General features: G+C 37.4%; 6 protein-coding genes and 3 pseudogenes across 10 annotated transcripts; 6 read left to right on the plus strand and 3 right to left on the minus strand.

Annotated features, from left to right (window-relative positions):
* Positions 1-8,519: 8,519 nt before the first annotated feature.
* On the plus strand, positions 8,520-10,167 carry LOC147565904 (putative acetyltransferase At3g50280). Its single transcript, XM_086652370.1, has 2 exons — positions 8,520-9,103; positions 9,446-10,167. Exons 1-2 carry the CDS (start codon positions 8,633-8,635, stop codon positions 9,995-9,997), a joined length of 1,023 nt encoding a protein of 340 aa, XP_086508496.1. The 5' UTR covers positions 8,520-8,632; the 3' UTR covers positions 9,998-10,167.
* A 6,819-nt stretch (positions 10,168-16,986) lies between these two features.
* Positions 16,987-18,520, plus strand: LOC147565905 (uncharacterized; annotated as a pseudogene). Its single transcript, XR_015230478.1, has one exon. The product of XR_015230478.1 is annotated as an uncharacterized LOC147565905 (transcript).
* Positions 18,521-34,500: 15,980 nt separating this feature from the next.
* On the plus strand, positions 34,501-36,155 carry LOC147565906 (putative acetyltransferase At3g50280). The gene has a single exon (XM_086652371.1). It carries the CDS (start codon positions 34,516-34,518, stop codon positions 35,905-35,907), a length of 1,392 nt encoding a protein of 463 aa, XP_086508497.1. The 5' UTR covers positions 34,501-34,515; the 3' UTR covers positions 35,908-36,155.
* An 875-nt stretch (positions 36,156-37,030) lies between these two features.
* LOC147565907 (F-box protein At5g67140-like) lies at positions 37,031-39,966 on the minus strand. The gene is made up of 5 exons (XM_086652372.1): positions 39,687-39,966; positions 39,422-39,568; positions 38,084-38,219; positions 37,807-37,905; positions 37,031-37,442 (listed from the first exon to the last, which is right to left on the minus strand). Exons 1-5 carry the CDS (start codon positions 39,782-39,784, stop codon positions 37,221-37,223), a joined length of 702 nt encoding a protein of 233 aa, XP_086508498.1. The 5' UTR covers positions 39,785-39,966; the 3' UTR covers positions 37,031-37,220.
* Positions 39,967-40,974: 1,008 nt separating this feature from the next.
* LOC147565908 (putative membrane protein At1g75140) lies at positions 40,975-49,000 on the minus strand (annotated as a pseudogene).
* Positions 49,001-51,268: 2,268 nt separating this feature from the next.
* On the plus strand, positions 51,269-57,307 carry LOC147565909 (E3 ubiquitin-protein ligase MBR2-like). Of its 2 annotated transcripts, XM_086652374.1 has the most exons (8): positions 51,694-52,138; positions 53,281-53,884; positions 53,996-55,125; positions 55,275-55,331; positions 56,340-56,438; positions 56,528-56,671; positions 56,750-56,949; positions 57,051-57,307. In XM_086652374.1, the coding sequence occupies exons 2-7, from the start codon at positions 53,392-53,394 to the stop codon at positions 56,879-56,881; spliced, it is 2,055 nt and encodes a 684-aa protein (XP_086508500.1). In that variant the 5' UTR covers positions 51,694-52,138; positions 53,281-53,391; the 3' UTR covers positions 56,882-56,949; positions 57,051-57,307. The 2 variants fall into 2 exon arrangements, with proteins under 2 accessions (XP_086508499.1, XP_086508500.1); XM_086652373.1 differs by having other exon boundaries at positions 51,269-52,138; positions 53,281-55,125.
* A 14,545-nt stretch (positions 57,308-71,852) lies between these two features.
* LOC147565910 (uncharacterized) lies at positions 71,853-77,417 on the plus strand. Of its 2 annotated transcripts, none has more exons than XM_086652375.1 (8): positions 71,853-72,660; positions 72,751-72,849; positions 72,930-72,995; positions 73,083-73,148; positions 76,268-76,591; positions 76,661-76,727; positions 76,910-77,041; positions 77,140-77,417. In XM_086652375.1, the coding sequence occupies exons 1-7, from the start codon at positions 72,208-72,210 to the stop codon at positions 77,029-77,031; spliced, it is 1,197 nt and encodes a 398-aa protein (XP_086508501.1). In that variant the 5' UTR covers positions 71,853-72,207; the 3' UTR covers positions 77,032-77,041; positions 77,140-77,417. The 2 variants fall into 2 exon arrangements, with proteins under 2 accessions (XP_086508501.1, XP_086508502.1); XM_086652376.1 differs by having other exon boundaries at positions 72,031-72,660; positions 77,129-77,417.
* A 4,868-nt stretch (positions 77,418-82,285) lies between these two features.
* On the plus strand, positions 82,286-84,868 carry LOC147565911 (transcription factor bHLH95-like). Its single transcript, XM_086668099.1, has 3 exons — positions 82,286-82,887; positions 83,512-83,991; positions 84,431-84,868. Exons 1-3 carry the CDS (start codon positions 82,342-82,344, stop codon positions 84,524-84,526), a joined length of 1,122 nt encoding a protein of 373 aa, XP_086524225.1. The 5' UTR covers positions 82,286-82,341; the 3' UTR covers positions 84,527-84,868.
* A 13,141-nt stretch (positions 84,869-98,009) lies between these two features.
* Positions 98,010-99,791, minus strand: LOC147565912 (U-box domain-containing protein 26 pseudogene; annotated as a pseudogene). The gene has a single exon (XR_015230312.1). The product of XR_015230312.1 is annotated as a U-box domain-containing protein 26 pseudogene (transcript).
* Positions 99,792-112,216: the final 12,425 nt, after the last annotated feature.

Raw genomic sequence — 112,216 nt, forward strand, 5'->3', positions numbered from 1 at the left:
CAAACACTTTGTTATTGGTTTCTTTGTAGAAGTGGTAACCCTTTGTCTCTTTTAGGTAACCCACAAAGAGACATTTGTCTCACTTGGGTGCAAGTTTATCTTCTAGTAAACGCTTTACATAAACTTCACATTCCTAGTCCCAGACTTTGAGAAAAGACCACTTTGGAACCTTTCCATAACAAAACTCATATGTCGTCTTTTCTACAGCTTTTGACGGAGCACGGTTAAGTGTGAACGTAGCCGTTTCCAAACCATATCCCCAGAACGTATTTGGAAGATTGGCTAAACTCATCATAGATCGTACCATGCCTAACAAGGTGTGATTTCTCCTTTCGGAAACACCATTCATGGGAGGTGTTCCAGGCGGAGTGAGTTGGGATACTATTCCGCAACTCCTAAGATTGTCATCAAATTCTTGACTCAAATATTCACCACCCCAATCGGATCGGATGGCTTTTATTTTCTTGCTAAGTTGATTCTCTACTTCGTTCTGAAATTGTTTGAACATTTTAAACGATTCGGACTTATGCCTCATCAAATATATGTAACCATATCGAGTGAAGCCATTCGTGAGCGTTATGAAGTAGCTAAAGTTACCTCTTGCATGTGTACTCATTGGTGCACACACATCCGTATGTATGATTTCTGATGGTTTTTTGGCCCGTTCTCCCTTTCCTTTAAAGGAAGACCTTGTCATTTTGCCCATTAAACATGATTCGCATGTGTCATATGATTCTAAGTCATACGATCTTAGAAGTCCATTCGCATGAAGCTTCTCCATGCGTTTTAGATTAATGTGACCCAAACGACAATGCAAGAGATAACTTGGATTTGAATCATCTAATCGTAGCCTCTTGGTTTCTATGTTAAAGACTTCGTTCTCTATGCTCGTCAGATAGAGACCATTGTATAATGTAGAACTTGTATAAAACATTTCACTATAAAGAACAATGTTGGTTTTTTATCATAAGGTGATATCCCTCTTTGTCTAACACTGAGACAGGGATAATGTTTCTAGAAATAGAAGGTACATAAAAAATTATTAAGTTCTAAAACTAAACCAGTTTCTAAAGGTAGACTATAGGTTCCTATGGCTTCCGCACCAACCGTTGCTTTATTCGCTACCCGTAGGACCACCTCCCTTTTAGACAAATATTTGATACCCTTAAGCTCCTATACATCAGAGATGATATGAGCACCACATCCGGTATCAAATACCCATGAGGGGGGATCAATTGTATTTGCTAAGTTAACTTCAATAACATAGATACCTTAGTCGAAATCGTGAATTCCTACCATCTTCCCTTTATTCCTCTTAATCAATTTGAGTTCCTTCTTTATTTCATACATTCCGAATTGCCTTGGAAATCTCGTACTTCCTCAACCACGATTTGTTTCGGAACATGCCCCTCAATCGTCGGATGATTGTGTGCGCATCCATTTTCCTAAATCTCTTTTGAAGATTAGGTTCCTTAGTGGCCAACATAAGGCATGTTACTGAAACCGATTTCATCTGGATACTTTTGGCCTGCTTTGGTTCCTCAACCATTGAGGTCGCACTTACCTTTGGAATTGGGGTATCTAATACGCTTTCTTTGTTTGTCGATCTGAGAACACTTCTCAAATTCACCTCCCAATCATGGAAGTTATCCGTGTTCAGTATGTCCTCTTTGAGATTGAACACTGGTTGAAAAGACTATCTTTTGCCATTGTAAAACTGCATGAAACATAAAAGGATTTTGCTAAGTATTACATTCAATATTTCGCAAAAAGACTCTATTTTTTGCCACATTATCCAAGAAAACCGTCCATGGTTGAATAATACGATTCTGAGATCCCATTTCTCAAGGATTAAGCATACCAAGGCCGTGCCCTTAATTCCATCGATTTAGGTGAGTGAACTACTTCACTGATCATACCATATGACTATCGATTGATGGATTACATGTTATATGTTAAATCCATCCTTTTGCCTCGAGTATCCAAAACTCTTTTGCTGATCTCCTTGAGTGAAACCATTTAGACGTGTAGGCCTCTGCCATAAGCCTATCTGCATTGTCCCAAGGTAGAGATGGCACCCTGGGAAGGAAAACTCACCATCACGAACAAGGGATCAACGAGTGTCTTAATTTCGATAGGCACTTCACTCAAAATCACTTTTAGGGACTTTACGTTTTGTCAAGCATGCGTTATAGTGAACTATTTAGCCTAACCATCCATGACATAAAACGTAAATAAATAAGTAAATGCACGCGATAAAGTAGATCCAACACATATGGATACTAGTATGACCCCTAACCTAGAAGATCTAATCTCCTTTGGTTTTCTTCTTGTTTCGCCTTTTGGTTCGCCTAGATCGCCATCACTGAACCTCCATTGATCTGTCCCACTCGAATCAGGATCTCATCCTTAAGCTTCTTCAATGGACTCATAGACCCTAAACTCTAATTATAAGACTCAAACTATTCGCGGATGGTGTAAGCTTGAAAATTAAAATTATTACACATTTGCACCCAGCCGTGCTTAAATAAGAATAGAATAAACAAATTTTATGGCCATACTAGTTTCCCCATTCACATCACATGCATTCATATAATATTCAAGGCTGACAATTATATATGCATGATTATCTAGGAGATACTTTTGTAGACATCTATATGTCACATACAGATCTTAAGTCACTATTCGAAGAATTAGACTAATGGTGCGTCTCGATTTTGACTTTTATGGTTTTCAAAATCAATTTTAAGAAAAATTCCATTTGTGCCCACGAGTCGCTCGGGTCTGAAAAATTTGGTTGGAATCGGGAGAAAATCGCAAAAACTCCCACTCGAATTAATGTCCTTGAACTAGCTCGAAAAGGCCCGGGACAAGTCTTGACTAAAGCCCAAGACCTAGTCCTGGCCTAGGCCTAGCAAGGCCTGTTGCATGGGCCAGACATGGTACGGCCAGAGGCCGGCATGACCTGGCCCGTGGCCATGTAGCTGGTCTTTTGGCCCAGATGCGTCTGGCCAAGGACCGGACCAGCTCTGCACGTCTCGGGTAAGACCGAGACGTTCCAGAGCTTCCCAGACGCGTCTGGTCGCGTCGGGTGGAGTGCGGAGTCTTTAGAGTCTCGGTCTCTAAGACCTACTCGGACTCCACATCCAGAAGCTGTTGGAAGCATGTCGCATCTCTCGGTCAGAGACCGAGACGCATCCGAGATCGGCAAGGATGCTTCCAGCTGCATCCTGGCCGGGCTTTTGAAGTTTCTAAAACTTCCAAAGCTTTCAACTTCTAATTTTTTTTCTTTTGCACCCCTAAGTTCATATTCCTCATCTTTAGAACTCTTTCTAAAAAACCAAATTATTTTTTAAAACAATGAAAAACAACTCTTAATCAAAACCGAAATAGATCAAATTGATGTTTTTGAATCCTTTTCAATGATAAAATTTTAAAATCAATTTGAATAATCGTTAAATCACATTCAGAATTATTAAATTGACATGCCCAAAACACTTTTAGACATAACTATCTATCCAAACTAGCATAGACTGGTCTGAAACTTAGTCCAAATTAGCTATGTGCAAGAGGCTCTTACGTCACTATTGGGTTATGGTGTCTTCTAGTGTTCTAAGCAGAATCTCAGACATCTAATGTCTAACACTAGTATTTCCCAGGATCTCATGCATAAGCTAATAATGATAACTAAGTTATACTAGTTGCATAAATACTTTTATCGCTAGTTTTCCCTCGAACCTGTCCAATCGCTTTTGAGAAGACCAAGAGCTCCAATTGTAGCTCTTATACTTGGGACAATTCTCCTTGATCTCCTTGATCTCCTTGATCTCCCACCTTGTTGCTAGCTAGAACACCAATGGTGGTTAGACGAAGAACACCTTCTTCTTTGACTACATAGATAGTTGGGATAATTTACCTTTTCTTAATCTACTTGATGTTGTAGAATAAGAGAGCTGTTTTGAGAATTCTCCACACCTTATTCAAGTGCCAAGAGACCTTATATAGAATCCTAGGTTAGAATGAAACCTTAACCAAGTTCCGTAAAAGACCTTTTGAATAAGATTAAGGAAACCCTTGAAAATATAAACATGTTCCTATTTTCTATTTCCCTAAGAGTGGCCGCCCCATGCATGTCCTTCTTGGGAAGATCTGTTCGGTCCCTTAAGGGCAGGAAATAGAGCATGGTCGGCCCCTCTCTTGGGCCCAAAATATCCCTTTGGTGCCCCGGCCCAAAATCCCTACATTCGGGTCTTTTGTACAATCTTTGCCTAAACTTCTTTTAGGCCTTTGGACATATCTTATGGGCATCACCCATGTATATATGTCTCATCCCTTTAGTCATATCTTCCGATCAAGTTGACACTCTTTGTGTAACCCGTTGTATGATCCGGACGAAGTTAGCCGCGAATCGCTTTGCGATTCGACGATCTTAGTTGGTTTCTAGCTAAACACTACGATCCCTAAATCATTCCGACTTGATGATCTTCTTCATCAGTTGTCTTATCCGACAAATTGCTCACATTGCATCCTTGGCCGAAGGACATCTCCTTTAGTTTCGACCCGTCAACCTGAAATTTTGGACCCGTTAGCGGAGCTAATTACCGAGGCAGAGTTGGTATGCGAAGCAGAGCTCTGAGGTAGAGCTGATCTCCGAGACAAAGTTGGAAAGCGGAGCAGAGCTTATGGCGGTTATTAGTGTTAACGCATCCATGTGTATTTCGGATTTAGAAAGAGGGAGTCGGTGAGGCGTTGGAATTAGGGTTTTAGTGGCTATATAAACTAAAATCTTAGGAGATATCTGTGTCAAGTTCTCACAAATCTCTTGTGTAACTTGTTTGCTTATCATAGTAGAAATCATCGCGTCGTTGTCGGCGTGGAGTAGGTCTCACCAACCGAACCACGTAAATCTCTTGGGTTCTGTGTAATTGTTCTTTATTTCTTATTCTTTTTTCTTGGATTACTTGTTTTTGTCATAACAGCGACAAACCTCACGATATGTCCTTTTCTTTTTCCAGTTACCTTTCTAGTTATTGTCTGCAACACCCTTACGTCTGCACAAAAAACATGATAGGGCACTAGGGTCTGTCTCGGTTACCTTTCATGATGGCTAACAACACCAGCAGACCATTCGGGTATGTCCATGTCTTTTTGGGCCCACCAACAACATTCCCCTTATTTTTCTTCAAAACCAAGGGTGCCTATGGATGATCCAAAAGATATCATCAGTTGACTATGACCAATTACTCAAGAAAAGTCCAAAAATTCAATGGATCAACTCGTATCAAGTCAATAGGGAGGTCGAATCCAAAAGAGGTTTGTCACCCAAGCCTATAATTAAGGGGTCCATTAGATCATCTTAGGCGCCTAAGTCCTTCCTTGGCTCAAACACAACCATGTGTGCGTGGGAATTTACGAGAAGATTGAGGGGCCCGCGTCAGTGGGGCTGATACTTCGATCTCGAAAAATAAGCGGGTAGAAGCGTGCCTAATGTTTTACCGACTTAATCCCGAAATCCTATCAAAGATCCCAATTGGCGAGGACTTTAGGTATTCAATAAACTTGGGCTTCAAGAGACCCGTGGGAGGAAACTTTCTCCACCAATTCTGCAAGATTTGAAACACGATTTTTCCTAAATATCAACAAGGAAACTGACCTAAACCAAATATACAAGATAATCTCAAAGAGGAATCCTAATATCACACAACTACGAAGTAGTAGTTCTAATACAATATGGTGGATCACAACCGCCTCATGTCAACCACACGATTCAGACGGCTAAAAATCCTATGAAAGGTAAAGCTTCAACTTGAAAAAGGAACAACATAACAAACTCCATAAACTCGGGTACGCTCAATATTCAGTTACATTGTAAAGCACAACCGGAATCCTAAAAGTCAAAAACAAAACGCCATGAATGACATCGTATACATCTTCAAGCTTCTTCTTAATCTTCAAGCTCCATTAACGATTGGTGATGTTTTCTTAAGGTTTGGTAATGCTCATGAGAAGCTTTGGAGAATCTTGAAGCTTCATCTTTTTTGCTTTCATTTGTACCGTTTCATCTTCAAGGTTATATTTCATCATCTTCATCTTCTTTTTTTTAAGTTTCATCTTCGAACTTATGTTTCAGCGTCGGTACCATTTCACAAATTGTTTATTACAAATTATATTTTATATCACCCATTTCATATATTTGTTGTTCAAAAACATGTTGTTTCATATTATGTTTTGTATTATGATTTTTCATATTGTGATTCGCAAAACAAGATTTCGACTCATAATAAGGTGCAATCGGATGTGTTATTATCTAGTAAAAAAATATTTTTGTAATACGTAACAGAATACATTTTTTACGCAAAATGATGTGTTATTATCCAGTAAAAAAAACAAAAGCGAAAAATGAAAGTTTATTAGACGAAGCAATATGTATGTTTTATCACACATTTTCTATTTTGGTAGATACATAATATTATCTGTTGATTGGATAATGTTGATTTCAGAGAGTTAAATCAAATTTTTTTTCTGCAGATTGTTGGAACAAGTTCTAAGAACAAAAAAGATAAAGGGAAGTCCATGGGAGGTCGCATGGTTGATGTGATTGGAGAACCTAAATTTATACCAGATTGCAAATTAATTTATATCAAATTGCAAATCGAAATGGAAATTTTTCTGATATTTTTCCACTATAAATAAAGTAATTTTGTTAACAAATACAATTTGTTATAGAAATTTATCTATTTTGTTAAAAGCAAAATGTTTTTTATGTGCAAATGTTCTTCTGTAAACAACCAAAAATTGTTATGTTATATTAATTTTCAGCCAAACAACCGATAAACTTCAAGTTGAAAAATATAATTGTTGTTGTCGACAAAATGAGTATTTTCATCTACCAAACATATACTGATTACTAAAAGTTATATAAAAACATATACAATAATGAGAATAAGTTAGAACATAATTTGTTTTACTATAGCAATAATACATTTTTTTTTTCCTTTGTATTTGAATGGTGCCCAACCGTGGATTTTCATTTCAACGCTATCCCAATATGAACTCGCCAATTGCAGTGTTCTATAGGGCAAACTGCAGTGACACGCTTTAAATCATTCTTCACAAATTTGAAATCGTGACTCGTTTTTTTACTTTATTGACGAAGGAGAAACCCAAATGCCTTCGCATCCCAGAGAATAACTTACCAACATGAGTAAAAATTTTATCGCTACCCACAGATTTGAGAGTCGTCTTCTCTACCGAGTTTGATGATTCTGTGGGATAATCCATGAGGACTATTGTAGCTAACAATATATGTTGATTTTCGGAATCTGTTAGTACCTAATATATCTAAAAAAGAAGCTTATTAGAGATAAACTAATGATGGAGATGAAGACGAAATTGAAATTAATGACATTATAAAAAGGTTAAGCAAATGTGAGAAGATGATGAAAATGGTGTGGAATATGATGAAAGTAAAATCAAACTTACCGGATGGTTTTGAAAGATGATCAGAGAGAAAGTATATTAATAGAGAGAGAAGTACGAACCTTAACAACTTACCTGATGAAGATGATGAAGGAAGAAGGACATTTGATGAAGATGATTCCCAGTCTTCTTTTTTACTCGGTTGTGGTTCGTTTTAGAGATGGTTTTCCGTTTTTGAGAAAAAGTAATATAATAGAGAGTTTTTCGTTTTAGAGTTAGAAAGTAAGAAAGGGTTTCGGATATGAAAGATTGGAGAGAGAAAATCAGAGAAAGAAAAGGAAAGAGAATTTTTTGGATTGAATTTCAAAGAATGGGTTGTCTTGTATAGAAGGTTATAAAGGGTATTAAGATAAAATAGAAATTATAGAGATTTTTTATTTCTTTGAAGATGAAACATTTGGACTGGATTTCTATTATAATTTTATTTTGGCTTTAAAATCTATATTAATATTATGGTGGACTGAATGTGGGATTAGGTGTTGTTTTTTGGACCATGAACCCAAAATTAATATTTATATATCTTCACTGATAAGAACAACATCTACTATCAATTGCCCACCTTATTCCAAATAAGATAAATACTGACAACTACTGATGGAGCTCCAAATGACCACTGATTCTCAAAATTAGCAATTAAAATTCACAACTTCTTGAGAGCATGTCGGTATCTCCAACCAAAACCAAATTTTACATACCACATTCGTCCACCTCAACCATCTAACTTGATATCTCTAGTCGAACTTCAATTGCTACAAGAAGACTAGAAAGGCTATATTTAAATAATCAATATAATCAAGAAAAAGCAGGATAAGTCCTAATTGATCAGTAGATTACAACTGCGAATAATTTGGAAAAGGAATATTTGAATACAACATATCACTTGTACTCTTGTGATATACATTTCCTTGGTTTCAAAGAAAAAATATACATTCTCAACAAAAACGAAAAATTATACATTTCCTTGGAATAATTTGTGGTGGTACCAACCAAGAGATAGGAAAGGTTCTTTCAACAAAAAAAATAAACCAAGAGATAGGTCTGGTCCACAAACTTTCTTGTGGACCTTTGAGCCACCACTGAGGAAAAAAGGAACACACACTCAAATTTATTGCTTGGAGTTTGTTCTTCAAAACTACAGAGAAATAGAGTGAGAATGATCTCTGAAGCAGAAGTCCGATACATCTCGACTAGTACAGTCCGGCCGGTTACTGATCTGAGCAACACAAGCCCGAGACGGATTGACTTGACTCCATGGGATCTCTTTTTCCTCCCACACCAATATATGCAAAGGGGGGTTCTCTTCATTAATCCCCCTACCTGCAAACAATCCATAAAACAGAAGAAAATTTTGATTGATCATCTCAAGAACTCTTTATCAATCACACTAGATTACTTCTTCCCTCTTGCGGGTCGTTTTGCTATAAATAAACATCATGATGATAGTACCTTCTCTCTGTACATCAATTGCGATTCTGCAGGTGCAGAATTCATCCATGCCACTGCAGAAGTAACCATAGCTAACATCCTCAACCCAACTTATGTTCCTCACGTAGTTCGTTCATTCTTCTCCCTTAACGGAGTTGCCAACCACGAGGGTCAGTCAAAACCATTACTCTCTGTGCAAGTAACAGAACTAATTGACGGTATTTTTATAGGTTGTAGCATAAACCATGTTGTTTGTGATGGCACATCTTTATGCCACTTCTTCAATTCATGGTCTGAGATCTCTAGAGGTTCAGATCATATCTCACGCCCTCCTGTTTTAGAACGCCGTTTTCTGAGTAATACTGATTGCCCCATTCGTCTTCCGATCCCCGCGGGTGAATTTCCAACAGTACCTTATTATCCATCTCAATTTGAAGAGAGAGTCTTTCATTTCACAAGAGAAAATGTTGCAAAACTTAAATCAAAGGCAAACTTGGAACTTAAGATAGATCATAACAAGAACAATATCTCATCTTTACAGGCTCTATTGGCTCATGTTTGGGTAGCCTTTCTTCGTGCAAGATCAAGAATATCTTCAATAGATCAAAATCAAGAGACTAGTTATTGGTTAGCGATTGGAAACAGAGAAAAAATGAATCCACCACTGCCTGAAACATACTTCGGGAACTCAGTTCAACCTCGATTCACTACTACTACTGTGGGTGAATTACTTGAAAAGGGATACTCGTGGGGAGCTTTGTTACTCAATCAGATGGTTATGTCTCATAATGAAATAGTAATTAACGATTACTGGGAGTCATGGATGGATAAACCTGTTTTGAGTTCTCCACATACTGCTTTGGTGAGTGGGGGATCTCCAAGGTTCAACATGTATGGCAATGATTTCGGATGGGGGCGACCGATTGCAGTAAGAAGTGGGATTGCTTGCAAGCTTGACGGGAAGATGGTAGCAATGGCTGGACCAGTTGAAGGAAGTATAAGTATTGAAGCTTCTCTTTCTCTTGAGACCTTGAAGGCTATGGGGGATGATGCTAAATTCATGGAGTTTGTTACCAACTTCCCACTAATATAAAATAAACAACCATTAACGTAACATTCAAATCGTAAGTTAATGAGTACTTTAAATACATTAAGAGGTGATAGTTCGAAATTGAATCCAAGAAGATTATGATATGTAAATAATCGATTACCTTATCCTATGAATGCAATTATACAATAACATCATTTGAATTCTTGGAGAAATTTGGATACCCATCAACCCTGTCATTTTCCAAGTTTAATCTTTATCTTCATTACCTTATTATCCTAATGTCATGAAGATTCAGTCATGTGTTAAAATTTCGATGACCGAGTAGTCTCTAGTCGTCTAACATAAGTGCTAATTTAAAGCAAAGGCAAATGAAGAGAGTGGTCAAAAGTGCCACCAAAAGTTGATATTTTTTGGTTTTGTCCAAACCGTCACCAAAACCGTACGTAGAAGTTTAGCTAAAAGTTCATTCAAGCGCATGACGGAAAGTCCTGTCGAAAGGATGGCCAAAGTCCTGTCAAAAGCACGTTAACAAGTTTTTAAGAACGTAAAAGTGTTGATAAAAGCAAGGAGAACAGTACAATCGAAGGTGTGGTCCAAAGTAGCAAAAAATGTGTGGTCAAAAGTGTCGTAAAAGAGTTACCAGAGAGAGAGCTCTAGAGAGAGAATGAATACTTAGGAATCCAATTAAAACTAAACCAGAAAGTTTTTTCTAAGGATCGATCCGAGCTAGTGGAATTGTGGTGGCCGAGTTGAATTTCTAAGGTTTGAATCGATTTTTGCTATAAGATAGGTTTTGGTGATTTAATCTATTTGTTTGTTGTTTGGAGATGATTTTGAGGGTTTTGATTTAGTTTTTGGTGCTAAATTCTAGAGAGAGAAAATTGCAATTTCCTTCATAGTTTGCTAGGGGTTCAAAAGTTTTATATACTTTCAATGGAAGGAGAATCTGATAGTGTTTCAAGGTATAATCTAACTTCTTCATTGCTTTATTTTCATTGAATAATAGATTATGAGTTATGTATGATGAATGACAATATGTTAGTTTTGATGTTTATGTTCAAACTTATTTGTTAGATTTATATGGAAGCTGTGAAAGTATAGTTGATGCAAGGAATGTGTTTGATTAAATGCTTGAAAGAGATGTTGTTGCATGGAATGCAATGTTAGTTGGTTATACAAGACTTATGTTGGTTGAAATAACTATAAAGTTGTTAGATGAAATCCTGTGAGAAATGTTTTTTCTTGGACAATCATGATTGGTATTTATGTTCAAATTGAGAATTTCATGAAAGCTTTGGAAGTTTTTCGAAGAAATGTAAAATGATAGTGCTAGAGTTTATAAAATGACTAGGATGAATTGTAGGGGTTTTAGCTAGTTTTTTGATACAAACATTCTATTAGACAAAATATAATAATTTGTAACAAATTTCATGTTAAATCAATTCAAAAACTAATTTGCAAACCATTTGCAAGGCACTGCAAGGTGTTTGCAAGGTGTTTGCAAGGCACTGCAAGCTCATTGCAAGGCACTGCAAGCTCATTGCAAGGCACTGCAAGCTCATTGCAAAGCCCTGCAAGGTATTTGCGAGGCACTAAAAGGTGTTTACAATGCACTACAAGATATTTGAAAGACACTGCAAGGTGTTTGCAATGAACTGCAAGGTTATAGTCCATATGACTTCATTAGCGATTAATATGATGCTTCTCATTATCGTGTGTTGTATGAGAAGGTTATTGAACCTGTTGTTGATTATGACCTTCTGTATCATCATCCCGACGAGCTTATTATTTTACCATTGACTGAGAAGAAGAAACCTGGAAGAACAAGGCAAAAGAGGATACCAAACATTGGATCAAAGTGGAAGAGGTCGATAAAGTGTAGCGTGTGAAATACATTTGATCACAATAAGAAGACTTGTAAACTTGATGTTTGAATAAGTTTCCATTATGTTTTACTTTTTATAAAGAAAACTTGTCCAACTTAATTCATGAATTAGTTCTCATTATGTTTTCACTTGCTATTGTCTTCATTTTTTTTATGAATTATGTTTACGTAATTGATTGTGATAGTAGATGAACTTGATACCATTGTGGCAGCAGCTGCAATTTAATTGCAAGGCTTTGCAAGATGTTTGCAAGGCTCTGCAAGATGTTTGCAAGGCTCTGCAAGGTGTTTGCAAGGTTATGCAAGGTGTTTGCAAAAGTCATGCAAGGTGTTCGTAAGGCTCTGCAAAGTGTTCGCAAGGCTCTGCAAGGTGTTTGCAAGGTAGTGCAAGGTTATGCAAGGTGTTTGCAAATGTCATGCAAGGTGTTCGCAAGGCTCTGCAAGGTGTTTGCAAGGCTCCGCAAGGTGTTTGCAAGGCAATGCAAGGTGTTTGCAAGGCTCTGCAAGGTGTTTGCAAGGCTTTACTAGGCAGTCCAAAGTGTTTGCAAGGCAGTGCAAGGTGTTTGCAAAATATTTTCTTAGACTAGGGTTAGGTTGGTCTTTTCACTGAAATAGAAAATTACATAATTGCCACCAGGGAGGTGAAGCCTAAAAAACTTTGATGAATCTTTTTTAACCGAAGTCATAATTTCTTAGGGAGTTTTGGCCAAATTCCCGTTATTACAATATATGCTGAATATTTTAACTAAATAAATAATATTCACAATATATGATAACATATGATAATATATGCAATCTAAACTAAATAATATGAATAGGGAAACAGGATATGCACATTTTAATTTGAAATTCAAATATTGGCTCAAATCATGGGAGAGATTTCTACGTCCTTATCATCTCCCCTCAAGTTGTTGTTTTTCTGCAACGGGGTATTGCATCGCCGATGCGTCTCCATTCAGATTAATGTCGTGATCTGTTGTTTTTTACTCGATCCTGACTTCAGTAAGATGTATTTTTAAATTCTCAATTAAATAGTCTGGTACATCCAATCTTGTGTTACGTGAGGAATCGTCGATTTTGCATATGATTTGTTTCTACATTGGCAGCACGTTTCTTCAAAGATGTTTGATAAAGATCTACCAGATGTTTAGCTGCCCTACATGTTCTTTTCCAATGTCGTGCCATACCACATTTGAAACATGGATTCTTCATTTTAAAAGGTTCATTTACCACCTTCTTCTCCTTATTTTGTCGATTATACGACTTGTATCTGTTACCCGAGTTATTTTCCCGTCGGTTTCGGACGTATCCACGACCGCGCCTCCTAGAACGATTACCACCGTTTCTCTTATCTTTATTTTGATCGTCACCACTATCACCGTTTGATAATTTTATTGTGATAGTTGTCATGACCACGACCTTTGTTTTGATTTTGTTCACGTTTTTAAATAGAGACAAATATAGTATAAGTTTCAGAAAAGTAGGTATATCCGGTTAGACGGACTTCTTGATTTTATATTAAAATTTCATTATTTTTTCTGCCACGAGCATACAAGTAATTAGGTCAGAAAGACATTTAAAACCTATATTCCTAAATTGTTCCTGCAAATTCATGTTAGATATATGAAACATGGAAAAGATTTTCTCTTACATCTGTTTTTCAGAAACTGGATAACCACAATATCTCAATTTTAAACAGTACTTTTTAAAATCCTGCAGCTAGGGCTGGGAAAAAAGTCTGAAAATCTGAAATCTGTCAAGTGTCTCAAGTCGTTAGAGACTACGGGGTACCCGAAATCCGAGGGCAGCCCGACCGACCCAGTGAAATGAACGGGTCGGGCACGAGTTTTAAAGTGCTACCTGACATCCCGCCCGAGTCCGTCCGTTTATATTTACCCGACATAACCTGCTTAATAGTGTCATCCATTTATATGAAAATACCTATATACATTGTATGTATGCTTGCTTATATGTATTTATGTATGTATAACATATTTTATGTATGTATAACATATACTCCCTCTGTCCCAAAATGAATGACTTAATTTTTATTTTGGGTTGTCCCATTTTAGAGTCATACTTCTGAAAATAAAGAAAAGAACTTTTCGCTCTTTCCAATAATACCCATTACTATAAATTTAATGACAACTTTATTTGAAGGTAAGTTCAACTTTTTCATTGTAAATTAAAATAGTTAATGAGGATACAATTGGAAAAACCATATTAGTTTTGAAAGTCAAACATCAATTAATGATGTTCCCTTAATAAGTTAGGTTTTCAAAATAGGTCATTCATTTTGGGACTGAGGGCATAAAACACGTAATTATACATTACTACGTATAGGTATGATGGTGGATCGTGGGTGCGACGGTTGTATGGTGGTGGTGACTAAGGTGAGAAATAATGGTAATGACCCGGTCTATTTGCCTACCAAGAATCCTACGACTCTGGAATTCTAATGATTGCTAATTCCAAAATTTGTATTAGACTAAAACCCCACCCTACCCCTAGGATTTGTTAGGACTTTGGATTAATAAACCTAAATTTCAGACTTAAAATCAACAAAAAAAAATATCTCCTTCTATAATATCATTATTTAAAATAAGAGTTAATTCCTATATGGCCCCCTACTTTGTGACCAGCTTCCTTTATGGCCCCCTTTTCTTTCGTAAATTCAAATATGGCCCTCTTTTTTGAGGTAAATGTCCTGATTACCCTTCTTATTAATATTTTTTCAACATAAAAAAAAACAACTTGAATTCCACTTCACTTCCTACTCCCCCACACATATCTCTCCACATCATCTCTCTCTCTCCATCTCACTTCTCTCTCCAACTCATCTCTCTCTCTAACTCACCTCTCTCTCTCTCTCCAAGTCACTCCTTCTTCTCCGACGAAGGTCGCCGGCCGGAAAATTTCCGGCCGACGACCTTAAAAGAAAAAAAAATTTTACCTCTTCTCTCTCTCTAGAAACTCCGGCGAAGAGGTGACTTGGAGAGAGATGAGTGGTGGAGAAGGAAGTGAGGTGGAATTTAAGTTTTGTTTTTTATTTTATTTTAAAAATACATTAATCAGAGGGGTAGTTATGACATTTGTCTGAAAATAGGGGGCCATATTTGAATTTACAAAAAAAAGGGGGTCATAAAGGAAGTTGGTCACAAAGTAGGGGGCCATATAGGAATTAACTCTTAAAATAAAATCAAAAATCGCTTTCTTTTTCCAAAAAATCATTTGTTTCTTACAAAAATCGTTTTTTTCCTCTAAAAGCGTTTTTTCCCAAAAACGATTTTTCTGGCAACCGTTTTTCCCCCGAAAACCGATTCGTCCACAAATAACTTTTTTTCCGAAATCCAATTTTTTTTTCCCGAAAACAAATTTTTCCTTGAAAAACTTTTTTCCGCCAAACTCGTTTTTTACCGAAATCGTATTTTTTTTTCTCGAAAAATATTTTTTCTTTCTCGAAAACTGTTTTTCGGTAACTGAAATTTCCTGAAAACTTTTTTGCTTCATGAAGACCGTGTTTTCCGAATTGTGTTTTTTTTCAGGAAAAAACGATTTTCGAAAAAAATCGATTTCCGGTAAAAAAAAAAACGATATTCGTGAAAAAAAAAGTTTCATGAAATCTCGGTTACCGAAAAAATGGTTTTCGAAAAAAAAATTGTTTACGCAAAAAGTTGGAAAAACGGTTCTCGAAAAAAAAATTATGAAGAAAACAAAGGGTTCTCGAATGAAACGATATTTGAAAAAACGAGTGTCGAGAACAAGGTTTCTACAATATTTTTCTTTAAAGAAGTGTTTAAAGATACTCAGATATTAATAAATCATAGGTTTCTTATTAGTTGTCAAACAAACCAAAAATATTACTTGGATTCATGAATCCGCCGATTTATGATTCCTTCATCTAGACACACACCATAAATGTACTTTGATGTTTTTTAATTATTTTAAGTATATAATATATATACATATATTGTTGTCCGAGGTGCGCTTTGACAAGGCATTGTTAAGATTAACAGTTTTGATTGAAATTTCGGTAAGCATGGAAATAGGAATATTTTGGTCATTTCGACCAAGATATTTCGAAATTTTGGTGAAAATCCGATACCCGAAAAACCTGAAAAGTTTTGGACACTAGAATTTTTAAAATAACCCTCCTGATTAAGTCCGAGAACCCGAGTGAACAAAGAGTTTCAAAACCCGACCAGGCTAACCCGAAGAATTATATGAGCCCGAAAAGCCCGACCAGGACCGATTCTCATCCCTACCTGCAACCGCATGTTTATGCAGTCATTATGAGCTTTTCGTAAAATAACCCGATGAATGTTACCAAAACATTTCCAATTACAAGTGGGGCTTTTTTACTTAAACATTCCGACTTAAGTTCTTCATACAAAGGATTTCGGATCACAATCGAAGCCACTGAGCGATTGTAGAGAGGTTCTTTATTTTTCTCACAAAATATTTTCTTTATTTGTTTGGTCTCAAGATGGACTTACATTTCGAGGTTTCAAGTGATAAAAGAAATTTCCCAACAATTCAAGCATTGTAAAATCAACACTTGTTAAATTTACCATTTCAAAACTGAAGTTATGAGTAATCTATACACTTCTAATAGTTTGCTTGAGTTGAATGAGATCTCGTCTATGATTAAAGACTATCGTGCTAGTAACCTGTTGTGAAATATTTGTTTTCACCTTATTAATGGTATCCTTCAAGTGACAAATGAAATTAATTTTTTTTCTTTATTCCCAACTTAATTTCTCATAAATGAGAGTTACATGGGTGGGGCCGTGGGGGTATTTATAGACAAAGTTAATTATCCAAGAGGCCGAGATGCCAACACCTACGGGATAGGTGTGATTCAATTAACTTCACCTCCTTCTCTATAGGCACCTCATGCTTATGCAAATAATGTGTATCAATCAATTTGATTGATTCTTAAATGACTACTCACCTTTAGTAAGTAAACCAATAGATTTCATCAAAAAAATAAAGTAAACCAATAATGGTAAGCCACTATTCCCATACTAATTTAGTAATGTATCCCACGTTTCATTTCTTTCTCTAAGTATAAAATGTCTTCTCTATCATTGGAAAACATAAACTCTAGAGACAAGAGAGAGAAAGGAGGGATCTTGAGAGAGAAATGACAACTTCAGAAGAGGTTAGCTACATATCAACCACTCTAATCCAACCAGCAAATACAAGTCTTACAAGTGAAGGTAGGAGGATTGAGTTAACAAAATGGGATCTTCTAATGCTCCCTTATCTCTATATGCAAAGCGGTCTTCTCTTCACTACTACTACTACCAAACAACAAGAAACAGGATTATCAGTAGATGATATGGTTTCTCAGCTTAAGACATCTTGATCGAAAACACTAGATCATTTCTTCCCTCTGGCGGGTCGTTTTGCCATTACCGAGCACGATAATGGCAGCTCAGTTTCTCTCTATATTGACTGCAACTCTTCCTGTGCAGAATTCATCCATGCCACTGCCAACTTAACCATAGCTGATATCCTCAACCCAACTTATGTTCCTTCAATTGTTTGCTCTTTCTTTCCTCTTAATGGTGTAGTCAACCATGAAGGTCTATCCAAACCATTGTTGTCTATTCAGGTAACACAACTAATTGATGGTATCTTTATAGGTTGTAGCATGAATCATTCTGTATGTGATGGCACATCATTTTGTCATTTTATTAACTCATGGACTAAGATCTCTAGATCAAGCTCAAATAATCCTAATATCGAATTTCCTACTATAGAACCTTGTTTTCTTAATGATACCCATTGCCCGATTCGCCTTCCTTTCTCTTACAATGAGCTTTTAAAATTGAATTATATCCCAACTCCTTCCAAAGAGAGAGTATTTCATTTCACACCGGAAAACATTGCTAGACTTAAAGAAAAAGCCAACTTAGATATAAAAACTAAAGGTGGTGGTCGAAGGGTATCGACGTTGCAAGCATTATTTGCTCACTTTTGGATAGTTGTGGTACACGCGGAACGTTTAGAACTAACTGAAACTACTACATTCGCGCTTGCAATGGGGAATAGAGCGAGACTGAATCCACCATTACCCGAATCATACTTCGGAAATTCAGCCGACATAGGAATAGCAAGTAGTAATGTGAAGGAGTTGCTCGAGAAGGGGATAGGCTATGGGGCTTCGGTGTTGAACGAAGTTATTATGTCCCACAACGATGCTAAGATTCGAGATTCTTGGGATTCATGGGTGGAGAAACCTACTTACTTTATCTCTAGTAGTGCTACAACTCCCAAGTTCACCACTCTGTGGGCAGGAGGTTCTTTAAGGTTTGACTTGTACGGGAATGATTTTGGTTGGGGACAACCAATTGCTATGAGAAGTGGATTGTCAAGCAAGTTCAATGGAAAGATTATGGCGAGTCCTGGGTCGATAGAAGGGAGTGTAGATGTTGAGGTTTGCTTTCCTCTGGAGGTCTTCAACGCCATGGTCGATGACTCTGAGTTCATGGATTTTGTTACTGAGGTATCTCCTTTTCGGAGTGAAGATTAAATTATTGTGGATCAATAAAAGTTCCACATGGTAAGTTTTTTCTTCAAAGAGATGGATTTGAGGTTGTGTTTGATATCAGAGAAATAACTCCATGAAAATAAAGAGTTTCCATAGAAAGTCTTCCATAGAATATATTCTGTAGAAATAACAGTTCTTTCGTTTGCTTGTCATTTATTATTCTGTGGAATTAAAAATTATGTTGTTTGGTTGACAACTAACTTTTATGAATATAATATTGAATTAAGAGTTTTTATTTGCCTTTCATGTAGTCATTTCCCCTCATGAAAATGACATTTTTACCCTTATATTGTCAAAATGACATTCTTATCTTTATGTTGTTAAAATTACATTTTATAAGAGTGTTACTTCGCTAACTTAAGAGAAAAATGTCAATCTGTTAATACAACAAGATAAAATTGTAAATTTGTGAACATACAAGGATAAAATGCTATTACGACAAAGTATGGACAAAAAAGAGATTATACTAATACAAAAAAGTAAAATATATCAGCAATCACAAAATTAAAAATAATTTTTGCTCTTATGGATCTAACCTTATCATAAGATTATCAACAATATATATATGACGTATGTGAATTAAACAAGGGGTGGCTCTGATGCCAATTGTTAATATTTTTTAGATCAATTAAGCAAACCATGCTTTGCTCATCAAATACATACATCGGACTTGCTCCTTTTGATTCATGAAGTGAATACATAGAAAGGGCAAGCATAAATACCTCGACTCAAGCTTTGGTTGACTGGAATGGATGATGTTCCTCCTGGTTGGTTGGAAGAGATGATTTTCCACTTGGTTCTTGACTTCTTTCTATGGCTCGCATTGATGAGGGGATTCAACAAATGAAATTAGAGAATTGGAGGTCAAGTCCAAATGTAGATCATGACTCTGGTAAATAGTTGGACTATGTTCATGATTTCTATATTGGCCCATCATCAATATAGAAATCACCAAATGCCTCTACGCATGTGGTCCGTAACAATTAGATGCCCTAGACCAAGTCAACCTCAATAGATCACCTTATGACTTGACTTTGTTTAAGACAGCCATACGCATAATTTTACATATATATGTCAGCTCACATATGTTAGGACTTTTTTCAATAGCCAAGGATTTATGGAAGAAAAAAAAGGAAGGTTTAAAATAAAAACATTAATTTTTAGAGGACACGAGTTAATAATATTAGAGTGATGTCCTCTTAAAAACTGTTGCTTATATAAAAATATCCAGATGGGTCCCTTTTTTAGATTCCATTATAACACAGTTAACCAGTCACCATTTCTCTCTCCTCAATCTCATCACTTCTCTCTGCCACCTCATCCTCTCGCCACCTCATTGTCTTCACCGGCGACCTTCAAACATTAAAAAAAAAAAAACTTTTTTCTCTCTCTCATATTCTCTCTCTCCTCTCTCATGTTCTCTCTCTCTCTAACTAATATCTCTCCCCAACATCAATATCAAACCTCCTAGTAGGGTTTTCAATGGCAGCAACTGAATCTTGTTGACTTCTACCAACAACATCAAACCCATTAGGCAATCTCACAGCTTCATCACCATGACTCATCCAAACTATCTGTTGAAACCCAATATTCCCTTCCCCAAACAACTGACAATTTCTCTAAACTTCAAGCTCCATCTTTCCATACTCTTGTTTCTCACGAACCTTAAACTCACCACCAAGCTTTTGAACTTATGATTGTAAACCATAACAAATACCCAAAACAAAAATCCCATTTGATTCGACATATTCAATGAATCCATCAGGAAAGGTTGGAGCTTTATTAGCGTGAACAGAGTAAGGGCCACCAGAGACGATAATAACACTAGGGTTAGCAGGTTGAGATCAGTTATGGCTTTGAGAGAAGAAGTTCCAAAGATACAGAGAGTGAAAATGAAGAGTTGACAGATTCAACGAGTGATTAGATGAAGGTATTGAGAAAAATAATCGAGGATTAGAACAAGGTTTGGTCTTTTGTTGGTGGATGTGAAGGGTATTATACCCTTATACTAGTGTTTCTAGCGGATAACGACATCTAATGTCTAACACTAATATCCCCAAGATTATCATGCAAAACTAGTAATTAACTAATAGGAAGATAGTAGATTACCTTAATTGTTATTTCCCTCGAGCTAGTTGAATAGATTAAAGAAGACCAAGAGCTTCAAACGTAGCTCCTCTACTTGGGACACTGAACGGTATATTTAATCTCCCTCCCTGAAAGCTCGCTAGCACTCCAATGGTGGTTTGATAATAAGAAGACCTTCTTCTTGCTTGACTAGAAGATAGCTTGGGAATTAGCTTACTTTCTCCTCTCTACTTGATGGGGTATAGTAAGAAAGCTTAGAGAGAAATTCCACACCTTATTCTCTTCCCTAAGATTGTTTATAAAGAACCCTCATTAGAATACCCCTCCTCAAAGGTTTCCCAAAATACCCTTTAGAATAAGATTTAGGGAAATAGTCGAATATAACAATTAATGATATTTTATCAATTCCCTAAGGAGGAGGTGTCCAAACACCACGAAATTTTTCGTGCATACTACTGAGTATGTCAGAAACTCACCTTCCAAAACTCAGCCCAATCCGAGTCTCGTAAGTACCCGAACCGGCCTAGGCCCAAAACCCTTATTTCGGGTCTTTTTGCTATCTTTTGCCCAAATTCTATTTAGGCCTGTGAGATATGTTTATGGGGAATTCCCAATGTTATATCACACTCCCACTAGTCATATCATCCGATTAAATACCCATTCTTATGTGTAACCCGATGTAGGATCCGATCGAAGTTAGCCGCGAATTACTTCGTAATTCGACGATCGTAGTTGGTTTCTAGCTAAACACTACGACCCCTAAATCAATCGGACTTGATGATCTTCTTCATCAATTGTCCTAGCTGACATATTGCTTGCATTGCCATCTTGGTCAAAGGACATCTCCTTCAACTCCTTCAGACTCCCATTTGGACTTAGAACAAGTGCAATGCCTCGATTCCCGTGTCAATTTTGTATCCCATCTGATACGTTACGTCATTCAGACTTTCTTGATCTCCGAGTACAACAGTAAAAGACAAACGATTAAGTCTTAATCCGTTTGAGCGCGGCCACGCATTTTCAGTTGTCACTCATCAAGCGGCCTTGAGACACTTTTGACCTAATGTGATTAGGATGACACAATCCATTCTTGTGCTCCCACTTAACTTCATGTCTATCCTTTCCTTCTCAGTATCTGTCTTTATAACCTCCTTTTACGGCGCGGTGTTTGACGGAACCAAAGTCGGACATTCCTTACATAAGATGAGTGGAGCACTCGTGTTTTGAGGAATCTCTCCAATCTTGTTTTTTAGAAGTATTTGACGTTCATCAAGAGTGATGTACTTGTCATTAGAGGGTTATCCAGAGTATAAACCTTTTACACACCCACGTAGTCGAATCGAATACACTATTCTATAACCCATGAAACTGCGTTATCCTATCGACTCCCGTACTAGTCTTCATGAGTCATTGTTGTCCATGCAATGACCTGGACTAGAGATTTGACAATAAATATTCCAAGTTCATTTAATAGGGTTTCATTCATCAGATCACGTATCTGACAAACCTATTCAGAATGTTTTATCATCAATGGACTGTCGTTTAAACACTAAATCAAATTTAGACGACTTATGAAATAACTCTATTATATCTGATAACGAGAGTTGTAAATCTGAGTCTCTTCCGTTAAACTCTCTTTACCTACTCAGTTTTACTTGTCGAGGTTTATTCCAAATTTACCTCATGCCTTAGACTGTGTATGAATCTCATACTATGTCTTAGGTGGCAGTTTAGTTTGACTACCATGGTAATCGGTTTTAAACTTTGCTTATTATCAATTAATTTGAAGATTGCTATCTTCAACCTTGATAATATCTAGTAATCTTTACTAGAGTTAAGGCTTTTAATTTCGTATGTAGAATTTGCAACGGTTACGGCTTAAACACTTTTAAGCCTACTTTCCTTCCATGTCTGGAAGTTTGCTACGATGATTATTTGTACTACTTTCATCCTTTACCCTTCTAGGATGTTTCAGTAGTGTTTCGGGTTTCCAATCCGAGTTGGATGTCTAAATGCTAATCACATTCAACATGACTTGACTTTATATTTTCAAACATAAACGTCTCTCTCATGCGTGTTTGCTCATCGGTGTCTTTTCAAACTCTGATTTGGCAACGCTCTTTGTCATGAGTTTTGGGTCGAAGTTCTTTTAGACTTTTCCGAGTCTTAGATTTTCTGTTTCGGATCTCAAGCATCTCAGCGTACTGAGTCTCTTTAATCCTATCATCATTTTTATCTATGCTTATAGATCTTCAGATGCCCAAAATGGCATTTCATCCTTGTGTGTGGTCCTTTTATTGAGTCAGTGTGTTCACTGTTACATAACATCTTATGTCGTACTCAATCTTTTGTATGTACTCTGCATACGGACCCGAAAGGTTTGTTTCTCCCACTTACCTTCTTGAAACTCGTGATTCAAGATTTTTCTTCATTCCTCAGGAATCAAACTTCTTTGATTGCCTCTTTGAATCGAAGATTCTAACTCCTGCGTGCTTTTAATCCGTCGATGGATTTCTGAAGCATGCCTATGGACATAACTTGATTGGAAGAATCTTATTCTTCTTCTCTAGTTTCGGGAAACATGAATGTTTCCATCCTTCTCAGTTTTCTATTTTGGAAAACCAATTTAGGTCTTTCGTTGACTTAAATTATCAAGCTTCATGTCTTGATGAGATATGGAATTTTGACCTTTTAGGGTTTTTGAACAACAATTTGGAATTTTCTCAACTACTTTGGGATATTCTTTTAGAGACACTTTCACTTGCTTTGAGAGTTCTCCTGCGAATGACATTCGCTTTTGTGTGGTGTGTTTATAAGATCATATCTTTAACCTTTCCTTTTTCGAGGAGCCGCAGTTTGTTGCTCTTGGTCGAATTTAATCGTCTTGTACAAGTTTCATGATTGTTCTTCATGACTCTTCATGATTTTTCTCATGATCGAATTAAATCGACTTGTACTTTTCTCCCACTTATTCTTGTAATAATTAGTACTTTTCTCCCAGACTACTAGGTGTGCTAATTACTAGAAGAATACTATCATGAGCAACAAACACTTTGTTCTCTTGATTGGTTGTGGAAGAAGCCCAAATTTCTTTCAAAAAGAAATTGCGTCAGATATTAGCTAGTTTTGTAACGTTTTTTACAAGTTTTAGCTTTAGATAGAATTTTGTAAATTTGTGGAAACAATCGTTTCTAGAATATATCCCAAAGTATTCGGAGGACTAGCTTTAGCCCATCTTTGATCGAATCATGCATAGCAATGTTCGATTACTCCCACTGAAACCACCATCCGTCGGATGTGTTCCATGGAGCAGAGTTAGAAACTGTTTCTTAACTCCTTTGATGGTTATCAAGTGTTTGACTCAAGTTTTCACCACTCCAATCTAATCGGATGGCTTAATCTTTCTTGTCAAAGTGATTCATTGCTTCGGTGTGTACTTTGTTTGAGCCTTTCAAACGTTCTGAAGTTGTCAGAGTACATATTGAAGTAGCTCTCGTCAGCTTCTTCAAGTAAACTTATAGGTCTTCATAATACTGTATGAGTCCTAATAGGTTACCAGTCTTATGCCCTTTTGAAAGGGTGACTTCTCAATTAGTCCTTAAGCCCAAATCGACAATGCTGAAGTTGATGAGTTTGAATCTCTTGATTTTAGCCATTATCGATGTTAACCTTCAGTTAATTTATCACTGGTTTAAAACATCAGATGTTTCTAGAAGAACAAAATGTTCTAAGCTAGATCAGTGTCTAAGAGAAGACTTCGATCCCTTTCAGCATCCTTAGCATTACTGCTTCTGCTCCCTCTTAGATCTTTACTTCTTTTAATCAAGTATGTGATTTCCTTGAGCTTTACCGAGCCGCACATCCGGTTTAAAATACCTGATGAAGGAATTTTACGATACTTGTTTTTAACTTTGTTAACAAGGATACGGAACCGGAATTCATAATTCCATTCCTTTTGTCCTCCAGGTACTAAAGGTAGTTTCCTTTTAAATGGTCTAGCCATTGTTTGGAAACATCCACAGTAATGAGGAATACTCTTGATCATGTACTCGACAACTGATTTTCTTTGATCAAATGTTTGCCTCACTTGACTGATCCTTTGCCTTTTTGAATCTCAAGAGCTCTTTCTTAGATTCTTTGTACCAAATCTCAAGAACCTTTCTTAGACTCGATATTCCCATATGTTCTGCTCAGTTTGTTCGTAACAACCTGAGTGACTCATCTAAGATCTTTATCTATCTTTGTTCAATCGATATTGAATTGGGTGATAGATGTACTATGTTGTCTTCCCTTAGGATGACTTTCAGATTGCCTTAGAGGTCTCGTACCTCTCCATTTATGACTTATGTGGGAATTTCTTCCTCAGATTGTCTTAATGTTTATGCTAGCATCTGATACTCTTCCAAAGAGAATGTTATACGATTGCTTGCAAATGGCTTTTGACCTTCTCTTGTATGAGTCAACATTGGGATTGGGTATTCTAGTGACCTTCCTTTTGAACCTGAGAACTATTCTCGGATTCATTCTTCTATTCTAGGAAGTGGATCAACACCTCCCTTAGGTGTGATTTAAAGTTGAACTCGTTTCTTTGTGTCATCACAAAACTACATAAAAGAAATGGCAAAGTTTTAAAACTCGTTATCGTTTTTGAAAAACATTAGTTTTGAAAAACATTAGTTTTCCCACATTATTCAACAAAATCGTCCCCGATTGAATAAGTGATTACAAGACCCCAGTTCTTCGGAGTAAAGCGGACGAAGGCCCTACCCTTTGACTCCGTCGTTCCGAGTGAGCGAACTACTTCACTGATCATACCTTATGACTCTTGGTTGATAGATTTCATTAATGAATGACTAATCTATCCTTTTGCCTCGAGTATCCAAGACTCTCTTGCTGATCTCATTGAGTAGAACCATTTAGACGTGTAGGCCTCTTCTATAGACCTACCCGCATCCTAAGGTAGAGGAGGTACTCTGCGAAGGCCGACCCACCTTCCTCGAAAAAGGGCGCAACGAGTGTCTTAATCTAGATAGGCGATTACTCAAAATTACGTTTTGGGGACTTTTACGCTAGTCTGGCATTTATTATAGTGAACTATTTAGCCTAACTAACATCCACGACATAAAGCGTAAATAAGTAAGTAAATGCGCGCGAGAAAATAAATCAAGCAAACATGGATCCTAGTATGGCCCCTAACCTAGAAGATCTAATTTCCTTTGTTTTGCTTTTTGTTTCGCCTTTTGGTTCGTCTAGATCTTCATTTTTGAACCTCCATTGATTTTTCCCACTCGCCTTTGGATTCCTTCCTTGAGTTTCTTCAATGGACTCATAGACCCTAAACTCTAATTACAAGACTTTAAGGTTTCGCAGATCGTATAAACTTGAAATTAAAATTAATTACAAATATGCACCCATCCGTGCTTAAAACAAGAATATAGAAACAAATCTATGACCATACTAGTTTCCCGCATTCACATCACATGCATTCATATAATATATTAAGGCTAAGAATTATATATGTATGATTATCTTGGGAGACACTTTTGTCGACATCACATGTCACATTACGGACCTTAAGTCTAAATTCGAAGAATTCGACTAATGGTGCGTTTCGATTTTATCTTTTATGATTTCTAAAATCAACTTCAAGAAAAACTCCGTTTCGGGTTTTGAAAGCCCGGGTCAATTTCGGAAAAAATATTGGTTCGATTCTTAATGATTTCATAAATCAATTTAAAGAGAAATCCGTTTTGGCCTTCTGGATGGCCCGGATTAATTTTGGAATTATTTGGTTGGAATCAGAAGAAAATTTGGCAAAAACTCCCACTCGAATGATGGTCCCTTTTCGTGGTCCAAAAAGCCTCGAAAATACCCGGGACAAGTCCTAGACAAGTCCCAACCCAAGCCCACAAAAGTTGCGATGGAGGCATCTGGACGCGTCTAGGACGTGACCAGACGCGTCTGGGAGGTTCTGGGTGTCTCGGACTAGGTTCGACACACCTAGTGCTGGTCCGGTCCAGCACAAGACGCTTCTGGTACATGGACTAGCGTTCTGGCTCCGGCCAGGACGAGACCAGGCCGCGTCCAGTAGCAATCTGGTTGCAGTTGCTGGACGCGACTCTTTGACGCGTCTCAGCAGCTGCTCTGGACGTGTCCAGTGGACGCATCTCAGCAGCTGCTCTGGACGTGTCCATTGGACGCGTCCAGCAACTTCTGTCAGGCCAAGTAGCTTCTTGGCCGGACACTAGGGTTTCCAAAACCCTAGTTTCCAAAAAAAAAAAATTTGTTTTGCAAATCTCTATTTGCTATTTTCCAAATTTTAAACTCTTTCTAAATTTTGAAATCCCTTTTAGAACACTTCTAAAATTTCTCAAAACTTTTAGAAACTTTTAAAATTTCCAAATTTTGTTTTTTTGGGAGTTTCCTAAAACTCAAAAACAATTCTTTTAATCAACCAATTTTGGATCAAAATTCTAGGTTTTTGAAACTTTTTCAAGAACAATTTTGAAAACCAATTCAAATCTATGAAATTCAATGTTTTAAAACACTTTCAATCTTAATTTTTTAATTTGAAAAACTAGTTGAACCATATTCATTGTAATCAAATTATGAGTTTGAAGTACTTTTAAAATACTTTTATAAACTCAATCTATCAAACTATCAAGCATATCCAATATCAATTAGTTCGATTCTTAGCAAAAACTAGTTAATTGCAAGAGGCTCTGATGCCACTGAAGGGTATTATACCCTTATACTAGTGTTTATAGCGGATAACGACATCTAATGTCTAACACTAGTATCCCCAAGATCATCATGCAAAACTAGTAATTAACTAACAGGAAGATAGTAGATTACCTTAATCGCTATTTCCCTCAAGCTAGTTGAATAGATTAAAGAAGACCAAGAGCTTCAAACGTAGCTCCTCTACTTGGGACGTCGAACGGTGTATTTAATCTCCCTCTTGAAAGCTCGTTAGCACTCCAATGGTGGTTTGATAATTAGAAGACCTTCTTCTTGCTTGACTAGAAGATAGCTTGAGAATTAGCTCACTTTCTCCTCTCTACTTGATGTGGTAGAGTAAGAAAGCTTAGAGAGAAATTCCACTCCTTATTCTCTGCCCTAAGAGTGTTTATATAGAACCCAAATGAGAATACACCTCCTCAAAGGTTTCCCAAAACACCCTTTAGAATAAGATTTAGGGAAATAGTCGAAAATAGCAATTAATGATATTTTCTCAATTCCCTAAGAAGGAGGTGTCCAAACACCACGAAATTTTGCGTACATACTACTGGGTATGTCTGAAACTCACCCTCCAAAGTTCATCCCAATCCGAGTCCCGGAAGTACCCGAACCGGCCTAGGCCCAAAACCCTTATTTCGGGCCTTTTTGCTATCTTTTGCCAAAATTTTATTTAGGCCTGTGAGATATGTTTATGGGACATTCCCAATGTTATATCACACTCCCACTAGTCATATAATCCAATTAAATACCCATTCTTATGTGTAACCCGATGTAGGATTCGATCGAAGTTAGCCGCGAATTACTTCGTAATTCGATGATCGTAGTTGGTTTCTAGCTAAACACTACGACCCCTAAATCAATCGGACTTGATGATCTTCTTCATCAATTGTCCTAGACGACATATTGCTCGCATTGCCATCTTGGTCAAAGGACATCTCCTTTAACTCCTTCAGGATGCCATTAGAGAGTTCTCTTTGGTCCAGTTGTGGATTCGGTGGTGTGAGGAGAGAAAAGTTAGAGAGAGAGAGAAAGAGGGGTTTTTAAAGGTTAAAGAATTGACGAACTAGGATTTTAGGGTTGGTGGGAAAAACTACTTTATCTTCTTTTCTGAAGTTGCGCCTATATGTGGGAACTTTCAACCAGAGGCTGGGAAAGGAAAAGTGTATGGGTTCAAACCAGACCGAGATCTGGTTGTTGAAGCCAGATCCCGGTCTGGTTTTTTCCAGAGAGAGAGATTGAAGAGAGATGAGATTAGTTAGAGAGAGTGAGAGATTAGAGAGATAGAGATTAGTTAGAGAGAGAATAGAGAAAATAATTTTTTTTATGATTGAAGGTTGTCGGCCGGAAAATTGGCCGGCTGGCGACCTTCGTCGGAGAAGATGATGAGATGGCGTTGATGGGCCTAAAAAGTTTCCTAAATAGGTCTACACCCGCAAGTGCACGGGTGTCAAGTTGTAATAAAATCCGGTAAGACCGGTTCGTTCCTCAGAGACTTAGTCAAACTTAAATTCTAACTTGAAATCTAACTTGGTTTGATTGGTAATATTTTTCAAATTATAAAAAAAAATAGCAATTAAAATTTAAATAACTCTTAAGTTGATATTCAGAAAAGGGGAACCTAGGGTTTTCGAATCCATCCTTCTAAAAAATTCTAACGACGAGTTGTTATGATTTAATTAGCAAATTTTTTATATAACTCAGATTTTAGTCCATGAATGGTCTAAAAATCCGGAAGATTTTATCATGAAAAACAATAAAAATTATTAACAAATCATATCGATAAAATTAATTTTGGACTTCATCTAAACCCTAGAAAGACAAGATTTTAGCCAATCATGCTGGAAGAGATAAACATTTAAAGTTATATAAGTAAAAGAGTAAGAAAACTTAACTTTTTTGCTATTTCCAAACCAAACAGGGCCTTAGGGAAATGATTTCCTTCTATTTTTCCAGAATTCTGCCAAACGCACCCTCAGGGAAAACGATTTTCTCGTCTTCCCGGAAACGGATTCCCTGTGGGAAAATTGTTTTCTCACCTTCTCCAACTCTCTTTCTCTCTCTAACTTTCTGTTTCTTTTCTCTTAACCTCTTTCTCTCACTATAATCTCTGTTAATCTTTCTCTCTCACTTAAAAGAGATACAAAAATCAAAAGTATGAAAGAATGAAGATAACTCTCTGTTTTTATTTCAAAACCGAATCTTTATATCTCTCTCTCTCTAACTTTGTAACATCAATCTCTATCTGTTCTTTTATAATCTCTTTCTCTCTCACTAAGAAACAGAAATAAAAAGAATACAAGAAAAATTGAAAAGAAAACAAATGATCAAAACAAGCTAGAGATGATGATGATGAACTCTAAACCGTATTGTTTCTTCTTCTTTCTTTCTGTCTAAACCGTGATGTGATTCTCTCTCTCTAAACCGTTTTCTGTTTCTCTCTAGCTGTTGGAAGATAATCATACAACTCCCTGTTTCTTCTTGTTATAAAGCCGTGGGAAGATACCCGAGACCAAAACTGCCTCTCTCTATCACGATTCTTACCAAAAGATAGAATCAATAGAAAGAAATAGATGGCAAGAATCTCCCCTTGATCGCGGCTGCTATCTCACAACAAAACTTTCCCTTCTTCTCTCTCTATTTGATTCCTAAAGATCTCTTTTAAATTTGAAATCTTTCCTTAATATGAGAAGATGAAGAGAGAAAGAAGAAGGAACAAACAGACTGGTCCGGGTTGTTGTTGGCTGGAATAAAACGATTCCATGCTTCGCGGCCATAAGAAAAGAGGTGCAGCATGTGTTTTAGATGAAGCCATGTGATTGGGAAGAGCAGCTGCCGTTGGATCTTGTGCAGGATCAGCGTGACTTCTTGCCTCGCGCTACACGGAATCAGCGTGAGAAGCTGATCCCGCATATAACCCGTGTGCCCACCATCATACCGAAAACGTATCCCTCGCCTCCTGGTTAGTGACCACGTGTCAACTAGCTGACTTGGTCAAATGATTTTGACTTCAACTTTGACGTGGACTATCTCCCTGATCCGGACTCCGATTCCACTTCCACTTTCGCCGATAGATTCGTATTGGACTCTACTTTCACATGAGCACTAATATTGACCAGAATACCCTTGTCATTAAAAAGACTAAAATGGCCCTCAAGTATGTCTTTATCACGATGTTTTCGCATCGAACTCCGTAAATGAGACCTGAGAAAGAAAATTAAACAAATCATCAAAGTAACCACTCGAACTGGACTAACTAATCCGAGTTAAGAGATTCAGAGGGGACATTTTCATGTCTCATCAGGCGTGAAGATGAGGTGGCAGATGGAGGAGGGAGAAATGGTGACTGGTTAACGGTATTATAACCGAATCTAAAAAAGGGGATCATCTGGGTATTTTTGATAAAGTTGGGGGCTAGACAGGAAGCTGGTCACAAAGTTGGGGGCTATTTGAAAAATAATCCATTTTTTTATGGGTGCTTCTAAAGGCACCTGGCCAAAAGGCTGTTAGCATCCAGAAATTTTAATGACTCGCTCGAGTCCTCTATAAGCACATGTTTTTAATGTGGGTGACGGTCACTTCCGTTTGCCTCTTCCATCTTCTTCCATGTTTAGAAGGTTGGTTCAAAAACCCTTCTGATAAAAACTCATCTTCATCCTCTCCAAATCCACACACAACCACCACCACCATCTCTCTTCTTTCTCTCTCTAGAATTTGCAGACATAATGCAAACTCTTCAATCTTCATCTTCTCTCTGAGTTTCACCATTAGAATCTCTTCGTAAGAAATCTCCACCACCAAATCAACAACAGATCTAAGAAGAAGAATCCATTATCTCTTGTGAGGTAGTCATTCCTGTGCATTCTCATTTTCATTGAAATGTTCACGCATGTTTACTGTTTGTTTCTCTATCTGAGCTTTAGGTTTATACATGATTCGGATCTGAATCTCAGATGCTTCTTTATCTCTTTAGTTGTTTCGATTAAATTTTATTTTGGATCAAATGCAAATAGAATACAACAAATTGTAGAAAAAAAAATTCCTAACATTGTTTGTAAGATTTATAAATGGTGCCTACTTTAACCAAAGACGCTGACTCTGCTGCTTCTGGTCTTCCAGTAACGGGCATCGTTTTCTGCATCTCCATCTTCTTATCTCTTCTCTATCTCTCTATTAAAGCATTATAATGTATATGAACCAACCTTATGAAACTAATTTCAATTAGAGAAATTTCTTCTAATGTCTCTGATTCCTCCATTAATGAATCAACTCTGGATAATGATGAGACATGAAAATGTCCCATCTGAATCTCTTAACTCGGGTTAGTTAGTCCAACTCGAGCGGTTACTCTGATGAATTATTTGATTTTCTTTCTCAGGTCTCATTTACGGAGTTCGATGCGAAAACATCGTGATAAAGACATACTTGAGGGGCATTTTGGTCATTTTAATGACAAGGGTATTCTGGTCAATATTAGTTCTCACGTGAAACTAGACTCCAAGACGAACTCGTGGGCGAAGACAGAAGTCAAATCGGAGCCCGAACAAGGAAAATAGAGTAAGTCAAAGTTGAGTCAAAATAAGTTGACCAAATGCCCGACATATGGTGGTCAGTGACATGTGGCGCTCCGAAGGGAGACAAATCTGATGGCTCATATCAGTAGCGGGCTCTTTTCGGTCTTTCCTGTTTGTGTATCGGGATGAGACGGAGTATATGATCGAGTGTAGTTGAGCAACAGTTTCATCCGTACTCCCTAAGGCGCGGGGCTGAATCTAACGGCTGGCGCTCCCACCTTCCTTGTTCCGTCATCGTGGCAACCCGTTGCATCTCTTTCCGTAGTCCCGCGAAGCACATTATTGTCTCAACAGATAACTATCACCGTTCTCTCTTCTTCTCTCTTATCCTAACGTGAATGGGAAGTTCCATTTCTAACTTCCAAAGAACGTAGAGAGAGAGAGAGAGAGAAGGAAAGAAATTCTATTATGGGGAGCTGTGATCAACTGGATATATTTGAGTGAAGATTTCAGAAACTTTATTTTTGGAAATCAGGGAGAGATCTAGTTGCTGTTTATAGAGATGGACGTGATTTATCTAAATAGAGAAATATTTAGAGAGAGATGGGAGCTGCCTCCCTCAACTATATAGAGAACAGAAACAGAGAGTTCAGGATTATCTCGGCTGGGAGGATGACTTCTCTTAAGCTCAACCAAACCTGAAATATTAGAGAGAGAGAGAAGCAGAGCTGATTTAATTTGTTTTCTTCTTTACTGTTTTAGTGAGAGAAAGGTAGAGAGAGAGAGAGAGAGATAATTGTAGAGTGAGAAATCAAATAAGATATATTTTGTTCATCTTCTATTTCTTCTTCTTCTTCCTTTGTTATTCTTTTAGTGAGAGAGAAAAAACAGAGTAGAAAGAGATAGTAGACAGAGAGATTTCAAAAAGAAAGAGAGAAAAAGAGTTAAAGAAGACGGGAAAATAATTTTCCCCCAGGGAATTAATTTCCGGGAAGATGAGAAAACTTCTCTCTTAGGGCACGTTTGGTTGTCCGAGTGGAAAATCAGCAGGAAAAACAATTTCCAATGAGAAAGTTATGTTTTCCTTCCCTCTTTATCTCTTATTTTCATACTTGCTAATGTTATCTTGTTTCCCATGAGTGACTAATTCTTTTATCTAGGGTCTTAGATGAAGTTCTACATAAGAAATTTTATCGATATGATTTATTAATATTTTTATTGTTTTTCACGATAAAATCTTCCGGATTTTTGGACCATTCATGGACCAAAAGTCTAAGTTATATAAAGAATTTGTTAATTAATTAAATCATAATGAATCATTGTTAGAATTATTATAAGGACGGATTCGACAACCTTAGGTTTCTCCCCCATTTCCTGAATTCCTTGTATCATTTGTAATTATTTTCCTTTCGTAAATTTATTTTTAATATTTTATTCATTTCAAAACCAAAACCAAATCATTTTAAAATCCTATTACTTCCTAGTTTTAGAATATATTCAACTAGTCTCTGAGGAACGAACCGGTCTTACCGGAACTATTACTTGACGCCCGTATACTTGCGGGTGGTGACCTATTTAGGAAACTTTCTAGGCCCATCAGATAACCCATTGATTTTCTTCTAATTTCTTCTAATGTGTATTTCCTCGAAATTGGTGATTTTCTACATATCCAAACATTTGATATCAAACATCGTAACACTGTTTTGGATTCATTGAGGGAAGCCTACCATGATGTCGCTGTTCATTGCACTGTCTCATGCTTAAGAGATAACCAGACGACTTGAGTGCTTATCTAGGTTCCATTTTTAGGGTTTGGAGACAGAAAATTGAGAGATTTAAGAATGATGGTTTAGTTTATGATAGGTTCAGCCACACCGGGGACAATATTGAGAAGGCACTCTGGAAAGAAACTATTCGCTAAGAGTTGTTATCTACTGATACACTTGCTAGTGCCTTTAATTCAGTCTGGGTATTCCTTGCGGATGATGAGAAAATCTTGCAGATGTTTGAAAAGGTTGGAGAGAGAGAGTTTGGAATTCCAATTTTCAGATTTTGTGAGAGATGGATAGAGGGGTTAGGGTTAACTCTCCACTTTAACCGGTGCCTACATAGTTGGACGGTGCTAAAAGAGAAAGGATCAGTTAGACGTGGTGCTAGTTGGATGCTAGCAGCCTTTTGGCCCGGTGCCTTTAGAAGCACCCTTTTTTTATTTGTCTAACTAAGATATTTGATTGTCTATATATTAAGCATGACCAAAACTTAAGCAACAAAAAAGATATTGGGTACATGTATCAGATCTTCACTTAAATACATGTCAAAGATAACCCAAATTATGAACTATAGGGCTAAGTTTATTATTAAATACTAAAATACCTTCCAGTAACCTAATCAAAGGAGATTTGAAGGGGTCTGCCCTAATGAGAGATAAAAATCATCCAAGTCAATGAATGTTAAATCATTGCCTACCCATAAAATAAAACTTATTGAATTAAAAATCAATAGTACCTAACATGTGTTTGACATTTTGAGGTCAATCTCAATCGTTGCTTCAGTATTATCGATATATGTAAATACACATGCCCATAAAAAAATTAGTAATGAAGGGTGAGATGATCCCACAAATGGAAGTTAAGCGAGGTTCCATTTCTTCTTATTAAGTGTAAGATATCTTCTATGTCAATGGAAAATTAGGAAATCATAAACTCTAGAACAGGGAGAGAGAGAGAGAGAGAGAGAGAGAGAGAGAGAGAGAGAGAGAGAGAGAGAGAGAGAGGAAATGACAACCTCAGAAGAGGTTAGCTACATATCAACCAGTCTAATCCAACCAGCAAGTACTAGTCTCACAAGTCAAAAAAGTAGGAGGATTGAGTTAACAAAATGGGATCTTCAATTGCTCCCTTATCTCTATATGCAAAGGGGTCTTCTATTCACTACTTCCAAACAACAAGAAGCAGGATTATTAGTAGATGATATGATCTCTCACCTTAAGACCTCTTTGTCGAAAACACTCGATCATTTCTTCCCTCTCGCGGGTCGTTTAGCCATTACCGAACACGACAATTTTAGCTCTATTTCTGTCTATATCGATTGCAACTTTGCTGGTGCAGAATTCATCCATGCCACTGCCAACTTAACAATAGCTGATATACTCAACCCGACTTATGTTCCTTCCATTGTTTGCACTTTTTTTCCTCTTAATGGTGTAATCAACCTTGAAGGTCGATCTAAACCATTGCTTTCTATTCAGGTAACACAACTTATTGATGGTTTATTTATAGGTTCTAGTATGAATCATTCTGTATGCGATGGCACATCCTTTTGTCATTTTCTTAACTCATGGTCTAAGATCTCTAGATCAAGCACAAACGATCCTATTATCGAATTTCCTGTTATAGAACCTTGTTTTCTTAATGATACCCATTGTCCGATTCGCCTTCCTTTCTCTTACAATGAGCTGTTCAAATTGAAGTATATCCCAACTCCTTTCAAAGCGAGAGTATTTCATTTTGAACCGAAAAACATTGCTAGACTTAAGGAAAAGGCAAACTTGGAGATAAAAACTAAAGGTGGTAGTCGAAGGGTATCGTCGTTGCAAGCATTATTTGCTCACCTTTGGGTAGCTGTGGTGCACGCGCAATGTTTAGAACCAACTGAAAATACTAGATTCGCGCTCGCAATGGGGAATAGAGCGAGACTGAATCCACCATTACACGAATCATACTTCGGAAATTCGCTCGACATGGGTATAGCAACTAGTAATGTGAAGGAGTTGCTCGAGAAGGGGATAGGCTATGGGGCTTCGGTGTTGAACGAAGTTATTATGTCCCACAACGATGCTAAGATTCGATGTTCTTGGGATTCATGGGTGGAGAAACCTGCTTACCTTATCTCTAATAGATCTATAGCTCCCAAGTTCGCCACTTTGTGGGTAGGGGGTTCTGTAAAGTTTGACTTGTACGGAAATGATTTCGGTTGGGGACAACCGATAGCTGTGAGAAGTGGATTATCAAGCAAGTCCAATGGGATGATTATGGCGAGTCCTGGATCGGTAGAAGGAAGCGTAGATGTTGAGGTTTGCCTTCCCCTCGAGGTCTTCCACGCCATGGTCCATGACTCTGAGTTCATGGATTTTGTTACTGAGGTACCTCCTTTTCGGAGTGGAGATTAAATTATTATGGATCCATGAGAGTCCCACATCGTAAGTTTTTTAATCAAAGAGATCGATTTGAAATTCATTTGCAATCATCTCCATTTCTTTGGTCCTGTCAAACTTCAACCTACTTCTATAATTTTGTCAGCGTGAGTGCTTAATTTTAAGTTTAGTTGCGAAATTTACCCGAATAAAAACTGAGAATATTGAACTAGTTTATGGATTTGTATTTTAGAACTTCAATGATCATTGCTGAGTATACATAATTTTCAATTTAAGCAAAAAAAACATATAAGTGATTGAAACAAATCCTACTTCCTCTGACGAATTAAGGTTGAAGCAATTAAACCATTTATATCACTTTATAACTAACGGCTTTTAATGAGCCAACAACACTTGGCTAGAGTGGTAGGAGGTTTAGTCTTTCACCCTCTAAGTCCGTAGTTTGAGGCACGCTTACAATACAAAAAAAAAAACTCACGGCTTTCATTGAGTTAGTTGTTGTTTCCTTTTCTTTTTAAATGGAATGCTTAAGCTGTCTTTCCGTACTTGATTCCTCTTATAAGTGTCAAATATAGGAAATTGCGTAAGCTGTCTTTCTGTTTTCGATTTCTTGAGCCCCTTCCATCTCTCACATGCAAATGTTTTTAAATAATATGAATATATGATCTCTCAGCTTAAGACCTCTTGATCGTAAACACTAGATCATTTCTTCTCTCTGGCAGGTCGTTTTGCCATTACCGCGCACAACAGAGATTGCAACTCTGCCGATGCAGAGTTCATTCATGCCCATGCCAACATATCAATACCTGATCTTCTCAACCCAACTTATATTCATTCCAATTGTTTGCTCTTTCATTCCTCTTAATGGTGTACTCAGTGAAGGTTGATATAAACCATTGCTTTCTATTCAAGTAACGCAACAAAGAAATGTTGTTTGGCCTGAGTGGTCGGCCGACTCTGACCCGAGCCGTGTCGTGGCTGCCCAGCTCGGACGAAAAGCCATTTCCCTGATGATGAGTGGAGAGTTTAGAGAATATTTGATTTTATCTTTTAATCCTAAACACCTCCTTCCCTCATTTCTCAACTCCTAAACTAGAAATGAGAGTCAGGGATTCATTATTGAAGATGAATAGGATAATTTGATGCATTGTATCTTGTTCATAAACTTTCAAAACAATATAGGAATAGGAGAATTTGATGCATTGTTTCTTGAGTTTGAGTTGATAAACATTATTCCAAACATGATAAATTGGGGTAAACATTGAGAATGAGTTCATATAGGTGAACAATATATACAAGCTCTAAAGAGGACCAAGAAACTCAACACCTTATAGGACTGGCCAAAGAGCAGGCGGATGAATTGTTCCAACATTTAGATGCAAATTTCTAGGCTTTAGCTGAAGATAAGGACTAATACCAAGCAAATCAATATAGCAATTCAATGGAACTCTCATCCCCCAAACATTGATTGATTCGAGTTTGCGGCAATTATTTACAAGTGCTTGGAGCCCATTCTCTGTGACATGCCGACAGCTCCATAGAACAATAGTCTGCAGCACGAGATAAACATAAGTTAGACTAAAAAATGTTAGTCATAGTCGTAGTAGACTTGTGGGGGAGAAATCGAGTAGACAAATACGATCTTTGTGACTTTGTCTGTATTGTCTAAATTTGAATTGTTCAAGTCTGACTTGTCTGCATTTTAGTCGTCTAAGCCTGACTTGTTTTGGTCAATGGCACATGCCTAGCTCCAAATGACAAAAAATCAAACCAGACGCAGCCATTCAGACGAGTCAAAAGCACGAGTCATATAAAAAAGAAAAAAAACGTTCTGAAAATCTGTCTCTGAATCATATTCTACGTATGATTGCAGATATACAAACACGACTACGGACAAAGATTGAAATAGTTCACCTTCAAATGAGGGCAGCTATTCGAAATAGCAAACAATGATTCGTCGGTAATAAATGTGCCACCAATGTTCAAGTGCTGCAGAGAAGTAGCTCTCGAGATCTGCAAAGAGCAAAACTCATAAACAAAATGAAAGAACGGTGAGACTATTTCCAAAGCACAACATATATCATTTATTTGTTCCATATGTTGCATATGATCAGTCTCCTAGCTCATATGGTTCTCTATTAGCAGGCCAAATAACACGGTTTATATGGATGGAAGGCGAATAGTTACTTACGAGCTGAATTACACCATTATCTGTGATCCCCGTAATGCCCCACAAGGATATTGATGTCAAATTGCTAACACATTTCGCCAATGATATTTTGTATAGTCCATCGTCAGTTATTTGGCATCCCCAGCAACTCCTTGAACTGAAACCAAAATTAAAATAAGAGACCAAATATTGAAAATTTAAGAAAACAACTTCAAAAGAATGGGCTAAATTTTGAGTTGAATGGTTCATCCACCATTACACCTCAAACAAGCTTATGATTAAGAATTTTGAATAGGAAATCACCCGACGTAAAGGCGTCAAAAGATAGGCGGATAATGGCATTATCCTTTATAGTTTATATTATATTAACTGAAGCCACTTGATTTGCTCCAAGGGCTCGAACTGAGGGCCTCGTCCCCGCAGGGGAAGGGCGGAGTTGCCTAGCATCTAAGACACGCGCCAAGATATCGACTCACCCAGTTCGCATCTCATGACTAATGATGCACAAGAGAACCTTGGAAATTTCAGTGGTGACATTAGAGAAGGCTTTTGATTCACTTTAGATGAGCGTCCAAGCCCCACTTTTTATAGTTCATTATACAATGACAATGGAAACATTTTACATTTTTACTACTTGAAGACCAGAAATCATAAATATACTATCAACCTTAGTAGGAGGGTCCATTTCTTTCCTAAGTCTGAAGTGACTCGAGTGAGATTTCAGAATATTTGTGTTTGCATGTAATATTAGACACGTCTGTCAACAGTTGGTAGCCCAAGTGGTTCCAAGGTGTTGACATAAACTCCAGAAATCCCTGGAGGTCTCAGGTTCGAATCCCAGAGAAGGTGGAATCTTTGGTTATTTTATTTGGGATTATTAGGGTGTAAATAATGTAGTTGGGCTTTAGGCCATTGCCAAATGTAACGACATACGTAGATCGTAGTCGAATTCCAAAAAAAAAAAAAAATATGAGACACGTCTGACTGGCCGCCTTGGTTTGTTTTGTCGGCCATTGAGTCAGATCCAGAAAAGTGACAATGACTTGAAAAAAAAAACACATCTTATTTATTAAGCCCTCTTTCTAGGGCATAATAGTCAATCATGATTGTGTTTTCATTAATCAATTCTTGGGCATGTCCAAGGCTCCCTACCAGTCCAACGGAAAAAAAAAAGGACTTTCAGTTGACATTTAAATTACTATTTTAGGTTTGTTATCTCTCTTTCAATTTCACATTTATGCAAGGATTCAGATACCCTTCATCCCAATTTTCCCATAATCTCAGAAAATTCAGTGAAAATGGCGTTTCAAATGGTAGAATCACAAACAGAGCTTTCACAGAGAGAGAGAGAGTACATACATATCGAGTTCCTTGAGGTTATAAGCATAACGAACAAGACGAGCAGTGGATTCATCATCCATTTTACAATCAGCAAAACTCAATCGGTCTCTTCCTGCATGAGATTGTCTAACAGCTTTCCTCCATTTCCTGCAAACTCCACTCGCCCTGATATGAATTTGAAAAGTTCAAATTGATCAGAATTTCAAAATCCATTAATTATTTCACAAAATATAAGAGAAGAAAACATCAACTTTATAATTAAAAAATTGAAAATTGAACTTACTGAGCCAAATCAGTGAAGGAAGTGGTGAGAAGAAATATATAAGCAAGAAGATCCACCGGAAGCCTTTCGATCGCTGCATCTTCTTCCTTCTTACCCATCCTCACACTTTTCTTTCTCTCTCTAGAATTAGCAGAAACAGGTTAGAGAGAGAGAGAGAGAGAGAAATTTGTAAGAAGAGGGTGGATGGATCTTCTTCCCAGCTTGGGTGAAAAATTGGAAGAAATAGAAGTTGGCGGGACCAACAAGTAAGGATGTGGTCATCGTTTCCTCATCATGTGATGAATCTCTTCCCCGCACGTATCTCTATGAACTTGTAGCCTTTCATGTGGTTCGGTAATTCACGCGAATCTTTCAATATTCGTCTGGGTCCCATATGTGGGCCTTCTGATAATGAACGACAACCGTTAGATTACACTTCTGTGGTCTAGGATTTACTAGGATGATATGATTATAAGTATGCTGACATAAGAAAAGCCTTAATTCAACGGTCGAAATTTATCTAGACTTTGTAGATTTAGGTGACATTTTTGGTTTTGAGTTAATTCTACTTTGGCCCACAATAAGTGCCAAAATAAAATAATTTGTATTTGTCAAGCATTCTAATTTGGTTTGTTTAGATCATAATTTTTTTAGTCACGTCCATATTTATTTACCACTGGTTTCAAATTTATTTCTCTCATGTTTATTATTTGAGGTAATTACTAGAAAGGTCAAAATAATATTGAAAATGAGTAGAAAAGCACTAAACATTTGAAAATTATTATTCAGGTCAAAAAGTGTGCAAATACTAAAATACCCCTTTTTGTCATTTTGTGTAACTAAATTCTTTTATTTTTCTTTAAACTTTAAATCGATATAATTTTTGTTTGAGATGTCGGATTTCTATAAAAATTATATATTTAGAAATGATTTATCATTAGCTTTCTAACAAGATCCACTTTCAATACTTTTTTTTCAAAAAAAAAACCCAGAAAAATGACGTTTTTTTCTTCACGTTTTTCTGCAAACGTGTTTGCAACAATCTGTTATGCAAACGTGTTTGCAACAATCTGTTATGCAAACGTGTTTGCAAAAATCTGATCTGCAAACGTGTTTGCAACAATCTGTTATGCAAACGTGTTTGCAAAAATCTGATCTGCAAATATGTGTTTGCATAATGTAAACTGCAAACTGTGCTTGCAAAATATAGATTGCAAACATGATTTGCAAGCTTTGCAGAATATAATCTTGAGTTGCATATCTTGCAAACTCGATTTGCGAATCGAGAACATAAACTAAGAGTACGTGTCTATAAAATCTTGAGTTTGGAATTGATTTCATCATTCATCGTATAAAACTCATAAAGAAATTGTGTGGTCGACTTTTCTTGAAATACTTCACTCATCTCATGCAAATTATCACCTTTAAGTCTTTCATTCCGTAGATGTGAATTCAGAAATAAAGATCTAATCTCACCAAGACTAGCAAGGAAAAGAGGTCGAGGAACACCAACCCTAATATAATGCTGGGAAGACATGTTATACACGGAAACTTTCTCTTGGTTCACAACAAGTAAATATCCCTTAATTGCATGAATCTCTAAAGGCCTGTCCATTTCGAATTTCCTTTTTGATCGAACTCTACAATTGAAATTCATCATATCCCCTAGTAGTACTACAAGAACTAGATCACCTTATGCTGTAAATCCATAATCTTTTGATCTTTCTGTCGAGTCAATCACATAATTCTTTACAAGTGATTTGTTAATTCCTTCACATTTAGATTCCCTAATTGTCATGCCCCTTAAATCTAATGATCCTGCACCAGTTTTGGTAAAAAAACAGAAGTCTTTGCTTCATAAATGCAAGGGGTCAGCTTTTTGACGTGGCAGAACCATACACCGTTTCATTTTCACGAAGAACCCGTATTCTCCCACTAACATCAGAAGAAAGAATATACTTCATTCTTCCAACTTGATGAACTTCCAAGATTGTAATTGTTGAACTTTCTTTCCCCTCGTCGATCTTAGGAAATGGACGTAAATGTGCCATTGAAAGTGAATGCCAATCTTCTGCATTTGAAATTTCCCAAACTCGATGAACTAAAACGACTCCATCTTCATGACCAGTAACTAAAATACTCACATTCTTATGAACTGACATATAAGAAAGCATAGATGTAATGGGTGATTCCGAATACGTATGAAATTCAACTAACACATCTCCATTCAACGATAAACACTTCCAAAATTGGTGAGATTAGATCTTCAAACTATTTGACGCAAAACCATAAGAGCTTTTCTTGGATACCCACAATTAATATAACAACCCAAAATTGAAGTCCATGAAATCGCATCTCTGATAGGAAATTCATCAAACACCTTCTATGCACCTTCAATAAACTCACATTTTCCATACATATTGATGAATGCATTCCCAATGATCATCCACTGAACAGTAGCATAGAACGAATTTGGGGTTTTCATGTCAAAAAGTACATACCATTCATCTAATAGTTTGAGGTGAAAAATTCAAGATGAAGAATTGAAGAATACAAAGGTTAGGATCTGACTAATAAGTCTCATTTCAGCTATCTTGGATAAGTCAAGTGCCCCATTAATTCTGAATCTTATTATTCCAATATTTTCCTTCATCAAAGAAGACAAAGATTAATAACCCATGAAGATCATCAAATAAACACAAGGGGTGAAATAAGCTGCAGGATCTCTAGAAATAACATGAAGAAATATAGATAAGAAACCAACCTCTTTCTCTCTCTAGATCGCTCAACCATATAGTTTTCTACAGAAAACCCCCATCAACCAAATCGTTCTCTACCGAAAAGCCCACAAACACTCAGAAGATTTACAACGAAAACAGAAGAAAAAAGATAGATTAAAATGGGAGATCACTTAGAAGATATGTGAAGAGTTCCAGTAAATTCTGGAATTCGGGCACCGAGAACAATTGCACTGGGTTGGAGATATTAATTTTCTTGAGAGAAAATATATTTAAATTGGTAAGGGTATTTAGGGAATGAAAAAAGTTGAAAATGACCTTAATAATAGTTATCCATATTATTTTAAACCTTACGTATCAATATCCATATTATTTTGACAACTTTTAATTAATACAAAATGCTACGTGTCTTTTTAGTTATTATTAATAATATATTGACCTAAACAACCATTTTCTCTTATTATTTTGAGGGGTTGGGCCATTGGTCCAAAAAGGGGGCCAAAATGAAAATCCCACCCAAAGTAGCCTAAAAATGAAAGGGAGGTCCAATGTGTCAGTTTGGGGGGTCAAAATTACGTAAAGGGCCCTTAAAAAATAAAGTATTTACCGTTCATGCCACCGAAAATTACAAAATTGCCATCGAAAATTCTCGGGAAACGATTTTTTTTCTGAAAAATAATCTGACAACCCGTCCATCAGAATCTGTACTGTTCAGAAAATTACGGAACAGCCATCGAAAAATTCTCGGGAAACGAAATTTTTTTCGGGAAATTATTTTATTTACTGGAAATTTTTTTCTGTACTAGACATTTTTGCTGGGCGGGAATTTGAAATTTCGTAAAAAAATTTGAAAATTTGGGCGGGAATTTGAAATTTCGTTTGAAAATTCCAAAACTTCGAAAAAAAAAATTGTGACCGGGAAATTATTTTATTTACTGGAATTTTTTTTTTTCTGTACTAGACACTTTTGCTGAACGGGAATTTAAAATTTTCAAAAAAATTTGAAAATTTGCCCGGGAATTTGAAATTTCGTTTGAAAATTTCAAAAAAAAGATTTCATTTGAAAATTTCAAAAAAAATTTGAAAATTGGAATTTTTTGTGTACGGGAAATTATTTTATTTACCGGGAAGAGATGGTTTGCTGGGCGGGAATTTGAAATTCCGTTTCAAATTTTCAAAAAATTTTGAAACTTTGAATTTTTCGTGTACTGGTAAATTATTTTATTTACCAGACATTTTTTTTTTCCAGGAAAACGTCAGCATGTCCCGTCCAAGGGCAAGAGGGGAATAAAAAAAAACTGACATTTGGACCTGCAACTAATTTTTGGGCAAGAGTGGATTTTTTTTTGGGTTTACCCCCCAGATTTTGGACTGTTGACTCAAAAATCCTATTATTTTTCCATACTCGTCAGATAGCTCGCCAAAATGGTCGTCGCCAGTCGTTATTTGTTATCGTTCGAGACTTTCAACAAAAAAAATTTATTGTTCTTCTCACCACATTTACCATCACCAACTTTCACCTCCGCCAAAGCACCACATTCACATCATCATTTATCTCTCTCTCTTTTTCTCTTTTTCTCTTTTTATCTCTATCTAGTTCTAATTGAAGTTTTTGAAACTCCATACATAAAGCGAGTTTCAGTTCAAGCTTAGGACATAGATAGAGATAATGATGATTGTGGTGGTGGTTATAGGAGTAAGAAAGAGAAAAAAAATGTTGAAAGTCACGTCGGCAGCGAGTCAGTCATTGGCAGGGACTGTTTTGGCAAGCATGACGTGAAATTGACATAAGAGAAATGATTTTAAGATAAAAAGTAATATATATATATATATATATATATATATATTATATATATATATAAATTATTAAGTTTGACTAACGAAATTATAGTATTAGTACACTAAGAGAAATGATTTTAAGATAAAAAGTAAAAAAAATATATATATATATATTATATATATATATATATAAATTATTAAGTTTGACTAACGAAATTATAGTATTAGTACACTATATATATATATATATGCGGGTAATTGTTTTGGTCACAAGTGTGCCCAACTCCAATTAACTATTCTATCTTTTGTACATGCACGCAAAGTGCTATCTTGCACTTTATTGAGTTGACTTTTCTATTTATATAAAATTTAGAGGAAGAAAATGTCCAACAAGTATTAGTAGATGTTTTTTTTTTTGTTGAAAGGATTCTTAGTAGATTAGTAACTAGTTGTTTGGTTGGCTGATGAATAAGAATGCAATTTTTGGTAAATTGTCTTTTATATCCTTGATTAGGGGTAGATAACACATCAACTTTGTCAGTTTAATGCATTTGTTTGACTCTTAGTCCATATCAAATAAGTAGGGGTGTTCGTTGGTTCGGTATCCGGTAATTTGGTATCATCCGTTACCAAACCGCTCATGGTTTGGTTAGTGATTTTTCAAACCATTACCAAACCGTTCATGGTTTGGTTCGGTTACTAACCAAACCATAATAAGCGGTTTGGATACTACTGGATACCAAACCATCCATAAAACAATTTGTTCTCCATGAAAATTGGCGAATCGAGTTACTTTCTTCATACACTGACGTATAAAATCAAGAAAACACTCTTTAAAAATCTGGAGAAACAATCAAACTAACATCATACGTCGAAAAACGTTTGAAACATTAAAGACATGTGCAGGCTACCGACCGAAATATTATGTAGTAGCTAGTAATATTATCGATACAAGAATTGTTTTAATATAATACTAGCTAGTAACATTATATTGTAGTGGTGTTGTTGTATTTGTATGAAATTGTGGAGATATGATATATATATTTTAGAAAAAATATGTAAATATACAATTATAAATATTAATTGAACTTAACTGGTTCGGTTTGGTTTTAATGGTTCCTAAAAATTACATCCATTTACCTAACCAAACCAGTTGGTTTTTGAAAATCTACAACCATACCAAACCACTCGTTGTTTGGTTTGGTTAGAAAACCGACTGGACCGGTTTGGATCGGTTTGGTTTGATTGGTTCGGTCTATTTTTGCACACCCCTACAAATAAGAAACACACACACCGAAGGAGTGCCTATAGCCATTTGGGGTATTTAGGCATTTGCCCCATACAAGCGTTAGGGAAATGTTGTATACACTTACCATTTTCGTTATATGTACTCACATCTCCTTTACCTTGAACAAAGTACTTTTCATGTAGTTGTGTTTTAGGTCATAGTTTAGTTGGGTTATAGGCCCGGTCTTGTAAGAGTTTGATTGGACGGTTATCGAGTTTATCACATCTTTGATGTATCAATGCCAAATGTAATGACTATCGTTGATCGTAGTCAATTTCCAAAAAAAATAGTACTTTTCATGTAAGTGTATATAACAAAAATGGTGATTGCATTTAAAATTTCTCAAGCGTTAAAGCTTCTTTGTGGATGTGTTAAAGGCATCTACCTCAAGATTAATTTTAGGGGAGAGCCCAGAGTACGAAGAAAAATGACGCCTTCAACAAAAATAGAACCCCATTTCGCACTCCCATTGCAGAGGTTGATCTACCTAAAGCGACTCACCTTCAGAGCTCTCACAGCCCATTTATGCAAGGATTAAGGAAGATGAAACGTATAAACTACCGAAAACTATTTGAACCTAAGCATGTAAACATGAATTAACTTATTTATGTGATACTCCAACTACTTGGTAATTGGTACTGGTGGAGGTCGAGTATGACAGGTTGGAAACTTGTCTGCTCCAACTTGTTGTAATTGTTTACTGTAAGTTCCAGTAACACAAATATCAAGAAGCCTGCTAGCTAGAGCTAGTATGTTCAAATAAAAAAAAACAACTTCAGATTTTATTTTATTAAGGGACATTAAATGTAAACCCCAATTAAAACTGGAAACAGGCTATAAAGAGCTAGATCTAGTTGATCAAATGTTAGTAATCATAACTTTGTTGATATAACAAGTTAATTTGAAATTAGCAATCAAGCCACCATTAACCAAACTTAATCAGTATGAACCTCTATCTCCTCCTGATTCAGTTTTCAACAAGCCATCTTCACCACCAAGAATCATCCTTTCTCTGTATCGTCCTCCACAGCGTCCTTTCGTATCATACTCTGCCGATTGTTGTCCCATTGAAGCACCTGAACCTGAAGGTGCCGTAGTAATAGAGGTTGAAGATAGAGCCGGGATGGGAATAATAGAGAGTTGTATCAATTATTTGGGTGTCATTTTGAGCCGTTTATGCAGCAAAAGTAATTAGGTATAGTTGGCTGGATTCAATAAAATTGAAGTGATTGCTTGGAGTAGTAATAAGAAATGAAGCCTTCACAATCAGAGGGTGTTTGTGTTGGAAATTTTCAACATTGAAATGTTGGGAGCCTCCAACAGTGGCAACGAATGGGTGTGATACCCATCTGTATGGATGCAAAGTTCAATTAAACGGAAACATCCCTTGTGAATGGATGTATATCCATAATATGGTATCTCTTGATGCCTTATAAATTAATTGGTTCAATCCATTTGGACAGATGGGATGATCCAACGAAATTTTATGTCTCTCTCTTGCTCTCATTTCCTATTTTATGTTATTAACAGAGAAGGTTCTTGGGTTTTTACATTATCAAGTTATTTGGAATTTCGGAATCAAGTCTTTTGGCATTATCAATTTATATTCGGAGTGTTCTCGATCTTAGTCAAGGCTTACATACTTTGAACTAAGATAGTTGTTAAGACTTCATCGTATCCTGAAGGCATAATTCCTGACCCGTTGTGTACTCGTGGTTCATACCAGAAGGGGGCGAACTACTGTCTAAAAGAATCAATTTATCGAACTTTGAAGTTTTGTGTACAACACCATTTATTCCGAGTAGTTTCCATTTCAATTACAGTTTGTTCGATTTTTATTCATTCGATCTAAAGCGTGACGTAGGTTTTTGTTTTTTCGCAAAATCTGATATGAAATTTGACTTGAGATGCGAATTGACTGCAGGTTCAAAATGTTCGTTTGAATCATGATTTCTAACTCGTTTGAATGGGTTAGTCGGTTTGACTTTTGATTCATTTGAGTCAAACATAAAATAAGTATGAATGAAAAGCATATCTGGAAACCTACTCCAAAGAGGAAATTAACTCTTTTGGAGGGTTTCCTTGTTGGAATCCAAGCCGATTTTGGTTCGGTTCAAATCGTCAAACTCATAAACGAAGCATTCCATTGCGTTCGTCTCGTCGAGCTCTTACGTATAGAGCCCTGAATCGCTCAAATCCAATTCCGGATGAATGAGATATTCAAGTCTGAAGTTTGGACGAAGTTTGGTTAATTAAGGGACTAAATCACAATAAGGAAAGGTTGGTTTGGGGGCCATTTGCGCAAAGAGAAAGTGTGTAGATCTGGACGGCTGACGTTCTCTCGGCGCTAAAGGCCAGATCCAATGGATGGCGTTAGGCCCGTGTCTGGCACGGAGTGAGATATCCCCGAAAGTCCATTCAACGGTTGATCTTCTTTAGATGTCGGGCTAGTTTCGGGATAAAGTGGTTTTGATTGATTTACAAATAAAATCAAAGTAGTAACCAGTTTCACCAGTGATCCGGTTAGAGACTCGTTGAGTCAACTCGTTGAATCGGTACACCGAAACCAACATTCTTTCTTATATTTCATCAGTACTTGCATCTTGTTTTTGTTAATTGAAAACTTTCAGTAGAGTAGCTTCTTCCTTCATTATAGGTTCATATTTCTCGCTTCGACACTGTGACGCCCCAAGCCCAGCAGTTACCGATATTGTCCTCCCTTTTTACACCACCCTCGCACAGATGGTAGGAGCTTTTGTTCTTGGCGAGAGCACTCCCAGCTCTACCAGAAGGCCCCAACACTTACCAATTGTGATAGTCCCACATCGCTCACGAGAGTGTCCGGAGCCTGGGGTATAGGTGTATGCTCAAGCTTGGTAAGTGCTGAGGCCTTTTGGGGGAGCTAGGAGTGCTCTCGCCAAGAACAAAACCTCCTACCATCTGTGCGAGGGTAGTGCAAAAAGGGAGGACAGTATCGATAACTGCTGAGCTTGGGGCGTCACAAACACACAAGTGAAATTGTCATTTTTCTTTCATAGATTTTGCTCAAAGGGTTCCTACACTTACCATTGTCTCATCTTCATTCCGTTTTTCTTTTTACTCGTTCATTTCTTCCCGTCTATTGCTGTGACAAAGGGTAACTTCGAAGCAAATTCGACAAATTAAAGCACATTCTTTTGTTTTATATATATTTGTCAGGGTAAAGCATAAAAGCACAAAGACTTGCCTTCTAAGATATACATATATAGATAGAGCCACACCTTGATAGTTTGTTTGAACTATTAAAAAGAACATCTATATCTCTGTATTATGAGAATGGGGTTAAAAGAAATGGGTAAATTAAGGGCATTAAAACAAGGCCAAGGAAAAATAAAAGAAAGAGAACCTAGAAAGAGAAGGAAAAGAAGAAAGACAAAAGGAACCACTAGTTTTAGGATGCACTTTTCCTGTTGCTTGTACCAAACTTTCTCACCTGTTGACAAACAATCACTTGTACAATATAAGTTAACAATACCAAAATCAGCAGCCATTTATGAATTCAATCTTTCTTCATGATTTTCATCTAGATGTCTTGATAACTCAATATGATTATCTAAAGTATGAGCTAATTTAATTTAGATATAAGGTTGACAATTCTTTTTTGAAAAATCATTCATACTTGTTGGTTGCTTAAGGGGTGTATTGTTTGTTGTTGTACTTTTCCTAGACCCAACACAACGGTGCCTAGAGAAGGATTCGATCCCTTGACCCCTTTCCCTTGCCTATGTTGTAAGCTCCTCACCAATAAGTTACAACTTAAATAATGTCACAAATCTGGTTAGAATTATTATTTTGAAAGTGACATACAAAAAACAAATAAGCCTTTAATTACATTGGGGCCAAATCGACCTTTTTAACTATATTGGGCCCAAATCGACCGCTTTGACTGCTTTCGGCCCCTACCTAAATCTGATAGAAATGGGCTCAGTTATTGCTTGATTTTCTCTAGTGGTCTAACAATTTAAACCACATTTAGGATCACGTTTATTTGATCAGCGTATTTGAAATAATAGATTATCGAAAAAAAGGTCATCCTAATGTTTCAAGTAATGTGTGCCCACTACTACCCAGAGGTTAAAAACATGAGAATTAAGAGATGTCAATTTCACCAAACAGCTCTTTTATATATCCTCAGACAGGACCTGGAGATTTATCAGGTATTCATATGGGCTGCTCCTAAACCTGCTGAAAGTTGGGTGACATTAGGTTTGCAGTTGCTGTAATTGGAGTAATTCAAATCTCAAAAGTTGAAATGGTCTTGGGTTTGGTATTTGAAATTCTTTGATTAACTTAGAATTTCAAACAATTAGTGCCACAACTGTCTTCTTGTTTGTGCATTAATCATTCCTGTGTATTTGGTGGTTAGGTCCATGGCAATCTTGACCCCTTCTTCATTTTTAAGTTTCCTGTTTAACTTTAGATTTAATCTCAAGCACTCTTCTCTCTTTTCTCTTCTTTTTCTCTCTAAAATATATGGATACTCATTAGATACCATGAGAAGAAAAAGAAGAGGGTAAAGTAAATTTTTGAATCTATCAGAATTTGTTGGCCAACTATTTAGCCTTTATTGTTATTATCAAGACCCAGACCATATATGTAGTAAGAAAGAGAATGGAGAGTTGTGGGTTGATTTTAAAAGGGGTCTGTTATGGAGACACCCAGTTTTGTTAAAGACACACTCATTTGTAAGAGAGACATCACCAACTTTAGCAAGTAGACACCAATTTAAAAAATTTATTCAATTTTTCTAGTAAATATTATTTGAGGAACCTATATTTAATATGTTTACCCATATAACACACCTCCGAAACTCTAGACTCTCTTTCTTCACTTCTAATATGGCATGGGAATTACCCTTTTGCGGGGCTAGTGTCTGAAGAAGGGGGGAGAAGGGAGATGAGAAAGAAATGAGAGCGAAAATAAAATTGACTATTGAGATGAATGGGAGGGAGCGAGGAGGGGAGAGATAGGGGCAACTTGGGTCCAGCAGTCAAAGCGGCCAGTTTGGACCCCAACATAATCAAAAGCCTCATGTGTATGGATTTTGTACGTGACTTTCAAAATATAAATTATATTCTAAACAAATGTGCAACGTGATTTAGGTTGTAGACTAGTGGTTAATAGTTTAGACAATAGACAAGACGTCAAGTGTTCAAATTCTCTCCTCTACAATATTAGGAATTTTATTTATTTCTAATATGCGTTAGGACTCTAATATTTAACTTAGTTTGGAGCCTCCAAAACGTGTAACTCGACCATGGATAGAGGAGAGGGAGTGGAGATGAAGGGGATGAAGACAGGATAGTAAGGAGATGGAGGATACTATGGTGGTGGTTGTGACGTGGATGGTCATGTAGAAGATGAAAACGAAGACAATAAAATCGAATGAGTGACGGGGTGATGTTTTTTTAGCAATTTGAATTAGGATATCCATTCGAAAAACTAAAAGCTTGTTGGTGTCTATATAGTTAAACTAGGTGTTCCTTTAACAACCAACACTTCAAAATTGTTGATATGGAGAAGCATAGGTGACCCACCTTTGCAAAATGAGAGGGAATGGGAAGGAAGAAGGAACAAAACAAAGAACCCACAAGAGAAAGAGAGGTAGAGAGACAGAGAAATTAAGATATACATAGAGAGAGAGAGAAAAGGGACCACGAGTAAGATATGATAGAGTATGAAAGCCGTGTGAAAAGGAAGGTAAGAAGATGGATCTTATGTTGAATTGTTATTAACAAGTCTTTTTTTTTTTGCGTGTGAAACAGATAAAAATTAGTACAAAAAAGAGAGTAAAGAGAGAAAGAGAGTTTTTTTTAATGAGAAGAGAGAAAGAGAGATAGTGAAAGAAAGTGAATTTATTTGATATCTAGTGGGTAGCCAAAGATGGAATAAGATTTTATAATATAGTCATCTTTTCTTTTTATGTATGGTATTGTTGATGGTCACCACACCATATACCTCCACCATCAAATCGAAAAAGAGAAAACAATAGTGTTTGGTAGATATTTTTGTTATCACTTAGCTAACATTTCTGACTAATTAGACCTAATTTGACGTGTAGATCGATGACTTCATGTTTAATAAGATACCCAAATTTATCCGGAAAAGATATTAAAATGTTTTCGAAAGGACTTTAAAAATATTTATCCATCTATATAAAAATAACAAAATTAGATAGGGTATTATGGATGAATACCCACATTTTCCCCACAAATGCAAGTCTTGTTGGAGTAAGTGGGATGTTTCCACACACCATTTACAAATTTTAGAGAGAGAAAGAAGAGAGAGAGAGAGTAAATGAGAAATGGGGAGAAGTTCCTCTCCCAAGGGGTGATTGGTTAGTAAATGAGAAATGGGGAGAGTAAAGGAGCCAGCCCAACAAAGACAATTGACCATCTGCCCTTTGGCTTTGGTTTCTATTCTTTAGTACTTACCATTTCTCCCTTCCATAAATCAGAAAATTACTGTCCTTTCTAATCTCCCCCCAACCTCTCTTTCTCTCTCTCTATTTTCTCTCTTTCTCTCTCTATTTTCCTCTCTCATCAAGGGTTCAATCTTCTTCTCCTTCTGTAACGATCCGTCCATTGATCGAGTCCTTTGCTTTCATCGGCGTATCTATTGCTCATCCGGTACGTTTTCTGAAAGCTTTTCTCATCAGTTTCTTTTGTGTTTTGTTTGATTAATGGATTTTAAAGTTGCTTGATTTTGAATGTTAAGGAGTTTAGGTTTGATTTCCCCCAAATAAGTCTTGATGAAAGGGGAAAAACAAGGGAAAAAGGACTCAGCTTTCCGATTTCTGAACGGATTTTTCACCTGTTATTCTCCTCTTTGTTTATCCAGTTTTGGGTATTTTGTTTTTTCTCCTTTCTTCTTCTTCTTCTTCTCCATCTTGTTTGTTTTTTCGATTTTGATTTCTGTCCGTTTTGCTTTTGGGTTGTTTGAGTCTGGTTTTGGTCAAATATAAGATCGGTTTTCTATTTGAAAAATGAATGAAAGCTTAAATCTTTTGCTCATTCAGTCTACCTTGAGATGAAGTTTTTGGGAACATCTACTCTTTTCTTCTTTTTTTTTGAGTTGGATGATGAATCAAACATTTTTCTACTATTCATAAATATCTATACTTTGTATTTGGGATTTTGTTATTGTTTTTGTCAATCTTGGTGCATGGGTAGTTTTGAGTTGAACTCTGACTTTACTCTAATGGTGAATGTGTTTTCATGATTTAAGATGGTTTTGATATTCTGTCATTTAGGATTTGAGTATCTGAAACTCAAGATTTTAACTATATCTAGTTATATATTTTGATGACGAGGGTTTGGACTAATAGTTTCCTGATTCTGGTTCTATTTGGGAGTCTAAAATTTTTCTGAACTTGTTAATTTCAAGTCCATTTTGAAACGAAACCTTCAATGGTTTTGAATCCATTATCACTTAATGAGGTATAGTGGCTTCATGTGTGGTTGCTGTTGCATTCTTACCTGCCAATGTCTATTACACACTGAAGATGCTCATATGTTTCGATATCAAATTTTATTATTGTTTCGTTGTTTTGAGCAATGGGTTTTATCAAACCTACACTGCACATTTGATATGCTAATGTTAATGTTGATTCCCAATTTCATTTGAATCAGCTTCACTTTCTTAGTACCATAATGCCTTAATCGTTAGGCATGGATTGTTTAATATGTTATGTTTATTCCAAATTTCATTTGTGTATTTGTTTTGTTATGTTGATGTCACTAAAAATTGAAATGTCTCTTGTATTATACAGGTTGTGCGATTTTGGGTCTCCCTGAGCATTTGTTAGACGTGATTTACTGATTGTGGTAAACTACTCTTCACCGCTTTCTGTAATTCTTTTAGGGAGGAAATAGTAGCTGTAATGCAGGGAGAAAGGAGTATCCTTGATCTTGATTCCTTCCCTGAAACATTTGGGCTTGACCATAGCTCTGGTTCAAGTAATACTGGTGCAAACCCGCAACAGTATTGGCATGATGTACTAAATCCAGTAGAAAGTGGTTACCAAGAACTCCCACCAACTCTGGGTTTAGAAACTAATAGTACGCATCTAAATGCTGTTATTCATGATGGAAGGAGCTTGAATGGATGGAATTTAGGGGAACCTAGTTCTAGTGAAAGAACGCGTGACCAGATGATCCAAGAGGAAGCAAAAACAGGGCATGGGCGAGTAACATCTCAACCCGGATTTGGTCTCAGATTGGAAGAAAGGCGACATATAAACCTGAACAGCGATCAAGTGGGAAATGGGTCCTTGTTCGCCGAGTCAACTAGTTCTGGCGAGGTCTTTCGGAACTTCAACCTAAATGCTGAATATACAAGCAACAGTAGTAGCAATATTCAGTTCATAGAAGCAGGTATTCCTCATATGTACATGCCAATTGGATCTCAAACTGAACACATTCGTCCTGCTAGTAGTTCTGGTGATCCTTTTGTAACTGCTTCTAGGAATGCTGAATATTTGTCAGATGAACGTGATGGTAGGCCTGGTTGTTCATTGGATGGTAGACGCTCATCTTGTAAAAGAAAGATGCTTGAAGGAGTTTCTGGCAATTCATCTTTTGATGGAAGTTCAAGCTGTTTTACTCGGCCTGGAAGTAGTCCGTGGAATTTGTTTTCTGGTCAATGTGATGCTGGTAGTAGCTCTAGCATGTCTATCCCTACAGATAATACTCCCTCTACGAATCTTCCCATCCAGTTGAACCCTCAATCTGGGGTCGGTATGAGAGGAGTAACTTCTGATAGTCATCCTGCTTTGACTCTAGGAGGACAAGCTGCTGAAAGCTCCCAGAGGAACCTGCGGTTGAGAGCTAATCCTGCAAACCACCACGATTTACCGCCGTCAGATCTGACATCCGCAGCTTATCCAGGAAGGCTTTCACATGTTTGGCCACCTCGTGACTTGTCATCTAGAAATATACCATCCAATCAATCTTTGGATCTGAGGCCAGCAGTAGCAAGTTCTCAGTCTCGATCTAGTGTAATGCATAATCATGGGTTGGCCCCGAATATTTTCCCTTTTCCACACAACAGGAATCCAAATTCAATGGTAGGAAGTTCCTCAAATTTAACTGTTCATGGAGAGAGAGCTAACACATTAAGAGAGGAAGTACGGTCAAGGAGAACGCCAAGAAGTATTTCTGGGCATCCTATGTTTCTCCCAGCAAGTGAGATGAGAAATTTGACCCCAGATCCAGCTAATTGGACTTCGGCCAATGGGAGTTCAAGCACTTCTGGAAATCTTGCTTCTAATTCTCGAGTTGGATCTAGTTCTACAATTCACCCATCCCCTGCTCCTACTTGGCTGTCTCATCCGAATCCTACCTCTCAGTATACTCGAAGATTATCAGAAGTTGTTAGCCGGTCCTTTTATCCATATGCTGGCTCCGAGTCTGGGGGGCAGAGTAGTAACTTTCAACCATCTCCATCTGTCCCTTCTTCTTCACATGTTGTTGTTTCATCTTCAACTGGTCAACCTGTGAATTCTCTACCGCATCCAAGGTCTGCATTCTGGATGGACAGACAAGGTGCTGGTGTTCCAGTGTCGCTTCGGTCTTTAGCTGCTGGCAGTGAAGGAAGAAGCAGGCTTCTGTCTGAGGTTTGTTTTCGACTTGTCTGGTTCTTTGGTGGTATTATTGTTGATGGTTTCAAGATCTGTTTTGTGCTTGTTTGTGGTATACCATATTTTCATTATGAGCGATTGCATCCATGTCATGGAGCTAACTTCATTTGGTTTGCTCTTAACAGATCCGCAATGTGTTGGACATGGTTCGTAGGGGTGGCGGCGACGGCTTAAGACTTGAGGTTAGTTTTTTTCGTTTTTTTTCATGTCTGTAGGATGACCTTATTCTATTCTCAGACTTAGTATCAAAATTTACCACTTACACGCAATGCTGTGGTGCTTATAGAACCATCCGTTTCATTATTGTGTCTATTAAGTTTAGATGACGATAAAAGACATTGTTATCACTGTGGTACTTCATTATTTGGTTCAACTCAATTCAGGGTACTTCATTAAAGCGATATTTTTCTTCGAACTTTAACTCATGATTAAATCATCAATTTTGTTGGAATTGGGTGGGCCTAGTTTCCTAATATTCACAGGTGGAGTTGAGTAGATCAATCTTGTGTTTAAGTAATTTTGATCCCTCTTTATGGAACTCCTTTCTCTTTGTCCCGTTAAAACCCATGAAATGAAAGACAGGTGGGGAGTTAAAGAGTAAAAAATTAAGGGGATTATGTAAGTAGTAAATCGGTTACTTCAACAGACATTTTTGATCGTTCAACTTCCATCTTCAATCATGCTATAGACTTGCGAGGATCCTGCTTCTGGATAACATTTCTTTGTAGATTAGGATCCCTTTATTCCTGTAACTTAATAGCTGTCACTCTTTAAAGACTTCTTATCCTTCCCTTGCTCAGTTGTTTCTGACCGTCATTTATGGTTATCCATTTCTCCATCAAATCTCTTAGAAATTGAATGATCTGTGAGGCTTCTGCATCCTTGAGGCAACACTTATAATTCATTTGGTGGTATGGTCTTGGAGGTTTACCCCTCATGTTACAAAGAGTTCTGTTTGGGGATGAAAATTAAAAGAATACATTTGTAGAAAAAGATACTGTGTTTTTTCACCTCTTATTTCAACGGTATACTGGAAATTTTCATTGCATACGACCGTATTAGCAAGTATTCAGCATTTTAATACCTGTCGCCAACAAATATTTTTATTGGTGCCCTAATGAGTGTCTTTTACAGTCTCTGCTCGCATGCAGATCTAAATTATCTAACTTGAACTCGTCGTGGTATTGCAGGATGTTCTAATTCTTGACCAGTCAGTATTTTTCGGAGTAGCCGATTTGCATGATAGGCACAGAGACATGCGGCTTGATGTTGATAACATGTCATACGAGGTAAAAAGAACAGAAATTTCTCATTGTTTAATTTCTCGTGTTTTTGTGGTAGATTGTTGTTTTCTGAACTCAGCCAAACTTTATCATAGGAACTTTTGGCACTCGAAGAACGAATAGGAAATGTAAGTACGGGTTTGAGTGAGGAAATCATATTGAAGTCTTTGAAGCAGCGAAAGTATTACACCATCAGAGTAAACCCTCCCGCAGAAACGGAACCATGCTGTATTTGTCAAGTAAGAGTTTTATATTTTCTGAGTTTCTTTATCAATTAAACAAGCAAATATTAACACCCATTTTTGTTCCACAATCAGGAAGAGTATGTAGAAGGAGAACATCTTGGAACATTGGATTGCGGGCACGATTTTCACAGTGAATGCGTAAAACAGTGGCTGAAACAGAAGAATTTATGCCCTATTTGTAAAACAACAGGGTTAGTTACATGAGTGAGAAGGAAGCCATTTCTGAAACAAATGGTGTCTCTTGCCTCTCCTGATATTCAAGATTGAAAAGGGTAGGCCCTTGATCACTATTCTTGATTTGAACCCATCATCTTGCTGGAATATTTATATATATCATTGATATGAATTCTCTCGGTTTCTCTCTCGGTTGCAGTCTAAGGGGTGAAGGATCTAAGGCTTCCCATGGAGTGAGAATGAAGGTTGGAAATTTGTTAGAAATCCAACATGGGGGGAGCTTTTAAGGTTAAAATCTATTATAAGTAGTATAGATTTTGCTAGGAAACTAGTAATTTGAAAGCAAAAAATTTAGATATTGATTAACTCAAAAAGAATTTATGTTGCACTTTTTTTTTTATGTTATTGTTATGAACAGGAGAATTTAATGTTAGGAATGTTACTTTTGGATTCAAATTTTGATATACTGTCAAGTGTATGGTTTAGTTTTGGATATCAATTGTGGATTAACTATTTTACGAAGTCATAAATAGATTAAATCTAAGTTAAATTATTATATATACAACTAAGATTATTATGCCACAATCAAGTACCATCTCTATTTCCTTTAACAAAAAAAAAAAAAAAAAAGTACCATCTCTATTTCAACAAAAAAATCAAAAAACTACCATCTTGATATCAGTATTTTTTTTTTTTTGGAAGACGATTACGATGTAATAAGTCTTATATTTGGCATTTGATACATCATAGATGTGATAAGTCCTATAACCGCCTACTCAAACACTAACAAGACCGGTCTATAGCCCAACAAAACAATGGCTTGAAGTCCAACGACATTATTTATACCTCAATAATCCCAATTCAAATAACTAAAGATCCACTTTCTCTGGGAATCGAACCTGGGACCTCCAGGGCTTTCTAGAGTTTATGTCAACACCTTGGAACCATTTGAGCTACCAACCATTGACGTTTTGGTATCTGTTTTGGTTTGTAGTGGTACGGATTTTAGATCTACAGTATAAGTATTTACATAATTATACATTACTACATATAGGTATGGTAGCGGATCGTGGATGTGACGTATGGTAATGGTGAAGAAGGTGACAAAATGATGTATAAAATAAATTTTATATATATATATATATATATATATATATATATATATATATATTGTTGTCCGAGGTGCTCTTTGACAATGTATTGTTAAGATAAACTTAATTAAATTTCCATGTAAATTTCGGTAGGCATAATAGAAATATTTTGATCATTTTGACCAAGATATTGCAAAATTTTGGTGAAAACCCGATATACGACCGCCCGATACTCGAGAAATCAAATTTGACGGACTTTGACGGATTATGGACATTAGAATTTTTAAAATAACCCGCCTAATTAAACTCGACAATAAAAGTAGACATAGTTTCAAAACCCGACCAGCCCGATACGATGACTGATATGAATCCGACCGGCCTGACCAAGACTAACTCCCACCCCTACCAATGAAGTTTTCACCTCAATCGAAAAAAAGAGGCTTGCTTCAACAACCTAAAAAACCAAAAAGAAAGCGAGAAAACACCACACTAGGCCATGTTTATCACCCGGAGTGCAAAACTATTGTCAACAAGTGCATTTTATGATGATGCCCAGTGAGCAAGAATGCATTAAAAATAAGCATGCAAGAACGAAATAGGAATTGCATTTTGATTTGATATAAGATTCTCAAGCCTAAAGGCGGCGCGTTTGTGATATCCTTCTTTTAAAATTGCCATTCATGTTGTAATTTATCTTAGGTTGATGATGAAACGGAGTGTGGTGTTTCACTTAAGAGATTAAGCATTCTTGCTTGCGTTTGTGATATCCTTCTTTTAAATTGCCATTCATGTTGTAATTTATATCAGGTTGATGATGAAACGGAGTGTTGTGTTTCACTTAAGAGATTAAGCATTCTTGTTTATTGAAATTCTTTGAAACTGTGAAATCCCGTAGTCCTGAAGCAGATAGTATCACTATAAAGCCAGGCCATTGAAGAATGGTCAGCATCACCCTATAATAATTTTTAGGATAAAACCAATCATGACCGTTCTATTTCTCACACATAACCAAGCTAGAAGGTAAGTTATTATATTTATTGTAGATCACATTGTGGGAGATTCTTTTCCTTTTGTTGAACACATTAGGAGGTTGGTCATAGTGAACCATATTATTTGGGTGCACTAAACATGCCTAAATGGTCAACTGGCAAAATAGTTGGTTTTCACTAATGTCTAAGAGCAAGTCCGACCAGGGACTATCCCAGACCCTTAAAACTAATTTTCATTCAAATTTTACAGCCTCAGCTCAGTCCTTGAAATTCAGCTCCAACAATAGACTCTCTTGGGGCTTTCAAATTTGAATTTTTAATTTCTCAATTTACTTAAATAATTCGATTAAACAACATCGATTACAAACTAACATTTGATTAGAAATTTAAATCTACGTAAATACGACTAAACAACAATATAAAAATTAAACATAGCTAGAAGGGGTTTTCTGGATCTTGTGGTTGACCGTTGAACCAAACTTCTCGTGCTGCTATAAGCATCGGTGCACCATGTTCGTCGACCTAGCATCCATTCTCAATAAGTCTATCCCGTATTGTCGGTTCTTGTGTTCTTTATCAAATTGTAAAAACTCTTGTTGAAATCGTATAGATTCTTGCAATGATACTGATCTTTGTTGAGATTCTTCCTGCCTACTTTGCCAATATTCCCCCGTCGTAGCACCACTGACTTCTTTGTCTTTAGCGGTAGAATTTGTCGAATTTTCTTCGACTCTTGAATTTGCTTTGGCTTGTTTACGACCAATTGACCTTTCCTCCGGTGGATTGGTATTAGAATCTCTTTTTCCGTATGTTGACTCTCCTGACATGTCTGCCATCCACTTGTTATGTGACATCAAAATTTTGTAAACATGTTGGAATCTAAACATTTTTCCTTTGTGATTTTTTTTTTTTTTATAAATTCAAGTGCTCTTTGTATCTGAAATAATCAAAATTGATTTGAAGTTCTTATTATAAAATCAAAAGATAGAAATATAGAGATTAAAAGTAAGAAAAATTACCCGGTCATAGTCGTTCTCCCCGCTTTTTTGAACTTTATTTACTATCCTCAAAGTAAAGATAAAACTTTGACTATCGGAACTTATCACCGAAACGAGATTTACAAGTCTTGGTTGTGCGTTGAGAATTTGCAATTGAATTAAACTCATCCGTTATTTTTTGCCAAAATACTTTATATTTCTAACAATTTTCGGCAACCACATCAAACGTGACTTTCAAATAACAATTAGTAAGTATAATATCTCCATCGACCGTATACGCAACCCGTTTAGCTTTCTTGGTTGAAGACGTGCCTTCTTGCTCGCAAGAATCATCTAAAATTTCATTACCGTAGAGGGAACGCGTGAAGAATCATCAAAAGTTTCATCATTTTCTAATTGACTTAAGTGATAATCGTGAGTTTGAATGAGATACATAAAACTTTGGTTAAACAAGGCCATTATTATTATTCAAGGGATCTAATGAAGAAGATTGAAAAAGTTGGAACGAAAATTGGAGAGATAAAATTAAAAGAGATAGAGTTTGAAAGGGATAGAGAAAGAGCTGAAATGAGGGATTGTTTGGATTCAACCCCTATAAATAGGGGTTGGACCCAAATCTGGCCGTTGAATTTGCTCCAACGGCTAGATCTGGTTAGATCGAGCCGTTGGAGCAAATCCAACGGCCAGATCAGGCCCCCCATATGATCGTTGGGGACCTCCCCAATAGTCATATAGGGATGTTCAGCCGGTAAAGGTCGGTTGTGGTTGGACCGGTGGGGAGGGGCCTTTAATTTGAATTAAGGGCCTAAGCCCCCCCACGTGTTGGACTTGTTCTAAGAACACCATAACCAAACAAGGACAAGGAAACCAATATATCATTGATCTTGCCCACGATTATTGATGGAGGTGATTTTCTTGGTGGGTCATAATATAGTCCTAAAACAAAAGCTAGAAAGTCAAAAAAAGAAGGGAAAAGGGGAGCAAATTTTAAGGGATATCGTTATCAATTAAAAGGTATTGAATGCAACAAATAGGTAGAAGATGCTAATATTTTTTAAAACATTAGGGACCTACCTTCCCATACTCTTCCTTTAGCTTCTTCCATTATTCATGCATTTGTTCCAAGATCTATGAGGAATCACATCCTTCTTGTTTTTAATATTTTCCTACCAATGTAGTTTATTTGGAATTGATATTAAATTATCTTCTACATAAATATGATGGACATGACAACTATAAGATCATGAAAATACCAATCTTTGGCATATTTCATGTAAGATCCCATAAGGGGTGTAAGTAATGTGTAATAAAATTGAAGAATGAAAGTTTAGGTAAATTACACACGTGTGTTTGATATTTTTTCAATGGAATTGTTAAGTATATTAGGCTAACACTCTTGTTCTTTTTATTTGTGTTGAAATAAAAGTCTTGCTCTTAAAACAAGATGTGTTTTTTCCTAGGTTGAATGGTTAATGTAGTTTGGACTCTCCACTTAAAAGTAATTACATTGGAACCCCTGTTCCTTTCACATATCAAACCTAATTAAGTTAACCAACAAGTAATAACCACATGTGTTCAACAAAAACAAAAAAAAAAGTAATAACCACATGCATACTGTCAAAATAATTATGGCATAACAAAACTATGGGTCACTTCTTTCAACAAAAAGAAAAAGAAAAAAATTGGGGGTTACTTTGAGGCATCTTAAAAAGTACTATCTTCTTCTTCATTGGGATTAGAAGAAAGTCTCCCTAGGCCCGCAACTCCCCTCCTCGTTCAATCTTTACTATACCAAGGGTCATCAATAGGGGTGGGAATCGGGCGGGTTCGGACGGGCTCGGGCAACTATGAGTCAGGCTCGGGCGGATCGGGCTCGGATAAGTCGAGCCCGCGATAGGGAGTCGGGCGGATCGGGCCGGACATAAATCAACATACTAGAACCCGTAGCCCGTCCGAGCCTGGCTGCCCGAGCGGGTTCAACCGGACTCGGGCTGGACGGGCTCGGGTAATTTGACTTGTAAATATTAAAAAAAAAACAATTTGTTTTATGTAAAAACAAATAATTAATTAAAATAACACCAATAGTGGATCATGTATGGCTTTTAGGGTTTGTGTATAACTTTTAGGGTTTTTATATAAAAAAAACAAATAATTTGACTTAAGAAATCAATAAACCTAATAGAACAACAGTAATTGCAGGTTTATGTATAGCTTTTAGGATTTTTAAAATCCCCTCAGATTGTAAATAAGCAATAACTGAATAACCAGTAAACCCTTCTTCCAAAATAAACAGTAAACCTTATTCTTCCAATACCAAGATTACCAAACAATCAATAAGTAAATCATGTTTTTCCAGATACATCAATAACAAAGATCTATAAAGATACATCAATAACCAAGATAACCAAAGATTCAAAAAATTTGTTACAACATCATCAGATCTATAAAAATCACTACACACCATTTCCAGATCTATAACAACAATACATCACATTTAAATAACAACAAACCTATTCTTCGAGGTACAACATCACCAGATCCATTATAAAACATTAAAAATCAAAAAAAGAAACAAACTAACTACATAATAACTAATTTCTAAGATGACTTTGAAGCTTAAAGAATCCTCCATTTATAACTTAGAAAAATCATTTGTAGACTATGGAGAAGGGGAGTACTTGAACATATTAGCTTTAGGATCTACAAGATTCGGTCAAAGTGTTCATGAAGGAGAGAGAGAGGGGCAGAGAGAGAGGGGCAGAGAGAGAGGTGGAGAGAGAGAGGCACAGAGAGAGGGGCGTATGGAGGGTTAGGGTTCTGTTTAAGAACCTATTTATAGGGATCAAAGGGTGTTTAGATCCAACGGCTGAGGTCTCTCAACCGTTGGATCTAAACAATCACGCGGGTAGGGTCGTAGGGTAATAGGGTTGCCGGGTTTATTTTTTAATCGGGCTCTTTCTCGGGCTCGGGTAGTGGGCGGACACTATAGGGCGAGTAGCGGACGGGCTTTTCGGGCGGACTTCATCGGGCTCGGGTAACGGACGGGTATAACGGGCCGGGACTCGGACATAACTCGGATTTGAGGTTATGTCCGAGTCCCGGCCCAATAAGCCCGATTCATCGGGCCGGGTTAGCCCGGATCGGTTTGGCTACGGGCAGCGGGCTCTAACGGTCCGGGCCGAACCCCGGGGTCTCGGACCGTTTTCCCAGCCCTAGTCATCAAAGAAGAGCATCTCCAATGCAAGACTCAAAAAAAATAATTAAATCTTATGTGTTAAGTGTGAAAAATAGATAATTAAATGGTCTCTTTCCTATTTGGTTATTTATGTCAATATGAAATTGTATTTAGTTGTATTTCTCTTTATTCATAATGTCTACTATTGTAATTTGTACATTGAGAGCTCTCTATAAATATAATTGTCTCTGCCCTCATTAGGGCATCTTGCCTCTCACAATTTACATGGTATCAGAGCTTTACTACAATCCCAAAGTTTATCTCCTTTTTCTTCTCCCTAGTTTTCAGTGTTCTTCTTCCTCTTAGCTTTCTTCTTCTTCTTCTTCTGCATTCTCTTTAATGGCAGATCAAGCTCAACAAGCACCTATCCAAATCTCTTCTTCTCCTTCTTCTTCTCTTCGACCTACCTCTGTCACTACTCTTCCTTCTCTCACAAACATCTCTAACCTCATTTCCATTCGTCTAGATTCATCAAACTATCTACTTTGGCGCAGCCAACTTCTTCCAATCCTTCATTCCCAAGACCTCTTCAAGTTTGTTAATGGAACCTTTCCTCCTCCTACTGAGTATCTTCCTGCTTCATCTGAAAGCTCTTCTGACCTCATCCCTAATCCAGATTATGTCTATTGGTATAGAGTAGATCAAATGCTACTCTCTTGGTTAAATGAAACTCTAACAGAGCCTATTCTTCTTCAAGTGTTAGGTCTCACCTCCTCTCGTGCTGTGTGGGAATCCCTTGAGCATACCTTCTCCTCTCTTAACTCTGCTCGACTCATGAATCTTAAGCTTCAGCTTCAAACAACTAAGAAAGGTTCTCTTTCTATCTCTGAGTATCTTCTTCGTCTCAAAACACTTACTGATTCTCTTGCAGCCATTGGACATCCAGTGGCTGATGATGAGCTAGTTCTTATCACTCTCTCTGGCCTTGATTCCTCCTATGAGGGATTTGTAACCTCTATGACTACTCGTCTCACTCCACCCACCTCTTCTGAACTTCACTCTCATCTTCTCACTCATGAGTGTCGTCTCAAACTTCTCAATCCTCCAAATCCTCAACCCTCAGCTCTTCTCACTCAATCTTCCCCTCCTCCTCGATACCCTAACTACTCTAACAGAGGAAGACGTGGTTCTTATTCTCAAAGAAACAGAGGAGGATATAGGGGTTCTTCTCGCAACTCTTACTCAAACAGAGGAGGTTTCTCTCGATCTTACCCAACTCTAACTCTGTTCTAGGTCCTCCTCCTGATCGAAATGTTCTCATTTGTCAATATTGTGGTCGTCAAGGCCATTCAGCTAGACAATGCTTCTCCCTTCAACGTCAACAAGAACTCCATCATTCCTTTGCTGCTATAGGCATTGATTCTGCTTCTTCTTCTGATCCCAACTGGTATGTTGACTCTGGAGCAACATCTCATATTGCTTCTGATAGTGTCTCTGTTGCCTCAAGGTCTGATGCTCCTGCTCCTGAGCAAGTAATGGTAGGAAATGGTCACACTGCTTCAGTCTCTGGTGTTGGTAACTTTCCTCTCACCTCTCAAATTACACTTAAAAATGTTTTAATTGTTCCTTCCTTAAAAAAGAACCTAATCTCCATTTCTAAACTCCTTCATGATTTTAACTGTCTTGTTCTTTTTCATCGCCATGGTTTCTTTATTCAGCACCTTCCCACAGGGAAGATACTCCTTCAAGGCACAATTGAAGATGGTTTATTTCGACTGTCTCCTGCCTCTGCTCCTTCAATATCTCTGTTTGCTCAGTCATTGTCTCCTGGTGTTCGTACGACTGCAGATACATGGCACAGTCATCTCGGTCATCCTCATCTGCAAATTTTGAATTTCAAATGTTACCATTAACAAAATCTCTAATGACAAATACAAAGTGTGTTAGTTGTATTAATGGTAAACATCACTAATTTCCTTTTGCTAATGTTAATCATCTCTCTTCTTTTCCAAATGAGTTGATTCACTCTGATTTATGGGGACCCTCTCCTGTCTCTTCTTCTACTGGTTTTCGTTTTGTTCTAATACTTGTGGATGACTATTCGAGATTCACTTGGCTGTATTTCTTGAAACAAAAATCAGAAGTTGAGTTTCATTTTCGAAATTTTAAATTAATGGTTGAAAAACAGTTTTCCAAACCCATCAAAATGTTTCAAACCGATGGAGGTGGTGAGTTTATTAGCACATCTCTCTCGAATTTTCTTCATCAACATGGTATAATCCATCGAAAATCAGTCCCCATACCCCCCAACAAAATGGGGTGGCCGAGAGAAAGATTAGACACCTGGTTGAGACATCTTTTTGTCTCCTTCATCAGGCCTCTGTTCCTGCTTCTTATTGGCCTGATGTCTTCTCTATTGCCATCTATACCATCAATCGTCTTCCTTCTCAAATTTTAGGCAACCTTTCTCCTTATCAATTGCTCACATGAAAGTCACCAGATTATTCTCTTCTTCGAGTATTTGGTTGTCGTTGCTATCCCTTGCTCACTCCTTACAGAATCCACTAAACTTGATTCCAAAACTAAATCATGTATCTTCATTGGCTATAGTCCGGATCATAAAGGCTACCGCTGCTTAGATGAATCCTCAAATCGAGTTTATATTTCTCGCAATGTGATTTTTGACGAATCAATTTTTCCTTTCTCCCTTTCAAATCACAAATCCCCAATTTCGTCTTCATCTTCTTCGCCCATTCTAACCCTAAATTGGACCGTTAATTCAAATCCTACAACGGCTCCTTGTAGAGTTCCCCCTTCTAATCCTGATCGTTCCTTTCCGTTATCTTCTAATCGGCCACCATCTGTCCCTTTGGTCCAAAGACAAATTGATCTCACCCATCCATCCTCTCCTTTTCATCCTTCTAATCATGTTCGTTCATCTTCCCAAAACCCTGATGTCCAACGACCTTCTAATCCTAACCGTTCATCCTCTCTCTCATCTGCACCCACTACACCTGTCCCTGTGGTCCAACGGGTGTCATCCCCTGTCTCCCACACCTCTGATTCTCTCTCTCATCACAGCCCTAATTCTACAGAACCTGCAACCATCGTACCAACTCATTCTCTCTCTACTGTTCTTCCTTTACCACCACCTTCCACAACCTCCGACAACTCTGTTCCTGCTTCTCTCTCTTCCCACCCGATGATAACTCGCAGTAAAGATGGTACCAGAAAGGCAAAGATTCTATATACAACAAGCAATTTCAAATTTCCCTCTTTGGCAAATTCCTCTTTGTTTGATGAACCTTCTACATTTCTTCAAGCATCAAAGCATGAACATTGGAGAAAAGCAATGGCTGAAGAGATTCAAGCTCTTCATAACAATCATACTTGGACATTGGTCCCTAAGGATCCCTCAATGAATCTTGTGGACTGTAAATGGGTTTTTCGTGTTAAACAGAACTCCGATGGTTCGATTGCTCGTCGTAAAGCTCGTTTGGTTGCTCGTGGGTTTACTCAACAACATGGAATTGATTACGAGGAGACATTTAGTCCGGTAGTTCGTCCTCCTACAATACCCACAGTTCTCTCACTGGCTATCAATGGAAATTGGTTGATTCGTCAACTTGATGTTAAAAGTGCGTTTCTTAATGGGGACTTAGTTGAATCAGTATTTATGTCTCAGCCGAAGGGTTTTGAAAATCAGAGTTTTCCAGATCATGTTTGCAAGTTGAGAAAGGCAATCTATGGCCTCAATCAGGCTCCTAGGGCTTGGCATCATCATTTCAGCTCATTTTTATCACAATTAGGGTTTATTCAATCTGTTTCTGATCCTTCAATGTTCACTGTTCGATCTTCATCAGGTATTACAATCCTCTTACTTTATGTGGATGATATAATAATCACAGGGTCTTCTTCTACTATCTTACAAACTATAATCTCCAAATTAAAATCTCGATTTGACATGACTGATTTGGGCAATTTGAGTTACTTTTTGGGCATTGAAGCATTTCATGATAAATCATCTATTCTTCTTACACAACAGAAATATACAAGTGATTTATTAATGCGATTTATTGGTCTATTGAATTCTAAACCTGTCTCTACTCCTGTTCTACCTGGTAAGAAATTATCAAAATTTGATGGTGAACCCCTTTCAAACCCTCAAGATTTTCGAAGTCTTGTAGGGGCATTACAGTATCTAACCCTAACACGACCTGATATTGCTTATTCGGTCAATCAAGTCTCAAAGTTTATGCATCAACCATCTACAATTCATTGGAAAGCTGCAAAAAGGATTCTCCGATTCCTCAAAGGTTCGATTACGACAGGTCTCCGGCTCCGGTCATCTTCTTCAATTCCATTGTTAGGGTTTTCTGATGCGGATTGGGCCGGGTCACCAGATGACCGAAGGTCCACAACCGGCTCTTGCATTTTCCTTGGACCTAATCTAATCATGTGGACTTCTAAGACCCAACCAACTGTGGCCCGATCTTCAACTGAGGCCGAATATAGGGCCGTTGCTCACACAGCTGCTGACGTCATTTGGCTTCAAAATTTGCTAGCTGAGCTGGGTTACACGTATACATCTTCACCCATTATCTATTGTGACAACTTAAGTACGACTTATTTGGCGGTCAACCCTATCATGCACTCAAAGACACGTCATTCGGCAATTGACTTTCATTTCGTTCGCGAACAAGTCACCAAAGGCAACCTACGTGTTCACTATCTTCCAAGCGAATCACAATTAGCCGACCTTTTTACAAAGGGCTTATCAACTACAAGGTTCCAAGATTTGTGTGTCAAGCTCTCCCTTGATGACCGCGGTTCGGCTTGAGGGGGGGTGTCAATATGAAATTGTATTTAGTTGTATTTTTCTTTATTCATAATGTCTACTATTGTAATTTGTACATTGAGAGCTCTCTATAAATATAATTGTCTCTGCCCTCATTAGGGCATCTTGCCTCTCACAATTTACAATTTAGAGATACTCTATTGGAAAGTCTTCTCCAATGCAACACTCAAGAGAAACTCTAAGAACTTATATTTTGGTGTAAATTTAACTAGTTTGTTCTGTGGCACTTAGAGATCTTCGAGAGGACACTCTAAATTAGAGTGCGAGCTTGAGGATCTCTAAAATAACTACCGCCACCTCATTTTAAAGATCCAAGTTAAGTGTTGCATTGGAGATGGATTTTGAAGAGCAACTCTAAAAAATCCTATGTGGCACTCTAAGATTTAGAGTTTGAGTCTTGCATTTGAGATGCTCTAAGGGCATGTTTATTTTGAGTTTAAAAGTTATCTTTTTTTTTTGGCCATTAATCTTCATCTCATTCTCTTCGTCTATCTCTCCCGCCAATTGGCTCTCTTGTTGATTCTCTCTTTCTCGATCTGTCATGTTGATTCTCTATCTAACTGTTTTTCTCTATCTATCTCTCTCTCTCCCTGGCTCTTTATCCTACTATTTTCCTCTCTCGGCTCTCCATCTCACTATTCCTCTCCCTCTCGCTCTCTCTATCTCTCTGTTTTTCTATCTATCTCTCTCTCCCGCATACTCTCACTGTTCCAACGAACGGGAGTGTTCCCTTCGCCGGAACTCCCTCGAGGAGGATTGCGACTCTAGAGATTTCGTGGCTGACCAACCACATAAATCTCATGGTTGGCCGACCACAAATCTGAAACCCTTGAGGATGTTCTGAGAAAGAGAAGAGCGATGAGAGAGAGAAGCATCCACTGCGACGATCAATCCATTTTTCACTTTGTTTCTTGCTCACTCTCCTCTCTCTAAAGCCTCGACAGAAACTCGACTTATTTGGGGTTCCCCAAACCCTGGATCTTCGTCTGAATCGGAGTACCAGACGAAAGTTCGTTTTCTTCAACTGGTTCCCCAAACCTAACCAAAAGGTTGACCAAAGAGACCTTCCCCTTTGTCAGAATAATGTACGAATAGGGCGAGACGTGTGTGGTGGCGGTGAAGAGAGTGATAAAGGAGAGAGAAGGAAGAAAGAGATAAAAATGTCAGTGTTAGCGTTGGTCGTAGGTGATCGAAGGAGAGAAGGAAAAACGTCTCTTTTGGAGGGCCGCCGACAATGTCAGCCTGCGGACAATCTTTACCGACTTGAAAAAAGAAAACGATGGTGTGCGGGTTTGGGGAAAATTCTGAATTTTTCACCCCAAAGTTGAAAAGCGAAGGAAAATTATTGTTTCTCCATAAGGGCTGTCATAAAATTTCGTCATCTATTTAAACTCGGTAACGTAGGTAAGAAAGATGCTTAGGGTGTTGGTCACGCAAGTCTGGGACGTCAGATTTCTTTGCAAAATGACCTCTCCTTATCTCTCTCTCTTCTGTCCATCTTTTTGCTTGATGTTCTATTTAACCCCTTAGCTTGCTTTGATGGCGGTAGATTGACAAGCTTTAATTTGCAAATTTAAATTTAACAGGACAATTTCCCTTGGTCCAATTATACATCACAACATAATAGACAAATCATCTGATGTCAAGGACTAGATGTGATATAAAATTCTTCATAAAAAAAAAAAAAAAAGATGTGATATAAAATCTTATGAAGACATCTTTTTGTCTTTCCATAGAATTTATGGAAATAACCAATGGATAATTATTTTTTCCTACTATAGAATATTTGACCTAAGGCCTTTATATTTTTTTCGCTATGAAAAGAGACAACAAAAATATTTTTGTTCAGAAAAACTAAATATTTTAACTCGAACTTTTAAAATGCAAGTTCAATGCAGAGCCAAACAACATATTTTTAATAATTGATTATATACCATAGTACAACCCACTGCCAGCAATGAAAACCCACTCCAAACCATTGTAAACTATTGAAAACATACAACAAATCTAATGTGAACTATTGTATATCTAATGCAAATAACTTTAAAGCCATTAGAAGCGATTGCAAACCCATTATAATTTTTTTTTTTTTTTGTTGAACTCAAACCCATTATAAATGATATGCAAATCAATGCAAAGCAATTGCAACCTACTGCAAGCCAATTGTAAACTCCTTGACCTATTGTAAACCATTGCAACCCTACCGCAAATCATTGTAAATTCACTAAACACTAAATACAAATCCATTGTAACCAATTGAAAACCCCACAATCAATAACAAAATGATCTTCTCATTTGAGGTATTTTATCATATGGAAGTGCAAATCCAAGATTTATCGAACTTGGGTATAAATAAAGTATATGTAGATTAGATGGGCTTTAGACCCCTTCGGATGGACTTTAGACCTCCGAGGGATCAAACCATGCAGTTATAGTGCTTGTTCATTTCATGAATGTTGATGTATCTTTGTGTTATCTCTTCATGATGTGTTAATGTCTTACAATGATGACTCGTGCAATCTATTTCAAAAAATATATATAAAACTAGAGATAAACCTCATCATGATCTATTGAAATGAGATTTAGAATTAAAACTAAAAAGAGATTAATCAATTGGCTCATTCCGATATAAATGTCAACACTTTTTCTCACTAGAAATATGTTTCTCTAGAATCATGTTTGTTTCTCCTTTTTCACTTTCTCTTTGAGTTTCAACAATCAAAACTTAAAATGACCTAGAAAATTTATCTTCGATAAAAATTTGTTAGTTGTCTTGTTGACTAAACTCGACATTCATTTTTCCGCATCATTTTATTTCGTCGCGTTGTTGGGTTTTGAGGTTAATGTTGCAACTTTTCTTGTAAGATCGCATTAATTTGACCATCGGGTTTTACTTTAACGTCTGTAAATGAAGTTGAGAGATATGTTAAAGTGAGTTAAAGGAAGAATGAGAGATAAATTATCACTTTATCAGGGTTCGTTCCAAAAAGAGAAAGTGAGGAAGAAGAAAAAACTGGGAGAAATCGGGTAAAAGGAGACAATAATTTATAGATAGCAGTTGCCAAAGCACCACATGAAATTTTGACATAATGAAAATTGATTGAACTTCTTTAACCAAAGAAAGATTTGGAGATATAGTTAGAACAAATCCCTCTTCTCTTTATTGATTGGTTTTTTTTCGTTCTAAAGAAAGAATTATTTTAGCTGGGGTATGAAGTACAAAATGATAAAAACCCAAACAAGAAAATACATTCTGGCATTGATCCAAGAGAAGGCAAAATCAATAAAATATTCTTTTGTAAGAATGGCCCAATATTGAATACAATAGTCATTACAAAGCCACCGATACATCAATACTGACCTAAAATCTATTTAACTATTTTATTTATACTTAAGTTCAATAAATTTTGGATTGACACTTTCATTGAATAAAACATGAAACCTCTCTATTGTGGAGTAGATGCACTACCAACTGGGTTACCCGTTGTTGGCAGCTTATTGTACAATTGAGGAGGGCAATAAGTGAATTGTTCCCACTTGGGGACCAACCAAGAATTTACCCTTTTTTTCTTTATATATCCTTCCTCCTCCCCTGACAAATGTGGGCCCGTCTCACTGACATAAGATAGCCCTGAAGGCTAACACCCACTTGATTGAACAGGAAATATTGAAATTTTTACAAACAACCACCAACCTCATAGTCAAATAGATAATCCACCCCCCACTACCCTAATTGAAACTAAATCAGATCATCTAAACCGGCAATAACCATTCTCATTATAACTCCAATACTCTCGGTTATATAATTTCATTCCTCTCTAATTCTCTGTTTTAGAATTAATTAAGGCGGGAGAGAAAGACTAACAGAAAACTAGAGAGAGAGAGAGACTGACCTTTTTTTCTTGGATTTCGTTACTACTCTGGTTACTCTGGTTATTAACAGAGAAAGCACAGACTTGAAGTAATGGAAGAAATGGATGTTTAAATCAATTAAACGCATACTAATCAAGTTTAATTAATTACTAATATTTTTCTGTTTAAGACCAGCTGAAAAAAAGGGACATCGTCAGAACTCAGATACCCAAAAATGTGTACAAATGGTTTTGCAGAGAAAAAAGAAAACCACCCACTTCTCCCCCACGAATTTCTTTCTCTCTCTAAAACTTTATTAGGTTTTTTCTCTCTCTAGAAAAACTTCTGATTGTTGCTTTCTCTGCATCTGATTTTGGCCTGATTTTGATCAGTATGGCTGATATGTATGACACTAACACCTGTTCTTCTCCTCTTACTACTACTCGTCCAGTTCTTGAATCAGACGAATTCTCCCTTTTTCTTCAAAATCTTCTTCATTCTTCTTCTTCTTCTTCTGATGTTTCTCAGAAAAATAAACTTCTTCAAATTCCTTTTCAAGAAGATCAACAACAACGTATTTCATGCTTATCCAACACTCGTCTTTCTGATTCAGAGTTTCGATTTAGTATTAATGATCGTAACGATCCATCTACCGCTGCTATTGATTCGTCTTCTAATTTGATCCTTTCTTCTTCTACTTCTCGTGGCATTTCTTTTCCGTCGTCCGAGATGAAAGATTTTTCTGATAATAGAGCTGCCGGAGATACGGATGCCGTTGCGGTTTCCGTCAAGAGAAGAAACTTTTTGGCGGATAACGATCTTGATGATTACGATTGTGAAAGCGATGTCTGTGTTTGTTGAATCTCTGTTTAACCTTTCTGATCTTTCTCTCTCTCTCTCTCTCAAATGGAACTTGATATTTCTTTGTTGTTGTAGGAAGGGATTGAAGCTTCGGAAGGACCATCAAAATCAGTTCCTTCTCGTGGTTCATCGAAGAGAAGCCGAGCTGCTGAAGTTCATAATTTATCAGAAAAAGTAAGATTTCTTCATAAAATTGCTCTGTTTCATAGAGATTTGGCTTAAAACTTACTGATTTTTGGAATTGTTTTGAACAGAGAAGGAGAAGTAGGATCAATGAAAAAATGAAAGCGTTACAGAATCTAATTCCAAACTCAAACAAGGTAATAATTATATTTTTAGTTTTCTCTGAGTTAATTTCTGTTTTTATGAATCTCGAATGGAAAAATTTGATGATTGATTGACAACAGACAGATAAAGCTTCAATGTTAGATGAGGCGATTGAGTATCTCAAGCAACTTCAACTTCAAGTTCAGGTCAGTAATTTTGGGCTTCTATTAAAATCAGGGATCAAAATTGTCATATATTGCTTTTTTTGTTTCGCATGTCGATTCTGTGTTGAAATCTTTGCTGGTATAATCTTGTATTAGATCGCGTTCAATTCTTTTTCTCTCAATCAATGGCTATGTTTACTTCTATAGTTATTCTGAGAGATTGTTTGTCTAGTTTTATAACTTGGGAAGATTATTTCACAGCCTAATTTCTAGATAAGTTAAAAATTTGGGAAGACTTTAAGGCCATGTTTGGCGCGCGGGAATCGCGTGGGAATGGAATGTGATTCCTGGGAATCACAATCCTGATATTGTTTGGCTCGCGGGAATGCAGTGGGAATCCTATTCCCGGGGGAATAGAATTCCCTCAAAATGGGGTAATAGCAAACCCAGGGAGGGGGGTGGGTTTGTGATTCCCATTCCCGGGAATGCTTTGTTTTAATATTTATAGACCAAATTATCCTTAATAAAATATTAGAATGACTATTATTAAAATCGTCCTCCACACAATATCACAACTAAAAAAATTAAAAACCTATGGTTAGCCACCACCATAGCAATACTTTCTCTCGCTCAAATGTAACTCTTTCTCCCTCTCTAGTTTTTTCTCTCTTCTCTTGTTCTTTTTTCATTACAATCGATTTCATAATGTTTAAAAAGAAAAAAATTTAGCCATGACCTTTATTTATTTTAAATAATTTTTTTTTAAATAGTCAACGTCCCTCGAACCTTTGACCTCCGAAGTGGAAGATTATACCTTTTACGACTCCAACCAAAGGTTGTTGGCATTTTAGATACTATTTAATTGGTGTGTCATGTTACTATTTCATATCTGCAATTTTGAATAAATAATACTGATTAAAGTACATAATAAAATTGACGTTTTATTTATGTAGTTTAAGGATATAATAGGAATTTTACAAAAAATTATATTCCGATTCCTACACGAACCAAACACCAAGTTAGGAATCTATCAGGAATCGAATTCCTATTCCTGGCCAAACCAAACATCAAACTGAATGATCTGATTCCCGGGAATCGTGTTACGGGAATGTGATTCCCGAGAATCACATTCCATTCCCGTCCGCCAAACATGGCCTAAGTAGGACATCCACTTGATTTCTTTGGGAAGTCTATCCTAGTTGGGTTGTTGTAAGTTGTAACCTTCCTCTAAAAGCAGAACTATTAGAGGTATTGGACCCGACCCGTTAGGTTCGGGCCATGCACACGTCCAAGGCCCACCGGACGGTCTCCATCTCCTTCTAATTATTGTAAACCAATATCAATAAGCAAAGTTGATTGTATCTTAATCTCTCCTCTTGGTTAGCTTCTCTTTCTCGTTCTCATCTTGCTCTTGATTGATTAGAACATTCAAGTTCTATAACTTCACATGGTATAAGAGCCAAGTTATTTTTTTTTGAAAAACGATGTCTTTTACCGAGGACGTTAACTCTGCTGCTACTACTACTCAACTTAATGCACCTTTTGATGTTCATTACTCTGATTCACCCACCAAAATTCTCATCACCCCACTTCTTTCTGGGGATAATTATGCCTCTTGGTCTCGAGGTATGAAGAAGGCTCTTCGAGCCAAAGATAAACTAGGTTTTGTTGATGGTTCTTTCCCAAAACCTAGTTCTCCCAATGATATTCACTCTTGGGAACGTTGCAACGATTTGGTTGCAAGTTGGATTATCAATTCAGTTGATCCTCGTAGTTGCTCTTCTATTCTTTATGATGATAACGCTGTCGCTATATGGCGTAACTTATTTGATCGTTTTCATCAAACTAATGCTCCTAAGGTTTTCCAACTTAGACGAGCAATTTCTTCCTTGAAGCAAGAGTCATCTGATGTCTCTACTTATTTTACTACTTTGAAATCCCTTCAAGATGAATTACAATCATTAATGGTTATCGAACCATGTATTTGCGATCATAGCAAATCACTTATTGATCGTGTGAATCAAGAAAGAGCATGGAGTTTTTGCAAGAACTACATGACCGTTTTTCGGCTCTTTCTTGATTCCACGATCAATAAGTGACTTGCCATGATTGCAAATACATGGTTCGATAACCATTAATGATTGTAATTCATCTTGAAGGGATTTCAAAGTAGTAAAATAAGTAGAGACATCAGACGACTCTTGCTTCAAGGAAGAAATTGCTCGTCTAAGTTGGAATACCTTAGGACCATTAGTTTGATGAAAACGATCAAATAAGTTACACCATATATCGGCAACGTTATCATCATAAAGAATAGAAGAGCGAATACTAGGATCGACTGAATTAATAATCCAACTTGCAACTAAATCGTTGCAACGTTCCCAAGAGTGAATATCATTGGGAGAACTAGGTTTTGGGAAAGAACCATCAACAAAACCTAGTTTATCTTTGGCTCGAAGAGCCTTCTTCATACCTCGAGACCAAGAGGCATAATTATCCCCAAAAAGAAGTGGGGTGATGAGAATTGTGGTGAGTGAATCAAAGTGATGAACATCAAAAGGTGCATTAAGTTGAGTAGTAGTAGCAGCAGAGTTAACGTCCTCGGTAAAAGACATCGTTCCTCAAAAAAATAACTTGGCTCTTATACCATGTGAAGTTATAGAACTTTAATGTTCTAATCAACCAAGAGCAAGATGAGAAAGAGAAGCTAACCAAGAGGAGAGATTAAGATACAATCAACTTTGCTTATTGATATTGGTTTGCAATGTGGGTATATATAAAAATACATGAATCCTAAATATAATACAACTATAAACCCTTATACAAATAATTAGAAGGAGGTGGAGACCGGTCGGTGGGCCTTGGATGTGCGCATGGCCGGACCCTAACAGGTCGGGTCCAATACCTCTAATAGTTCTGCTTTTGAATTTTTCATATCGTTCTATAATGATCATGTTTGCTGAAGTATTGTTCTCCAAGTAGTCAAACTCTTCTTTGATGCAAACAAGCTATTCTGATATATATATATATATATATATATATAATATACATGAAATATGTTCTTTACGTGTGCCAGGGCCAGGATCTATAAAAGTAAACTGCAAAAAGATCTAATGACTACTGAACTTAAGTTGATTATAGGTTTGTTTTACTTTTTACAGATGTTATCAATGAGAAATGGGTTGAGTTTGCATCCTCTATACCTTCCTGGGATGTTACAACCTCTACAGCTTCCTCAAATGCGGATGGACCTCGGCGAGGGAAATGCAGTTCCTCAGCATATGAACATCGGAACAGAAACACTAGCTGTGAATCAAGAATCTACTACTAGAAACTCTTTCGGTCTATCCAGCCAAAGCAACACCTTTCATAAACCGATGGTTACTCCTAATATGATAAATTTGACTCATCCAGAGACATCGTATGGGTTGGACTCGTCTATTCAGCTTCATGAAGGACCTTTTCAGCTTTCAACAGCTTCCGAGGTAGTTTAACTACTAGAACACTCTCTCCTATAACTTGATTAACATATAATGCCATCTTGCATTCTACAGGAAATATACAGAGATGAAGTACCAGCTCAAAGATTACATATCAGTCACCCTCCGCGGAATGCCTCAGGTGGGTTGTTTTGAAATTATCATATAGCCCGCTACAATAGACCAGATACGATAGGTAGCTCAGCTAACCGTATCTAAATGATCTCCTGGTCTCCAACATGATGGGAACTGTCATTACCTCAATTTTCTTCATTTCTAGTTTTATATTCTGTTTCACCCAAAATGTGAACTTCATTTATGCAGATTCGATATCCTTTGATGTACGATCATCTATAATAGAAAACACGAGATCTCTGGAATCTTGCGTACTTCGGGGTAGTATCTCACAACCCATGCTTCCCAAGGATACAAATAACAACCAGTAGATATCCGTAGGTAGGCAAACAACTAGATTCATCAAAATTCAAAACTCTATATTGTTGTCTTCGGTTTCTTTAGGATGTTTGAACTTGATCGTTTCAGCTTATATACAGGAACAAGTATACTAGACGATGACAGCTAGTTAAAGACAAAGCCGGCAAGCAGCGGGAAATGTAGTTTCAATTTCAGACTTCTGTTATTACTTGCTCAGATTAACTTATATGGGTTTTGTGAAGCTGTTACTTTCTCAAGCCAATTTTCTCAAGCATAAATTATCTTATTGGATTTTGGAAGCTTCAAAAGCAAACCACTTCTTGTTCTTTGGAGCAAGCTAACATTGTTCATCTAGAACCAATTACTAAATAGTTCAATTATAGGAAGGTTGGATTAAGTTGATGTCTCTCCCTTTATTTCTTCTGATTATCTTAATTGTTGTTGCAAATGTCATAATTGGTTGTGCCCTAGAGAAGGGCTATCTAGGAACCAAGATATAATTTCTAGGTCTTCTCCGCTGATTGTCAATTGATTTTGAGTTGGATGACCACAAACTTAACATCCCATCAGAGATAGGGCCGCACATGATAGGCCTAAAAGCCACACGCGTTGCACGTCACCCGAAAAAAAAATGCGTGTTAGGCTAAGCACGCCACACGTAAGAGGGTGTTTAAGAATAGTCTCACATGGGAGGACTATCTAGCAACCAAGATATGTGTCAAGTGTTGTTTCTTTTTCAGGGAGAGAGTTGGGTGGTGTTATTATTAAAATCGGCATATGGAGACAGGCACCGTCATTTTTATAGGGATCATGAGTTTCACCATGGTTGCTGAGTCTTGGCAAAGCGGAGTTTAAGTGTATATAGAAGATAGTCCGAGCCTGTCCATTGTAATGGGTCGGGCGAATTTCTTTATTCAACATGTTGGATCAGGCAGGCTCTAAATTTCCATGGAGTACTGGATCACAAATCCACCTGAAAACGACACAAAAAGGTATAAGATTCAAGAATACAATTAATTCAGCCTTTGGAAGAGCAATGAGGCAAAACTTATAGACTTGGGGGCTTTTAGGATCAGATCACAGATACTTGTTCTTCAGGAACAATACCCATATGCTGCCTTGTTTAGACTCCGAAAATGGACCAAATTCAATGAACCTGGCTCCATGCCTTAGGATTTAGCTGCCAAAACGACCAGGTTCATCAAGATCAAGAACCTCTCATGAACTCCAGACTAAAGAGAGAGATAGAGGTTTTATTCTTGGGTCTTTTTAGGATTCTGATAGAAAAAGTACTAGCACTTTAGGAGGGGATATAAATGTACAAGTATTGAAGATGGAACAATACACCATGCCACAAGCCATAGAAAAAATGCAAATGAGTGTGGTGTCCTCTAGGGTTTCTCCACAACCTCTTCAGTAGCCTCCTGCTGCTCACAATGGTTTATACTGAAGGGTTTGGAGGAACTCCGGCTGCCACCACACATTCTTGTGCAAATCTTTGGTACATGCGAGCTTGTGCAAATTTTTACTTTGTGCAAAATCTTTTATAGGAAGACGTAACCTAAAAACATTCGAAGTCTTGAGAATTTCAGCAATTAAATGCATCTGGTATCTTGTTTTTTTTTTCAGTACTTTGACTTGCTTTTGTCATTGAATTGATATTAATTGTATTCGAGTTTAGTTTATACAATAATAATTTTATATTCATTGATTCATGAGGCTAAAACCCCTTAGATGCATAGTAATAAACACTGCTTAAGATTTTCATAGGAACCTTCTATAAGCCGAAGTAGCCATTTGAGCGCAACAAAGAAAATAGTCAAGCACTTGGATTATATGGAAGTGAGCCCACTAGAAGAAACAAATTGAGTATTCTAGTTTTATATGAAAAGCTTCTTCTAACCAACTCACTTCGTGGCCCTTCCTCTTTTATCTTCACAAATAATAACATGCATACTGAGGATGTTAGGTATGTGGCCGGCGGGCCTAGACTCATCAAAATACTCCATGTTTGTAGAATTTTGGTATCAAGTCCAATTTGGCGCTGGGAAATTTTTGCATGTGGGTCATTGAGGGAGACCGATTCCTCCTCTTTAGATGTCGTTTGTTTTTCTGTAGATGTGAATCTAAAATACGAGAACTTACCGTTCACATTTGTGTTGGACAGAGCCCAGAGGGACGACAAGCTAAACTAAAAGGACCAGAATTGATTCATGACACATTTACGAAGATTGTCTTGATTCGAAGTAGGTTCCAAGCAGCTCAAACTGCTAGTGATTTGGGTTCTCTAAACTTATGCTTCATCTTAGGCTGAGTTTGGGTTCCCAAACCCAGGAGGTTGAGGGTTCCCCAAACTCAGACTAAGATGAAGAACATTTTCGTTTTGAGTTTACGGAACCCCAATTCAGACGAAAGGTTCCTGCGAAGGAGATTGTCTCCTTTGTCCGAACAGCGAAGAGAGGGGTTAAGAGAGGAAGGGGGCAGAAAAAAAATCAAAAGTGAAGGGACGGTCTGCTGGCGATCCTATGCCAGTGAGGGCAATAGAAAAGAAAGAGATGAAGTGGAAGAAAAAGATATAAAGATGAAGCAGAGGGTAGGAGAGAAAAAAGAAATAAAAGCGAGAAAAAGAAGAGAAGTTACGGAAAACAAAAAGATTTAAGTCAAAACATGAACAAATTTTGAGTAATGACACGGACGCAACATTCACAGACTTAGCTGAACATGCAGGGATTGGATGCATTATATTTGATGCGGAGTCAAACTTTAAATCAGCACTCGCAAACACAGTCCGAGGTCAAAATGCGGAAGAATGCGAATGTTTAGCAATTAGATCGGCTCTTCTACGGGCCATAGATCTTCACCTTCACCACACCCATATAGAGATTGACAATCTCAACATTATTTCTTATTTGGAAGATTAAAACTACTCCACTCAATGGCAATCCAAGAAGCACTTAGCCGAAATCCTCCAATTGAAAAGCGAATTTACTAACATCAAATTATCTTACATTTCGAAGAATCGAAATCAATCAACGTTAAAGCGGATGCGTTAGCTAAATGGAGAAGGAAGCATCAACGGAAGAATACCCGGAACGCCCTTCTGGCTTTTAGTAAGGATGTTGTTTAGTTTCTTTTTTCTTTCGTTGTAATTTCAACAACAAAAAAATTGGGGGCCTAAAAAAAAGCAACGAATATACAATTGGGATCAAAATAGTCACTTAGTCACGAATTAGGGGCCAAAAGAGAAATAAGCAATAAAATAGTTCAAAGAAAGTGGAAGGGTTTGATAGTTTTGATTTGATGACAGAGGGAAATGTGATTTTATAGTTTTAAGACAGAGAATTTGATGATGGGGGATGATGACATTAGCAATAAAAATTAGGAAATAAAACTCCAAAATTGAAAAGTATGTTTGTAACTCCCTTAACGTTCTTTATTGAATCTGCCCAAATATCTGTCTGATTTTTCAAGTTTGTTTTAACTTTATAAGAGTAGTCATCAGACAAGATTAAGGGTAGGAGAGAGATTGATGAATTAGGGCATCAATTCAATATATATAGAGAGAGAAAGAGAGAGGTAATGGAATAAAAAAGTGAAGAAGGGGGGAGGAGGGGTTGAGTTTGAGCCGCAGTTTCAGTGGGGAGATTTATGTTGATAAATAACGGCCAAATCATTTCTTGTCTCTGATGTCCTGCATGACGCGTCTACGTTTCGTTTCTTTTTCATATCTTCTTTTATTAGTTGGCAGCCAGAGCTATGAGGCTGTTTCATAGTTCTTGCCCTTTTTGATCCCCTTCACTTCAATTTACCATACTACCCCCATTACTCTGTTTTTCAAAGGGTACATTACTTTATATAACCCTAGAATCAAAGATTATATCACTTTCAACAAAAAAGAAAAAAAAATCTTATCATATCACATTGATATAAAATAAAGACTGCATCAGATTTGAAATGCAACTCGAAAAATGTTCTCCCATAAAAATATACACCCACAAATCTACTTTCAGTTGATTGAGTCTTATAAAGGGTGGTTATCTGTGCAATTCTCGTGTAGGCATAGAGTGTTGAAATGTTGATTTTATTGGGTTATATACTAACAAACTCTTGAGAAATTCTTGGTGTTCCTTTCATTTACACTGAAAAACATCACGTCATTATTTGTCGTTGAGTAGATTTTATGACCGAATTACAGAAATAAACAAAACCATCATGAAATTGTTTTAGAACAACCAGAAAGTACTCATCATTTTAAGAGGATCAAAGTATTCAGACTCGAACCCAGAACCTCTCGTTATTTTAGGAGGATGTAAAACTACTAGATTATAAGTCCATATTGTTGTCCACACGATTTCACTAAGAACTTTGAAATGGCTGAAATAGACAAGAACAACATTTATTGAACGATAAAGAACTAATCTCAATTATCAAAAGTGCTCAAAATTTAATTGCAAAGATGACTGGAGCCGGATTTGAACTCCTGACCACTTGATTGCAAGCTCAAAATTTAGTTACAAAAATGACTGGAGCCAGGATGAATGGAAGCACTATTTCCCTTAGTTATCATAATCAGATCCGGGTTGCAGTCGGTTAGTAGCAAGGGCGGCCTAGGCCCAAAGCAGTCAAAGCGACCGCTTTGCGCACCAACGTGGCGGAGGGCCTAATGATTGAGATTTTTATGTTAGTTTGTCAAACAATAATAACATTCTAAACTAATTTTAAAACATATATTGAGTTGTAATTCATTGGTTAAGACTTTGGGTTATGTGTAAGAAGTCAAGGGACCGATTCCACTCGTAACCATTTTTACGAAAAAAAATTTATGCATATAGGGCCCCAATTTTAACACCGCTTTAGACCTCCAAAATGTTTGGGCCGGCCCTGGTTAGTGGCTCCCCCACCGGTCATATTAGCTCGAGGGTTGGGAGACAGAGCAAATGGAAAATTGCTAAATTTTTTGATATATGAATATGAAAGAGAGTACACAGTTTAAGTAATGGGCAAATTGGTAATTGAAGAGAAACTTGGGTAGGGTTAAAAATGGTAGTGACCGACTGTGGGAGGAAAGAGAAATCTGAGGTGGCAAAAGGTGAGGTATCCGTTTTTGTTTCGACGCCAAATAACGGCATTGTCTTATGATTGTATTTTGGGCTCTTTCTTACACTCCGAATCATCATTTCTTCCCACCTAAATTTAGCCTTCTCTCTCTCTCTCTAAAACTCTCTCTTCTCCTCTTTCTTCCTTTTTAAACGCCTCCTCCTCATTACCCTTCTCTTCTAAAAACTGTTTCTCTCTCTAGCTAGACTACCCATATAGTGAAAATGATGTCTGAGGAGGTGGGCGGCGGAGGAGGAGGTGGTGGTGGTGGTCCAGCTGGAAACTTCTTGTTAGATCAAAACCATTTATGGCCAGGGTTTTCAATTAATTCTGATAATTCTGAAGATCATAGAAGTAGTTGTGAAAATACTACTAATAGTCTTCTTAATAATAATATGAAACTACTTATTGATTCAAGCTCAAATAGCCCAACACCAACCCCAACTCCAACTGCAACAAAAACAACAATACCACCATCAATTAGTACTACTCTCAATCAGATCACTACTAATAAGCGCCCTCGAAGTGGCGGTATTCCAAAAAGTGGTACTACAGGGAAGGGTAAGGCTGCTGCTGGTGGTGGCGGTGGTGGTGAATGGAACACTGAGTCATGTAAAGTTGGTGGCGGTGGCAGCAGCGGTGGCGGTGGTGGTAGTGGCGGAGGTGAATCAGATCATGAAATTCATATTTGGACTGAAAGAGAAAGGAGAAAGAAGATGAGAAATATGTTCTCTAATCTTCATGCTTTGCTTCCTCAACTCCCTCCCAAGGTATTACTAAACTTCTCATACTACTTCACCTCTCTCTCTCTCTCTCTCTCTATATATATATCAATGACAAGATCAACTTAATTTCATTAAAAATCTTTACCCAAAGAAAAGAATTCTTGTTTCATTTATTTGAAGATGAAGATTTAGGTTTTTGTATTTGAGTTAAATTTACTAACAGAATTTTTTTTATGTTAGAGAAAATGGGTCCCAGTCAAGATTTCTTGTTAATTTTTAGTCCTCAAAATTTGAACTGAAATGAAAGTCAGAAAGAATATCAGTAAAGGTTAACAAGATTGCTAACCCTAGCTAGCCACTTTTAGGGTTTCTTTCTAACAAACAGAAACTATTAATGTTGATTCATCTCTTGGGGTACTAGTTTTCACAACAAATTTTTTTCAACTTAGACAGTTTTCATAAACTAGGGCTTCAACAATTGAAAAGAAGAATCTTCCAACCTAGATATTTGATAGAACTTGGAGATAAAATTCTGCATGCATTTATTACTTCTGTCCTATTTTCATGTTATCAAACAGAAAAAAATGACTTAATTATAGTTTAATGAACTCAATCTTCTCCTAAAATACTTCTATATACATGTTAATTTCCATTTTTGTTTCGATATAGGCAGATAAATCAACAATAGTTGATGAAGCAGTGAATTACATCAAAACCCTTCAGCATTCACTTCAAAAGCTACAAAAACAACGGCTAGAAATGCTTCGAGGAGCTCCATTACAATCGTCGTCAGCCATTGATTATGACCCATCATTAGTAGTACTTGCTTCAACAGCACCAACATCCAATTCAAGGGAGGCCTTTTTGGCTGACCAAGCATCTTCTAGTAGGAATAATTCATCGATAATGAGCAATATGAACTCGCCTAATACGCTTACAGCTTGTGTTCCAGCTATCTTTCAGACATGGTCTTCACCGAATGTCGTATTGAGTGTGAACGGCGAAGATGCACAAATCAGTGTTTGTGCACCTAAGAAACCAGGGATGTTATCTAGTGTTCTATATGTATTAGAAAAGCATAAAATTGAAGTGGTAACTGCTCATGTCTCCTCAGACTTCTATAGGAGTATGTTCATGATTCATGCCCATGTGAGTAGCCCTAAAACTTTCTTAATTTGAACTCTTAACTCTTTGATCTTCCTAATTGCATTCTTTAATTACCATACTAGCTAGAGTCAACGATTAAATCCATTTAGGGTTATTTAAAGTTTTGAGTTCAATTATAGGTTCATATTTCAATTGAATATAGTCATCTAACTAGCCTGTTTGATTGTTTTTGTGAGAATAGTCCCACATAAGAGAAAAACAATCTAGCAACCAAGAATATAATGTCTGGTCCTCTCCACTCATTCTCAGTTGATTTTGAGTTGGATGACCACAAACTTAGCAGTACGTTTTGAGTAAACAACTTAGGATTAATTTTAAGATGATACCCTAATTAGGCAATTTGTACATGTGCTTAACTAGTCATTACGATTGAACATGTTTAGTTATTCTCTAATTCATATAGTGATGTTTCGAAGTACAGGTAAATGGTGCTTGTGATCAATTTTCGGAAGCATTACCCGTGGAGGAAATCTACAAGTTGGCAGTCGGAGAGATGATCTTCTGGATCTCTTCATGAAGTCTATCAATACAAACCGGAAAACAGACAAGATGATGAAGTTCACAAAGAAGTGATTCTCCTACAACATAGTTGGTGCATTAAGACAGAGACGAGCGATATTCAGTCTCATTTTATTCGAAAGGGTATGTGTTTTCGCAACATGAAGCTTAGTTAATTAGGTTTTAAAACTGCTACAAAAGGTATCAGTCCATATGTCATATTTGTTGCTACATATTGATTGATACCAATATAGCCTAGGGCATAGTTATATATGAAGATAATGGGTGTTAGTACTCCATTAGGGGGCTGTAATGGAAAAAATATCAATGGCATAGTTAAATTTCAGTTTGGAATTCTATACATTGTGTTTCTCTGCTGTCAAATTACGTTTACTCTTTGAACGGTCGAAATATAAGGTTTAGGGCTTCGCTTGTATCGAAACCTAACGTTAAAGGAATCTTTCTGCAAATATATGCATCATGTAACTCTAGTAATAATTAGATACAAGCAATTTAAACAGATATGTCTTGGTTGGACCGTTGGACCTACTTAGTTTCCTTTAACCTTTTCGAAAATTATAAACCTAAATATTCTCTATATAGCAGTTTCCTTTCGCCTTTCTGCCGCTCATATCAAGTTACATAAATGGCACATATTGTATGTTGAAAAACGACATAGGTTAATTTTTGACTGTTTGTCGTATATGAAGAAACAATGTTGTGTTTATCGTGTTATATGTTCATCTTTGTCCTCCTTGCCAGTTCTCTACTTGGAAAGAAATGGGTAATCTTTCGTTAAATCACGCGATATGAAAAAATTTGACAATTGTTTTAAGTATCATGAGCACAAGGCCTGTCCAAGTACATAAAACTCAAACAAATTCGTTAACCAATAGCTTAATTCTCGATGGACAACAATGTTTCTACAAGCACTAGACTTTGTTCTTATTTTGGAAAAATGACAGAAAGTTCCTTCGAAATTTTTTCCACATATATATGACCCACCTCTTCTCCTTTTCTCTGTTTATTCTTCACCAATTGAAAATGGGATGCGGTTCGAAAACGGTTCCTTACTTGGTTTAATGATATTTGTGGTAATAGCAAAAACTAGAGTGCTTATAGAATTTTCCTCAAGGTCAGGCTGATATTTGTTTGTAGCTTGGTGAATTTCAAACACACACTAAATTTTCGCTATTGGCACACATTCTCTTTGATTTGGTATGACCAAGTGAGTTGTCTGAATAGTAAATGTGAAATTCTCTCGAATCCTTCTCTGCCGCTCTAAAGGAGTTTGTTTTGTGAGATTTAGTCTCTCCATTGTTGTTGGCTTTTGGACTTGTGTTTGCTTCTCTGTTTCTCTTCATGGATCCTACGAATCAACAATTTCTTCAACAATTTGAGGCCCTAACCACAGATGATCAGACCCCCCATCACCGTTGAAGGGGGAGATGTCACAAACTTTGCATCTGACACTATCAAACATGGGGTCATATGGTTTCAATGCTCAAAGAAAATTGAACTTGGCCAGGCTTTGGTGAGGCTTTCCCGTGTTATACATGGACCAAACAAGTTCACCTTGAAAGAATTCAAAGATAATCTGTTTCTCATCAAATTTACTACAACAACAGAAATGGATATTGCTATTGAAAGTTCTCCTTGGGTTATACAGGAGGAACTTATCATTTTACAACGTTGTAAACCAGAGATCGGTCCAGGAGATCATGTTTTTGAAGCGGCATGGTTTTGGGTTCAATTCCATGGAGTGCCTATAGGCCATCTGAACAACATTACTGTTCAATTCCATGGAGTGCCTATAGGCCATCTGAACAACACTCGCCTCTTCCTTGGGGAACTACATCCCCGCTACTATTGAGGAAGCGACTAAGTGGAGTCTCTTTGGTCGGGTCAAAATTAAACTTTGTATAACTAAGCCATTGCCTCCGAGAGTCAATCTTAAACTCTCCAATACCAAGTTAGTCTCCATTGAGATCAGAGTTGAAAAACTCCCTAGATTTTGTATTTTATGTGGCTTAGTTGGACATTTGATAAAATTTTGTTCTAATATGTTACCTTTTAATGATCTCCTCAAACAGAACTTACCGGAATTCCATAAGAACCGGTTAATATAGGCTATGACTCCTAAATATAATGAGACTTTTAAAGTCCCTTTCTCGAATAAGAGAATTGGGTTCATTTGGACACAACTTTATCCCTCAATTTAATAATCTCGACTTGGATACTGAGGGTAGAAATGGAGTGGAAAATTTGTGCGAACAATCCCAACATTCGTTCTAACTATGGTAATTTAATCTTTAGTTTATGTCAGGCTAAGAGGAGCAAGATTTAGACAGCAACAGGAATTACTACAATGTACTCAAATGTCATCTACACCGAAGATCAAGATCGTGGTAACCCAGAAAGTGGGCAAACCTCTAATCCAGATGGTTATTTAGATGACGAGATGCCTCTCGCAGTAGTACGAATCGAAAAACAATTCAAAAGGATAGTGAGGCAACAAAAAATGACACTTTGATGAAAGGGTACCTGCAACCCAAATGTAGGAAAAGCAGTGAATTTATTTGCCTGGAATTGTCGTGGACTTAGGAACACCCCGACAAAATACACCTTATTTCAGTTCCTAGGCTCTTCTAAGCCTTCCATTGTTTTTCTCTCGGAAACGAGAATTTCTATTATGTTCCTTTTACTAAGTGTAATAATATTAATCTAGTTAATTATTTTGATGTTCCATCTATAGGTAGAAGTGGGGGATTACTCATCCACTGTTCGAATGATATTCACTTGGATAAACACTATTTGTCGGTCAATTTAATTCATGCCATTGTTACATGCCTTCACTTTCCCATTGCTTGGGATTTTTTTTGTATTTATGGCCCCCCTCAAGTCCATAATAGGCAATTATTCTGGAATTACGTTAAAACTAAAATGACGACAGTCACTAATCTCGTATTGTTGCCTAGCTTAGGGGTGGGAATCGGTTGGGTATGGGCACCCGAGGGTAATTCTGACTCGAGCTCGGGCGGATCGGGTAAGTTTCTCCTCTGCCCACTCGGGTTCTCGGGCGGATTCGGGCGGGCTTTTCTGAAATCTCCTATGATCAAAGCCCGCCCAAGCCCACTAAAGCATCGGGCAAGTCGGGTTTCGGGCAAATCGGGCATCGGGTTTCTTTATCTGATATTTTTCTACCAAATCAGAAAACTTTAAAAATTTGATATTGTTCAAATAAGCTTCTCTAAACAAAATGATGCCAAATCTTTACAAAACTTATAAATCAAGAATGAAAGAAATACTCAGATTCCGTAACATAAGAAATCAACAACTGATATAGATCTATATATGCAAACATGAGACTTGGTTGTCTTCCACTTTTTTTCTTGTCTTTGTATGTTCCATTAGTTCTTCTTTGTTCTTCCTTCACATCAAAATAATCTTAAAATTTGACCACTACATAGAGATGGAAGATGATCCCAATAACTTATTTAATAGAGAAGAAGGTTGGCACAAGAAGGTTTAGTAAATGAGAGAGAAACGGCTAGAGAGACAACGTAGATTCTTTTTCTCTCTCTATGCTACCGAATTTTTCAGATTCAATGTGGTAAACTATTAGGGTTGCTTCAATGTGTAGTTTATATATCTTGGGAGAAACCTTAAATCTACTTTGGGCTTTATAGTGAAGTATAATCGACACTCAAAGTGATTGGCATCTATAGGCACCCGTCCGGTGAGCATATCGGGCTCGGGTATGGGCGGGGTGGCGGGCAGAGCTTTTCACCCGACCCCGCCCACGAAAAATCATCGGGCTGGGCGGGTAGTACCCATCTTCAGGCGCGGGCGTCCATGGACATTGTCGGGCACGGGTAAACGTGACGGGTATCGGGCTTTCGGGTAGAATTCCCACCCCTAGCCTAGCTAGGAGATTTAAATGCCCTTTCTAATAGATCATAAAAATGGGGTGGTACTTCTAATATTCCTTTTATGTCTAACTTTCAGAATTTCATTCGAGAAGCGAAGTTAATTAATCTGGGATATAGCGGTCCAGCCTTCACTTGGACAAACAGTAAATCTATCCCCCACTTAACGAAAGAACGCCTGGATAGAGGTTTCTGTAATTCGGAGTTGCTGTTGCAATTCTCGGAAGCGGGTGTATTCCATATGCCTCGATACAATAGTGACCACGCTCCAATTCTTCTGAAACTGATAGTACAAGGTCCCCCGATCAATATCATCTCGAGATTTGAGGTCTTTTGGACGAATCATGAAGAATATAATAATATTTTTCAAGAGACTTAGCAAAACAGTGAAGGTACTTTCACGGACAAACTTCAAAATGTTAAACAAAGCATCAAAGGTTGCAGCAAGCGAGCTTTTGGTATAATTAAAAATAGATTATCTATTATCAGAAAACGGTTACTCGACATTCAGATGCAGACGGCAACAAATGAAGTTTTGGAAATAGAAAGTTCCATACAGGAGGAAATCATGTATCTGGAAAATTTACAAAGAAGTAAAACAGGACAACGGGCAAAGTCAAGATGGATCCAAAATGGTGATAGAAATACCAAAGCATTTCACGTGGCCATGTCTGCTAGGAGACAGAAAAACACTATTCATCAATTGACTCTTTCAGACGGTCAAACTACAAATAATTTGGAAGAAATTTCGAATGAATTCATTCAGTTTTTTCAGAATCTTTTTACAGTTGAGAATGTCACTCAACCGCCGATCGAAACTCTTGAAGCATATAAGGTTTTCTCGACTGAAGATCTGGGCCACATCTCAAGGGCTCCCTCGTCGGAAGAAATTGAAGGGGTTGTCAAGGAAATGGGATCGATAAAGAGTCCTGGACCAGATGGTATACCTTTTTTTTTCTATCAACACAATTAGGACACGATTGGAACGGAACTCATCCACTATATCCATGAAGCATTCAGTACATGTTCTATCGATCTAACTATAAACCACACAACCATCGCTTTAATTCCTAAACTGGGAAACCCAAGTATGGCCGCAGATTTCAGACCGATATCCGTCTGCAACACAGTCTATAAATTCATCACTAAAATTATTGCCATCAGAATTAGACCTTATTTACTCCAGAGTATCTCATGAGCCCAGAATGCATTTGTTCCTAACAGACAGATTATAGATAACATTGTCATCACCAATGAACTTTTACATTCTATGAATAAGTTAGTTTCTAGACAGGGATCCTTCTCCTTAAAAATGGATATGTCTAAAGCTTATGATAGAGTTAATTGAGACTTTCTTAGAACAGTCCTTAAGGTTACAGGACTAAACGAACCAATGTTGAACTTAATTATGTCTTGCATTTCTACTGCTAGATTTAATATCCTGCTTAATGGCAATATGATAGGAGATTTTACGACCTCTAGAGGTCTGAGGCAGGGTTGCCTTTTATCTCCATATCTTTTTATTCTTACCTCACAGTCTCTCTCTCTCTCTCTCTCTCTCTCTCTCTCTCTCTCTCTCTCCCACTCTCTCTCTCTCTCTCTAATTTGATTACTATGAATCCAAAGGGATGTTTACAGGTTACAAGATCAACCAGTCGAGCCCCAGCATTACACATTTGTTGTACGCCGATGATTTGATAGTGTTTGGTAAAGCAAATACAGAAATTTAAACTCAATTGTACAACTCATGAATCACTACTCAGCTTTTTCAAGGCAACATGTGCATTTCTCTAAGTCATCCTTATTCTTTAGTAGAAGAGTAGATCAAGAAGTACAACACCAGTTTATCAACCAACTGTCAGCACCTCTTATGACGGATCAAGAGAAGTACATGGGTTGCCCTTATTCTCAAAAGAGACAATAAAATTCGAAGTTATCAGTGGCTCATTGAAAAATTCAATAACTCTCTTACTGGTTGGAAGCAAAAATACATCACACAAGCAGGTAAAACTGTTCTTATCAAATCTATTCTCGCTTCCTATTGTACTTATCCCATGCAGTTTCCAAATATTACCTAAGAAAGACATTGAAGACTTAGAAAGATCAGAGAAGAACTTTTGGTGGGGGTAAACTTCAAATGACAGTAAGCTCCATTTTATTAAGTGGGAGATTCTGACGAGTCCAAGGCATGCAGGAGGATTAGGCATTAGATCAATAGAATAGGTCAATTAACCCCTGATTGCCAAAATGACTTGGAGATTGCTTACAAATCAAAATGTTGTTTGGGTCAAGTTATTGAAATCAAAATACTTAAAGGATGATGAATTTTGGTTGGAATCTGGTCCAGTAGGTGCCTCACACTTTTGGAAGGCAATCACAAAAACATAGGACACAATGAGAAGGAACGTGATGTGGATTATTGGTGATGGGTCGAGTGTGAAAATAAAATCAGACCCCTGGATACCCAATACACTAGAAAAATTACCTACACTTACATATCCTTTACCCAATCACATTTTATGGGTATCAAATCTAATTATCCCTAATCAATTTAGATGGAATTTGGAATTAATAAATACATATTTCGAGTCCAATACAGCTACAACTATCATGGATATGCATTTATCACCAACCATGCACAAAGATCAATTGATGTGGTGTCCAACAGTAAACGGTAAGTTCAATACTAAATCATACTACACTGAAATTAAACCTTTACCCATTCTTTCAGACTTAGCTTCTAGCTTCCCATTGAAGTTATTTTGGAAAAAGAAGACCATATATGGATCTAAAAATACTTAACTTTATTTGGAAACTCATTCACCACGACTTACCTACTCTAGGAAATATAAGAAAGAGAGTACCTTCAATTGATCAAAATTGCAAGCTATGTGGCTTAAATGAGCAAGAAACAATATTCCATTTATTTGGAGAATGCCCAAACACAGAGAGCTCCTTCAAATTTCCGATTCTGCTTACCTACATCACATAGAAGTTGATCTCATCCGATCTCTAGCAGATTTACTCACAACATAACCTAAAGATAGGAAAGATTGGTTCAAATTGACATACCTGATGTGGGGTCGGTGGAAGACAAGGAATGCACAACATTTTCAACAAAAACAGCCTGATCTAATTCGTTGATGGTGGATGGTGAAAGATTATTTAAGGTATGTCACTGATCTCCAAGAGAACATTGTTACTAACCAACTTTTGCAGAATGAAGCACGGTGTCCACCATCACAGGCAAAGGTTAAGATCAATTTTGATGGATCATGTCGAGAAACTAAAGTTGTTTGTGTTGCATTAGGTAGGAGCTGGAAAGGTGAAGTACTCGGAACAAAAACCATGGTGATAGAACCAAAATCGGCCATGTTCAGTGAGATTCAAGGTATTTTTGTGGTTTAGATATGGAAAATGAACTGGGATTAGAAGACTATATATTGGAGAGTGATGCTAGGGTTTTGATTTCCCTCATCACGACCGTTGATTTGGAGATTCCGTGGCGATATTTACGCGAGATCAAGGGTCTACCTGCTACTGTTTGTGCGCGCCAGTTGGAGATTGGTTACTACAACCGGATTCACAATAAAGAGGTCATCTTTTGGCCGCGTCGGCTTTACCCCCTCACTTTTGATGTTGCGTAATTTTAACCTCAAGTTTTTTATTGTTTCTTAGTTTGGTCCTTATATCTAGTCTGTAAGGTTAAACTTTGAGTTTTTATTTTGCTTGATTAAAAAAAAAGGTAAATGTGAAATTCTCAGACGAGATGCGAAGTTCCATTTAGTTGTGATTTGGTATGACCAAGTTAGTTGTATGAATAGTAAAATTTGGGAACCCGATTAATTGAGAAAAGCTCAGAGGCTCCCAAAATTGGGAGTCTGAGCCCACATTGGACTTGCCCTAGGCGAAGGGACTCTAAGGGCATAACCAACGTGGTGGGGGTTGGGGCTCCCAATTCAAATTTGGGAGCCCCAACCCCTGCCTCCCAACCCAGGAGCCTAGCTCCATGCTCCCGGGCTCCCAGCCCCCAAATATGGTTGTTGAGTTGTCCCAACGGCCATATTTGGGGTGGATTCCCTAAAAAGGGGATCCACTCCACTTTTTTAAATTTTTTTAAAATGATTTTTTTTTAATCTTTTTATTATTTTAAATATTTTTCTCAAATTTCTTTTTTTTATTTCTTTTTTGTGTTTATCTTTTTGAAACATCTCTCTCGAATAATATCACATTTTAATTCATAGTCGAAATCTAAAATCAAAATTTCGCACACGTACATTATTCTGATTGAGAGCTCCAGTTGGGAGCCCGACGTTGAAATTGAGAAAAACTCTGAAACTTCCAAAAATTAGGGGCTCCCAATTTTGGTTAAAATTACGCCCTAAGCGTAGGGCTGGGAAAACGGTCCGGGAACCCGGGATTCGGCACGATCCGCCGGACCGTTTGGACCCGCTGACCGCGTGCTACCCGAGCCGGGATTACCCGGCCCGATAAGCTTGTCTGATACCCGCCCTATAGTGTCCGCCCGCTACCCGAGCCCGATTAAAAGATAAGCCCGGCTACCCTAATCTTATAAATAAGATTCTTAGACAAAACCCTAATCTTTACAACCCCTCTCTCTCTCTCTGCTTCTCTTTCCGCCACTTTCTCTCTGCCTCTCTCTCTCTCCTTCATTAAGTTATATCTACGAAAGATTGAGAGTATGAGACAATGATTCCATTACTAATTTATAAGACCCCTTTCCTAAATAGAACCCTAAAGCTAACCCTAATCCCCCCTCTCTCTCTCTCTCTCTCTCTCTCTCTCTCTCTCTCTCTCTCTGCACCTCTTTCTCTCTCGGCGCCTCTCCCTCTCAAACTTAAACGGAAACTCATCCAATAGAAATCCTAACTTCACTTAACCCTAAGCTATGATTCCGTTAGTATTCTTTGAAGAACCATTACCTTCTGATTTTGATGTATATGTTATTTTATGATGTATGGGTTTAAAATCAGAACATTGTAAAAAATTAGGTGTTTAAGTTCATCCATCAATGAATGCGTTTGTAGTATTTTTTTTGCATCAAACTAAACCACCCAATAAAGTAAGTTGTTATTTGTTTGTAGGTTTATAGAACAGTATGCTTCTCTTATTCTCTGTTTTGGTAGAAACTAGCAACTCATAATAAATGTTTTTTGTTGGTTTTGTTTTGGAGATTGCTTTAGTTAGTTCTCATGTTCTCTATTGTATTTTTTTAATCTTTTAAGTAATGAGATGTATTTTTTTTCATTATGTAAGCTTTATCATACAAATATTGAAGTTCTTGATGGTGATTGTCTTCTCGGCCCAGCAGTAGTTCCTAATTATGTTTGGTGGGAAAACCTTAATTTGGGTTGTTGAAGCAAATTAGGGTTTGGTTGGAAAGCCCTAATTTGGGTTGGTGAAGCAAAATGATTATTATTATTTTTCAATAGAGTAACCCGAGCCCGTTGGAACCCGCTCGAGCAGCCGGGCTCGGACGGGCTACGAGCACCAATATGGCGTGTTTGGTCTGGCCCGATCCGCCCAACTCCCTATCGCGGGCTCGGCTTATTCGAGCCCGGCTCATTGTTGCCCGAGCCCGTCCGCGCCCGCCGATCCCCACCCCTACCTAAGCGAATATTAGAAGAAAGAAGCACTTGCTAAGGTCCTTTCGGGCACATTGACACTAACATTAAGAATTTGACTCAACAACTTCAAAATATTACTGATATGGAGAAGTTCAAAGCCACATTCACTCAAATTGAAACCCTCCTTCTGCAACAGGAGAGCCTTTGGAATGAGAAATCGAGAATTGCCAATATCACTTTAGGAGATAAAAACACCCAGTACTTTCATGCTAAAGCCACCACGAGAAATCGTAAAAATCAAATTCTGGCTATTAAACTAGAAGACAACTCGTGGTCCAATGATGAAGCGGTGATTGCCACAGTTTTTGCTAACCACATTCGTAATATCTCTACTTCTGTCGGCTCCACTTTCTCTGACAATCTCAAGGAGTGTTTCAGTTCTCAAGTCTCTCAATATCAGAACGAGTGCCTTAATATGATTCCAGAGCTTGAGGAAATCCGCAGAGCCACTTTCTCCCTGAAACCTGGAGCGGCTCCGGGGCCGGATGGGTTTCCCCCTTTATTCTATCAAGCCAATTGGGATAAAGTCAAAGAGGATCTCCTTCAGATGGTTTCCACTTTCTTCAGAGAAGCTGTGCTTCCTCCGATGTCTAATCACACTCACATCTGTCTCATCCCCAAAACTAAGACGCCTCAAATTCCGGTTGATTATCGACCGATTAGTCTTCTAAATACTACTTACAAAATTATTACCAAAATTCTGGCTAACAGGCTCAAACCCATTCTCAATGAAATCATATCTCCCTTCCAGGCCGCTTATGTCCCTGGAAGACAAATCACGGACAATATTATCATCAGTCAAGAGTTAATTCACTCCTTTAAGAAAATCAAAGGAGCGAAGAGCTATTTCGGCCTTAAACTCGATATGTTTAAAGCTTTTGATCGTATCGAGTGGCAGTACCTGGAAAAAGTGATGATTATGCTCGGTTTTTCTCTTGGTTGGGTTAATCTTATCAGGGCTTGCCTCTCTACCAACTCTATGCCGGTGCTGATTAATGGTCGCCCTGGTTTAACTTTTGACATCAGTCGGGGGATCAGACAGACCGATCCTCTATCTCCTTTCCTTTTCGCTATTGTAATGGAAGGTCTTAGCCGTCTTCTTGATAAGGGTGATAGCCACCATCAGTTTATAGGCTTTCCGATTGCGAAGTCGGGTCTTACCATCTCCCATCTTCTCTTTGCTGATGACTGTCTGATCTTTGGTCAGAATTCTCTGGAGAATATCCATAATCTTAAGAATATCCTGAAAGAATTCAGTGAGGCTTCGGGGCAGATGATAAACTACTCCAAATCTAGTATCTTCTTCTCTAAAAACTCGCACCCTAAATTCAAAAGGATGATTATTAGGGAGCTTAAAGTTCATCAATCATCGACGGGTGACAAGTATCTTGGCACTAATCTCTTCATTGATAGAAAGAAAATTTCTTCCTTCCAATCTCTTCTCTCCCAGATTAATAACAAGCTTGCCAAATGGCAAGCTAGTCTCCTCTCCCAAGCTGGTCGCTCGATAATCGTTTCGACTATCGCAGCGGCTGTTCCCCGATACCAAATGCAGTGCTTTGCCATTCCTAAAGGCATATGCAACAGCATTGAGTCCATTCAACGGACTTTCAGGTGGGGAAAATCCAAAATTTTCCATACTATCAACTGGTCTGCCATTTGCAAACCCAAAAAGGCGGGTGGTATCGGTCTTCGCCTGCTCCTTCTTGATAACCAGGCTTTTCTTAACAAAATTAACTGGCGCATGATTAAAAATCCTAATGCCATCTGGGTTCGTGTCCTCAAAAGCAAGTATTTTCCTAATACTCATAAACCCACTTCTCCGAAAGCTAATCATTCCTGGCTCTAGAAGTCTATTGCTAAGCAGTACAACGAGTTGGCGGGTCTGATCTTCTGGGATATTAACAACGGTGGTAATGTTAACATTTGGCAGGATTTCTGGATCCCTAACCACCCCCCCTATTACCAATCACAAGGGATCCAATCTTATTTGGGTCTCTCAGCTGAATACTAATAACAGTTGGAATGTTCAGATTTTGCAGGAATGCTTCGATGAGGAGGTTTGTAGAGCCATACAGAGTATTAATATACATTATAACCAAGAGAACCGATGTGGACGTTAACGAAATCAGGAAATTTTTCCATAAAAACGATGTATAATTATTTGAGAATGCAAAACACGAATCATGTGCAGGATCAAACTGACTGGTACTTTATTTGGAATATGAATATTATCGCTCGAGTTAAACTATTTATATGGAAGTGTTGTACCAATAGCTTACCTGTGAAAGCAAAAATAGGTAAATACATTGGAAACTATTACGCTTGTGTTAACTGTGCAGACGACGAAACTTTAGATCATGTAATGCTCCATTGCACGTTTGCAAAAGCTATATGGTTTCATTTTCAGGTACGAACAGATCAAATCAGCTCCACCATGCAATGGATCTTTCAGTGGAAGGATCTACAAGAGGAGATTACTCACCTATATGCCAAAATCCTTTGGTTTATATGGTAAGCACGATGTGAAAACTGTTTTAATGATAATAAACAAAATCCTAGACAAATTATTGACAGAATCAATAATGCCACTATTACTCCTCTCAAAACTGAGACGATCATCACAAATAAAAGCAGAAAGAAAACCACGAAAAGCTCTTGGATACCCCCAGAGAAACCATACCTCAAGCTGAACGTTGACGCCTCTTTTACTACCTTGACATAACAGGCAGGTATTGGGTGTATCATTCGAGATGAAGAGTCTAACTTCATAATAGCGGCAGCAGACTCGGTTCGATGCCAAAATGCTGCAGAAGGTGAAAGCCTAGCTTTACTCTACAGAATTCAATGGGCGTTACAGTTGCAGATCTCACACATCCACATTGAAAGCGACAGCCAATCATTGATAAATTTTATTAACGGACATAAGGTGGGTGTCTACTAGCAAGCGGTAACGATTCTACAACAAGTACAGACCCTCATAAATCAATTTGAAGGCACCATCTTCACCTTCACTCCTAGAGAAAGTAATACTCAGGCTGACGCTCTTGCCAAATGGGGAAGAAGGAATTCGAGCAGGACAGTGTGGAACTCTGTACCTACGTTTATTTCTGTTTTGAAGTAGCTTCGTTTTATGCAATTTGTACTCCGGTTTTCGTTAATGCAAGGTTTCTCTCATAAAAAAAAAAAAAGGTCCTTTCATTCTGTCGACATAAAGGTTAAAATTACGAGTTTTGTTAATGGGTCAATTTTTCAGTTGTTTGTTCCTGTACCAATGACCATTTGTCGTTGACTAGTCAATATTTCCAAAATTGTAGTCAGACATATCAAAACTAAGATTGGCTCTTACTCATTGGGACCATAACTAGTGTCATACTATATAACATTATCCCAACAAATCATTAAAATCAACCCCATAAAACAAAAATGAGAGAACATGAAATATTTTTAAAAACTAGTAGAATTTAAATTGGAGGGCAGATAAGAAATTTTCCATGAACTAAGAGCTAAACTAAATTTACTACGTATATAAATCAAAACATTGTTAAGAGAAATACTATGATGACACTTATAGTGAAATTATAAACATAAATCTACTCAGGCTGCAGATTAGCCGTTAGCCCATTAGGTAAGAGTAATATCCCCCTCGTACCTTCAAATTTTAGGAGAAATTAAATGCTGCCAATGAATTGTTTAGACGTTCTAGAGGGCAATGTATAATGAGATGACGTTGGTAATAATTTGTGACGAGGAAGGCACCTTTAAACACCTACAGTCTCCGCTTTAAAACTACCCTAATCCAAATCATTTATATAAACACAGAATTACTACTATATTTTTTTTTGTCATTCTTGAAAGCACATAATTACTACTCTCTAGAGAAAGACCTTGGCATCAAAACCATATAATACTAATCAAGCACAAATTTGTTTCTTCTAATTTGATTTTCTTTTAATAATTTTTGAATCTTAAAAAACAAAAAATCGTAAATACAGAAATACATACAAATGTTTATGTACTATTCGTAGTTCTCTCTCTCTCTTTCACTTTTTTTTTCTCTCTCTAGATTTCAACCAAAACTGAAACGAAATTCAAAATCGAACAATATCACTACAATTATAATCATCAGTATTAGTTATTGAATCATCAGGCCATGAATCTCTAAGCAACTTCAACAACATTTGTGCCTTCCTTTTCGCCCTAACCGTACAATCACTCTGAACAAGCAACAATAACTGCGTCAATACTCCGGCAGCCACCGCATCTCTCTGCAATTCCTCCGACACCGTACACAACGAAAGTAAAGCTCCGGCGGCATACTCCGTCGCTCTATCAGATATCTTCAATATTATTTTAACCAGTAACGGAACCGTCAAAGCGTGTGAAGCAAAGGCGGCGCAACCAGCTGTGACTCGGCAGAGCAATTCAATCGTTGCTAGAGCTCGTTCCGCGTCGCATTTCTCAAAATCGGCTAATCGATTTATTAAAGCTTCAGCTGCTCCGGCTAAAACCGCTTTAAGCCGATTCTGTTTCACTAAACATAAAGCGAATAATGATTTGATTCCGATTTTAAGTGCTTTTGGATAAACTAATGGATAATTTAAGATTCCTATAATTCCTTCAAGAATTCCGTCTGTATTTCCGATCAAAATTCGAAGATCTAACGAACGAGTTCCGGCAACTATTATTTCGATTAAAGCGGCGGCGTTTACTCGAATTTCAATTGAAGGATCTGATAGAAATGAAGATATGAAAGAAATTCGATCCGGTTGAGAAGCTATTGAGTTACAATCCGATTCACTGAGTTGAAATAAAACGAGTAATGCAATTGATTCATGAATCAATTCATTTGAGGAATCAGATTCTTTGCCGGAGAAGATGATAGAAATTAAAGTACTTTGTGGATTATAAGATGAAATTAAAGATCTATTTTTATCTGAATCACGAGCGATTCCTTTGAGTCGACGAATAACAATGAGTCGTGACTCAGATTGGATTGAATCGTTTGAAGCTTGATTGAGTAAAGATCGGACTAAAGCTGGATCAGCTGGTTGTTTAGGTGTAGGAATACGTTCAACACCGAAAGACCGATTCGAAACGCACCAGTTTTGAATCAAACGACGAAGAGTATGGTTAGGGATGAGAGTGAAATCGGTGAGAGGAACTCGGGTTACCGGACAAGTAGTATTCCCGGTTGCCACCCATGACTCGATGCTGGGTCGATCGTAAGTTTGACCGGTGCTAACAGTAACTGGATCGCGCATCAACTCTAAAGAGATCGGACATCTGAAATGGTATGGGATTTGAACTCCAATTACGTCTAATGGATCTAAACTTCTTCCTCGCATCCTTTCTTTGTTTCTCTCTCTAGAATAATCAAATCAGATCTATGGGTATGGGTATTGGTATGGTTTATTTCACTTTCTCTCTCTAGAAAATTTGAGACATTCTGGAAGGAACTAGGAAGAGAAGAAGAAGAAGAGGGCACCACCACTCTGTGTTCTTCTCCTGATGCTGGTCTCTCGTTTTTGTCTTGAAATTATATTCTACCTTTACCCTTCTCTTTATAATACCCCAATCCAATCCAAAATCCAAACATACCCCCAACATTCACTGGCACAAACTTCTGCCCTTATCTGACTTTCCACTCGTGTGTACCCCAAACAAACCCTAATCCTAAACTTGACCATTGGTCAAATAAATTCTACCCCAATTTCTCTCTCTTCCAATAAATAGACTTGTTTGTTTATTTTTCACACTCCAATCCATTGTCAAGATGGAGTACACCATTTCAACAAAAAAGAAAAATGGAGTATACCAACACCAAGTATAATCATGTGTTTAGTTAAAAAAAAAAAAACTGTGTTTAGGTTACCAATTTACCAAAATGTGCTTTCATCAAAAAAAAAAAATTACCAAAATGTGTACGGGAGATTTAGTTATCTACCAATTTACCAAAATGTGCTTTCATCAAAAAAAAAATAAATTACCAAAATGTGTATGGGAGATTTAGTTATCTAGGGACAGACAAAATCTCGCTCTTGGGCTATTTTAATCTGAAACTATTGGTTATGTTTCGGCTTTGTTCTGCACAATTATTACTGGGCTATTTTAATCTGAAACTATTGGTTATATTTCGGTTTTGTTCTGCACAATTATTACATAAAAGATACATAGTCGAAGTGGTCTTCTACTTAGTCATGTAGCGCCGTTGTTGTTGCTAACTATTCTAAATCCCATCCACAACTTGTTCTTACTTTCAGTTATTCGGTTTATTTCTATTAGACATTACATTTTTATTTTTTGTGAAAATTTCTTTTTAATCCTCTAATTTTTTTTGTTGATTCAAGCGAACTTCATTTTATTAGGTCCTATCTGAGTTATGAGTGAGATTCATGACTTGTTCACTATAAAATACTTTGAATTAGAATTCATAAGTGAACATACGTCGTAACAAGGGTGTGTTTGAGAGAGAATGTGACTGGTGCGGTCATACCGAGACTCTGCAAACCACAAAATTTCTTAAATATCTCAAGCCCTTAAATACTGAAACAAATAAGCCTAATGGAGTAATACTTTGAGAGTCTTAATTACTTCAAACAATTAGATGTTGGTAAAGATCCTTAAAAAAAAAAAAAAATTAGATGCTGCTCTGTTGTTAAAGATGGAGATAGCGTCGTTTAGTGGGTGGGGGAGCACATAAGCGTGCGGAGTAAGGAAGGAGGAGGGGCATTGCGCCCCACGACCCACGTCCCAAAGTCACCACTGTCGCTGGTCAACCAAACACACTTGCCCCGGCCAGCTTAGTAGTAATTCATTTGGCGCTTCCTCGATGCACGTGCTTTTACCTCTCGCACGTGTCTACAGCTAAGCTTTGACCACATTGCCCAATCACCACCCAATAATCTCTCCTCTTTCTTTCTCGACTCTCTGTTGGTTGGATCTCCGTGCAAGAAATTTCCCCCTCTCTCTCTCACTCAGTTCTTCATATTCCATGAAAGAGGACGAAACCCGTGAGATCTAAACTCTCAGTCTCTACTATACTAGTAGAATATGTTCGGCGCTCAAATTGGCATGCCATAACTAGCTAGGGATCGAGGATTTTTATTTAAATATTCATATTCGTTAATTATATTAGTACGTCAACGATTTGAATTAGTCTCTACAAGAGATTATATTTTAAAATGTTCGTATAATCGACTTATTGTTAATTTGACTAAAAAAATTATTTTTCAATAAAGATTACTAAACTACCAATTAGTCACGGACCAGTCACGGACCGCTCATCTTGTTTCTTAAACGTGTTTTAACTAGCTTCGTAGCTGAAAAAGTTATTTCAACGAAGGTAGTTGTAACCGGCAGAGTTAGTAACAAAGTGATAAGCAAATAAACTATATGATACTATGTTTTATTTCTCTTAGTCTCCACCAATGTTCTAGTAAGAACTTCAATCCCATCTAAATTTGAGAAATCGTCATTTTGCCTCATATTGTAAATGTAATTATCAAGCTGAGAACTAAGTAACATAGCGTCAAGACTACTGAAATCTGACGGATAAAATCCAGCAAGATGCATCAACTTACTTTTTTTTTAAAAAGACAAAATCTCTAGATAGACTCAAACATGTCATATAACGGAGCAACTCAATATTCTTCTCAGTAAAACGAACATTCAATTCTTGAAGTTGCATATCAATAACCTTATAAAAGATCTCCACTTGATAGTGATAAAAGTTTGTAATTTATTGTGTGTTCCTTCTGCTTCTTCCTTGAACTATGTACGAATAATTAAGATCAACAACTTCAATATTATATTTTTCACAAAAAGTAGAAACACTTCAAACCAATGATGACCACTCATGGTCTTGTACATATTGGATTCTAGCTTTTGATGATTCAACAAAATCTTTGGCAGTCACAATATCTTGTTTTTTCTTTGTAGTACTTGTGACAATTTATTTGTTATTCCCAACAAAAGTGATATGTAAACAAAATACAAAATCAAAAGTTTGTATCTTAGATAACAAATCTAGTGACTCCCTCTTTTGATCCGCTATAACATAACGTGTAGCAATAACTTCAAGGATATTTATCACTGAACCGAAGATGAAAGGTTCTAGCAATGATGTCAAACTATTATAGTGTGAACCCCCAACGAGTGACTCTAGACCGCCTAAGACTTGTTTCTTGATTTAAACCTTAACTAGTTATAAGCTCTCCGAGTTTATTTGCTTCTTCTTTTTTTTAGTTAAGCATACTTTGCCGTTTGCACGGTCCTCCAATAGCAACAATCATTTGTCCGACTAAATGAAAAAGTAACTACATACTTACATGATTATCCACTAGTTATACCAAACATAACTGCAGTTCATGAGCAAAGTAGTGGACATAATAAACACATAGATTTTGCTCTAAAATAAGAATTTTTAGACCATTATACTCTCTTTGCATGTTACTGGATACGTAATATCCTTGGCCTTGTAAGCGAAAAATCATAAATCATATCTGCACAAAAATGAATCTAATGTGATTTTCAAACTTTTAGCACAAATATCTGTCAAATGCTCAACCCCTAAAAACCTCTCGATAACACGCTCTTCCATGTTCACATAACGAATCACAATACCCATTTGCTCGTCTATATAAATATCTCGTGCTTCATCAATCAAAATAGAGAAGAGAGCATCACCAAGATCACTAATAATTCACTTAATAATTTCATATGCACATGAGTCGGTGAATTGAATTTTATAGGATTTATGGTAGGTGAATTGAATTTTGCAGAAATTTATGATAGATGAATTGAAGTTTATAGAGTTTATGGTAGGTGAATTGAATTTTATAGGGTTTAGGGTAGTTGAATTGGAATTTTATAGGAATTTAGAATAGTTGGATAGAGTAATCTCAATACATAGAAGTTAAACTACTTAATAAAAATCCAACCACCACCACTAATCTCCCTCCTCCCTCCGTCCCTCCCTCTTTCTGTTCCTAGAAAGGCTTTCTTTCACCCGAACAAGAAGATAAAATGGGAGTGAGAGAAAAATAGTGGTGGTAGTTTAATTTGGTGGTAGACGGATTTGGTAGTGGTGGTCGAAGGTGATGATTGAAATGGTGATAGTGAACAGAAGTCATGGCTGTGCAGGTGAGCCAAAGATACAAGGGCAAAATTGTTAATAACTGAAAGTCGCGGAAGCTATCGAACCTATCCTAGAAATTGATCCGACTATGAAGATTAATCGTAAAGCTAAGCCAAAATCTAAATATGCGAACAGAATTAACGAGGTTCGGCTTTAAAGCCTACGTCCTCGGGCGAACAATAAATCTTTTATTGAAGGATAGATGAAGACGACTAACACAACCCGCAAGTTCGTCCCAAGATGGTACCGCATAGAAATTAACCTTCTATACTAGATCTTCGACGACCGAGAAATTTAACACCGCTCAAAAACTATGAAAAATTTCTCTCACTCTTGCTCTCTCTCTCTAGCTCTCTAAAGAAGAGTTGTTGTTGCTTGTGTTGGTTGGTGTGTTACAAAGAACTCAAGACCCCTATTTATATTATTATAAGCCGGCATAGGAAGTCCTAAGATTAGAACTTTGGTTTCTAAATTACTTAGGTTTCTAAATTTTGGTGTCAATTGCCAAACCGCCTATATCCAACTTTGGATATCCACCGACCATAGCCAATTGCCAAACCGCCTCTGCCTCTCAATTCAAACTTCAAAACAACTCTTCAATTTGGCTGCCTCAATTTGGAAACCTACCAAACCGCCACAAGCCAATTGATGAAGAAACCGACTATGAAGATGAAACCGCCTGTGTTATCTATTTTGAAACCGCCTCTCACAATTCTCCACCTCGTACACAATTTGATACACTTCAAATTTTGGACGAACACCAGGATACTTCTTGTAAGATATATCTGCTTCTTGTAACTTCATCCGACTGCACCATATGACCATGGCTGCCTACGTACCCTTTTACAGGAACAAGCCTACCGTAGTTCTACCAACCCTTCACATAAAGATTACCTTGTCGCCATTACGCCCTTTCGGGCAACTTAACACGAGCCGATTTGCAGCAATTCCAGACAATGCTGAAACTTGCTACACGTCACCACTTTAGTCAACATGTCCGCGGGATTCTCATCTGTGTGTACCTTCATGAGAGAAACATCACCTTCCTCTATGACATCTCGTACAAAGTGATACCTGACATCGATATGCTTAGTGCGAGCATGATGAACCTGATTCTTTGCCAAGTGGATTGCACTTTGACTATCACACCATACATCCACGCACTCCTGCTTAATCCCTAGATCATCCAGAAGACCCCACAACCACAATGCTTCCTTCACACCCTCGGCCATAGCCATATACTCGGCCTCCGTAGTAGATAACGCAACTGTAGATTGTAACATCGATCGCCAACTAACTGGAGCACCATGTACCCTAAATACATAACCAGTAGTAGATCGTCTTCTATCTAGATCGCCAGCATAATCCGAGTCAACATAACCGCTTACCTGACATGTGTCTCCACCAAAGCACAAACCCGTATCAACAGTACCCTTCAAGTACCTCAAGACCCACTTCACAGCTTCCCAATGTGTCTTCCCCGGGTTTGCCATAAACCTACTAACCACACTGACCGCCTGTGAAATGTCCGGACGAGTACACACCATAGCGTACATCAAACTGGCAACTGCACTAGTATACGGTATACGATCCATATGATCCTTCTCCACCGCAGTAGTGGGAGATTGTTTTCCCGAGAGCCTGAAGTGTGGTGCCAAAGGTGTTGACACCGCCTTCGCATTCTGCATCCCGAACCGAGAAACTACTCGTTCGATGTAACCTTTTTGATTCAAGTACAGTTTCTTACTTGACCGCTCTCTCTTAATCTCCCTTCCCAGTATCTTCTTTGCAGCGCCCATGTCTTTCATCTCAAACTCTTGACTGAGTTGAGATTTCAACTTATCTATCTCCACCATGCTTCTAGAAGCAATAAGCATGTCATCCACATACAAAAGGAGATAAATAAAGTCACCTTCGCGAAGCTTCTTGATGTATACACAACAATCATAGTCACTTCTGCGAAAACCATGCTTTTGCATGAAAAAATCAAATCGTTTGTACCATTGGCGAGGGGATTGTTTCAATCCGTAAAGAGACTTCCTCAAACGACATACTTGATTTTCTTTACCCTCAACCTTGTATCCCTCAGGTTGAGCCATATAAATTTCTTCTTCCAAATCTCCGTGCAAGAAGGCGGTTTTAACATCGAGTTGTTCCAGCTCAAGATCACTATGAGCAACAATACTCAATAGCACCCGAATAGAAGTATGTTTCACGACCGGTGAGAAAATCTCATTGTAGTCGACCCCTTCTTTCTGTGCATAACCCTTGGCCACTAGTCTTGCCTTATACCTTGTACCCTTGATCTCGGAAGAATCCTCTTTCTTCTTGTACACCCATTTACAACCAATAACAGACTTACCTTCGGGCAATGGGACAACCTCCCATGTCTTGTTCTTGTGAAGAGACTCCATCTCTTCTTGCATAGCAACCAACCAACTCTCTCTTTCCGCCGCGGTGATAGCTTGTTTGAAGGTGACCGGCTCGTCGTCTTCCACCGAGAGTGCATATTCAACCACATTTGCCTGCCCGTAATGCCTAAGAGGTTTGTCTGACCCTAACCTCTGTACCGGCTTATATAACCGTTTCGGCCTAGTGTGTACCGAAACATCCTGCTGTTGTTGTTGTAAAACTTGTGTACCTTCCCCTTGAACCTCCTCATGATCGGGTTCATCAATTTCCTCATCCTGAGTATTATCCTGATGCTCCACCTGATCATGATTCCTAGAAACCCGTTGGTCTTCGATTTCTACTTCCACTACTTGAGCTTTAGTAGACCCAACATCACCACAACTAGGTACCGTAGCTTTCGCCATAGCTACAATAGATGACTCATCAAACACCACATCTCTGCTGATTACAAACTTCTTGTCTTCCGTACACCATAGCCGATAACCCTTGACTCCTGTAGCATATCCTAAGAAAATTGTCTTCTTTGCTCTATTGTCAAGTTTGTTACCTTTAACATGGTAATAAGCCGTACAACCGAAAACCCTAAGTCTCCCGTAATCTGCATGTTCACCTGACCACACCTCGTAAGGTATGCCGCCATCTAAAGAAGAATGTGGAGACCTGTTCACAATATAACAAGCTGTAGCAACAGATTCTGCCCACCATTCTACGCCTAATCCCGAATTGGAGCGCATACATCTAGCTTTCTCAAGTAGTGTACGGTTCAATTTCTCTGCGACTCCATTCTGCTGAGGTGTGTTTACTACTGTCCAGTGCCTCACAATGCCTTCCTGATTACAAAACTCCTTGAATGCCCCATCCGTGTACTCGGTCCCATTATCCGACCTTAACGTCTTCAGCTTTCGACCAGTTTTGTTCTCAACCATTGCTTTCCACACCAGGAATGTGTTGAATACCTCAATCTTATGCTTCAGAAAATAAAGCCAGACAAATCTCGAATGATCATCAACGAATGTAACAAAATACCTGGAACCACCCTTGGAAGGTAACTTTGCCGGTCCCCAGACATCGGTGTGTACGTAGTCTAACACCTCTTTGCTCCTGTGCTTGCTTGTAGAGAACGTCACCCTGTGTGCCTTCCCGAACACACAATGCTCACAAAACTCCATGCAAGGCTTCTTCATGTCCTTCAACAAGCCTTTCCCGCACATCAGAGATAGACCCTTTTCTGACATATGCCCAAGGCGCATATGCCAAAGCCTCGTACTAGCCGTTGGATCCCTTCCACTGATTCCTACTGCTACATCTCCCGTAATTGTTGTCCCCAAAAGTTTGTATAAATTACCGTAACGAGTACCTCTCATTACCACCAAAGAACCCTTAACGACTTTTATGGAGCCATTCTCTATAATTATCTTACAGCCGTTCCGCTCCAACACACCAAGGGAAATTAGATTTTTCCGCAAATCGGGTATGTGTCTCACGTCCGTCAATGTTCTCACCACTCCATCGTGCATCTTGATCCGTATTGTTCCGAGTCCCACAGTTTTACATATACTATCATCACCCAGTATAACTGTACCACCATCTATACTCCTATAGGTAGTAAACCACTCCCTATTTGGGCACATATGGTGTGACGCCCCTGAATCAAGCATCCACTTATCGAAGATCTTCTCAGACACCTCTGTCACCGAAAAACATTCGTCCGCCTCTTCTGACACATATCCCGCCTCTTGCATCTCTTGTTTCTCCTTGTAGCCTTCGTTCTTTTGCTTCAACTTTCTCTTTGGACAAGCCGCTTTAAAGTGGCCAAGCTCACCACAACTAAAGCACGTTTTCTTGAAAGAGCCTCTAGATTTGGATCTAGATTTCCCGCCCTTTCCCTTTCCCCTTTCATTACTCCTCCCTCTCGTTACAAACAACCCTTGTGCTTGTTCTTTGTCTACTCCACCCGACGCCATACTGCTAGTAGCAACCTTACGAAGGTCATCCGCTAATAGCGAATTTCTCGTCTCTTCCATGCTTAGACTATCACCAACAAGCATCAAAGTTTGAACAAGGTTCTCATAGGATTTAGGCAATGAAAGTAACAATATGAGGGCTTGGTCCTCATCCTCAACCTTAACATCAATATCCTTCAAATCTGAGATAATCCTGTCAAACCTATTCACATATTCCTGAACAGAAGAACCCTCTTCCATTCTACATGTGAATAATTTGGATTTTAGTTAGACCCGATTCGTTAAAGTTTTCGTCATGAAACTGCTTTCTAGCTTTAACCACACACCCGCCGCCGTTGTTTCTTCGTCTACTAGGAACGCCACGTCCCTCTCAAGACACAACATAATGGTGGCCCGTGCTTCGAGATCTAACTCCTCCCAATCCTCATTTGACATATCTCCTGGTTTCTTTCCCGTCAACGTCTTGTGTAATTTCTGCGAGATTAACAGATTCTTCATCTGCATCCGCCAATAAGAAAAATCGTTTTTCCCATTGAACTTCTCTATCTCATATTTCCCTGCTTTGACCGTACCACTTCTCGATCCCATCTTCTCTTCGTTCAATCTCATTAAGGCTCTGGTACCAATTGTTAATAACTGAAAGTCGCGGAAGCTATCGAACCTATCCTAGAAATTGATCCGACTATGAAGATTAATCGTAAAGCTAAGCCAAAATCTAAATATGCGAACAGAATTAACGAGGTTCGGCTTTAAAGCCTACGTCCTCGGGCGAACAAGAAATCTTTATTGAAGGATATATGAAGACGTCTAACACAACCCGCAAGTTCGTCCCAAGATGGTACCGCATAGAAATTAACCTTCTATACTAGATCTTCGACGACCGAGAAATTTAACACCGCTCAAAAACTATGAAAAATTTCTCTCACTCTTGCTCTCTCTCTCTCTAGCTCTCTAAAGAAGAGTTGTTGTTGCTTGTGTTGGTTGGTGTGTTACAAAGAACTCAAGACCCCTATTTATATTATTATAAGCCGGCATAGGAAGTCCCAAGATTAGAACTTTGGTTTCTAAATTACTTAGGTTTCTAAATTTTGGTGTCAATTGCCAAACCGCCTATATCCAACTTTGGATATCCACCGACCATAGCCAATTGCCAAACCGCCTCTGCCTCTCAATTCAAACTTCAAAACAACTCTTCAATTTGGCTGCCTCAATTTGGAAACCTACCAAACCGCCACAAGCCAATTGATGAAGAAACCGCCTATGAAGATGAAACCGCCTGTGTTATCTATTTTGAAACCGCCTCTCACAAAAATTAAATCACATAAACTTTTAGACTGAAAATATCATTGTCTCTTAAACCGCTCCCATTGAATAAGTGTTCAAAAGAAGTGATCTAAACCTTCCAAACAATATAATCTCAAAAGGATGAAAGTAACTAGATTACACTAGAAAACCCACATATGTGGAGTTGGGTTTTGGGGCATTTCCCAGACAAGTCAAAGTGGTGGTTGTTGGGGAACTCGATCTATTCCTTTGACAGAACGTCAGAACCCCAATGAAGACTAATTGTCTGATTATGCTAATTACAAAACAAATCTAGATTTTCATAGATAATCATTCATTAATTAAAAGAGAAAGCCGGCAGTTTAGCCACCGACCACTGCTCTGATTGTTTTGGAATCTGTTCATAGTTGTAGTCAGTATATATGTCACGAGTCAAACTCACAATCTCTTACTATTACACATCTAATAAAAATAAAAATGTTGTAAATAAAGAAAAGCTTCAAAAACGTTTCTCCAAGCTGAGTACTTTAAACCCAAAGTCATAAAACAGAGAATGAATTTCTTTTCTTTTATTCTTCCTTTTCTTTTCTTCTTTTCCCTTTCTTAATTCTTAAACTTTGTATGGTGATGATTGTATGACCATAATTTAATATAATTATGAATTAAAGAAGTAGATCGTGATGTAATAATAGTGATGATTATCCTAACAATGCTACGATACATATAAATGATTTTGATTGTGATGATATTGTGACCCATCGATTTACCTACTCTACTTTATAACAGAAAATTTAAAAAACAACTATAGAAGAAAAATACTCTTGCTAGAATGTTAGTTGACGAAGAATGTGTATAATAAGGCTCCCACTATGGTTATATTCGTACACAGTCTTTTTGAAAATATTCGTACACCTTCATACAACGCCAGATTAGGTCCAACGCGTAGTTTATTTAAGATATATTTTTGTGACATAAGTTAGAGGTCAAGAGTTCGAGCCACACTTTCTGAAAAAAAAGATATGCGGAATAGTCTTAGTTATTTATTCTTGATCCTTGGGCGTTGTCATATAAAATTAGAACAATTCTCACTTCGCCTTCCAAAGCCGAAGAAAATTAATTAAGACTTATTAACCCAAAGAATATTTTAAGACGTATCTAGTAAATAGATTAATGCATTATCCAAATCCTTTAACGTTCAAAAATTTGTTTTAGTTTAAAATGATATAATTTTGTCATCATTATCACCCCACTGAGCCATCTCTTATATTTGTCAGTCATTTTAGGTAGTCAATTTATTCATTTTTCAAATCAATTACAATGCTCGAAGCATCTCTTAAAATATAATAATCTATGATTATGTGGATAAGTATGGATACGCAAAAGCGCAACATGATCTATTATGATATTTGTTCGTAAATCTTTAAAAATAAAAACAAAATTTTCATGTGAACTTTTTATTATTATAAAGTACAAAATTTCTTCAAATATTTACTTATTCACTAAGTCATGGGTATCATATGTATAATGTGGGAACTATTGCAAAATTTTGTATAATTTTATTTCTGACATGTGAAACACTGTTTTGCACAAGTCCTCTCACATCCAAACTACTATTGTTTTGTGACTATCCTTGTTTTGGGTGAGATATTTGTTCTAGAGTTTTTTTAGAATTTTCTGTTGGGAACCATCGATTTTGACTCGGCCAGACTCGTCAAACTAAAAAACAAAGAAAATCATTGCACTTGTGTCGTCTGTTTATTAAGTTTAAAGTCAAGAATCTCTTAGTTATGTCCCATATAAAGTTTGGACGATGTTCGGTTGATTCTCCTGTCTTCACCTATGTACGCCAAACGTTAGAGTTAAGGAAGTGTTTGCAACATTACTAAACATTTGCAGCATTGTTTTATGTAGAATGAGAAAACTACAACTAGAATTGAAAAAATTATGTTGACATAGTTGCTCATAACATTTTAGGTATAGTTCACCTTAGTGGTTTTATGTAGAATGAAAAAACTACAACTAGAATTGAAAAAATTATATCGACATAGTTGTGTTGTCTAGCATATTCTCCTGCCTTGAGCTTTTTGCTAATTGCTCATAACATTTTAGGTATAGTTCACCTTAGTGGTTTTATGTAGAATGAAAAAACTACAACTAGAATTGAAAAAATTATGTCGACATAGTTGTGTTGTCTAGCATATTCCTGATATCTTTTAGTATTTTCCATTAACTTTTAATAAGCGTATTTCATGACATCTAAGTATTTGTAATTCATGGAATGATAAAAGAAAACGTAAGAAAAAGATATGTAAAATTTTACGGAAATCTGTAAAATTCTACTGTCAATAAAGCCATTCTGTAAACAACGTTTTTATGTTTGTAAAATATCATTGATTATGTCAGAGTTTAGAAGATGTTGGTAAATTTGTCAAAATATGTGTAAAATCAAATAAATGCTACAAGAAATTTGAGGGTGTTGACGAATGACGGCTGCTAAACAAACTCACTTATTTACAAAAAATAAATACTCCCTCCGTCCCAAATTAAGAATCCACTATTCATTTTTTAGATGTCCCAAATTAAGAGTCTCATTCTTTATATGTCAAATCCCTTACTTTTCCATAAATGCTTGCTTATATGTTCCCAATATATGGTGCATTAATTAAGCTAATTAAGACATTTAATTATTTCCAATACAAAAACTTGTTTTTCTAATCAATAAATCCATTCTTTTGGATTAATCAAGTGAGAAACTAATATGGCTACATGTATTTTTAGAATGAAAACTGTAATCTTTGAATTATTTTAAGAAAATTTAACAAATAAATAAGGGCAAACATGGAAGAACAGAAAAAATGAAAAATAAGTTGGACTCTCAATATGTGACTCTTAATTTGGGACGGAGGGAGAAATTTTTTGGGTAATTTAGAAAATTATCAAACATAAATATGTTGTTTGAATCAAGAAAATGTAAGAGAATATACACAATTTTTTAGAGTCATCATCCCTATAAATGTGGTTGCTCCTGAGGTAGAGGAAGATAACATGGAGTTAGTAGATCAGGGTGGAGGTGTGTTGTTGCTGGATAACATGGCCTTTTCGGAAGAACAGAAGGTGGGGAATGATGTGGAGACCTGCATTACTCCAATCAGCAATAAATTAGTGGAGACCAGGGGAAGGACAAATACCCCCAAATCAAGCTTGAGGGTTACAAGATCGGAATCTCTTTCTAGAAGTGAGAGGGAAGCAAGGAGGCTTCAATGGACTCTCAGGGATGACAATGTAGAAGGTAAGAAGAGGGCAAGGTCTAGCTCTGCAGTTGGGAAGAGTGGT

The sequence above is a fragment of the Eschscholzia californica genome, unplaced genomic scaffold (genome assembly GCF_041429995.1).
Source record: "Eschscholzia californica isolate CP2 unplaced genomic scaffold, dmEscCali1.0.p SCAF_1, whole genome shotgun sequence".
Classification (NCBI taxonomy): Eukaryota; Viridiplantae; Streptophyta; class Magnoliopsida; order Ranunculales; family Papaveraceae; genus Eschscholzia; species Eschscholzia californica.

Bases quoted from the DNA above. Each gene is read 5' to 3' on its own strand.
- LOC147565904 (XM_086652370.1), top strand. From the start codon at position 8,633: ATGATCTCTGAAGCAGAAGTCCGATACATCTCGACTAGTACAGTCCGG. The intron at 9,104-9,445 runs GTAACAGAACTA...TCATCTTTACAG, and splicing joins AACCATTACTCTCTGTGCAA to GCTCTATTGGCTCATGTTTG.
- LOC147565906 (XM_086652371.1), top strand. From the start codon at position 34,516: ATGACAACCTCAGAAGAGGTTAGCTACATATCAACCAGTCTAATCCAA.
- LOC147565907 (XM_086652372.1), bottom strand. From the start codon at position 39,784: ATGGGTAAGAAGGAAGAAGATGCAGCGATCGAAAGGCTTCCGGTGGAT. The intron at 38,220-39,421 runs GTATGTACTCTC...TTTTGGTTTCAG, and splicing joins AACCTCAAGGAACTCGATAT to TTCAAGGAGTTGCTGGGGAT. The intron at 37,443-37,806 runs GTGAACTATTTC...CTCGTGCTGCAG, and splicing joins ATAGCTGCCCTCATTTGAAG to ACTATTGTTCTATGGAGCTG.
- LOC147565909 (XM_086652373.1), top strand. From the start codon at position 53,392: ATGCAGGGAGAAAGGAGTATCCTTGATCTTGATTCCTTCCCTGAAACA. The intron at 55,332-56,339 runs GTTAGTTTTTTT...GTGGTATTGCAG, and splicing joins GCGACGGCTTAAGACTTGAG to GATGTTCTAATTCTTGACCA. The intron at 56,672-56,749 runs GTAAGAGTTTTA...TTCCACAATCAG, and splicing joins AACCATGCTGTATTTGTCAA to GAAGAGTATGTAGAAGGAGA.
- LOC147565910 (XM_086652375.1), top strand. From the start codon at position 72,208: ATGGCTGATATGTATGACACTAACACCTGTTCTTCTCCTCTTACTACT. The intron at 72,661-72,750 runs GTCTGTGTTTGT...TTGTTGTTGTAG, and splicing joins ATTACGATTGTGAAAGCGAT to GAAGGGATTGAAGCTTCGGA. The intron at 76,592-76,660 runs GTAGTTTAACTA...TGCATTCTACAG, and splicing joins AGCTTTCAACAGCTTCCGAG to GAAATATACAGAGATGAAGT.
- LOC147565911 (XM_086668099.1), top strand. From the start codon at position 82,342: ATGATGTCTGAGGAGGTGGGCGGCGGAGGAGGAGGTGGTGGTGGTGGT. The intron at 82,888-83,511 runs GTATTACTAAAC...GTTTCGATATAG, and splicing joins TTCCTCAACTCCCTCCCAAG to GCAGATAAATCAACAATAGT. The intron at 83,992-84,430 runs GTGAGTAGCCCT...TTCGAAGTACAG, and splicing joins TGTTCATGATTCATGCCCAT to GTAAATGGTGCTTGTGATCA.